This window comes from Glycine soja, chromosome 5 (assembly GCF_004193775.1).
Source record: "Glycine soja cultivar W05 chromosome 5, ASM419377v2, whole genome shotgun sequence".
Classification (NCBI taxonomy): Eukaryota; Viridiplantae; Streptophyta; class Magnoliopsida; order Fabales; family Fabaceae; genus Glycine; species Glycine soja.
The window spans coordinates 41,855,795-41,963,504 of record NC_041006.1 but is presented as its reverse complement, the minus strand read 5'-3'; the positions used below and the strand labels follow the sequence as shown (position 1 = coordinate 41,963,504).

The following is a 107,710-nucleotide window of genomic DNA, read 5'->3' as shown; positions in this document are numbered from 1 at the left end:
ATGCTAATCTAGATATTTAACCAACTACAACAATAAATATTAGATATTTAATTTTTGCATTATGGTGCAAAGACTTGGGTGTTGGATCGTGTGATTCGTGTCACGATTGAGGAACTGCACCATTGCATTAGATTTAACATTCTTGATGGGTATTTATAGAAGTTTACAGAGCATCTATAATCTTAACATTACAAAAAGTTAAAACAAAAACACAGTGATTATACACACATAGCATCTTGAAATTTCTAGAAGGCTTTAGAAACAAAAAATTTGGAACAAAAAGAAAATGACGACAAATGTGTGTGAGAAAAGCTTGAAATGAAATGTCAAGATTTTCAAACCACTAAATTAAGGGAGCAACACCATCAAACCATGGAGTGGATACCACCTACAATAGATCAAATAAAAATTAACTATGATTCGTTGGTGGTAGCAAGAGTTGGGTTGTAATGTAGGATGCAACAAGTACAATGACTGTTACTGTCACAAAATTTTCAAATCAAATCATCTCTTCCCCCTCCTTCCTCTCCAACCAGTAATATTATTTGTGAGTATGCAACTATTCATATTTAATAGAAAAGGCTACTTTATAGAATAAATCATATATGTCCACCATACAATTGGAGCATAGCATAAATTAATTATTGAAAGGACCAAAAAAATAAAATCAAAATCAAAAGAAAAAAAAAGAAACATGTGCATTATACCTGAATTGAGTCAAATGAACCTTCTTCTAACATATCTTCTTAAAACATGTGCATCCTCTCTTTTGAACCATCAAGCACAATTATTCCTGAAGTGAAAAGTGTTTGTTTGAGCACTAAAATGTGAGAACATATCAAGTTAGTACAAAATGGGAGATAAATTTCCTGAATAATTTGTTTGGTTATTGAAGCGATAGGTGTTTCCTTGACAATGAATTGGGTATTTGATTGAAATTTGAGATTGAGAAAGATGTTTTAGTTTTCTCTTTTCTTTTTCATAAGCGAACCCAAGTGAATAAGTGCAACAAAGGATATTGAGATTTATTCTTGAATGCAATGTTCTCCCCTTATCCCTTTTTCTAAGTGTCTAACAATGCAAAGGATCTCAAGAAGTAGCCACCCACATTTCTTCATTTATTTTTCTTTGATTTTCTTTAAATTTTTATCTACATTTTTTACCTTCACACCCTCTCTTTCTCAAATTTACCTGCAACAAACATATGGATAAGGGGGTTACTCAATTTCAAAACTAATGTCAGTTATGTAATCCAAGAAGTCATGTTAGTTATCTAATCAAGAGATAAGTATGGTTACTCAATTCAAGAGATAATGTTAGTTACTTAATCAAGAGATAAAGAATGTTAAATCATCATCCTCTTTTCTAATTCAACTATTTATCTACACACATAAAAAATTATAAGTATGCAGATGCAAATATATAAGTGGAAGTAAAAGAAAAGATGATGAAATTTAAGTGACTAAAATTTAGTGAGAGCAATAGAAAAATAAGAGAAATCTAAAGAATAAAAATGGAGTATTATGGACAGCATCCCATGTGAATCAAATCCTGTAATTACCATTAATGAAAAAAATGTTAAAATGTTGTACTTAATAAATGTAAAATATAAATTGAAAAGAATAATGATAATCTAAAACTTTTGAACAAATTAAAGCAATGCAAAATTAGAAGGAAAAATTGATTAAGAAAAATGATAGTCCAATAGAATGTAGAATCATGAAATTAAATGTCAACTTTAAAACTGACCTTGAGAGCCTACTCATCCCTACCATTGTCCTTCTCGTTTGGATTTTCACCCGATTTGAAATTAGGTGGAATTAGGCCCGTGACACTTCAATTTGAAGCGTTACGAATGTGGGAAGTTAGTTACCATATCTTGAAGAAAGTGAGGAAAATTTAGTAGAGATTGCAAGATCATAAACGGAGAGTGTGCGGTGAGTCAATATGCGTGGTTACATGAAAAAAAAAAGGAAAAGGTTTAAATTGCACAAACAAAATGTTGGTAAGAGAAGAATAACATTTCAGAGTCCAAATAGTAGTGAGGTTTTTTTTGGGATAAATATGTATGTCTAAGATTCAATCCATCATGTTATTAATTTTAGTAAATAATTGTTCTTTATTTCATTATCATATTTATTGTTTTACTAAATTGTTAATTTGACAAGTCCTTAATTAAAATTAGAAGTATGTTATCATGATAAAGAGTATAATAACGATAAATAAATTTTTTATAATTTTAATTTAAATTGTTTTTGATAATAATCAGGATATATATATATATATATATATATATATATATAATGGTCTTTATTGGATAAAGATTAATAGGTATCTTTTACTAAATTGCATATATAGATGATGTATATATGGACGTCATAATTGAACTGACTTAGAATTCCTAATCGTTAATATTACCTTGATATGTCAATAAGAATTTCTAAAAAAAAAATATAATAGTTTCCTTTGACATGAGATTAACTAATTAACAAGTTATGTGTTATATTTTAATTTTGGAAAACTAATGCCTTGGAGCACTAGTTGAATCAATATTGAATATGATTAAATAATTGTAAATTAATGATTAATAAAAAAAGAATTCATGATAGAATTAAGACATTGACCAAAACAATTGAATGAAAGAAGAAAATAGTTTTTTTAAGTCATTAAATGTGTTAGCCTATAGAGTTTGACAATAATATTAAGAAGTGTTGCTAGACGCATACCTTGATTAGAAATTTAATTATGATTAATTTACTATCTGTTTAGTATTGAACTTATAAGATTACACACAAACGAGTGTTCCAATCGCAAAAGAAAATAATTTATTTGACAATTTAATCAGAGAATTTAATTTAACCAGATAAATATTTTAGTGAAATATTATTATATTATTTGCTAACACCAAGAATGTAATTAATATAAGAAGGATGTATTATTTTATAAATATGAGAGTTGTCCTTAAAATAAGAATAATAGTTTATTGTTACATATCAAGATAAGATGATGTGATTAATTATCGGGATGAGTTATGTAATTAACACTGAATTATCTGTCTTATATAAGGAACCTCTTAAAAAATAAAAGATATGAGATAACTTTTATTGGTATAAAGATATAGAGATATTAAATTATTTAAAATAAAATTTTTCTTTTTTTATTTGAAAAAGACTCAAATTCATATCTCCTTAACATAAGTATATAATTGAGACAAATTATACTTAACAAAAACTAAAAAAATTTAAGCCTAAAATGTGAAAAGTAAAAAAATAATTTATTCTTTAGTCTTCACACTATTAAAAAAAAAATGCGCATTCGGGCATACAAATCTACTTTTCTCTATTTATTATTGTTATTATTGTTGTATATTATATATTTTGAATACAAAATAATCCTAAAAACTATTAATTTTAATTGAAGCTTTAGATAAAATTAATGAAGACCATGTCAAAAATGGCAGAGAACCCATTCACCATTGCTATGATCATTGTAAAATTGTAACATTGAGAACCGACTATGTCCCCGCTGGGAGCGGAGAATGGGAATGAGACAAAAAATAACCCCATCAAGAAGCAGGGAAGGAAAACAGGATAAGATTCGGGACGGAAGGGTGGGAGTACTCCCTGCAGGTGCCATGCCTAGAGGGGGATGTTGTTGTCTCTCTCATTCCTCTAGTGCGTACATAGGGTCCTTTCTCTCTCTCTAATTTTAGCTCTTTTTCATCTGAAATGGGATGGAAGTCAAAGCTTTCATTGCATTTCATTCACCGGAAACAAATGGAAACTTTAGACAAAACATGCCACCCCAGGTAGGCGGAGAGGGAGTTTCATGAACAAGGTTGTTCCGCTGACGCTTGTCGTTCTCTCATGACCTACTTTGTAAACATAGAAAAGTGCTTTTCGTTTTTATTTGGAAGAAACAACCGAGTAAAAAAATAAAAGAAGAAGAAAGAAACATGTGGAAAGCTTAGATTAATTCATAAAAATCAAACGGCTATAACATTTTTAATTGCACTTACAGTTGCCTCAGAAACAAGAAATGATTCGTGCCCTTATCTAACTTCTGAACAATTTCTATATAATTATAGATCATAGATAACAAAATTTACATTTTTACTATACGAGTTTCATTAAAAATTTATTTAATAATTAAACGGCTATAACTTTTTTAATTGGACGTACAGTTCCCTCAAATACGGGAAAGGATTCGTGTCTCTCTAACTTCTGGACTGATTATATATAATTATAGATTATAGATTATAAATATCAGATTTACATTTTTACTATATGAATTTCATTAAAAATTAATTTAATAATTCCTACACTCACTTTATATATGATTTCTTGTATCTGAAAAACACGACGTTACTTTATTTTAGCACTATTTTAAAAAAATATGAAATTACTTTGACAAAATTCAAACTCAATCACACTATTTTATTTTGGTAACAAAATCTGCATTTATTATTTTATTTCCTAGAAAAGAAAAGGAAATTAGTTAATTAATTAATGATTAAAAACAGCGGTGGATGAGATGAGGATGTCATTCCCGTAGTTATTTTTGAAGACGAAGGTTGAATGTGAAAAAGCAAAGAAGCGTTAGCGAACTGAACAGTGTAAAATAAATTAAGAGGAACCCTCGATTTGTGCTTTTCAATTTTCTGCCCCTTCTCTTGCGTTGCGTTGATTTGATTAATACTATCAACTAAGCCCTTGTAAGTACACATTTCTTCCTCTAGGGTTTTATTTTTTTCGCGGCCTTTCTGTTAAATTTTTTACTTGAACTTATTTTCGCTGCTCATAAGTAAACGGATACTATGCATTCATTTAGAATACATGTATGCATGTTTTTTTGAAATTTATTTGTAATGATTCGTGTTATGTAGTTCTGTTTGCAATCTGGAGCTATGAGTTCGTCTTCGGCAGATGTTTTTCCAGCAATTCAGGTAATAATAATGCCTTTGTATGTCTTCAGTTGATGTTTCCCTCCCTTTTATTCGCTCATGAAATTTTCTCTATGTTGAGCCTAACACAATCTGGATTTTGTGAGAAAGCCTATGGTAGTGCTGTGCTACAAAGTTTATAACATTATGGATCCTCATTACTTTAAATATAGATTATTATATGTGTGCTACAAAGTTTATAGCATTAAGCCTATGGTTTGCCATTTGATATGAAGTTAATGGTAATTTTTTTTTTTTTTTGAATTCGATGAATGAAGTCAAAGAGATCTGGGATCAAAGTGTTAGGGTTTTTTCATTGTGTTTTCCCCCCTGTTTTTTCATTGGATGAAATATATATTGACAGGAAGTTATGCTGGAGTTCCGTGCTGGCAAAATGTTTCTTGAGGAAAAAAGGGTTGTTCCCGATACACGGAAAGGACTTGTTCGAATTGCTAGGGTATGGTTTACTTGCATATCTAATACTTTATTATTCATTGTGTTTTAAACCCACGACTGCAACTGGATTTTTAAAGTGTTTGCTTCTGTTTCAGGGTGAGGAGGGATTAGTACATTTTCAGTGGCTTGATCGCACACAAAATGTTGTTGAAGATGTATCCTTTGTTTTCCCTCCTCAATTTTGTACACTTGGTCATCATCATTTAAGTGGATGCACAATTAGGTTCCTTCCTTTTTGGTGCAAGTATTTTGTACTCTCTAGATTCTTTTGTTGTTATTCTCTTCAAGTGAATGTTTTCTGGTTTTGATTTGTGAGGCTGATTGAGTATTCTGATGAAATAGATATAAGAAAGTTCAGGGGTTGAATTTCTGACAGAAGAAACCTAAGGCTTTAAGAAACTGTTGGAGAAGATTGCTCTGACCTAGGTATTATAATAATAAGTAGAAAAAGTTTAATAAATTGCAGACACTGCTGCTAGAAGCAAATTCACCAAATGATGGTAGTAAGTGGTCCACAATTGTAACTAAGCCAATTTCATTTTGTGGAAACAGTGATGGATAACTGAAGTCAAGAGATTGAGCTGTGAACTTATAATCCTAGTTTTTTTTTTGGGTGAATATTTATCTGAGTTTGTTCTTAATGAAATAATCCAAAGTCTATTTTTTTGGTCTTAATCCTCCGGTTCATCAGGGGAAAGGGACCCCAACTTATCCGGAGTTTGGCCAAGAAGGTAAGTAATCCAAAGTTCATTTCATCCAGTGTAGGAGGTACGGGAGTTTTCATTTATTCTACATGTTTAATTCAAAGTGCAATTTGATTATTATTCTCAAATTTAATGTCTTCTGAGTTGTTCTTCCTGCTCCTTTCTGAGCATTATTCTGCTGATTATCTTTATTTTTATACCATATCACAATCATAATGATATTTGAAATGTTATGTTGCTTCCCGCTGGATTTATCTAGATTTTTCTTGACCCAAGCTAACACAGGATCAGATAATATTTCCCAATGAGGCTATTTTTGAGAAGGTTTCATTGCTTTTCTCTCAATCATTTTGGTTATACTATTTGTTTGATGATTCTTACAGCTCTAATTCTTGGTTGTGTAGGTTAATCAAACATCTGGAAGGGTTTACATACTGAAGTTTAATAGCGATGACAGGAAGTTCTTCTTCTGGATGCAGGTTGGTCTTATTACTCATTTCCTCTGATCTCCTAAGTGCTTACCTGTATGATTAGTTCTTACATTAATACATGATCCTTCATTGTGTCTAGGAATCAAATGCTGATGGTGATTCACAACTGTGTAGCTCAGTGAATGATTACATTAATAGACCATTAGGTAAGATGCTTCCTCTTGGTAGCTTAAGCCTTATTTCACTGGATAGTCCTGCTATTCTGCTTAAACGTCATTGTTAAATAGGTTTTTGTTCCTAATAAAAATGAAAGGAAAGTAGTCATGATAACATTTGTCTATGTCAAATTTTAAATAGTTCTAGAAAATATTAGAGTTTGCTTTCACTTTGTATTGATTTTTGGATCTGAGAAATTTAATACATTGGAAACCACTTCTTTTCAAGAAGTATACATATTTCTTTGTAATTCAACTCTATTATTGACAAAAGTTTTCAGAATACATGAAAACCATTGAATGTGTTTCAAATGACTCTTAGTTTTTATCACGGTTATAGGTACAGGTGCTTGTACCTGTACAGGTATGGGTATGGGATACAACAAAATTTCTACATACTTGGGGATCATTACCGCAGGGTGTTTTATAAAAAATATAAAAACATGTATAAAAGGATTAAATTATTAATTAAGTCAGCAAAATTATCTAAGGGTATGTACCCAGTATGGCTACAACTAATATTTAGAAGTATCCATGTGTCACAGACACTTCAATAGATTGATGTTTCTGTTTAGTATTCTGTTATTGTTTTATGGGAATATATAACACTAAAGCATTTTACAGTTGTTTATTGTTTGGGTTGTTTGATCCTTTTGATTAAGGTGACTCATATTTTCTCGTTATTGGAGCTATTATTACAAGACCAAGTAGTCTGAGTTGGCTCCATATTATCTTACATGTAGTCATATACATAGTTGGGTGAATCTTAAATTTCATCCGTCCACTGGATAATAGGTGAACCCAAATATTATGGTTATTAATTATATATGTAGAGGGTGCCCTCTAGCTATTGAACACTACTGAAATTTTTTTAAGTTGGCACCCTTTTATTTGGTTTTGATTCCTAGATGTGGTTGAGTTCTACAGTCGTTTCAGAGTGACATGGGCAAATAGCCAAATTTATAACATACTTCAAACTTTTATCTCTTGAAATAAAAGACAACTATATACTGATTAACAGAGTTGCTTGGTGAAGAGGAGCCTGATGGATCCCTTCCACTTCAAATTTCTGAAGATATGACAGAGGATGACATCTCGTCCAGGTACTGATGTATTTTGGATATTCAAATGTTTGCCGATGCTATGACTTGCAAAATTAATGAGTTTTGTTTCTTTGTTTTTTGTAATCTTGTAATTGATGAAAGGTAATTTGCACTTCTTGTAGATGAAATTCTGGTAAAGTTTCAATCAAAGTGGAAAATAATGCATGTTCATGCATTTTCTGTGTTTATTCAATCTTTCAGATCTTCTCACTCTGTACTGTCTATCTTATTTACTTCCCATTTTTTACCCATTTGCTAGATACCTCCATTCTGTTAGAGATTGTGCACTGGCCAAATCTGATATGGGTGGTTTTGCCTGTAGAATTCAGTGCGTATCCTCTTCTTTTTAGAAGGATTTATATCCTTTTTGTGCTAGACCGATTGATTCAAAACAGAGCTACCCAATCATGGCTATGAATTTTGTACCCTTGCCTTTTGCAAGTTCAATGAATTAGTTGAAAAGAGAATCATCATTACTCTGGATCTTAGAACCAACATCAAGTAGATTGGGTGTGCATGTAATATATGCTGTAGCAAATGGTTCTTTAGTGAAGAGAAAGAAAGTATAGGCCTGAAAAGGTCATGTCTTAAACTACTAAACTTTTCATTAGCAAATTGTCTCATCTCAGCCAGCCAATGTTTTAAGTACTAAATGACACATGGCTTCATATTCATCTCACTGCTAAATATCTTCAATTTTTCTTTTCTAAACATGAAATGATGTTATTTAAGGTTGTAGTGAGTTGCGACCGATCTTCCTTTGAGATTTGGTTCCTCTAAAATGAAGGTTGCATTTTATATAGGGTAAAATGTAGAGTTATGACCATTAATTGGAAAATAAATAGTTGGGATTGTGATTAAATACAAACATATGTATAACAAACTATGAAGTTGTTAAAATCTCAATTCTTTATATTTTATTTGGTGTGTTCATGCATCTAGGGAGGTGGGTTTGTTATCAAAGGACCCTTCTTATTGCTTTCTCTTATCTATGGCCAACTGGACACTAAATGTATTGAATTTTGTTGTTAAAAAGAGCTGCAAACTTAGGTATCCCAAACTTGGGTGTGGAAGCAACTAGTGATGTAACATCTTCTGGTCCGGTTAAATTGGAAGATCTCCAAAGAATATTGAGTAACATTGGACCTGCAGGTAATAAGTTCAATTGAAAGAGATAATCTTTTATGTACTTTTTAATTGTTGAGATGTAACCTGTTATTTTTCTGATGATGTTTGCAGATAGTATTGTTGATCCTGATGGAGGTAATCATTTGATACTATATTCCATTCCTGATTATCTATGAACACAATAATAAAGATGTGTGTCAACAGATAATATTGCATGCTATTACATTCAAAGTTCAAACTAGAGACTGTATAGGCCATACTGAAGTACATTTTTCACAATGACGATGACGGGGAAATACATGTCAATTAACCAGGATATGAAATTTTATCTGCTTAGTGATGAGTAATAATGTTTGGTTCACCACTGGAGTGATAGTTTTTTTGGGGTGCAGGGGGAGTCATTGTCTAATATGTGGGTGCATTATTATAATATCCAAGCATGTTTATTGCTAGTTTCATTGCTGGTATCATGCTTTTTGATTTTCATTGTATTCTTTGAAAACTTAAGCCATCCACATACAAAACTGTCTCATGATGAGGTGGAATAAGTTAGATTTTTTTTCATCTTATTTTGGGGCAACATGTTCATAAAATATAAATCTACATTGACAATTTTCTTGTATTTTTTTATTAGGCTTGGGACTCGGAGATATATTGAAGCCTGATCTAATAATGCCATTGATGGACATGTTACCTTTGGAGCAGCGTTTAGCTCCCTACTTACCTGAGGTATATGTCAATGTGGAGATTAAGTTTTAGTATTCTTTCATTTACAGATTCATGCAATATTCTTTGATGTAGGGTAAATGGTCTCCAGAAGAGATATTGGAGTTGTTGCAGAGCCCACCTTTCCGTCAGCAAGTAGATTCGTTTACTTATGTGAGAATGCAGTGCCTCACTACTCTTATTTAACATTTCTTTTCAAAATATACTTAATAAAGGTTTTTATGTATTTATTTATTGCTATAGGTACTTCGAACGGGACAGATAGACTTGTCTCAATTTGGAATTGATCCAAGTAAATGTGAGTAGTACTTTCTTAGTCTTTAGTCTACCCCAAGTATTATTGAGTTCTATACTAGTGTTTTTAATGCCCACAGTAGTTGTTTCTTCTCTCATCTAGCTTGTTGTATGACATCTAGCTTGTTGTATAATGGATGCTGATGTTTTTTTCCCTTTATTCCCTTTTTCTATTTGGTTTGTTAGGGGTTTCAGTACAAAAAAATTTCGCAAGTTTGGAGTGGGTGGTATAGTGGGAAAAGGGAATTATCCTTTTAGGGTTTAAACGTCTGATGCATGGTAGTCTCATATGAAATTGGTATTTTTACTATTTCATGTGTTTCTGGAAAGGACACAAAATGACAAAAAATGTTAGAAACTATTATCAGATTATTGGTTTGATGATTTAATATTGACTTTTTTTTTCTTTCTTGGCAGACAAGTTCACAGTTTTGTCTTTTCTTGAGGCTCTTGAGGATTCTGTTTCCAAGTCGGTTGAGTCTGAAGAGGCTAGGCAAGATGATCAGGATTTGAGATCTCAATCTTGTAACCGTCATGACCCAATGGATGAATCTCAGTAGCGTGGTTCGTTCAGCATTGTTCTTTTTTCTATAGATACAAGAAACATCTCATGTTTTTATTTTTATTTTTATTTTATCCGACACATTTTCTGCTTGAAAAAGGAAATTTAAAATGCAGTGAGAAAAAAGTACAAATATTATTTGAGATCTTTTAAGGTTATACGTTGAATTATTGATCAATAAAGGCCAAGCCATTTGTTTCCCTTTCCTTCAAAATGTTTATAATTTATAATCTCTATAATAACCAATGCTTCTCATTAGGTTATTGCTCAAAGTGCATTGAGTCACATAATGAGTTTCGATTGATGATGCATTTTGGTGCATAAACTTGGAAAAATGTTTTCGTTATATCTGAATTGCGTATAAGCAACTTGGTGCCTGTATTTAACTATTTTGTTTTTGTTTTTGTTTTCGTTGGAATCGAATATAATTCGATTTTGGAAAAGTTAACAGAGAAGTGTTGAAACGCGGTTGTCATTAAAAAAAATGTGGAAATTGAAATGGTCTAATTTTGAGCACTTGGGATTGGTCTCTGCATTTGAAAAATTTGCAGAAAACCAAGATGAATGCAAATCAGTCACTCCATACAACCATTATTTCGCGATCAGTATACTTGAAAGCGTTGAGCAAGGTTGCCGAAGCCCGAGAAGTAGGTTACAGATGATCACATTCATCAATGACTTTTAAATGACCTATAAGTATAACGTTTAATTAAACTTTTAAAACAATTAAGTATAAACTAACTTAAACTAAAATGTTATATGTGAGTTCGTTAACAATTCGTGTAATCTATTAACATCCTCACTATTGATTAGACGCACAAGATGCTTAATTGAATGCATACCGAATGCAGAAAGTAGTTTAAAGAATGTTTTACAATAACTCTGTTGAATACTCCAATAAACAGCAACTCAAAATTGGAATAAAAAACAACAGAGAATGCTTAAGCCACATAATTGCCTTCGCCAATTCTGCTCAAAGCAAACACACATCTGGAAACACCGACCGGATCCACCTGTTAACATTTTGTACAAATTTTAATTGCCATCCACATTGGTGAAACTTCAACTTCTGGAAGAAGACTTATCTCGGGCACAAACATAGGTGAAGGAACTACATAAATTAGAGTCTTTTGAAGGCTGGCTTCAGCTTTTTTCTTTTCTCACCAACCTTTGCTCCTGTAAACCTCGTCGTCATTTGTAGTTTGGTTTTAGCCCTAAGTTGGAGTGCCATTGCTGCCCTTAGGAACCTCATAAAGGGTTATACTGGTATCGCCAGTTTGAAGCATTTGATCTTCCTCATTTTCCCCCTTTGACTGAAAGTTTTCGAGAATTTCAACAACCTGGCTCATTAGTGGTCTACCTTTCGGGTTTTGGCTAAGACACTGGTATGCTAAATGGGCCACCTTCAATGCCGTTTTACTTGAATATTGCCCCTCTAGTTTTGGGTCTAGAATTTTCAAAAGCTTTTTGTTATGATTCAGTAGTGGACGGGCCCACTCAACCAAGTTGTGCTCTCGGCTGGGCCTGCTCTTGTCTAATGCTCTTCTACCAATAAGCATTTCAAGCAGCACCACCCCAAAACCATACACATCACTTCTAGCTGTCAAATGCCCTGATCATAATGACAATCCGGTTAGTTAACAGATGTAATCACTCATACGTAACTGTTAACATAGTGGCTTGATCATCAGTTTAAGATTGAAAGGACTATCAACAAGAATAAATGTAGGTTTCCTACACCATAAATAGTTAATATATACCAAAAGTTAGAAATAAAAAAGGACAGTCAAGTGCACAGGGCTTACACTTGTTAGGTTCACAAGGCAGCAACCTTGTTGCCAAGGGTCACCCCCTCACACTCTGAATGAACGAAATAAAGCACTAAATATGTTTTTAGTTCTTACATACAAATAAGATAAAATTGTTTCTAGTCCCTCAAAAATCAATCTGTCTACTTTTTGGTCCCTTATTTATAAAAATGTCATGTGATTCTTGTCTTTCATAAATAATTGTCTACTTTTGGTTTCTCATGTATGGAAAAATAGGGATAACAAATGACACATTTCCATGAGGGACCAAAAGGAAACAATTTATTTATTAAAGACTAAAAAATATATTTAATCCTAATATTTATTACGTCTCCGAGTACTTGGTGGAATGCTACTTCCACCTTTTCACTTATCATTAAAATGCTTATCTAGATAAAGAAAAATGGAATCCAAAAGCAGAACTTATGATATATTATGACCTCAAAGAAAAAAAGTTCACATATCACACATAAATATCATACCAATTCTAAATTTCTAATTTGTCATTAAACTCCAACCACGGACAGAAATCTAGAATATAGGAATTGACATACTTGTTTCTAATATGTCGAATATGTTAATGCAATACATGCAGGCTTTCATTTCCAACAACATGCAGAAAACGGCTCAGCATGTCTAATAACAGTTGTTTATGTCAATTCACAATTGTGTAAATTACATAAAAAAAAAAGAGAATTGCACTTTTTTTATCATTTATGATAAATCCATATTTCTGAGAAATTAGAAAAATGAAAGGAAAAAAATCAGCATCAATAGCTTTGAGTAACTCACCAGTCATGACATACTCAGGAGCAGCATATCCATATGTGCCCATTACTCGTGTTGAAACATGGGTTTGGTCCCCCATCGGACCATCCTTTGCAAGGCCAAAGTCTGAAAGCTTCGCGTTGAAATCCTGCTGGTTTATATACCTTTATTATATAGCAGAAATCTAGGTTTATATACCTTAATTAAATTCACTTGTTTTATAGAGGCACACAAGTACACATTTTTATAAAATCAAGGCCTGTTTTTCTACTTTACTCTTTTCAAATTTTCTTTTTAGAAAAGGAAAATACTTTGTCGGAAGATTTCCAATGAGATTATGACAGTCTTTATCAAATCAGCAAAATAATAAATTTTGCTAGAAAAGGAAAATAGAGAAATAAGCAGCTGAGGATAAGAATCCTCCAAAAAGAATCAAGAAAATACAAACCACGCATTGAAACAAAGACATATCAACTAAGCAACGGTCATCCATCTCTCTGCATTATGGCTATTGAAACTTGAAACCCCTCTAAAGAAACCATTAACTGAGCACCATAAAGATGTTAAAATAAAATTTTATACCAGGTCTTTTTAAAATTCTTGGTAGTAAGTCAGGTTGAATAGTTAGGAAAGATATTTATGGAAGATCAAAGCAGTTTCTTTTTCCTTTCAAATTTTGCAGAAGCAAAAAATAACTACTAATGTTTAAACAAAAGAAGCTCGCTTTGAGAAAGCTACAAATCTGTCTCTAGTAAAAAGCTGATAACAAAAACTTAGTTTTCCAGAATACGATAGAAGACAACAAACCGCATCTAGCAAGATATTTGAAGTCTTGAAATCACGATATATAATAGGCCTTTCTGCACCATGAAGAAAAGCGAGTCCCCTTGCAGCATGTAAAGCAATCTTCATTCTTTTTGACCAAGTCAATGTTGAGCCCACTCCTAGCATCAATAAACAATGTGATGGTTAGGATGGTAAAGTAGAGACAATTTCCTTACCAGTTTTTTTCTTTTTAGTTTTTAGATACATTGGCCTATGCAATGCACTTAAGGAATTAAATGGTAAGAATAAAGAGTTTATTCAAGGTTTCCATGTCAAAAGGAAGCTTTGACGAAAGATGGGACACTCATTACATGAATTGATGACATGACTGGGAGCTTTATTTGATTAGATTTAATTACTCATTTATCCTTTTTAATTCTTATAGTTAATAAGTAGATTTTTTAGTCCTAAAATTTACATTTTAATTTTCAAGAGCTTCTTGCCATTAAATTTTTTTAACTAACGAACTTAAAAAAATTTAACGACATGAACCTTTTAAAAATTAAAATATATACTTGAAAAACTAAAAAATTCACTTAATAAATTTCAGGATTAAAATATCCATTTATTAACTATAAGAACTAAAAGAAATAAATTTAAAAATTATAAAGGACTAAATGAATAATTAAACCATTTAATTACTAGCAAGTTAAATTTAAAAAAGAACATTTACAAATGGATAAGTTTTTTCAACATTTTGTTTGGTCATATAACTAACCCATCATGCTAAAAGCCATATAGAAGACATATGCAAAAGGCCAAATACTCCAGTATCATGCACAAGGTTAAAGGATAATATACTAAAGGCGTTAACAAATTTGGGACCTTCGGTGCCCCCAAGCAAACTACATTTGAGAAACAGCCACCTACATAAAAGGGAGAGATGGGCAGAGAGGGAGGACAGGAAGGTGGAGTACACTGTACACCATTTTGAAGCTCAAAGAAGGCTTCCTGCCTCCAATCCAGAAGTTGAGCTAGTCTTTCAGATAAATAGATAAATATGTAGGCCTTAGTAAATAACATGATAAGGTACAAACCCAATTACATATAACATTGGTTATGAGAATAATCTGATTCCTGTACATATAACCTTGGTCCAATTTAAAAATTCAAAATTAGATACATTTGCAAATTTCATGCAAAGCTTACTGCGAAAAAGATGTTTCTCCAAGCTCCCACTTGCCATGTATTCATAGACCAATAACCGGTGGTCGTCCTCACAGCAATATCCAATGAGCTTCACCAGATTTGGGTGACTGAATTGACCTAAATAGTTAACTTCCGCCTGCAAAGGAAACAAAACCATGCAGCTAAGTTCGGTCCTGTCTACTTTTCACTTGCATAAACTCCTTTCCACTCTAACTGTCTATTCTCATTGTTCAAACACCAAATCAAATTCAACAAATAGAATGCTCAACAACAAATGATCCATTATTTCCTCTTCTCAACTCCTGACTGTATATCTGTACACCATTTGTTTTCGTACATTAACGGGAAACCAAACAATCATACAATACCTACCTTACATAATATGTTGGGAATATTTAGCTACCATGTTCTCAGAAACAATTTAGATAGAATAATGATAAATCATAAATGTACCGCTGAGATTCTCTACCCAGTTTCTACCCATCACACTAGGTTAACCCATGCTAATATGGTTAAACAGTGGTTAATAAAAAATAGAAGTAATTGTATACAATTATCAATTTGTACTTGCGGCACAAATGGTTAAAATGTCTTAAGATTATAGAAATGTCTAATGGTGATTAACTTTATCTCACAGGAAGTTAAGAGTAAATGAACGTGTCTATATAATTATCACTGTGTACTTGCATCACTAATGGTTAAATATGTCTTACAAGTGTTTAATAGTTTCATGAGATTATTAAGATGTACTTATAACGGTGAATTAACTTTACCTAACAAGTGGTTAATAATAAATGAATGTGCGCACACAATTATCGATATGTACTTATGGCATTAGTAAAGTCAAGGCAAATGCTAACCAGTAAAGGGACTGGTTAAGTAACTTAAAAGTATAAATGATTTTATTGGGTGGCGAAAAATTACACTCTTCATTGTTTGTTTTTTTATTTTTACTTTTGTATGATTTTCACAATAAATAATTTCTTTTTTTTTAATTCTTTAACTAATATTTTATAATTAAATATACATCAGAGGTGATTAATATGTCACGACCTCATTAGTTAAAATGTCCAATGGCAGTTAACTGTGCATTAAAATGAGTTGGATGTTACAAGAGAAGTAGGGAAAAGTGAGTTACGTACGAGCCATTCCCTATCGCCTTGAAATCCTTCGCGATTAAGTTCCTTAATGGCGACTTCAGTGGACTTGTAACCCGACCTCACGCTATGGTCTATGACGCCTTTATATACAACTCCGAAGCCTCCTTCTCCCAAGATGAAATCGGGCCGAAAGTGCTTCGTCGCGAGCCTAAGCTCCTCGTAGGTAAAAATATCCACATTGCTGTATCCAGCACCTTCGCGGAGATCTTTGATGTTCATGGAAGCCAATGGAGCGCCAGATTCATGACCTACTGATCAAATTTTCATACGACGACTAACGTTAATCGATGAATGCAAAGAAAACGGTTCGGATCGAATCGGAAATTGAAGTTACCTGCAGGTTTAGGCTTCGCGTTGGAATCGGAGATGGAAAGGTGGTTTTGGTCTTCAATGCTAAAGCAAATCCCCATGAATCTGGATCTAAATCGAAACCGCGTTCACATTCGCATTCGCATACAGTTACATTATGTGGCGGTGGATTTGAGATGGTTCGTCGGAAAATGGAACCAACTCCCCAGGAATTGGAATTGCAAGTTGAATTTGAAGAAAGAAAGAGAGAGATAAAGGTTTGACTGAAACGAGTGAATAATGATTCAAAGTTCAATGGCGTTGGGTTCACCGATGGGCGTAGAAAGCGCCAAACTAAGGGCTCTAATCTTCTTTCGTTTTGGTCCCTTCTCTGTTGCACAAAATACCCCCAAACTCTACACTATTTTCATCCTTGCCATTTCCGTCACGCATGCTAGCATCAGTTTTTTTTTTTTTTAATGATCAATTTTGTCCCTCCACTCTATAAATATAATTTCATTCTTGTACCGTAAAAATAATTAATTTAGTTCACAATTCCATAATTATACCGAGAATTTAGTTATACTATTAATTTTTCTATATTTTTGTTAATATTTAGTGTGAATGTAGGATGTCCTCGATGACATAATAAATCTACGTGTGTAAGAAATGTTCTTCGTCAACTAACGATAAGGTAAAAAAAACATATACTTCATTTGACAATTTGATCTAGACATACTTGATCTAGTACATGGCTTTAACTTTCATTACGTGAATTTGTCATGTTGTCTTTCACGTGCTATGTCATCGAACACATTAATGGAAACAAAGTAAACTTGATGGTATGGTTAAATTGTTAGTACATTAGCAAAATTGTGAACTACATTAATCATTTTCATAATATAATGACTAAATTGATCGTGAGGGTAAAGTCTTGGGATGAAATTGATCATTTATTCTTTTTTTCAAGCAAATGTTGATCGAATCGATAATAAATAAACTCATGTTGTATAAGGACACGAGTTTAATTCCATTGTCAATGAGTGTGTAACTCATCTAAACTTTTGATGCAACAAAAACAAAATTTATTTTTTGTTTGGTTAAATTAATGCGTAAATTTGACAACTTTAAATTAATTTTTTGAATTATTTTTTTTAATCTTATCTTATTTTTAATTGAATCTTTTCATCTATCCATCATTATGGAAAATTAACTTCAGAGACCTCAAATCATACCCAATATTGCCACATATGTCAATCTACGTTAAGTATTCTCACATTTTCAAATCAATTTTCTCACTTCTCCAAATTAATATTCTCTTATTTATAGGGTCCATATTTTCAATTATCATATCTGGATGTCCATTTAACTCAACTATTATTTTACAAGTCTTTAAAAACTTCACCTTGCAACAACTTTGTTGCAAACTCAAACAACTAATTTAGATGGTTAATTTTTTCTAACAATGCTTAGATGAAAGAATTCAATTAAAAATAAATATGAATCCAATGACCAAATAAAAAACAATTCAAAGACCAAATTAAAAATTATCAAACGATTCAAACACGTATAATTTCAAAAATCATTGCTTAAAATTAATATTTTTCCATTATACAAAAAATATGATTGAATGAAAATATAATAAGTTTTACATGTATTTTAATTTTTCATTGATTAAATTATTTTTTAAAATCTTACATATAATTTTTTTAATTTGATTAATTTTTTGTTAACAAATTTAATTAATATTTTTTTCCATCTACTTATACGTGTAAATACCATACAATGTCTGGGGTACCTATAGATTAACCGTGAACGGAATATGTTTTTTTTCGTAAATACATATTTTCTCTTTTACTTTTTCTCAATTTATACTACTTTGCAATTTAATACCCAATATACACGGGACTTTTTCTCTCTTTTTTATTTTTTTTAATTTAAAATATTATAAAATATAAATATTATATTATACAATTTTTTTAATTGGTTTTAAAATTACTTATTTATTAAATTAAATTTTATAATTTTGTTTTTTAATTTTTTAAAAGAAAATGATATTATTAAATATAATTATTTTTGTTTTATTATTTAATTTACTTAACATATTTTTTAGGTGAATATTTTTATTTAAAATCTGAATTTTCTAATATAATTATTTTTAATATAATTATATTACTAAATATAATTAGTTTGTTTATGTGATTAGATTTAATTAAAAATAAGAAGACTTTTTATTTAACAACTCATTTATAGAAAAATTTAAGATGAAGATATATTAGGACAATTGTTTCTGTAATGATCATGTTATCGGCAAATTTCACATTTTTTTTCTACTTTTTCGTTCATTTATTTTTCGTCCATCTCATTAGGAATGCTAGTTGAAATAGGACGACGCTTTGTCATCCTCTTTCTCTTTGGATCATGACCCCACCCCACTTATTTCGTTCATATTCTTGCCAACATTCGGGTGACAACAAAAAATAATTGCTAATTAAATATCTTTAAAGATATTTTTAATATATTTTTATTATTAAAAATAGCTTATATTCAACCGTTATCGTATCTTTTACATATTTTAATATTTTCTTTTCATATCTGCAAGACATAAGTAATAAAAAAAATCAATTCTTATCAATTAAGCAAAAAATAACGGTTAAATAAATATTTTTAAAGATATTTTTATTTAAAGATATTTTCAATAAATATTTATAAAGATATTTTCAATATAGCAGTTATTATTCTTTGAAATTTTATATTTATGGTATAAGATAGATGTATCAATTATTTTTTATTGTATTTTTTAGTTTATTTTAATACTACTAACTAATTTTCTTATTTTTTAATTAACAAACATAACAAAAAGATATCAACAACACATAAATTTAACTATAAAAGTACATACAAAATAACTAAAAATATATATTCTAATTTTATCCAATTTTTTTATTTTTCTTTATTTGTATACTTTTTCTTTAAAAAAATAAAAAAAATATAAAATTTAATTTAATAAATAAGTAATTTTAAAACCAATTAAAAAAAATTATATAATATAATATTTATATTTTATAATATTTTAAATTAAAAAAATAAAAAGGAAAGAGAAAGTCCCAAGTAATATATATTGGGAATTAAATTGTAAAATAATGTAAATTAGAAAAAAATAAAAAAAGAGAAAGTATATTTAGGGGAAAAAAACCCATTAATTCACCTACATGACCAAATCTATATTAACAGAATTTAACATATTTAGAAGACAAGTTTTGAACTTATTTTAAAATAAAATCTTGAGCAACACATCTTTTCAAAATTATGCATACACGGACAGATATGATTTAAATAATCTATTTATTAAAACTATAATATATATATATATATTTAATGAAGTGAATAAACTCTTACAAAACTTATTTTACTTAAAATAAAGAATAATTATTTTCCAGACTAATAAATTTACTAGATGAGATATGATAAATACAAGTTTTATTAATAAATAGCAATATAAATCACCGAAAATAAATCAAATTAAAAGTGACAACATTTTTATTGTATCAAATAGTAAGATATGATTATTTCTCGTAAAAAGATAAATAAATATATAAATAATATAATTATAAGATATAAATTAAATTTTTTTTTCATAACTGATATTGTTCAATTGTAAATAATATATATATATATATATATATATATATATATATATTTATTTAAAAAATAAATACAAAAAAATTACATCATTGAATCAACGGATCGTCGGGTAAAGGTAGGGTCAAATCAGATCATATGCGCATTCAATCCAAATGCTTGGTGGTTTGGACTGATTGAATGTTCTGGTTCTTGAACCAATGAGTTGATCCAACATCTGAGTTGAATCTGATAATTATTATCTCCTATGTCTACCTAACATTCAAAAGGATAAAACACGATTAAAGTTGTTGCCATTGGCGTTTCCACGGAAGCTCTTAGCGTCGTATTGAGCATTAATAACCAGCTAATATTAATTCAATATACTGAAATTTACTTAATGAATTAATTTTTTAATAAATATTTTAATTTGTATAGATTAGAAGAAAAGAAGATAATTTTATTCAAATAAGATAAAATTAATATATCAGTATGAACAATAAAAATTTTCTTCTAATTATTTACCTACTATATACGTAATATTTAAGAAGTAAAAAAATATTAAAGTGAACAATTTTGAAAGTGAAATCTAGGTTTGCATTCTTCATAATTACTATTGACAATTTCCAAAGTTTGAAAATAATTTTTTTTTCTATTTATTTTACAAAACTTCAATCTTAGTAATTTCTCTTCAAATTTCTTTAGTTCTCTCATTTTTTTTGTCTTATCCTAATTTTTTTTTTTGTGTACAACTTTGACTATAATAACAATTAACTTGAGTTTTCATACATCTTTTTATGTCATGAAGACCGGATATGAAAAAAAGTTTTCATGCATTTACTCCAATCCTCCAACCCTAGTGGGTTCTCTTATATATTCTTATTATGATCATACATTAAGATTTGGATAAATAGTGATTTTTTTTTCTAAATATGTAATTTCCTGAAAAATGCGTATTTGAAAGATAAAAATATAAAATTTAGTCATCGAAAGTGTTAAAAGTGCGTCAAATATATTTGACTGTTAACTTCCATATGTCACCGTTAATAAAATAGCTTACATGGCACAGAGGGACGAATTTGTCACTGAAATGTTTGTTAATGTGATCATGTTGACTGGATTGGACGAAAGTATTAATAAAATATTATTTTTGAACGTAAATGTCAGTAATTTTTTGTTGGATGAAAATGTCAATATTTTTTTATTAGAGAAAAATGTCAGTAATTTTTTTGAACCTAAATGCCAGTACATTCCATTGGACCAAAATGCCAATAAATTATCATTATTGGATGAAAATGTTAGTAATTTTTTATTGGACTAATTTGTTAAACCTGAAATTTCGTTTAATTTAAAGGTAAAATATAATTTTAGAGTAAATTTTTGTCATTTTTTATCGTTACAAGCATAACATTACAATAACCACTTAAAAAATATATATTGACAAACATAATTTAAAATAAACATAATAATAACGATAATATTGATTTTCAGCCATAATTTATCTGTCACAATAGAAATTATACAAAATAAACATTATAATAGTCTACCAAAATAAACATTATAACAGTGTATCAATCATTATAATTTTTTTTTCAAATTATAATAATTACTCACAATCTACTATAAATAAAAGATAAATATATGACATATTTCACTTTTTCGAATCTTGACTATTTTATTAACGATGAATTGATGATGGTTGAAAGTTAATGACCAAGATATATTTGTCACACTTTTTACACTTTTGGAAACTAAATTTTATATTTTTTTTTTCAGAAACACATTTATCAGCGAATTATACATTCAGGAGACAAAAATGACTATTTATCCATTCCTATTTCCAAAGAGTGGGAAGAAAAAAAGTTAAGAAAATATTATATGACACATATGTTCCTATATTGATAATTAGAAATGATCACGTTGATAATCATCTCAATAAAAATTCGTCCATCAATATCATGTTGGCTATTTTATTAACGATGACAGACAAAAGTTAACGATCGAATATATTTGTCACATTTTTTACACTTTTGAGGACTAAATTTTATAATTTCATGTCTCAAGAACGTATTTATCAATAAATTACACATTTAAAAATAAAAAGTTTTTTTTAATACTTTCGCTTAAAGTCTCAGTTTTACGGAGAGCCTTACTTGATAAACTAGTCCTTACTCTTGCAAATTGGGAAAACTTGAATCAAACCTAAACCTACTTAAAACTTTATTTTCTTAATTATCATTTAGACATATATATGTCCATAGAATCAGATTTAATTTCCATACCTATTCCTCCCTTTTAACTTTTAAGGCTAGGTTTACTTTTATAAAAGATAAACTTTTTTTTGTTTTTTTCTGTTAAAGAAACAAACCGACAAGACAAACACTACAGTGAAAGTGGAAACCCCAAGTGTAATTACGAAGTTGATACAATATAGAAAGGTAAAATGCAAATTATCTCATCAACCCAGTAATTGATGCTTTATACAAAACAATGTTCACTTGCGATGCATTGAATAATTAGGACAGGTAACAAAAATCATGTTTTGTAAAGTAATCATTCAATTCGAGAAAGATGCGTGCCAATCACATGCGACCATACAATCTTTCTGCAAGTCACATTTGTAAATTTGGTCTACACAAAAACATTTGGAAAAGAAGTTGTGTGGCTATTTTATTTATAATAAGTCCCTTGAATACAAGAAAGGATCGATCGATACAACATAAACTGTAAATGAATAAATATAAGCGAGAGAAAACATTTGGGCAATATATGTATTGTATGTATGTATATAATAGATTGATAGCACACATGACTTGTATAAGTGTGCTGATTCAAATAAAACATGTTTTCAGGGTTTGTGAGGATGAAGACGAATTGGGAGGTTCTTTGCAGGTACGGGCAAGGGATCAACGATAATCTTCTCATCTGGAATCAATTTTTCCCACTTAAACCTCTTCACTAGGTTGTGCATGAAAACCAATATTTCCAATCGAGCATACTCTTTTCCGGGGCACATCCTTGGTCCTCCACCAAATGGTACAAAAGTAAAAGGAGCTGGCCCTTGTCCTTCGAATCTAGTTGGATCGAATTTCTCTGGCTCTGGAAAGTATTCCGGATTTTTATGTGTTGAATTTGCACTCCAATACAACTACACACATAGCAAAAGAACCAAATTAAGTGACATCAAAATAAATAGCAGAACATATGTTGGATATCATTTTCATCTAATTCTATAATAAGGATTGTTGGATGTCATATAAAACTCATCTTCATCAATTTCCTTACCTTCCATCCCTTTGGAATTGAGAAGCCATTGAAAATAAAGTCATTGATAGCTTCCCTAAAACCTCCTTGAAGTGGAGGAGCGATTCTCATTACTTCACAAGCTACATTCCAAGAATACTTCATCCTGTTGATATCATCCCAATTCAATAACTCTCCGGGCAATTTCGATTTTGCGATTTCCATTTGTTCTAAACACATTACACAAAAACGAAGCACGAATAAGTATATATCATCGAGAATCACGGCATATATATTAAAATATTTATTTTATTTTATAAACAAATACCGTCTTAGACAATTCTTAACACAATAATGTTTAAAACTGTATTTTTATATAGTTTTGGGCTTAACCTAGTTATTCATCAATTCTTATAAAATGTTCATTTCAGGATGAAGTGTCCTAAAAGAAAGGTTTCTTGTGGAATTGTATTTAAAAAGGTAAGTTTTACTATATTTTCAATAAAAAATATATAATTATATTATTAATAAAATAATAATATGCTTGACTAGCTTGTTGCATGAAGTGGGATTCTTTCAAATTTTGACAAAAATAGCACGAAATTAGAGCAACAATCAACCGCATAAATGATGAGGTCAGCCTTGATAATTTATTTAGGAGCTAGACTAGTTCGTAATTCAAACGTCAGCCGAATCATGCATGTGAAAATCGGTGTAGTTTGACGTACGTTAAGAGGAATTGAAATCACGAAGATTTGGACTTGTAGACTTGATAGTTGACTTTAAATACTTTTTTAAAGATAATTCAGAAAAAAGTTTGACTTTAAGTATTGATATTAACTTTTTAACAAGCAAAATCAACACAAAAATTTAACGATAGACTCACCTTGATAGACACTATCATAAATGTGAGGGAGTTCAGCAAGATATTTGACAATGAAAGTGCATGCAGCACTAGCAGTGTCATGGCCTCCAATCAAAAGGCCAAGAATCTTGTCGGCAATATCCAATTCATTCATGAATTGTCCATTCTCATTGCATGTTAACAACATGTGAGATAAAATGTCTTGTGTTGGTGAAGCTTTTCCTTCAGCTAAATCAACCTTCCTCTGTCTAATGATCTTTAACAGTTCCTTCCTGATTGCGTTTGCTGCCTTGATTGCTTTGTTGAACGGCGTTCCAGGAAGATCAATAGGCACTGATATGATTCCAGACGCCAACAGGTGAAAAGGGTTCTCAAATTTTGCTACGTGATTCACATCCTCAACGCTCATAAACAAACGACAAGCCAACAAGAACGTGTACCTGTACTTAAGCATATGCATAAAATCAATTAACTCATGCACTTTAATTAATTGATTACAAGGTACTTGAATTGTGATTAATCTACTAAAATCAGTCTAGTGATGATAGGTTTGAAACTAGCTTGTTGCATACACACACACACACAAAAAAAAACGATTATGATCACCGATGCATTAGTGGAATGTGTGATTGTGTAAACGGCAAAATTTGTAATATTGCATTTCTAGTTGCACAATACAACTGAAAACCATGGTTATTAACATGAACAAAACTTAAAAACAATATTTATGTGTTTTTAGTATTATATATTTAAAGAACAAAATCTAAATTTGTGGACATATATATATATGATTATTAATGAATGAATGTATGACCTCTTAGCCAAGGGATAGACGGTGAGTTCCGTCTTGTTGTCCCAAAGGGAAGCGAAGTGGTTTTGAGCGATGGTGTCCATGATGCCAACGTAGCGTTGGAGAGCCTCGGGCTTGAGGAACTGAGGGAGCAACTTCCTCATCTTTTTGGACTCTTCTTTGGAGTTGCTCTGAAGCGTGGAGGGGAACACCTTGTTGACGCTGTTGGGCCACCACGCTGCAACAAGCTTGTTCTCGTTAGAGAACAAGAACTTGTTGCAGGTGGCCCCACAGAATATGACCGCGGGTTCCCCGAAGATGGAGGTCTTGAACAGTTGGGAGGAGTACCTGATCATCCGGTCGAAGATGAACTTCTCCGGATGACCCTTCCATCCTGTTGACAGGAACTCCAGGCTCTCCCCGATCACCGGGTAACCGGTTGCTCCAGGTGGCAGGTTCGGGGCCACGAATGGAGACCTGTGTTTGTAGAAGAGGAAGAAGAGGGAGAGGGTCACGAAAGAAACGAAGAGGAGAAGGAGGGAGAGGTACAAGTTATTATGGTCCATGCTTTTCGTGTGAGTCCCAGTTTGTTGATTAGCTTTGCTTTGTTAGTGATAAATGAGCCTTCTTATAATGTTTTTAACTCACAGTACTGGTGCAGTGGCATGCCAATTTATAAGCACAATGTTACGGGGTGCGCAATGTGAACAGATACATCAAATGATTAATAGTAGTTTAATCTTTTTTCATATAGAAAATTATTTATTAAAAGATGTGAGCTTTTTGATAGATTTATGTATTTTAAGGAGCTTTTTTTGGTAGGGACTCGCGAGTATTTTTCACTTAATTATGTAATCTTACTTGAGGGGCTAGAATCATTAATTATGTGTGTCGAAGTATTCTCTAAATCTTTGATGTACTTGGTTGTATCACTAAGACTATAATTTAAGATTATTAATTAACTTAAAAACAATTTTGCATTAATTAATCCATGGAATAACTATATTAGATATTAATTAGTCACTTAAAAGAATCTATATATCTCAGGAAATTAATCTTTTGTTGCGAGGAATATTCTGGACAAAACAAATTAAAGAATGGAAAAAAATTCCAAAGCGGCAACACTATTGATTAGTTACTGTGTGTCATATATATAGTCAAATTTATAAAAGGCTGAAAAAATGAAATTCAATTCATTTTCATCAGGTTTCGTCGGATTCAAGAAAACACATCTCACATTAAAAAAATATTTTAAATAAATCATAAATTAATTATTAATTATATTTTAATTCAATATATCTATATATATAATTTAATAAAGAATAAATAACATAAACATACTTAAGAATTAAACTATATTTTTAGTTAAATATATTTTTATAATTAGTATTATAATTATAATATTATTTATTTAACTATCAAAATAATTATTCTATATTTTTAATAATTATGAAAAATAAAATATAAAATAATTCTATAATTAACAATTATATAATATATATTTATATAATTACATTATTAATAAATATAAAAAAAAACATATGTGGTGGGTGGATATGAGAGTGAGGAGAAGAATAACATATCCGTCTTTATTCACACTTTTTCAAATCAGAGAAAATTTATTTCCGATCATAACATATTATTTTTTTCCGAGATGGAACGGACACTCGATCATAAGTTCCTGTTTTTTCGTAATTATTGTTTGTGTATTCATTAGCTGCAAGAAATATGAGACTAGTATCCGCGTTTGGCAAAGTGCAATTGATAATTAAGGTCATTTGCTGCTTGAGGTTATCTTACCAACTTCTCAGTAGAACCTATAGTTCCTACTTGTCTCGAGTCCCAATACCTTTAACCCACCCATTTAATGAAGGCTTTTCATTACTACGCCTTTTGATCTTTTCATACAATTGTAACTACATGCTTTTGATATTATTGCAACAAACTTGTAATTCAAACTGCTGTAGCTCTATTGGTACTGCTGCTACCTATTTACATAACTTTTTTTGTCGATAACAAAAACCTTTAACCCAAGCTAGGCATATTAAATTACACGTACGTGTTTGCTTACAAATGAGTAAAAAGATAAAAGCAGTTAGCCAGCAGCTCCATCGTGAAGATAGGATTACCAGTGTATTATTGGAATCACGCCCTTAATTTATTTTAATATTTCAAATATTTTTTTAAGATAATCTTATTTAAAATAGGATTAGACATTAAATATGGAATATTAATTTAATAGTTATACACTTTTAATATAATTTTTTACAGAAAAATTATTATATATTATATGATTATTTATAATTAAATAATAGTATAAAACTAATTTATAGAGTAATATATAACTTATTTTCTCATATATATATATATATATATTAAAAAAAAGTGATATTTTATATATATATATATATATATATATATATATATATATTAAAAAAAGTGATATTTTTTATAGCAAAGATTCAAATCATAATTATTATGATATGAAGACTAATCAATTCTATTAGATTAGACCCGGTGCCGTTGGCAGTTGGTGGTATCACCCTTTATTTTCAACCTACTGTCAGCTATTATATATTAATTTAGATTAACTAAATTTTTAATCTTTCAACTTTTTAAAAATTTAGTTTTTAGTCTCTAACCTTTACAAATTTTAATATCTAATATGTAAATAAAAATTTAAACCTATTATTTTTATTTAATTAATGAAATTTCATAGAATAAATCGAATTTTTTAAAAGTTTAAAAACTAAAAACTTTAATGAAAAAAATTAAAGAATCTTGACTGGTCAAACTTTTCTTTAAATTAAAAATTGAATTTAAAAAAAAATTAAGAATTAAAAAAGTAATTAATCCTATTAATTTTGACTTTATTTCTGTAAACAGGGAGATAGACTTCAATTTGTGACTACGTAATGATTATATATAAGACAAGAGTTTATATGTGCATGTTTAGCTTAACATTACTGATTTAGCGTCCAAGTTGTATATCATTGTGTCAAGATAATTCGCTTAGTTGCACCGAAATCTTTTTAAGATTAATATACGTATCTTAACCGTTAATTACAATTGCAACTGCTTTTTAATTTTACTTTTAAAGTTAAAGCTAGTTAAATCTGATAAAACACATGACTACATATAACTAATTATTCTTGAAACTCTCCTAATTATGATGCTATTATTAATGTTATGGAGTACCTAATTTCAAAGGGATTAATTAAGATTCTAATTAATGAGTTGAAAAACAATCATAGAAAGTTTTTGTTTTGTTTTATGCAAATGCATGTGCTGCATGGAGAAAGATGCATATATATGGAGAAAACTGTTTTATCAATACATTCAGATAGACATGTAGTCTTCGCTAAGGTTGAAATTACAGCACAAGGAAAAATCTTCTGCAGAATGAGGCAAAAAGCAAACATTGCCGCGTAAGTTACTGATTCAATGGATCTGCACTCGTGCGAAGAATCATAGTTCTGCTGCAGTATCAAAATTGAAGATCACATGCCTTTATCAAAAAAATAAAATAAAGTTCAAGATCATGGTCTGAAAATATGCTTTTACTACTGCACAAGTGCTCTTCGTTCATTTTATTCTATGCTTACTCCCTCTCTTTTTCCATAGTATAGTAGATCTACGATATCGACAACGTTTTTTCTTTTGTTTTGTTTTTATAAGTTATTTTCTCTAACATAACCTTGACCAAAGTAAATATAGCTGAAAAAACAATTAAAATTTATCAAATTGAGATTTTTATTTTAGCTTATTTATACTTTAGTTCCTTAAATTTGAGTTTAATCCGATTTTGCTCCTCAAATTTAAAAAGATAGTTTTAGTCTCTCAAACTAATTTGAAAAAAATACGTTTTAGTTTCTAAACACTCAATTTTAGTGATTAAATTTTTTTTAAAACATTTACTAAACACTCAATTTTTTTAAGATCATAATTTATTCTACGTATTTATTATCCTATTTATTGTTAAAAATTGAAACTTTATTTGGACATTAGAATGTCTTTTATAGATATTTCTTTCAATTCGCACATATCTCATTAGTTCTAGACATAGGAAGACAAATAAGAACAAGAAACCTCTCAGCAAGAAGGATATTTTCTGACTACTATTCGACAATAACAATTAATAAAAGAAGTAAGTCAATACCATCATATTATTAAACTTCGAATCTTCCTTCGCAGACGAAGTCATGGCTAATCCATGCCAACCACGCATTTTAATTTTCTTTACCTCGTTAACACGGATTAATTTAATTCTAATTAATTCAACTCGCGCGCAGCACAATTCCTCTTGTGCGAGCCACTGGTTGTATTATTATTAGAACAAATAATATTGCATACCTTTGCGAACCACTCGTGCAGCACAAGGTACGCCAGGACAAGATGAATAGATTGAATAAGATTATTATTAATAATAAACAAATAAAAAAGAAGAAGGCCTGTATTGCATATCTTTTTTTTCTGAAGCAAAGGGTAGAAAAGAAGAAAACGCGACAAAATTAAACAACCACAATTTTTTTTAATAATGAAAAGCAAGTATATATTTTTTATAAAAAAAATTAGTTCATCGTGTATGTAAAGTTTATGTAACTTGTGTTTTAAGAAAGATCGATTTTCAAACTATATGTTCCCTCGTATGTTTTCCTTTTATATATACTAGTATTTAAAACCATTTACGTGTGTGCAAACCAATATTAATCGTGGCCCAATGTCTATTGCCCTATATGTATAACTATAATGTGAACCTTCCAGTTCCGCGTTATTCTGTGTTTGACACGAATGTCGGAATGAAGCACACAAGAGCGGAATTGAGTTAGTCACAAATTGAATCGCATTACATATATATGCGTGTGGGAGGATTATTAATTAGTACGTAGCCAAAGACATTGACCATTAATATAAGCATTAGCTTACAACATCAATAATTTTTTTTATCAGCCACATAAAAACTTTCATTATTAAAAAGGTACCAGTGATACTACAACAATACACAGCATTTGAAACTAAGTTAATTACCCGAAGAGAAAGCACTTGATAGCAAAGCCACTTTCCCAACATAACTCAGCTCAAGATAAAACATAAAATCTAAACTAAGATACAAAGACCAGCCGCACCTATAGTATCTCAGATAGTCAGATATACTAAGGCTTAAGAATATAACTCTCCCAACCAAAGGCTAATATAACTCTCCCAACCAAGGTGGATCATCTACACACCTGAGACTTCCCAAAAACCATTCAACCAGGTTGTAGCAAGCCATGCTTCCAAAAACAAACATTTTGATCACTTACACAATCCTTCTTCTACGGAATCCCAAAACAACAAAGTTCTGTTACCCCCCTATTAGGCATTCCAAAGGTAAATTTAACCAAACGTGTAGAGGATAAGAGAAGTTTTTCACCTTGCATGATAACCAAGACCATGCAGGATTTCAACACAATCAAATCCCATACCATGTCAAAATTCATGGCTGCCCCACTGAAAATAATATCGTTTCTATGTGTCCATAGGGCCCAAATCGTTGCAAACAACAACAACAATAAGAGAAGGCATCCTTACTAGCGTCACGCACACAGGTTGGGTTAATAACCAAGTTACAAAATATAGAATATTGGAACTAGCTATAATATATTAATTATCAAACTAGCTAGCTAGCTAGCTCATGTCATCTCGATATGATATTGTTGAAAAAAGCATACTACTCTATATATCTCAAAAACCTGTATATATGGCAACCAAACTCAGCACGAAACATTCCAAGTTGGTAAATTAATTTGGGATAGAAAAGTGATATTTGAACACCCCATTACATCAGATACTCCTTTCTCTTTTCCTATCATATTATATTACATTGTCTATCATATAGATATTTTTCTCTTTATCTCTCTCTAGTGTCAATAAGCATTGGGTGTCCATATATTTTAATTTTTTTCCTTTGGGACATCTGAAATTACAGAGGGGTATTGGTTTGCACCTCCAGCACAATAGGATGAGTCCTAATAATATAATCAGGACATTAAGTACACCTCCAGATAAGTCTTCCCACTCCCTTTGCTTTTATGCTTTTCGCCCACCCGATCGTGTCAAAGTAGTGATATCATAGCGAATACAAAACATATAACAGGTGCCCTTGGTAAAAAAAAAAAAAACCGTGCAGAAACCATTAAATCACTATCAAACTAGCTAGTGTTATTCTAACTGTAGATACAAAACATATATAACACATGCCCTTGATGAGAAACCAATATCCGAAACGCCATTACGCCACGTACTGTCAATAAAAACGTCCCGGTAAGGTGTATCGGTATCATAACACGATAGCAGCAACATAAAAGATACGATGGCGGAAGTTGCAAATTCATATCCAGCTCGCATATCCTTTGCAAGTAAGCCAGTCTGTTCCATCAATTGTGGATAAGATTATGAATCTCAATACTTTTATACATCTTACTACCATAAATGTTATCTTCAACAATATTTTTTGACTTAACTCAACTAAAAGCTTTTGACAATATCTCTATTACAAAATATGATCTTTAGTAGCATTGTTTTTAATCTACACTTAATAAAAATATTATTAAATTTTGTTGACGAGATTTGAAAAGTATTGTAAAATTATGAATAAATGATATTAATATGCTTTTATAATATTTATCAAATATTACATATAGTCTGTCAAAGTCTTTTTATGATATTTTTAGACTTTAATAACATGAATTATATACAATATTTGATAAAATATCGCAAAACATATTATAATATTTATTTATAATTTGACAATATTTTTTAATATGATCAAAGACTTTTAGTAATATTTTTATTAAGTGTTAGACAAAATAATGTTACTAAAAGTCACCGACAAACATAAATAAATATGACTAATATGTATTTACAACACTTTATTAAATATTGTATATAATACATCTCACTAAAACCTTTCACACAAATTACAGTTATGAGCCACATTATGGATTAATGCACCAAAACCCTAAAAAGAAAAAAAAGCCTATATATTATAACATATACATTTTTTTGGGTTAATTTCATATTGTTATTATCCTTTTGATATGATATGTTTAAGATACAAGGTGATTTTAAATGTAGAAATTAAAACCTTCATTCTTGGTATTGTTAGAGACTAATTACTTATATAAACTAATTCACTTATCACGAGATTAGTATGTGATTATTTTAACTTAATTATAGATTTTGATTTTGACCTAAATATATAATTATATTAAATATTTAAAGAAAGAACTTAATTTATTGTCTATAATAGTTCTAGTTAACCTAACAAAATTGTCTCCAAAGAATAAAGAATATATGTGGCTAGAAAAAAAAAAAAAAAAACCCTCAACCCTCGTTATATAGTAATGCATGTATTCATTTTCGAAGGGCGGGCTCTTGAATGATTTACAACGACAATGAATGATTTGCGTTATTTTCTACTCGTATTCATTATATGAAGATGAGGAATATCAATATATTTAACTATACAAGAAATAAACTACTCCATTAATTTTTGGTCCAAGAAAAACACTACTCCATTAATTTACAGCTGGATTGCCTTCTATGTCAACGGCACAAGTTTTAGTAATCAATATCTATCTGTAACTGATAGTTACTTATTAGCTAGTTAGCTTTATAAAATTAATTCATTATTGCGTCCACGTCTTCAATTACGTATGTTCATGCGTTTGTAGCCTATCTAATGAAAGTCATCCTGCAAAAATTAATCAAAAGGTTTATTATCATTAAAGCAAAAGTAATTAATAAGGTTCCTTTTGATTAATTTTTCCCATGAACACTTACTGGGAAAAATAAGCAGGTAAATTATTAAATTGATTTTCTCGCATAGTTTTTTAACTTTCGTAATTAGGATTTTGGTTTTCCGATAAAATCCTAATTAATATATAAAGCCTGGGGTCCTTTCAATTAAAAATATTTAAATTAATTAATTAATCTTTAATATATAAACCATACCTAAAGTTTATGCTTTAATTCCACACATGATATGTTTTCTTCCACTGCCGTACAGCACATGCAATTTCAATTTCAATTCCAATTCCACACGGTGCATGCTTCACGTACGGGATTCCAACACAGACAAACTGAATAAAAAAGTGCCAAGGAAAATTTATTTAATTTAAAGAAGATATTGGAAAAATAAGTTTTTAAGAAAATATTTGAAATCATATATTTTTATATTCAGATATAGCAAGTACGTATAGAAAAAGATATTATTACTTTGTGACTTTCTTTTAAAAAAAAATATTTTTTAGTTATGAATATTTTGTTTTATATAATTATTGACCTTGCCATGTGTAACACGTCTCTTATGTATCTTGGAGACCTTTTTTTTGGAAATGTAAGGAAAGAAAAAGAAAAAACTACGGCAGAGAAGAATCAAATTCTAATTGAGCTAGAACCAGTGGGTTGTGAGTACCAGGACTGCATCACCGGAGCCCGGAGGGATAAAGGAATCAAATTCTAAGTATTGTAATTTTTTTATCTATCGATGTAATTTTAAATACTTTGAATTAATTTAGAAAAATAAAAATGCGTTAAAAATAATTTACTCAATAAAACTTTATTGAAATTAATCATTTAAAACTAAGATTATTATCTTTTTATCGTATCATCATTTATTTTAACATGTGTAATTTTACTGTGACTTAAAATATTTTACTTTAAAAGTTAATTTCATTTAGTATCACGTTATTTTTTATATTTTAAAATATAAGCATACAAAATCCCTTGATATCACGGCACAAGGATATTAATTCTCATGTTTGTAAGTATAGGTAGCTAGATTCTTCCTATAATGTTTTAATATTTAGTTTTTTAGAATAGTATTATCTATTTTTAAACAAATATTTATATGCATGACTCATTTTCAAACAAGCATAAAGATGAGCACAATGAAACCTGTGTGAAAGCACAAATTATGTAACTAAAATTCAATTGAACAATTAAAAAATTCATAACAGAGATCCCGTCACTACAATTAGAGAAAAACGAACATAACAATTTAGCATAAGAATGAAAAGGAAAAGAAGCCACACAAAAAACTACATTGAAGTTTCACATTTCATTCTTAGAGTATAATTCCATTAATGATCTCTCATAACTCAGTCCTAACTCTCTTCATATGCATACGTGTGCACGAGAAATTGTTATAAAATTTGGGGCCATCATATGATCTTATTGGGAAATACAAGCACTATTTCCATCATCTTTCGGAGTTTGGACAAAAGCCTTGCACCCAAAGACTCTCAAGTGATCATAGGATGCTTTGTTTCTAGACCGAACTTCTCTGGTATCTCTCCATTTAAAGGTCTTGAAGGAGACAAATTGATTAAATCAACTGCAGTCTTCACTGTTTCATCCCAAAATGTCTTTAGGAGTTTTGAATGTGAAAACATACATCTGACATTCTCTGCAATTGTTATTCATCCTTTCAGCTAATTCATTCAATTGAAGAGTTTTGGGAGGTACCTTCTCATGTTGTATCCCATGAGCCTTGCAGTATGCCTCAAATGAGCCTTTGTACTCTCCACCATTGTCTAATCTAAAGCATTTTAGCTTTCTTCCAGTCTCCCGTTCTACCGAGGCATGAAACTCCTTGAAAGTTTGAAGAACTTGATCTTTCATTTTCAATGGATACACCCATGACTTTCTTGAGTGATCATCAATGAAGGTAACAAAGTATTGGGCACTACTAAGGGACTTTTCAGACGTTGAGCAAGCATCTGAGTGGATAAGATCCAGGATTTGTTTTATCCTTATGATCTCATCCGATCTTTGGAAAGACATTTTGTGTTGTTTACTTGCAAGACGATCTTCGCAGGATTTAAGTGGTTGTTCTCACTTGTGTGACCCAATTTCTTATGCCACAATTCTTTGGTTGTATCTTGAGTAATAGTTGCCTCCCCTTTGCATATCTTTCCTTACATGATGTACAAGAAGTCTTCCTTCTTACCTCGAGCAACAACCATGCTTCCTCTACTAGGCTTCTATCTGTCGGCACCGAATTGGTTTGTCATCCCAGCTTCATCTAGCTTTCCTGTTGAGATAAGGTTTAAACATATCTCAGGCACATGTCTTACTTCGTTCAACACAAGCTTGCTTCCATTTTCAGTCATCAAAGTCACCTCCCCTATGCCAACAATCTTGCTTGTAACATGGTTGCCCATCTTCATCATACCAAAATCCCCTTTTTGACATGACGAGAAAAATCCTTCATGAGGAGTAACACGGAAGGATGCTTCAGAGTCGATTATCCATATACAATCATTAGATGCAATATTTAAATAATTTTCATTACTGATAAGAAAAACATTCTCATCGTCTGATGCCACAGCAGTAGTGGTTCCACCTTCATTCTTTTTCTTTGGGTCAATTTGATTAGCATGGACAGTTCCAGCCTTCTGATCTCTCTTCAAGAATCTGCAGTTAAACTTCTTATGGCCCAACTTTGCAGTAGTAGCAACTCAAGCCTTTGGGACGAGACTTGGATCTTCCTCGTGATTTCCCATGGCCTTCTTTACCATGGTGCTCGCTCCTCCCTTTATTTTCAACAACATTTGCTTCGGAGTGACTACTCAAGCCTCTCTTATTTCGTCTGGACTCTTCATTTAGAAAACTATTTGTGACATTATCCATGTTAACCTTTCCATCTGGTGCAGAGTTGCTGAGAGTGACAACCAATGTGTCTCAACTCTCAAGCAGAGAACTGAAGAGTAAAAGAGTTTATAATTCATCATCTATATTCATATCTACTTTTTTCAATTGATTAAAAATACCTTTGAAGGTGTTTAGATATTCAATCATGTTCTGACCGTCCATATACTCCAGCTTGACCAAGCGTCTGACAAGATGAGCTTTATTCCCCGGTGTCTTCTTTAGAATCAAAGATTCAAGCTTTGTCCATAACTCATACACATTGGTATAAGTTGATACATGCTCGAACAAGCTTTGGTCAATATACTTACGAATCATAGCTACAACCTTCCGATTAAGGAGCTCACATTCGTTGTCCTTCTTCCCCTCTGACTTATTCTCATGAGTGATTGACACGTGTAAATCATTGCAGTACATATGGTCTTCCATCATCGACTTCCAATAAGAATAATTTTCTGCCGTTAGCTTGAACATATCCCCATAATGAGTGACAACTCCCTCCATCTTGAATCACACAGGATAATAGCTCCCCTTGAACCAAACCAGACTCTAATACCATTGTTGGGAAATACAAACACTATTTCCCTATCTGTAGACTCAAAATAGGCACTTAGCGGAAACGGAAAATCAATAATAGAGTAGAAGAATGACACCAAGAATTTTTAACGTGAAAAACCCTTTCAATTTGAAAGGTAAAAACCACGAGAACAAGCTAGTAAATATCTCCACTATTAAAAGTAGGATTACAATGACTCTCTCAATACAAGAGAATATCTCTTAACCTCATCCAACAAGGATGATTTATAATTTTTCTTAACTCCCACCAAGTGTGATGGAAACTAGAACTCTCTTTCTTACTATCAATCTTATTTTGTTTCTCTTTGGATGGGATGAGATGGGATGCTCTAACTCTTCACAAGTCTCCCTATTTATAGAAGAGGGGTGTGACTTCCTTTCAAGAGTGAGTGATAGATGTCAATAAATGAGTTACATTCATAAAATTCCTTGCAACTCAAATATTCAATTTCTTAAGTGGAGCGTGCAAGTTTAAGATTAAAGGAATCAATTTCAAACCCTTGAAAAGTGTTCCACAACTTTCTATGTATGCCTTGAAATGTTCTATTCAATTTCTCATATATTTAAATTTACACGTTTACTTGAATGTGAACCAACTTTACTTATGAAGGAATTTCTAATGAATCTTATTCAATTTTCACTCAACATAGTCGATATTTTAAATTTCAAAAATTAATAATTTTTTGACATCTTACATTAAATATAACCAAAACTATATTTGTTAAAATAAATTTTACACATCTCAATTTTTTTCATCACCTAATGGAAAAAAATGAAAAATGTACACTACTCCTCCTGAAACGAACCACGATAAATGGAATATACATTTCTTATTTTTCCGTTATTTTCTCGATTCACCTGAAGGGTACATTTTTCATTTTTGGCGTTAGTTGAAAGCAAAAAAAATTACCCATGTTTCTGGCTGCAATAAACAAGACCAAGGAAAAAAGAAAGCTAACAAATCTTGACTTGACTACACAATTACAGGGTTTATATCTTGAAACCATTCATTAATACAGAGATGTAAAGATGTTAAAAAAATCACATGCATGTGGGTACTCCATTTCCCGTTGTACCATATGGTTCACATTTTTAATCCAGCGCAAGCAGTTTCATGCAAACAACGACCTAAATAGTAGTGTAGAAAGAGCATTGCTGGTTTGTAAAAGCCATACCTCCAATATATAAATACATATATAACAGCATTGCCCGTGGTTAGATTGGCATCTAAACTAAAACAAATAAGTACATGATACTCTTCCTTTACTTTACCAATGTCAGCATCTACATATACAACGAAATAAGTAAAACCTTAATTGATTTTGGTTCAGTATAAAATAGTATTAAAATACATTATATATCAATTTTACAGTATTTGATATAACAATATTTTATAAAAAAAAAAACTATTTTATAGTAACTATGCAAAAATTATTAACATGTGATAGTATTCACCCGATTGTTTTGTTCCATGATGATAGGCATTAACAAATGATATGGAGACCAAATTGTTTAATGAAAATAAACAAAACTTAATAATTTAAATTTTAAATTAAGTTAAACCAAATACATAATTTATTTAGTCAATATAAAATTCTTATTTAATCCAGTGCGCTTAACTTTAATAAAGAAATTCTTTTAAAAATTAAAACGTTATAATTGTAATCTGGCATTGATACGTATACGTAGCAGTATATTAAAAAAGTATTTATTCAATAAAGTCGTACTGATGTCTGCACTCTGTAGTGATGCATTAATATACTAAACTTAAGTGCGTTAAACTCATGCAAAATTTTCTCCGTAAACGGTGTCAGAAGAAAATTGTGGTCAACTGGTTCTCCAAAACACGAAGTTGAAAAGCTGCAAAGAAAAAGAAAAGTGGGCAACTAATAGTGGTGTGTTCAGCTAACAAAAAAGTTTGCTTTTAAACTGGCCGAGACACGCTAACATTACATTTACAGCCAGTCTCGGACACGGACGGAACTATAATTAAAAAGGAATTAGGGGACCACAATTTGTACAATAATTTATAAGCTAGTAAAATGAACAATGATTATTTTTACTGTTACATAAATATGTAAATGTACACATTAATCACTCAACCTCCCAATGATATATTCTAATTCTTTCTATTGATAACCATTCTTATAAATTTCTGGAAAACAAAACATTCTTATAAATTAAAAATTATAAAATGAAATAAAAGAAAAACTTAATCTTATAAAAGAAAAAATAATGTACGGAATATTTGAAGAAAAAAAAAGACTCACCACATGCATAATTGAAAAAAGGAAACGCATTGCTTAACTTATTTCCCTCCCTGGGTCGGATCCTGTCAGGGCAAGCACTGTGATGTTTTTTTTATTTAATTTATATTTGCTTTATCAAGTTTTTTATGTGCAAAAGAAAGAGATCACCAAACACGTCTATGGATGGACATAGTTAATTAAATTAAACCAAGTATTTGTATCCAGAGCATGATATTAATTAAATACCTCCTCCTGGATACCGAATCCATCACACCATAATGGAGTTTTTATTATTATCATCATCAAGGGAAAAGAAAGACAAAATTACAGCACCATCAAACACATAAAAGAACAGCCTATAGCATCAGCTGAAACCAATTAACAAATCAAACATGGGAGAAAATGATGAAATAAAACGTTAACTGGGCAGTAGCACCGTGACTCATTTTAGTCAAGTAATCCGCACAGTGGTTGACTTGGCAAAGAGTATGGACAAGGAAAGTAGAGCATCAATTAATATCCCTAAGGTACCATTTGATAAAACAGAAAAAAATAAAATTCATATCAAAATTTAAAAATTTTCTCTCCTTCTTTTCACACAAGCAAACGCTTCCTAACCAAAGGAGCCAAATACTGAAATCCAACGAAACTGTCCGGTTTGTATGATTTGGACATCAACCAAAGAGTTCATTTCAAGGATAGCTTGTTGTATGTCAATTAAGGTGAAACATTTAATAACTAATTCTAGCAGAATACCTCCACGAGCAGAAATAATGGCTTTCTGGATACTGAATGCATTATAGTAAATAGATATTAATAATCACACACGTCTTATGAAGTTAACACTACATTTTAATCCTAAACCTTAAGATTTAAGTTTATAAGTCTTCTCTTTAATCATATGGTACTCAACTTTTTTACTTTTGATCCAAGGAATCTTGAATTAAGGATTTATTATCGTCATCTTACTCGTCTAAGTCGATCACCAAATATATTTGTGTCTCAAATAGGAACATTCAAACTGAACTAGCTGGCCATCATTTACAGGATCATGGACAATCATTTATTTCTAATTTTAACATTGCCTCTAGCTACTAAAATTGCAGAATTTTCGTCCCACCTAGAGTGTTTGGTTTGTTGGAGTACTACTTCATGTTTGGCCTCATTCCAACCCCACGTACACCGTTTGGACTTAGACATGGTAACTAACGGTTAGGCATGATAAGGTGGCGGATCAAGACCACTTTTAATTATGATACTAACAGTAACAGGTAGTTAACTATTGAATTATTGCAGAGACGTTTCACTCGTTTATTATTTAAGATATATAATTCTTGAAAGTGAAATTTGATAATACTCATCGAGATCGTGCTTGAATATATATTATGAGAAAGACGTCTGGTGGGTTTTTATGAAATACCCACTATATATAGTGGATAGATTAAAGTACAATTAACACCTCCAAAATGAGCTTCAGAATGATTGTTGAGTGATGCTACTAGGCTTAGGACTTAACCCTAAACCCTAAAATGATCCATTATTTTATAAGAACATATCTATGTTATGTTGTCCATACACATTTTTTTAGTATTTCATTAAAAATACATTCCTTCATTTTAAAATTTGATTTCTCATTTTATTTTATTTTTTAATTTAAATGTGAAGATTATGATTTATTCCATCAAATATCATTCTATTTCATTAATATTCTAGTAATTTAAACTACGAAACCTATTAAATAAATTTGAGATGAGATTAATTGACATCAAATGTCAAAAAATTCTACATACATTAAGTTTATAAAATTTGATGGAAATTATATTTATTTATCTATTGTTATATTAAAGGATATAATTATTGTTAACCTTTTTTTTTTCAAACTAAACAACAATAAATAAATTTTTATTTTATTTTTAATTCAAAAAGTAAAAAAGTCTTACTTATTTTTTATTAATACTTCTTATGTTATGTTCAAATAAAATATGTTGAGTATGTGAATCAATTAACCTAATATTGTTTCAGCTTAATAAAAAAAAATTTAAAATCTAAATATATAATTATATTAAATATTTGAAAAAATAATTTTTTGTCATAATATTTCCACTCAAGATTATCTCTCTATCTAGTTTAGACTACAAAAACTGAATTATATGGAGAAAAAAAAAAACACACAATGAAATGTGACAATGAGGTGGGGCTGTCGAAATTAGTCAATTGGACACCCCTCACATCATGTAGGCAGATGCCATTTTTTTTTCTTGTGAGCTGTGACTAACTGACATGTACCAACGAAACGTTGAATGAATGTCTTATTCTTGTCATTCTTGTTTTACTCAGATGCGAGCGATACTCAGTGGTTTTTTTCGTGAATATACTTTTTTTTCTCGTTTTCCTTTTAATGTATATATGATTTTGTAATTTAATTTCTAATCTATATTATTTTTGACTTGTTTTGATTCACACCACATGAATATGATCAAAGAGATTTGATGATTGTAAATTCAAATGAATGTGAATATACTCTATTTTCTTTTTGTTTTATTTTTAATTTAAAATATTATAAAATATAAATATTATATTATATAATTTTTTTAATTAGTTTTAAAATTATTTATTTATTAAATTAAATTTTATAATTTTGTTTTTTATTTTTTTTTTAAAAAACATAAAAAATTGGATAAAATTATGATATAATTTTTTAGTTACGTTGCATGTAATTTTGTATTAAATTTATGTGTTATTGATATTTTTTTTGTTATGTTCGTTAATTAAAAAATAAAAAAAATTAGTTAATAGTATTAAAACAAATTAAAAAATATAGTGAAAAAATAATTAATATATCTATTTTATTCACTATATAAGATAGAAAAAAAAAAGTTAATAAAGTAACTACTAGAATCAGCCTATTGTGACGAGGGGATTGGGTTGAATGCATAAAGACTTAATTAAGTTTGATTATGATTATTATTATTATACACAATTTTTTTTAATAAAGTCATTTAATTGCAACTACAATAATTATTTGTAACCTTTAAAATAACAAATAAATTGTGAAATGCTAACCTCATTCTTTTTTTAATATTTTGTTTATGATTGACTAAAATTTATATAAAAAAGAAAATATTAATTTAAATGAGTTTCACTTATAAATTTGAAGAAAGTCATTAAATGAAAAAGGTAAAAAAAATAAGAGAAAGAAGAAAAAAAGAAAATAATAAATATAATAAGTCATAAAATAGAAAATCAAGAAAAAATAAAAAAAATGATTACAATTATTCACCCCTTAAGGAGTCGTGTTAGGCTACATGACAAAGACGGGACCAAATTATTGCGGATGGCGGCAACTTGTCAGTTTTGAAATCAGAAGTTGGGCATCCCACCGCGCATGCAGCTATTAAGGAATCTCGACGGCAATGCAACGTAGAGGGTAGGGTTCTTTCTTTTCTCCCAAAACCTTCATTCATTTGGACTGGTCCCTTTCTAATTAACAACACTTTGTCAATGCTGAGTACATCCTAAAGGAAAATGGTTCGTGAACGTCGATCCTATGCTATTTGTTGATATCTAGAGAGAGAAATATAACTGTAATAGATTGTTTGATTTAATAAAAGGAAAGAAATATAAAGAAATTAATGATACAATATATTAATAGAGTAGTTGTAATGTATATATTATCATTACTTCTTCCTAAATGTTTAAGGAGGACTCAGACCCTATTGTTTTTGGCTGTCTGCCAGCAAGCCACTAAAGTTAATATTTTCTTATGAGCAGAACTTCTAAGATAATTTTATTTTTCTTCAATTTTTTTTAAATATCATATGATTAAATTTCAAAAACAAATTATATAAAAAACTTATTTTTGTTGTTCAATTAGTTAGTATTTGTTTGGATGATAAATTATGTAATTTATTTTTAAAAGGCGCGTCATAATATTTTTTAGCTGTCACACTTTTAAATTAATTTCAAAATTTTTAAAAGCTAACGAAATATTAATGTTTTTAACGAAAAATAAAAAATAATCAAAATAAAACTTTTAAAAATATAAAAAATTAAAATAAATTTTTTAGAACTTAATATACCAAGAGAAAAAAACATTAAAATACAAAAGACCAAAAGTCACATTTAATCTTGTATTTTCATAACTGTGTTTAATTATCGACAAAATACTCTGCCATTTTATTAGAAATTACTTGCGATCATATTGTTGTCATCGCTTTGATGTGATTTTTCGTCTTACTCCATATTTTTATGCTCCATGATTATTTTTGTCATCGTTTTGATGTGGTTTCTCGCCTGATTCCATAATGTATGCCCCATGATCTCATATTTCTCCAAAGTTAAGACGCTTGTAATTAATCACATTTTGAACCAATAAAAGTTAGCATGTTCACCGGAAAAGAAAATTGTGAATGAAGCAAGGGATGTTAGGAAGACCTGGACGTCAAGAGATTATCGGGGTTTGTTAGTAAGTATTGAATAGATTTCTAAAGACAATGATAAATGCTGGCTTCAAAAACGTGAAACTTTCACTTGATATATTGAATTCCCTGTATAAGAACAAACACTCGTACACCAGTAGCTGTATGTAAAATAAAAATATAATAGATTGAAAGCCCTATTATGATGAATGACTAGACACTCACAAGCAATTAGCATGGAAAATGATACTTTGATAGCATACAACTAGACGAATTAGGGAAGCAGGATAGAAGGAGAACAACCGGAATGGCATGCTACAAGGGGACATGGAAACTTTGAATGAAAGCAACACTGGATAAAATAAAGCAAAAAGGCCATTTGCATGAATCGGAAGTTACAACAGATTACGTACATGATTCAAGATTGAGTAACATATAATACAGGAACCAGTCCAGCCATCTTGCCATCCCTACCAGGGCGTTTCTTCTTAACCTGCACGGCAAAGTATGCGATCAACAACTGATTCTCCTATGTATGATTAAAAAATATAAGGAATCCATGTAAATTCTAGTTAAATCTCTACTTCAGACAAGATACAAATTGTTATCTCATCAAAGACTTACATAAAACCAGCCATCTACTTCGTACTCAATCTCAACTTCTTCTCCTGCGGTTAAACTCAACTGCCAGGAAAAACAATGAAATTATATACATGCTTGCATCTAAAATATCCAAGCCTACCTCTAAATAATATTATAATACATCTACAAAGTGAACACAACAGGCCGAAAGGCCAAGTCCAAAGAAATATCGAATATGCATCAACATGTGAGACCTTAAAAAGTAAATCCATCAAAGTTAAAATCAACGTTTTCAAAAACCAGACTAGTTATTGAATAGGTAAAGGTTTATAGTTCATCAGTGTGAGTGTGTAACTGTAGTTGAATTGGTGATAATTAAATATATATTTTAATATTATAGGTGATAATTAAATATATATTTTAATATTATATAATATATTGAGCTGAAATAATTTTAAATCGTGTAAATTTTAGACTAACATAAACCGACCATATATAGGCTTGAAAGAAAAAAAATCAACAATAATAAGTTGATTTTGTGTATTTTTGTTTTTCAGGTCAAGATCCGTGGACACACATGCAAGCATTGCATTGTACAGCCGCGGTTCAAATTCACGCCACCATATGAGATCTTCGGTCTCTATTACCCATGCTATAAGTTGATTTCTAATTTATAACATAACTATACCATTTTCTTTAAGCTTTGTGTTGTCTTTGTTTTCAAGTCACGATGGTTTTGTCTCAAAAAGCCTTTTTAATAAATAAAAAATTTAAGAAAAAAAAAATAAGAAGTGAAAATTTAAAAAGGTTCAAAATGGGTTTCCAGGCACTGGTTCAACTAGTTTTGCACTATTTTTTATTCAATTTGTTGGATTGTTTAGACCGCCGACCTAACCTATTCCTAAATTTTCCAATTAAATGGCAGGTATGATGGTTTTTTCATCTACTGTTAAAATTTTAAATCAACTTACTTCATCGTCTCCTCCTGCTGTGAAGTCATAAAGTGCACTTCCATGTTGAGGATTTGCAGATGAAACTTGCTCATCATCTTGAGACCCAAAACTATGTGATCCATTCCCTGCTAGGGGGTTCTCAAATGACTCGTGTCTTTGTATGACAGAGGATGAGTATGACGGAGGCTCTTCTCTTATCTGAAAAGATTTTAAAGAGATTTAATATCAAAACTAGATAAGAATAATAAAATAAAACTAAAGCAGGCAAAGGGATCTTACTGGAGAACCATAACCTTCATACGTAAAGCCTCGGCTTGCTGGTGCCTTATCCTGTCATGGATAATTTAGATTTCCATAAGTAATTTCAAATACAAAAGAAGTTGACAATAACAGAGTTATGACATAAAAAAAAGTGAATCAATGTGATTATATTGCAACATTCAAGGTAAGGTGATTAAATTAAGAACTCATTGATGCAAAAATATTGTTAGAATATTTACAAAATATCTTGGTGGGGGAGAATGATGCACAGTAAATTAAGATAATTCAAAATCCCATAATTTCTTCCATCCATGTCCCTCTATTATGTATTCTGAGTATTCCTTTCACTCCCTTCAGTTTAATCTTTTGGCGTTGATTTTGTGCATTGATCTCGTGCTTGCATCTATTTACTGCTTGTGGACTTGTTTGGTGACCCAAAGTCACTCTCCTTGCCAACAGGCTTGGTTTCAATTTCATTTTTTTGGATCTCCTAAAACATTTTGCTGTTTGAAGCTTCGAAATGTTGTTTAGAGAAGTTTGGGACTTGCTAAGTTTGATTGCTTACCATTAAATTTCCAACAGGCTAATGATCATGATCATTCCAGACATCTCCAGCATCTCTAGTCCGTCTTTGAGTTGTATGCCATGCATGTCTGATGGAGCCCACTATATTTCTTCTTTTTTCAACTTTTATCTAAGGGTTTGTTTGTAATAAGTTTGAAGCTTAGTAAGCTTCAGCCTAAGGTACTAGAATACTACAGAAAGATGAGAATTATACTAGTCCCTAGAGACAGATAAATGAGGTCTAAAGGCCAATTGCCTACACACATTGATCCCATTATCTTGATGGTGGAATCCAATTCTCCATGGTTTACATATTAAAAAAAATACACTTCCCTTTGTACCTGTAATCTGATTTCAGAAAATTTAGGGAACTTTGAAATCTCTAATCCAGGGGAAATGTAATTGTAAGTTATGTTTCTAACTAACACCAATACCAAGACTTGACCATTCAATCCCCACATTAAATTAGAATGCTATGCACTATATCAGTCCTCTCGTGGCTTATAAAAGTATGCATAAAATATCAAATATAAAAGGTTCAGAAATAGCATCAAATTAGAAGTGTGGTACATGTTGCAAAACAAATTGATTCTTAATCATAATATTTGGTACCGTAGTTTGTGGCCGGGAACTAAACAGCGAAGGGTAGCTCATTCCTCCAAAGTGGGATGATATCGAAGTTTCAACTGATCCTGTTGAATCTGGAGATGATGATCCCAATGACTTTGCATCATCTTCCTGTTATTTAAAGGAATGAATTTAAGTGATACAAACCATAAATTTTAATACCCAATGCATCATATGTAAAAGGGATCTGGCTTAATCATTACCTCTAGCTCAGACGATTCTAGAAGTGTTTTTGCCCACATATCATCATAGCTAACTGAAGGCCTAGAGATCATATTCTCTTCATCAACTTCTGGGGCATCTGTTCCAGCACCTGCCAGAAATTCATTTACCTAAATCCAAAAAGAAAAAAAAAAAACATTTCAATTTAAAGTCATCTTAGTTTCAAATCACAAAGAATATTAGCTTTAAATTTTGCACACAAACACACACATATTGCTAACCTCCACACATTCATGTGGAAGTTAGCATCATCCACATTTTGATGTGGACTATAAATCTATCATTTTCTGTTAAAAAAATTGAACAAAATGGGTAAAATGTCTTTCTGAATTCTTAATGCTTTGGCTTTTTAAATTACTCACATAACAATCTCTCATTATTTTTCTCACCCACCCCAGTGTTCCAAAATATGAATTCTGTTACATGAAAAGCACGAATTTTCAACTGCAATTTGTATCTCTTATATCACCAAGTGTAAATGCTGGCTGCCTGGTTGATAGTCACCATTCAACAACTTGCAGTTTGCTAGTCTGGCATGCCTCTTTACAAATAAGAAATTGAAGAGTCTAGTAATAGACGAGTTTCTAATTTTCAAATGTAAATATCAGAAGTAGTAATTTTTCTTAGGCAGCACATGGGAACATCAACGTAAGGAAAGTGTGGTTCAAATAACTGAAAATATTTAAATATTTAAATTTTAAAAAGTAAAAAGACAATAGTGTCCATTATATTACGTTATTTTAACAAGAATAGATGCGAGTTGTTAGTCCAAAACAAAATGCAAAGCATGTTAATCTCCACAGGAAGGTGAGGAGGTTAGCAATGTGTGTTAAAAGACATGATCAATTGACAGCAGGTGTCAAACTTGACAAGATGGCACCTTTAATAACATTTTACAATGTTAAATTTTCTCAAACCAACCATACTACTAAAAGTTTTCAGGAAGTAGATTAAGTATACAAAATTTCATATAATTTAAAAACTTATTGATACTTCAATGCACCACTTTATTTGAATGTATAACGTGTTATTTAAAATATAAATATTTTTTTACTATTATGAATGTTTAAATTATCTAAACTTTGATATGCATAATCATCAAATGATAACATCATCCAATGGTTAGATTGCTAAAATTTAATATTTGTAAAAGTTATTAAAAGCTTTGTTTCCACTCTTCTAAAATAAAGGCTTCACAAACTCAGATATAACTAATAATTTCGTTTTATAAGACTTATGATTAAGTTGTTTTATCTATTTCTAGTTTAAAATGATTACATTGAACTCTATATATTATCTATATGATATATTTGAAGTAATTTTTCATTGTCATTGAATCTTACTAATTGATACAAATTAAGATTCAAAATTCAAAAATTAGCTTGGCAATTCACAATTTTATAACCTATTTTATATACACACACACACTCTACCACATAAGCATTAGTAAAATATTTTCTAATCAAATTAAAGAGAAGGAAAGCAAAATAGATAAAAGGCAATACATTAACTAACTTATACCCTATTCATTGCTGGTGCGTTGTTCCCCCATAAGCCATCATCACCAAGGTTTGCTGCCCAAGCATTTACTAGGTCATCATCAAGTGTATCAGGCTCAGCAGCTGGTGGTTGGGATTCATAGACAAGGTCAGATATACCAGTGGCAACAGCTGGATCACTCAAACCAGTAGATGCACTAATATTGTGGCGTGTACGATAGATGTCAATGAGTTTGGCACTATAAAAAATTCAGAGGAAAATCATATTTAGAGAATAACACCAATAAGACTTGTTAGTGGTAAAAATACTATGTTATTCTTCTATTCTCAGGAAACTTATATGAGAATATTTATGATCAACCAAACAAGTTTAGTCATTCTTAGGAATCATAATTCCCAGGATTTATGAGTCTCAGTAATGATAATTTCATGGCATGAAAAAACTTTTCTTGTACCAACGCCTAGGTCTTAATTTTTACAAATGCCTAATGAACTTAAGGACAAAATTCTAAAAAAAAAAAAATCAGAATCACAAAAAATGTGAACACTCAAAATTCAAAACAAAGTTCCTCAGCCCATTTTGAAAAGTTATCCTTCTGATGCACTCTCCTGTATGCAGAAGAGCATACTAGTCTCTTTAGATACAACATGAGTAACATGCAAAATTAGTTCGAATACAGAATGCAATTAAATATCAATACCTTATTGGGCCCAAAGGTAGATACTTTGTTCTTGGAACATAACAAAACAATGAAACAAGGTCTAGCAGCCTTTCATGGGTTTCATATAGTTTCTTCAGTTCATCGTCAGTCCATTCTTTCTTAGCATTGTCATGATTGCGTATTTCCCTATTCATAAGCAGTTCATGAGCATTAGTAATCAAGATCATCAAATTTGAAAAAAAGCACAAAATTAGGATTTGGCTCTCACTTGATCAAATCATCTTGTGCTCTATACATCTCATCCAGAACCTTTATCATAGCACTTAATAAAACTCCAAGGCCTGTACCACTTGCTCCTTGATCTTCTCCATTACTAAGATGCATATCAGAGAACTGTGACTGAAGACCACCTTGCCCCAAAGTGTGCAGAAACTCATAAATCTGTAACCTGAAAGGTTCACCAGATCTAATTGCCATTGTTGTAAGAGCTTGAGCAGCAATAATTCGAATCTGCATGTTCATTTAACAGAGAATATTTAAGTTGAACAGCAAGAACAAATAACCATGTGGTAAAACTATGCACTAATACCCAGAGGCTGAATCAGACCAAAACTTTGTGAAGGCCAACTAACACTATTTTATACTAATAAAGCATATCATTGTTCTCATAGTCTATCTAATACCATTTAAAAAAATCATTTCAAATTTTGAGATAGGTAATAAACAAGGGAAACCACTCAAGTGGGTAATATATACCTCCCAGCTGCCATTGAATGCACACCTCTGGAGCCTTGTCAAGGCACCTGCTAGAGTAGGATTACGAGAACTAGCAGCAGCAACCATTTTGTCAGCATCTAACATCATCAATGCAGTACCAGGCGGGGTAGCAGATTCCCAAGCATATTCAGAAGCAGCATAATTTGCATTTTCCCCAAGAAACCATACCTTAAAGCACAAGTTGTCAGAAAAAAGAGAAACTTAATTCAACATTTTTATTGGGTTGCAGAAGCCAAAGAATGAGTAAGGTATCTGAATAAATAGTAATGCTTACAGCAGCTTGAACTAGTCTTTGTAATGCAAGAGCAGACTTTGGGTCAGATGCAGACACCCTGTCCACTGAAGTAAGACCAAGCATTGACCCAGGCTGCGGAGGTGGTAGATCAAGTACAATTGTGACTGCTTCTAAAGCTTTATGTTTTCCATCAGGACCAGCTCCAACAAGACAAGTCTGAAAGCAGACTATTCATTTAGTCACTCATTCTTTTAAATCAAAATCATCAAGGAAACTCAAAATTGATCAAATGAACTGGGTATCTGTGTGCATGCATCTAGTATGTAATGTGGATATGTTGCTTCGGAAGTTGTGGTTTGTATTTGTCTCTACTTATCATTATTAGACCACTCTGTTATAAACAGTTGCGTACCAAACACATCAATTTTAAAAAATAAAAAAAATAAAACTGACCTTCCAGAGCAGTTGCAACACATCAGCATCAACCTTTCCGGGAACTTTGGTAGCAAATATTCTTGCAATTTGAAGAAGAGTAACAGCCATATCTGGAGAAGCCTTCAAAGCAAAATTGAAATAACTATTAAGCAAACTTAGGTTTTCTATTATGCATGAATACAAAAGCACATTTACCCATTGCATGCACTAAGATATACAAAGTTTATAAGGAAGACTGGTACTAAGATATTGTTATTTATGTCTCTTCAGCAAAAGACATTTTTAAAAATTTCCCTGCATTCAAGCTCATACCCCCTCATTTATAGTACCCATGGCTTTTATCCTTACTCAGAGCATGGGCAAAAAATGCACACAGGCACAATAATATTTGAACATAATCCAACAAATGATAACTACAATATGGTATCCTAATAAGGTGTTAAAAGAAAAGGAGTATTGGATATAAAAAACCATTCATGATCCTTTCACCTAACAACTTAAGCTTTTAGGAGAGTTGGTCTTTCACATGATATTAAAGCCTCCATGGCCAAGTGATCAAGAGTTCAAACATTGCTTCCTTATTCTTTTAAAATGAAGTTGGAAAACTGCAAAAAGTAATGCATTGTCCATCCTTCGAGTTCAAAAGGATCTCACATGAAAGGGGTCATGCAAGGTATAAAACCCCATCCATAAGCCTTCACTTGAAAGATTAAAATTTAAATAGAGTTGGTCATTTAAAGGCAGCAAATCAATCTATATTATTACCAAAAATATTGCTAAAATTCAACCATATTGGTTGCTCATTGCCTCATCCTTCAGGTAATGCTTTATTGAACAAATCCAAGTATGTTTCACACAGATATTCCATTCACAAGAGAAAGTCCATTTACCTTAAAACGAGCATGCAAAGTGAGTAGTACATCATTCAATAGTGCTGCTGGCCAAGCTGGATCAGAAAGTTCCGATGCAATAATAGATTCTAGTTCATCAAATGAGTCAAATGGACCTTGCATCCAGATTAATGCCTTGATCACCATGGCTCTTACATAAACACATTCACAGGCAACTGTTGTCCGTACCACTTCCATTAATGAAGCCAACATACCCGAGACAGTATCTCTGCCAGCGGTTAAATTAGATACTGAAGAAGTTCTTCGAATGCCTACATTAAGTATCAATTAAGTATATAATAAGATAATAGTTCAACATGTTGAGCTATCACTGAGACTCAATCTGAACGTGTGTATTAGATTGGTTTTAGGATAACTAGGCCTATGCAACTATGGTGTGGTAATCAAATTACAGTTATATTGTATCTAACTTTACATGAAACACACACACATAGAAGTGAACTTTCTTTGTCAAAAACTTCACAGGGATTCATTTTGACTATGAGTGGGTGCAGAACTAACAGACATCTTTATAAAAGTCTTTAAGATTAACCTCTATGATCCAGCATGAAAAGGAGTGTTACAAAAGAATCATGTATATGTTAAAAGTATTAAACATAGGTTGTAACTATGCTTGTACTAAACCTAGCTTATTAGTACAAATCAGACAAGCAGCCTAATCAAGCAAATCCACAGTACAAGCATATACCAATCTCTTTGTCTTTTTTTCTACAAAAATAATCAGAAACAACGACTATAAGCATCATTGGAAATCTCCAAATACAATATAAGAATATAGGAAAAATCCAAGTCTCACATCAGCTAGAGATAATGCCAAGATAGAGTATACAAGTGGGAGACAAACCTCACCCTATGAGCCAACTTTTGGGGTTGAGTTAGACTCAAATACACATTCTAAGATGGTATCAAAGACTATCCTAGATCCATCAAACAGGCCACCAACTGTATTATCCACACACCAAGCCCAAAAGTGTTGGGCGTGAGAGAATGTATTGAAAAAAATCAAAGTCTCACATCGGCTAGAATAGTACCAAGATAGAGTATATAAGTGGGGGGACAACCCACACCCTATGAGCTAGATTTTGGAGTTGAGTTAGACCCAAACCCACATTCTAAGAGAAAAGAATAGCTTAACCAAAGGAACAACTGAACAAACAAAAGAAACCGGAAGGGAAGATCATGAAGATAAGAACCTAGGAAAAATATTATGATTCTCAAGGATCAATTCTCCTAAAAGCTTAAGTGGTTTTGTGAAGGTACAAGATTGTTTATATATCTCTTGACAATGATATTTAATATTCAAGAAACTTTTTGTAACTCTCCGCATCTATATCTAACTATTTACAATAACAAAAAAAAGAAGACCAAAAGCCTTGTTTACAATGCCACGCAAGCATGCACCATTAAACAAATAAGTAAGCATTACTTTCAGGATGTGTGCTTTCATCTGAATCATTATAATCTGTAGCCTCAGCAAATGTATTGACATGTGCTCCTTCTTCAACATCTTGTATGCCCAAAGCAAAGGCAGCAGCCCGACTTTTCCCCATCTCCTGTACAACTCTAGCTGCTGCATGAAGCACAGGTCTAGAAAAGCTACGGAAAGAACTCTCTAACCTGAAGAGCAGTAAATAATAGACAATGTGCATTATGATTAGAAAGTTTATACTTCACACGAGTCAATGACTTGATAATTCAACAAGACAAAATAGACATGCAAGCAGAAATACACAAATGAGTTTTTGAACCTTCTCATTACAAGTTTAATAAGCAGTTGAGGTCGTTTCGTCTTCTGTTTATCTTTAGAACTTTCCTTTGATGACGCATCTGGTAACTTGAGAATTTCCCTGGTCAAACGATACCACCCAGCTGCACGCTCCTCAGTCCTAGAATGTGTAAACATAATAAGATTACATCTAACCCAATCACAAGGCAGAATGTTAACATAGTAACTTTCAAGAAACTTATAAAACCTAGACAATCAAAGTTAAAAATATGATTAGCAGGGTATAGAGATTATTATTATAAAACATAAACCACACCTCTCAGCATTATCATATTTTCCTAGTACGCACAAAATTGCCTCAAAGCAGACTCTTTCACTAGGATCCAATAGAAGCTGATAGAGCACTGAATTGAACTGAGATCTAATATCTGATCTCTCTGTACATGCACACAAAACAGAAATTTAATCATAGCAAATTTCCCAAGGATCAATTTTCATTAAACACAAGCTTTTTAATATACCAACCATCTAAAGCTCTAGCCCTTGATATTGTACAACATAACCTCGCTAGAGAAACTCTAGCGAGAACATCATGCAAGTGGAGAACATCTTGTAAAGCCCCTGCACATAGACCAAATAACCATCACCAAACTATATAATTATGGTGGAAGCGTGGAACAACATAAAGATAGTAAATTATTAAAATCTACAAAGCCTTATATCTTAGCAGAAAAACGCAAATTAATTATGCAAAAATGTTCCACTTATATTTTGATTCTATGGTTTATTAAATACCAGAAGTGGAGTTCCTCTCCAAGTACAGTACACACGCAAATTATGAGACAGATGTTATGCAATTTAAGTGTTTTCACATATTTACTGACTAAAAACTGGTTCTTGGTCACTAAATACTTTTTTTTACTGAATAAAAATATATCACTTTCAATGTCATATTCAAACAAACACACAGAAAGGAAGGCAGGAAGCAAAGACAGTGAAGATCCAATAAGCATACCTCCAGGCTGCACATGCTTTCCTGCATAAGAATATCCAAGAAGCATTAGATTTAGGGGATTTTGGAGAAATTTGTTTCCAACACTATTACAAAAGAATATGCAATGAAACACTTGAACACCATTTGAATGGAAAATTTATTAAGATGTACACTGTTACCTAAGGCCATTGCAACAGCATAAGGATCCATAGTAGCTATCTCAGAAACAATTTCCAGTGCATGCCTCACAGCAACTGGATCAGCAAATGAAATCCTGCAGTCAACTCTAGTTTTGAGATTTGAGAACTATAGACCAGAAACAATGGAAGAATGCAAAAGCTAATAATAAATTATGCAAACTTAATGCCAGCTCCAAAATAAACGAAAAGCAAGAAGAAAAAAGTTGCACAAAGAGACGCCATGAACTATTTGTTCCTCTAAGTTTTGGTTCTAGGAGTAACTTACCCTTGTACAGCATAATGCAGAAATGCTGGATTCCCAGGATCCAGAGGGAGTCTTCTCAGAGCACTCAAGGCAGCATATTGTAGATTGCTTCGGATGATAGACTATATGATCAAGCATATAACATGTCAGAGATGTAATATAATATCATTCAAGTGTCTTCACCTACTAACTTAAGCACTAGGGCTTGTGGCACAGTGAACTATCCATGGTTATAGCCCAACAGGCCTTGCGTGAGTGGGTATGTTAGAGATGTGTATTATAAAACCATTCATGTGTTTTCACCTAAAAGCTAGGAAGCACAGACACTTAAAACAGCTGTGTTGTTGTGTCGTATCTAAGTCGAACATGTGTTTATGTCAACACTTCTAATTGTGTTTACAATTTTTTTCTTTCAATTTTTTTATTTTTATTTATATACCAATACAGATAGGAAAACTGTAATAATTATATAAATGATACTACCTCCGTCCCTAAATATAAGACCTAAATATAAGACTCTTTTTTCAAATTTGTTTGTCCCTTTTTATAAGACTCTTTTCAAGTTGTCTTTTGCATTAATTATTTATTAACCAAAACACCCTTAATTACTTTACAATGAATGCTATGAATTAAAGAGATAAATGCATTCTCTCTTATAAGGATTGGAGAAGAAGACTAGCACACATTAATTAATTAGGTATAAAGTAATTAAGTGGAAAGAGAGAGATGATGAGTCCCGATATTTTTAAGGGTAATTTTGAAAAAATAATACAGATTGCAAACAAACTTAATGTTACTAACTAAATTAACCAACTTTCTTAAAGGGTGGCAATTAGTTAAAAGAGTTTTATATTTAGGGACGGAGGTATAGCATTTTATTATGTCTAAAATGACTCACTACCATTTAAAATATTGATTCTCTCTTTCGATTTAAGATTTGTTTTATATTAACTTTATACTAAAATTATGTGTTGTATTATAGTTGTGACATGGCTGTAATTTTTTAACATTTGGCATATCCCCATATTAACTTGGTGCTTCAGATGCAGTATTGTCAGTACCAGCAATCATGAATTCTGGGGCAACTGTATTTCCTCCTTTTTGCAAGGTTCTTTTCAGGTATAGATTTCAGACTCAAGGAAATTACAATAAAGCGAAACACCTATTCTGCAAAATATTTAACTGTAAGAATCTTTTGTCAAAAGTTCTGACATTATGGTCTGATTAACAGAGAAGGTATTCAAAGTCAAAGATCTATGCTAGACAAGAGAGTCCCAGGAGATAATCACCCCAGTGTTATACCTCTATTTTTATCCTTTTCTCATACTGCAGGACCATTGATAGCTCTTGAACTTAATCTTGTGAGGAGTTGTCATTCAAATTTTGGGAAGTCTCTTTTCTTAGATCTTTTTCCACCTTGATTGGCTTTCTACTATACATCATCTACTTTTTGAGGATTTACATATATTTAGAAACCTTTATGTAGGTAAAGACTGATACAATATCAAGATCAGTTGTTTTCTCCTAGTAAAAGAATATTATATTATCAGGAAGAATGAGAGGTGTCAAACAGTTGTTCTAATAGCTTGCTCTCACCATATTTTTATAAACCTAGAATTGTGCATTGCTTTGAATGGTAAGAGGAAACAGTTCCATCATAGGATATAAAAAAAGATTCACTTAAGTTAAAAATTTAAAAAAAAAATGCATGATAAAAAAAAATAGTACAAAGCAATGATCTTACGTCTTTATCACCACCTTTAACCCCAAATATGCCTTTCTTTCGCTTTTGCTCAGCATCACCAACCTAAAAATCATTAATGGCAGAAAAGGTGAAGAAAGCTCAAGTGCCATGATTTGAAAACTCTTTTTGATACAGAAAGAACTTTTTTTACAGAGAAAGCAAGAAAAGGAGAATAACTCCAAATAAAGTTTAAAAAAAAAAACTAAAGAAAACAAAAACTAGATTGAAAAGGAGTAAATACAAAATGAAAACAAAATAATGGAGCTCTTCAATCCCTTTGTATGTCAGACAATGGAACTCTTTCGAAGAAACCATGCATTAAACACCATTAAAGAGTCTATGAAATTGTTTTTTTCCCAAACGGTTATAGGGACAAATATTTTGAAGGAGTTGATACATAGAATTCAGTTCAGCCAAAGACACCAAACAACAGCATATACAGTGCGATTCATACTATAACCACGATGATTCAAAAAACCTTAAATTGAAGTCCAAAAATTCCGAGAAGAACTGCTGGATCATCACTTATTCAATGAATAGATATAATTAAAAAAACTCAAGGAAACGTTTGTCAAGAAGAAATAATTTCAATTTTCTCTACTATTTAGTACGACGACGAAGAATCAAATTATCACTATATTCCTTCCTTTCAACAAGATATTAAGAAAATTTTGGCCTATTCCACAATGTCTCAATTGAGTTATATGATGTTAGCACTTCCATATAACGTTGCCCGCTTTTTCTAACCAAAGACCGAAATCTTAACTAAAAGAACAAATCCAAACTCAGGGCATACCCAAGATTGACAATGCACATCAACAGATTCAAACAACTTATTCTGAATAAAGGTGGCTACAGGAATAATTAAAAATAAATGGGTAAAAGTCAACATCTTATATACATAATGAAGACAGGAAAGCTCAAACCTTCTCTAGTATACCAAATACAATTTCATACAATCTGGACAAAACATCAGAGTTGGATGAAGGAGCATATGTAAGTGCCTTCAAGGATTGCAATCTTCGAGCATGAACTTCAAAACATAAGTTGAATAGGAATCAAGACATAATCTCAATAAAAAATGAAGGCATACTTCAACAACTAAAACCCATGCATTGTTTTAAAGAGATGACCAATTTAATTTTCAAACATGACAAACTCGCGTTTACCAATATAAAAAAATCCATTCCATGTGCATAATTCTGATGTCAAAAAATTTCAAGAGATGATATTAACTCTGGATTTCATGTATCTCTGTACTCTACTACTACAATTTAATGACAACATAGCCACAATGAGGGCGAGCCCTGGTGCAGCGGTAAAGTTGTGCCTTGGTGACTTGTTGGTCATGGGTTCGAATCCGGAAACAGCCTCTTTGCATATGCAAGGGTAAGGCTGCGTACAACATCCCCCCCCCATACCTTCGCATAGCGAAGAGCCTCCGGGCAATGGGGTACGAAGTTTTTATAGCCACAATGACGTCTAGATTGAGTCTCAAAATCCAAATTACTGATTGCAGATGCTCCAATTACAAGAAAAATTCTTTTTGTCAAATCAAAGAAATGCAAGAAGTATCCTGCTCAAGATAAACTATAATTTCGGATTATTTTCATGCAGGCAAAATTATTTGTTCATCTATCCAAATAAATAATAAAAGTTAATGCAAATTATATATCGCCATCACAGCATCACTATAAAATTTAGATAACAGAAAACCTAAATTTAGACTCTATTTTCTGTTGTGAACGGAATATTTCATTTCTCTGAATTTTCCTTCCTATAATGTACCAATCTCATTATGCGTAGAATCTCAATAAACAATTTATATTAAACTAAACACATCTTTGAATGCAGTGATTTCCTGTCTCTCCAAACTTTGTCTGCCTTCACAAGTGCATTTTATGTACTAGACAAGCCAGGACACATGTATTTGCTTTGTCAACAAAGAGCTTAAAATCTAATATATATGCCAAAGCTTATTGGTCCAAAATTCTTAACATCTTCAGGTAAATCTATTTACAAAATTACTGCAATGAACAAGGAGTGGATGGGAACTCAACTCATTCACTCCACATGAGTTCGAAGGATTTTGCATAAAATAAAATTTAAATTAACAGCCCAAAAGAACTATAACTCTTTATCAACTTAAGGTAAAACATATAAGCCCGTACATGCAAGTATGCAACCTTATGCTTAAAATGATTAAAACCATCAAAAATAAAAGTGAGTAACCACTCACATTCAGTTTCAGCATTTGTGGCTGCTGCAGTAAGCTGCTCTACGATTCTTGGCACAACATCAGCTCGAGTAACACCTCCAACTGCATCAATATCAGCCAGAGCATCCCAGTTAGGAGTTGGTATCCCACCACCTGTGCTCAAACCTTGGGGACCAGTGTCAGATAAAATTCTGGCAAGGTAGTAATAGACGTATCGGAGAACACTTCTATCTTCACATTGCTGATTAAGCTACAGAACAGAGACAGAGATACAAGATTTTGACAACAGATTAAGCAAGGGTAAACACATTCCATAACGAAATATCAGTATGACAAATTATTGTACTATTACATGAATTCAGAAGCATGGTCGTCCGTTAGAAAAAAAATGCCACTAGTTTGCCATAGGCATACAAAGACACACCTAAAGTTTTAATCTAACAAGTCAAAAGAACAATTCAAGCTACATTGAAGATGAAAACAGCTTATAAGAAAGCATTCAATTTCAAGGGAATTGGGACATACTAGATAAGGGAAGATCAGAAACAACTTATAAGAAAGCATTCAAGTTCAAAGGAGTTGGAGCATACCATGAGAAGAGAGGGAGCCAACGAAGGGTCCACAGAATTATACACTGCAAGCTTTGGAAACACATGATGCACTAATTGCCGTTGAGAACTTTTCTGAAACCACATTACCATCAAAAACAAAAACATAAGAGTAGACCAGCCACGAAAGCACATTAGTGGATCTTATGTGGATAAACTTCTCCACAAGCACTTAGAAGAAAATAAAAAGGTAAAATGAAATAATCTTATCCCATAAGTTAAAATCAACTTATGCAGTCCTCTCATCTAACTTCTCTAAAAGTTTAAATGGGCAAGTTGATTTAGCCTATTGGAGAAGCTCAATTCCTTTTCTCTTTATTATTTACTTCTCCTACATAAGTGTTTATAGAGAAGTTAAGTTTATCCAAACAGGGATCTGCAAAGAAAGTGGCCACACTTACCTGATCAGAAGTGGCAGCTAGCTCGTGAATACTTCTAGCGAGTTGTGAATAGGAAACTGGCTGCAGAAGCAAACAAGCACGAAGATCAAACGCACAGAATTATGCACTATGACACTACCAATACTAAAAGAAGAATCTTGTATGAGAGGTATCGTCGTATCAACTAAACTCTGGCTGACAATAACACGGAACTTTCAAAAATACATATGCTAAAGCGATATAGTTACACTCAAAACTAATTGATCCACGACGCGCAACAAATTAATCATGAAGCGCGCAAGTTCTTGTAATAAGAGATGAAATTACGGTACTTTTTTCTTTTGCCTTTGCGGCATGATATTGGTCCTAACTGGATGCAAAGCAGCTTTGGCAGCAGAAATGGTATCGTTCTGGATCTGCATCAGCGCGGCTCTCTTCGATTTCTTCTCCGCCGGAGGCTTACCTAACGCCGAGGGCAGAGATGCCGGTGCCGTCGGCGCCGAAGATGCAGCCGCAGTCGACGAAGACGACGGCGCCGGAGTAGGGTCCGCCGTTATCAGATCCATGAGCGTCGTTCCCGACGAGTCCTAACCAAAATCAGAATTAAGAAGGTTGGAGTTCGAATTCCGAAGGAAATGTAATGAGTGCGAAGAAGAAGAAGAACTAAGTGCGTTGTAAGGAATTACAGCCATTTTGTTGTGGTGTGATCGAAGGATCCCTTTTCGCTATCTTCTCTATTGTATGCGCTACGCTAATTCGTCACCGGGGGTGTGGCCAACCGTAAGAATAGACGAGTTCCGCCATCTTTTTTATTCGCCTTTTTTTTTAAATTCTAGTTGCCCTTTGGACGTTTTTTTTCGGTTATTAATTTTAATTAATAATTAATATGTCTTTTGTTGGAAAAAAAAATAAGAAAGGAAAAGTTACTATCTTGATTTTGATAAATGAAGTGAATAATAGTCAATTTTATGATATTGATAACATAATTAGTAATTATCGTGTGTTGTTGTAGATTTGACATGTTGAGTCCCAAATTCATGGAAAATTATAAATTATATTATTATAAATTTAACATGTTGAATTACAAATCATGAAAAATAATCAATTTGATTAGAATATTGATAGAAATAGTTTATGATACAGTAAACTAACACCTCTTAGTTACAAAAATACAAGTTTATTTTTTTTTCTTTTAAAAGGATGGTTATTGATATGTAAAAAATAATATATAAGTGTCTTCATGTCTTAACTCAAAGTATTAATATAAGTTTGTTTTTTTTTTCACTTTTAAAATAAATGCAAAGAATAAATTATAATTATCACTTTAAATGATGTGCATGTTTGGGTTTTTGTTTAGAGACCCAAAACATAGATTTGCAAAATGAACTTTTTTTATACTTTTAGACTCAACTTAAGTTTGAGAGGTTGTTATTGGTTTTACAAACATGTATTATATGTATTTGTTATGGATTGGATTGAGGTTCAATTTTCATCATGACTTTCACAATCTTGTATATCATAAAATCCCAAAGATATAATCGATTATCAAAGTCACATTAATAGCAATACAAATAACTTATCTCTACATTAAAACATATAATTAGGCATAAGAGGTGTTAAGCCCTACACTAACAAGGTAAACCCATTCACCATGATATCTCAGTCGTGCTCAAACTTTTATTGGGTTCTAAGAAGTTTGGATGAGTCAACAATCAACTTTAGACTTATATAACATTCTACTTTGAATTCTCTATCACACTCATTTTAAACATAATTTTAGCATTGTTTGTAGGAATTGATCAATTTGATTCCCACCTAACAATGTTAATAATAGAAGCCAACAAATCTAACTTGATATCACACTTGATGATTATGTGCATGGTATCACTTTGCCCGACCAAAACAATATAACAATCAAAATAGGCTTGAAAAACACATAATCCTTTCACTTATACAATAACAAATCTATGATAATACATGGACAATAAGATTATAGATCTAATACATGAAGCATTATGCTGCCTTTAGAAATAAAATAAGGAGTTGTGTAAAGTTCAAAAGGCAAAGTTGTTGGAAAATAATTCAAATTTGAAATTTCAAATCCTTGTGATATTGTTTTGATTTAGAAGATATTATTTATCTTTAGGTTTTGTTTGTATATAAAATATACTATTTATAAATTAGAGTTTTGTTTCCTCATTTAAGATTGGGATGTTAGATCTATAGATAGGAATTTTTGAGATGAGAATAACCACCCAACCTTGAAATAGGTCACTACCCCAAGTGATAGAGAGGAATTATGTGGAAGGAAGATTTATAAGTTTGTTCAACTTGTCTCAAAAACTTATTGTGAGATTGTGGGTGCAGGGTGAAAATCTGAACCACGTTAAACAAATTCGAGTTCATGAATGTAGGGATAAAAACTTGAATCATGTTAACAAAATAAACTATGTGGACGTATAGATGAGGATTTGAACCATATTAAATAAATTTGTATGATCTTTTCATTTTTTTATGGTGTAGTCCTTTTTATTTGCTCGTGTGATTTTTCATGAATAAAAAGATGTGTGTTTTTCTCCAACAAAAGTAAATATCTCATAATGATTTAGAACAATGAGTTTGAAATGAATAATATGATATGCATTCCTTAAGACTTGAGGACAAGAGATAATGTCCTTAGTTGGTTTTGGTCTTTACTCTTAAAGTCAATCCATAATTAGGACGGCATTTCATTTGCCTTTGCGAGACAATTTATTACAAAGCATGAAATCCACAAGGACTCAAACATGCTTGTTAAGGTGATTTTATCGTTAGAGTGTATTTTGAAAAGTTTTCTACGAAGGTTTTGTAAAGAGATTGGTTAAGTTCATAATTTATCTAAAAATATTAAATTTCACATGGTAATATGTCAATTAGAAAATGATCTTTGTTTGCCTCATTCATAACCAAGGCAAAACTAAGGAATATAGATGAATTTGGGATTTGTATAGTCAAGCATGTCAAACATAAGAAATACCTTGAACAAGTTGAAATCAATGTCAACACCTTGGTCTCATGAGGAGGAAATGGAAAGAAGCAAGAGAAAAACAAAAGTTAAATGAAGAGTTGAAGTTGAGAAAAGTATCACAATTCCAAGAAAAATTATGGACCATGTGATAAAATAAGAAAAAAAATGTTTAGAGAAAAATGCAACAAAGTTTACCCAAATTTCACGATCTCCTTATTAATTAAACAAGTTTGGTTTATGTATATTTTTCTTGAGTTCTAAAAAATAATAATTTTTGTTTGACAAAAAGTCATTTAAACAATTAGGAGGAAATAATTATCTTTTTAAAACAAACTAAATTAAATATTTCGTTAAGCACATGTTTTTTTTAAATATCTTTTTAAAATGTTTAATGGTAATAACATTTATATTTTACTATGAATCATTTAATATATTGAAAATAGCAATGATATACTAGTAATATATAGTTGCAATTATAAATATAAATAAGTAACAAATATTAGACATAAAATAAAAAAATATGCACATTATTTTAATTAAATAAAAAGAAACTCATTTGTATTTTTTTTTGTCTCTTGATACCATAATTATGAGATTTGGGTCTTCCAAATATCACAATGTAACTTTAGTCTATTAGGTTTCAATTATACTGATTGAGTCCCTGGATATTTCAATACTCCCTTCGCTAGTAAAATATGTTGATGTGGCATTGGTTAAAAACATGACACTTGCATGATGTCATGCTAATGCAATATTTATTTTGATAAGATAATGTACAATAATGGTACGATTTTAATCTCCTAATATTCATAATTGATTGCTTTTAAGACTTTTCCTTGTTGAATAATAATGATGTTGTTTCATTCATAAAATGATGAGAAATACAATAAGAAACTTGTTGAAAATCAGTGAGACCAACATGACACCTATAAGCCCTTGTCAATCATAGGTAACTAAGTTGGCTCCTATATGGAACAAAAACACTTATGTTTGTACTAGAGCTAATTATCTTACAACACTTATTGAGAATACAACCAAACACTAAGTTTTCTTCCTTTCTCCTCCTTAAACTAGTACTAATCCATTGGTAGTTCACTTCAATGATGATATTTGATAAACCAAGTTCCTACAACCATCTAAGGGCTTTTAGGAGAGCCATCACCTATCCTTCATGGGCTTTTGGCAAAAAATACTAACGAACAGATTGTGCCCCTCTAAAAACACCAACTTTGTCGCTCAAACGCATACCCATTTCAAACTTCTACTCGTGATAAAAAAATCACAACATCCACGTTGCACTTGAGGTAACCAACAGGTGGGGGCTCCAAAATCATATTTTGATGATCCCTTTCTAACTCAACTTGAGCCTGCCATTTAGCCTATGCAAATATCCCCTAATTAAGGACCTTATTGGCTCAAAGCACTACCTCATCCACTAAAATGTCCTTCTCCTCCCAAACTTTTTCGTTTTTGGCTTTCCACACACTCCACATAATCATAATGTTAGTTGTTATTCATAAGTTAGTTTGGTATTGAAAATTTGCAAAGAAATAGCAATGTGCCTTCAATTTATGATTCTTTTTGTAGAAATTGTACATAATTTCATTATTGTGTGATTTATTAGAGTAGAAACTCTAATTTTGTGACCTAATGTTGAATCCAACTCAGTTTCAGGCCAAAGAAGAGAATGTTAAAGTTGTTGATGACTCGCTTAACGAGACAAATTGGCCAAGCAAGATGCATCTGCTTAGCGAGGCATTTATCTCGCTTAGTGGATGGGAAGCCCTAGAAGAAGATAAGTCAGAGATCTGCATGCCCAACGTGCAGTCAGCCCACCCAGTGAGGACATTGTCTCTTTTCGCGCTCAGCGCACCTATTCTCATTTAGCGGAATTTCACTTACTCTTACTTAGCGAGACATGCTCGCTAAGCAAGCTTTTGGAAGTTGAAGAGTCCAAGAGCCTTTAAAACACTGAAGTTGGTGGAATTTCAAAAAAGAGTCGATTGAGAGCAGCAAAGGAGCTTAGCTTCATGAAAAATATATAGATTTAGGGTTGAGAGGCTGAAGAAGACATTCTCCACCATTTTCTTCCATTTTACTTTCACCAAAAATAGTTTTCTTCTTGCTTTGTGAAGCTTTGCTTGTAATGGAAGGCTAAGCCTTTTTGTTAGGGAGTTACTATTGAACCTCTTGTTGTAATACTCTTATTATCTATTTAATGTTATTTCTTTGTGTTCGTTGCTTCTATCTATGCTTATTTTACATGCTTGTGGCTTGATCACCCATTTGTATGCATAGTTAGGCTTTTTAGTATTGGAAAATGCTTTAAAACCTTAGAACTTGATAGAGCAAGCTAGAAATCTATATGTTTAGGAATTAAGTGCAGTGATCTAGTCCATTTTACACTGTAGGCTTAGTGCAACTCTTTTAGAACAAGTTTGTTGAGGAATCAAGAACAAAGGCTAAAGAGAGTTAAGCTCATTCATGTGAGGAATCATGATTTGAGTAATTTCTCAGTGTAAGAACCCTATGATAACATTAAATAGAGAAAAACACATTTTATACAGCAAGAGAAATTCAGTAGGACACTCCCCAATGCTTTTAACTGGATAGTTGTCACTTTTTACAATTTTAAATATTTTGTTTATGTTCAAATAGATTTTATAGTACGAAACTCAATATTTGCTTTATTTCAACCCTTATAAGTGTTTTCATATTGAATATATATGGTCTAGGTGAAACAAATTCCATGTGGATACGATACTCGTTCTTACCATTTTATATACTACTCGTGCGAATCAGTACACTTGCCGACAAGTGAACACATAACACTTTTATATCTTTGCACCTCGGGGTCTCTACCAATAGAGTTTCAATAAACTGTAGGAAACTCTCTACTATACCTACCAACACCTCTATCTAATCCCACAATTCTGCTGGAGACCAACAATTACTAAGCACTAGACATTCCAAGAAAAGATGCATAGAGTTCTCAAGATTAAACCCATATAGATCACAAATAGAGGAACACTCTACATGGCGTTGATTTAAGGCCGCTCGAGTGGGTAGATAGTCTCTCAATACCCTTCATAAAAAATGTTTCACTTTATGAGGTATCTGGAGTTTCCAGAGAATGACCCATTGGCCTTCAACTTTTAAATGATCTAGGTTGAGCACCCTCTCCATAAGACCATGATATATTGACTTCACCATATATGCTCCATCTTCACTCCAACCATAGGCCTTTTTATCATCCTCGTATTCGAGCATGATAGGTACTATAAGGATTGCTTATGTAACGATTTGTCTCGTTGCTACAATATTACTAACTCTAAAACACGTAAATTTTTATTTTTAAATGAAATTTCCATAAATTTGATTATGAAAACAAGAGTAAATTTTTCGCGATATACATTCACCAAATAACACACAAACACTTAAATAAACACACATATATGTATATCTTAAACCATTATACACCATTCACATGACGTAAAATAATTTAATTTTTACATGTATCTAAATTCGAGTTTTACATGCTTAAATAAAAAAAGTCATGGAACCACTACGGAGGAGTTGATAACAAAATAGAACTCTCTCCCAAAATAATTTCAACATCATTAGGTCGGCTCCGTGACTTCCACAAAAAGAATCTCCATCCATGTCATCTACTGTTGTTCATCTACTCCCACAAACGAAGGTTCACGATCATCACAAGTACCAATCATACGGTACAAAATTGCAAGGGTGAGTTTATTATAAAAGAAACCAACAATTATCAAATGACCATAATTAACAAGAGAAACAATAACAAGTGTCATGATCATACACAATTATATATCAATTCAACATACACTTAACAACTATTTATCAACTTTTCCATAATTCCAATCAATCATGTTTAGTATGATGCATGCACCTAACCTTAACTCTCAAATGTAATATGATACCATTCGTCAGGAAATAGCCCGAGCGTGTTCACGCGACACTCATATTCAGGAAAACTAGTAAGTAAGTGTTGAGGTCACCCTGTCATACATAAACAACTCCCCCCGATGGTGATCAGTCTGAGTCATAAGGCAATTCCAAACCGAATGACATGTCCCCAAGTACAAGTATTTTCCCTCATGAAAAACTACAAGTACTTACTGACAAAGTTTATACTATTTCCATGCAGTATGAAATATGACACATGAGCACCATCAATGCATTGACCGTGGATAATTAAAGATTCTAAGCCACCCATTTAATTCAAAGATGCTTAAAACTCTTTAACCACTCTATTTCCCTCACCAGGGATGTTCAACTTGGTCATTACATCCCTTATGTACATACACAACATACATAATTGCAATGACATTGTAAACATCAATGACATTTCATCTCAATATCATTATCAATATCATCTCATCTTAGTGTCATTATCAACATCAACATCATCCCTGAGGTAACTTTTACAACGTCTCATTTTTAAGGTGATAACTGCAAAATTTAAGTTAATTTGATAGTCAATTTTGACTAAGAATGATTGTGATTTCTTTACTTTACCGTTGTTTTTAATGAAATAATAAAAAAATTAATATTTTTGTAATTTTTGATTAGCAGAAGTTAAAAGAAGAAGATTTCAAGTGTTTTAGAGGAAAATTGATGTAAAAACTTGAAGAAAAAGTTGAAGATTAAGACAGTTCGCTTAACGCGCAAGAGAGACCTAGTGCATTTCTTCGCTTAGTGAACAGTTCACGCTTAGCGCTAAGAAGACCCACGAAGAAGCCCAAAGGCGTGTTTAGCGTGGGCTTTCAAGCTAAGCACGAGGTTGCGTGGAAATTAAGCTACCTTAGGCCTATAAAAGGAGTAGGAAGCAAAGGAGAAATACACACTGGGATACCAATCCCTAAACCCCGAGACACCAAGACTCAAAGCTCTCTAATGAATATATCCTAAGCCTGAGTATCTCAAATAGGGGAAATCATCTATCTATGTCCATTATCTCATTTTCCTCCTCTATCCATCTTTCTTTTTCTATCCACATCAGCCCCTAAATTGTAAAGTCTTTCATGACAATGAGAGACTAAATCCCCAACGTTGGGAGCCTAGCAGCCAAATGCCATTGTAATGTAATTTTTCCTTATTATTTATTTAATGCAATGCCAAATTTTATTGTTTCTTTCCTGTGCTTTATTGTTATTGTGTGGAATGATCATCCATGCATTAGTTTTAGGGGTTATGCATTGGAAAATGATAATTTCTAAAAAACTGGGAAAGAGCATCTAAACAATTCATTGCTAAGGATAAAGTGATTTTATTTTGTCTCTGCATACATCTCCATGTTTCATGTGATTTACTATTCTATCCTTGTAAAAGGATTTGAGACAGAGAATAGATAAATTAGACTCTTCATCGTGAGGGATCGTGATTAAGTGTCTTAATAGATATGACTGGAAATTGAGAAAACATTAAATAGAGAAAAACATTAATATTGTATCAAAGGTAGTTAGGCATGCTAGGCTGTAACACATTTGCATTTTGAATTTATCTTTTTTTTCATCATCATTTTATTTTCTTTTTCTTTTCTTTTACATTAAAATTTCTTATCTATTTTATCTTCTACTTTTTTTTTACCTTTATCATCTTTTAATTTAAATCTTTATCTTTCTTTATCTTCTATTTTAAATTCATTATCTGTTGCTTGTAAATTGGGTTTACATCAATTTAAGTACAAACAAAGTCCCTGTAGATTTGACACTCGAACTTCCGAGTACTTTACTATTTTAGACAAATTGGTGCACTTATCAACGAGTTAACACAAGGATTTTTCAAATGAAGTATAAAAATATCTTATTCGATACCCAAAACATAAGAGATACTAAGAAAAATTCAAACTAACTAGGAGAAAGATATAGAAGTTAAGGTTACCTCAGAGAAATTACAAAAGAAAGGATTGTGAGCTTATTTCTCTACTGAATCCTTGAGGTGGATTCTAAAGATTCTGCTCCAATTAAAATGTTCCTCTCCATGCAGCGGTCTGGCGGCAAACAAAAGTGGACTTGTGGTGGCCACCGATGGTTGTGGGTGGTGGAGAAGAAAGTGTTAGGGTTTGGGTGGGTGTTTGGAGAGAAGAAGAGTGAAAAATTGTGTTTTTCATGCTGAATAACGTATTTATAATCTACTGATCTCACTAAGTGAAATCAACTTTTGGCGCTGAGCATGAAATTTCATATTGAGCATAATTTCTCTACTGGCTAGAATTACGCTTAGCACGCTAATCTCGTTGACCGAATTTTTTCCTCGGGTTGAAATTGCACTTAACACACAAGTCTCGCTAAGCGAGATGTTTGAAAGTGTTACTTTGCAAATCCCAATGGTCAAAATGTAAAGATATGGGTTACGAACCAAAAATCCAAATTTGAAAGCGATCCAATAGTTAACAAGTCTAAAATTGTGGTTTTACTTGAACATGTTTTGGTAAAACTTAAAATCTCACAATTTCAATATAGGTCAAACAAATTTCACATAATATAACATCCACATCAAGTAATTACACATAACTAATTCACATAACACCCTAACTCATCTAAATCAAATAAATAATAAAATAACACATGAAATACATCAAACATCATTTTCAGTTAACAAAATTTTAAGACATTATAACTTTTACAAATTGATTTTAAGACTCAGAACCATATAAGCATGTCAAATTAGATGTTGTGTTGGCATGACATCATACTGATGCCATGCTCATATTTTGTTTAACCTTTACTATCTTTCTTATATTTTGTTGTTGTTAAAAAAAAAATAGAGAATCACAATGTTAATGTGTCTTTATTTTTTTCTTCTAGTAATTAATATTAAAAGATATTTTTGGTTTATATTACTATATTAAAATATATTTTAATTTTCTATTCAAAATATTTTTTCTCAATAATCTATTTTAAATAATAAAATGCATAAATTATTTTATAAAAATTCACGATTTATAATCTATTTCAAACAATAAAATAGTAATCTTTAATATATACGTATATAGGTTGAGATATTAATTTTTATAGTAATATACTATCAATAAACAATTATTATATTTATTAAATCTAATAAATATGTTATATTTAATAAATATAATGATTGATACCATACAAGAAAAAATACATTTATTTATATCTTTGTATAAATTAGAAACGTTAGCAATAATACATTTTTTAAAAACATATTTTTTATTATGAATTAAAATTTATTAAAAATAAAAAATTCACTTTTAATTTTTTAAGACTACTGATTCTAATAATTTCTTTATTATATTTTAATAAATTTTGATTAATAGTAAAAATTAAGTTAAAAGTATAATTAATAATATCTCATTAACACTTACAGGTGACACAATGAGCCAACCTAGTCTGAACCTATGCACTACAATGTAAGACTTAAACTTGAATTAAGCACGAACATTTTTAGCTCGAGATCATGGTCTAATGAATCCAAATTCAATCTAGATTATTCTTATCCGACCTATGAAAATCCACAGCTTGCATTGAATTGAGTAACCAATTTTATCACCTCTAATAACACTTATATTATATAAATATACACATAAAATTAATTAAATGTTGCATTAATAACTCTTCTCATACATACATATATATATATATATATATATATATATATATATATATATATATATCATATTAATTCAATTAATGCACAAATGTATATATATTAATAGTAATAAATGTTTTAATAACTCTTCTCAATTATATATATATATATATATATATATATATATATATATCATATTAATTACAATTAATGCACACATATTTTTTTATTATTTTAACATAAAATTAATTGCGTATTGTAAGACAAATGGACTTTATTTTAAGGAGGAGTACCATTAATTAAGATCCAAAGTAAAAAAGAAAAACTTAAAATAACTAGTAATTCTCCCGTCATATAACAGTTGTGTAAGAAAAAATATATTTAAAAATAATTATTATTTTAACCTTTCAATGTAATATTAATTATTTTTTTACTTATATCTCTTATGATATTTATGATAAATAATAAAAATTTAAAATAAATTAATGAGGTTAAGATTAATTATATAAAATTATTATTTTCTTTTACCTATTTATTAATTTGTATAAAATAAACTATGACAATAATTATAATGGTCTCCCTGAACCATTTGATTCGTCAATCCCAAAAAAAAATAAAAAAAAAATAAATATCCATGGTTAAGTGATAAATGAAAAATTAAATTTCTTGCTTAAAAATTTACATTTTATATTCAATAACAATAAATGCATACATATATCTTTTTACGTATTCAACATTTATAATTAGCTATGCGCATTTATTTTGACTTTGACGGTAAAAGAAAGTGCCAAAGTGGGGGTTAGCGATGACGATAACGGGGTAGGTTTTGGACCAAAAAGTCAAGAAACGTAAAAACGCATCGCGTATTAAGCGGGGACGCAAAAAAAGTGAGTGCGCCGCGGGTACTTGATACTACCCCAAGTGTGTCGTGAAGAGTGCTTAACATATTTTTATCACATTATTTTTTAAGCACATACTTTATCAATATTAGATAATTAGATAAAATTTATACTTTTTTGATTAATATGTGTTAAAAAATATGCTAAAAAGTGCATTATTATTAATTAATAAGAGTTGGATCACCAGTAAAGATTAATTTTTCCACCATATAACAATTTAACAAACTAAATTTTCAAACTTTGTTAAAAGATATTCACGTTTAATACTTAATCTTATGGGATAAAATTATTTCTAAAAAGAGATATTAGTTTAAAAAAATGTTTTATTCATATCATCATATTAAAATTTTAAAATATCTATTAAATTTATTAACAATTAATACTTAATAAAAAATATTGTTAATGAGATCTGATCTTGCAACCATCTATCCAATTTAGTTCTAGTAAGACAAAGGAAAATATTGATAAAAGAGTTACTAACCTTGAAAGGAAATAAATAAGAAATAACTAGTGAATAAATAGAAAGAAGATTAGAAGGAGTGAAGAAAAAGGAGCAATGACGACTTTAGAATGTTAGAAGACAAAAGGGAAAAAGACTATGCATAAATAAAATAAATAAATAAACTTCACAAACAAATAAATAGTATAGAAAAACCATAAAGAAAGTCATCCGTTTCATTTTCTTCTGCGCTTCTTCTCTGGTCTCTGGCTTCCTTGGTACGGGAAGAACTCAATCTTGTCCCTTTCCCTTTGGTTTTTCTTTCTTCGATCTCTTCACCTTCCTTTCGACTACTCTCTTATCACAGCTCGCTTTCTTAACTAGAGCCCTCTCCGTTGAGGTACGCGTATCCGCGTCTTCTTAACTTTTTTAGTTTCTCAACTTTTTCAGATTTTAGGGTTTGTTCAGGTTTTCACTGTTTTCGCTCTTTTTTCCTAAGATCAGTGAGGAGTTCGTGAATATTCGCTTGAGATTTGACTGCGAAGCTGGTTTTAGAGGTTTCGGAGTTTCTATTTATTGCTTTTGTTATTATTTTTTTCCAATTCTAGCGTTCGTTTGTTGTGTCTTGTGGTTGTTTCGGTCTCACTGTGTGTTCTTTTGACGAATTCTCTTTCAATTTTGCTTGCTTTTGTGTTTGATGTGGGAGGCATGTGTAGCTAGTAGAGTTTGTGGCTTCTAATCGATGATTTTTGGTTAATTGTTGCTAATTTTTTAATTGTTCTCTTGGAAAGTAGTTGTGTTTCAGAGAAGTTTTGGTATGCGTTGATTTGCACAAGGGATTGCTCGTGAATCTGGTCTTTGAGGGTTTACTGTTGGAATTTGTTTATATAGAGCGTTTTATGCGTGTTTAATTGTTTTTTTCCCCTTTTTTCAACAGCTTGTGTCATATGCATTTGATTCTAAGTTTTGAAAGAACTAACGGTGTTGGATACCGGAGGTGTTTTTTATTTGGTGACGTTAACTAGAGCAGCTTTTGCATGTTATTCTTTTGTCATAAATCCGGATTGTAATTGGAGTATCTTTAGTGTTTTTTATTTTCCACTGGTTTCAGCAATTGGTAATGAGACAAATGCATACCATGAATGTTACTTTTGTTGCTGTAATTGAAATTTTTATTATGTTGAAATGCTAAATTATTTTGCGGTTTATTTTGGTTCTAGGGTTTCTCCAGGTGTGGTTTGATTTACAGTTTCTGATGCTGAAGAAATAAAAAAGCTTGAAGGCTTTTGCTCTTCTGTGTGAAAAATGTTGGAAAGTGGTGCGAAATTCCCAGGAATAATAGATCTCAACAAAAATAATAACAACTACTATGATTTCTCTCAAGGCTTTTACCATAAGCTTGGGGAGGGTACCAATATGTCAATTGACAGTGTTGGGAGCTTGCAGACAAGTAACGGCGGAGGATCTGTTGCGATGTCTATCGATAATAGCAGTGTCGGGTCCAATGATTCCCATACTCGCATGTTAGACCACCAAGGGTTGCGGAGGCGTGCCAATGATAACTACTCTGTTGCACATAGTGCCAATCGTCGGGGAAGAGTCACCCATGCTTTGAGTGATGATGCTTTAGCTCAAGCTCTAATGGACAATAGTTCTCCGACTGAAGGGCTTGACAATTTTGATGAGTGGACAATTGATTTGAGGAAACTGAATATGGGTGAGCCTTTTGCTCAAGGAGCTTTTGGGAAACTTTACCGAGGTACTTACAATGGTGAAGATGTTGCAATCAAAATCTTGGAGAGGCCTGAAAATGATCCAGCAAAGGCTCAATTGATGGAACAACAGTTCCAGCAGGAGGTCACAATGTTGGCCACACTAAAGCATTCTAACATAGTTCGTTTCATTGGTGCATGCCGCAAGCCAATGGTATGGTGCATTGTAACTGAGTATGCCAAAGGTGGTTCAGTTCGACAATTTTTAATGAAGCGTCAAAACCGCTCAGTTCCCCTCAAATTGGCTGTCAAACAAGCTTTGGATGTTGCAAGGGGGATGGCTTATGTTCATGGCCTTGGATTTATCCACAGGGACTTGAAATCTGATAATCTTTTGATTTTTGGTGACAAGTCAATTAAAATTGCTGACTTTGGAGTTGCCCGTATTGAGGTGCAAACTGAAGGAATGACACCTGAGACTGGAACATACCGTTGGATGGCTCCGTAAGATCTTTTGCTGTTCTCTCTTTTTATATTTATATAGTTTTATATGCATTCTAGCTTCATTTTTGGAATGATTTTTGGAGAGCTTCTCTATTATGGTTAATTTTTTTAAGATGTTTATTGAAGGCAATATTGCTTAAATTTTAAATGCTTCTGACAAACAACTGCTTGTTTTTGTTTTTATATCATGTTTTCCTTGTTGAGGGCGAGCCCTGGTGCAGCGGTAAAGTTGTGCCTTGGTGACTTGTTGGTCATGGGTTCGAATCCGGAAACAGCCTCTTTGCATATGCAAGGGTAAGGCTGCGTACAACATCCCTCCCCCATACCTTCGCATAGCGAAGAGCCTCTGGGCAATGGGGTACGAAGTTTTTTTATCATGTTTTCCTTGTTCCTAATCAGCTGTTTGTGAATTGTGTTCCTGAACAGAAATGGCATATACAGCTGAAATAGTAATTATGCAATTTCCTTGAGACATATATGTTTGTTGTACAACTTTTTTGTTTGCTTCTGGTTTTAATATTGCCCGGTGCTGGTAAATCTTGTTCTATTGTTTTTACAATTTTTATTTTTAGCTAAATATTTGTCACTATAATATAATTATAATTATGATATACATTTCTTTTAATCACATTCTCGCAGTGTCTTCTTATCATTATCTTTCATGCATCAAGTAGTGGCTGTCATTTTGTTGACTCAAATGCTAAGGGCATGTCTACACTGCATCAGACTAACCCTACAGAAAAAATAATTGCAATTACTTGCTTCATCATTTATTTTAGAAGCAAGTTCTGATGATAATGCTAATTTCTGAAAGTTGCCATCATTGGAAGCTGCACTTGACATGACAGTTTAAAAATATAGCTCTTGTTTTTGAAACCTACTTCTTTATATTCTTTTAAACTTTGTTTTTCTTTTGACTTGTGCACATTCATGGTTTATGGCTGATAATCTCTACAATGGTGCCATCAATTTTTTTCTCATCTATTTTCTGCTTTATGTGTCCCCCAGCCTGCCCAACTCCTTGCTTGGATAATGACAGATGTATTTTGCATCCATACTGAATAAACAATCAAACTTTTGATTTGAGCTTAGAAAATTTTGGCTGCATGTTTTTGTGAATCTCATGATTTTTTTTCCTCCTTTATTTGTGTTCTCACATCTCAGTGGCTTGATATATTTGGGTAGATGCATTGCACTCTGCTGTCTACCAGCTAATTCCTATCATGCAACATTTTGGTGGTAGAGTTGACAATTCTGCTTAGGGGATCATTGACCAAGCTTTGGGTATACTAGAGGAATGCTTAAAATCTATGGTTCATTCATCAGACAAATCCAATATACATGTGTTTGTCCCAATAAAGACATGCTTTCTAATTACTAGCCCATGTCAAGCAGAAGTTTAATTAATCAAAATTGCCATAGCTTGGTTTTGAGTTAGTAATCTTGTTGTGGTTTAGGGTAAGCTGCTAAGCTAGGGTAATGAAGCTAAGTTGTTTATAACACTTGTTGGTATTTTTGTTGGGCAATTTGGGCAAGTGAATTTTGTTTCTTGTATTTGGCTTTAGGTAGTGAAAGCAGCTGTATGTTCTGGTCTTTTATGCATTTATTATCTGAATATTGGCATGATTTGGCGACCTACATTGCATGGCTATTTATTGGATATGTATTCACGTGCCATATCAAGGGTATTTGGAGAATATTGGGTATGTATTCACATGCTTCCTTAAATACTGGCATGATTTGGCAAGCTACAATGCATGGTTAGTCATAAACAGTTGCCACAATCCTACGTTACTGTCTGCGATATCATAGTAGCGTTGTGAAATGTGAAAACTTCGCATGATTATGAGCATATCCTGTTGCATTCATGTATTTTCTAATGCATATTGTGTTGCAGTTTATCTTGTCTTGATGCTTAATGGCCGTTGCATGATGAGGGAGTTATGTTTCTATTGGATGTTTAATTTGTTGTGTTTTTGGCCACTTTGTGTTCGCTGCATTGAAATAGGTCCCAGTAATTGTTTTTTGTTTGGACATTTGTGTTTTAATGGAGGTTTGATTGCATGCCCATTACATTCATGTGCTTGTATCGGTAATATTTAATGACATGCCTTGAGTATTTTCATTTGAACTGTTGCACTGTTTGATTATTTATTTTAACTGTATTGGGCAATATGATTAATTCTTCTTACAGAAATGGCAACATGGAATCTATATGTAGGATTATGAATGTGTAAGATTAGGTTTATTGTGGCTGACTCAAAAAACTGGATTGAGGCTTGTGTTTAGTGCTGTTATTCTTTAGGGTGTTCTGACAGGCATGTATTCTACTCAAAACAAGCCAAGGAAGCATGACACCCCCTTGCTAATGTTTTGATTTTTCTTGTCAAATACTTTTAAATAAATTTGAAACATTTGTTATGCATTTCTAACATTCTTTTTTTGTGTTACTTTGAAAATATTATAAAATATGGCTTGGAAATCATGTGAAAAGAACTGGAATTTTTCATTTTTTTTTACTTTGCTTTCTGATAACTTTGTTGTGGATCTTGGGCGTGCCCTCAGGGTTTATAGGAATATAGGGAAAAGTGCTCTGATGATATTTTTTATATGTTATATGGTTTTGTTTTTGTTTTGAGGAAAATGCTTGTATTTTTCTGGCAAGCATTTTACAGTTAGATTTGCTTTGAGATTGGATTGTTTTGGTTGATTTTCTTTGGTTCTATTCAAAGGGAAACATCCATGAAACTTCCTTGTTAGATATTCAGAGGAATTGGAATGCCATTTAGTTGTTATTCTTTTTTATGACTTTCTTATAATGATATATTTACCATTTGTTTCTTTGTCTTATTTCTTTCTAAGACTATTCTTCTGCTGAATGAGGGATGTTGATAGCTTTCTAGAACTAGCTGGTAATCAATACTGACTATATAGGGGAGATTTATGCAATTATGTTCAGCGAATATATATATATATATGGACAGCTCCATTCATCATGCATGATATTACTCTAATCATGTCTGCTTCAGAGTCAGCATGTTTTCACATGCTTCTGCTAATGATCAAAATCCAGTTATCCATCTTGTTTGAAATGCAGAAATTCATGATTAATTTTAACTGTTTTATATTTTTGTTTACAAAATTAATTTGTTTTGGTATTTAGATTTTGTTGTTTGCTGATCTACTGCAGGGAGATGATCCAGCATAGGCCTTACACACAAAAAGTGGATGTATATAGCTTTGGGATTGTTCTATGGGAACTCATCACTGGTATGCTTCCATTTCAGAACATGACAGCAGTACAGGCCGCATTTGCAGTTGTCAACAGAAATGTTCGCCCAATCATACCTAACGATTGCCTAGCGGTTCTCCGTGACATCATGACAAGATGCTGGGATCCCAACCCTGATGTCAGGCCACCATTTGCTGAAATTGTAGGAATGCTTGAGAATGCAGAGAATGAGATCATGACAACAGTTCGGAAGGCTCGGTTCAGGTGTTGCATGACCCATCCAATGACTGCTGACTGATCTGATCCTCTGTGAAAGCAAATGCAAAAAAGTCATAAAAACATAGACTGGAAAATTTGGGGGCAAGATGAAACTCTGGTAGTGAAGGGTGACTATATTATAGCTTTGTGTATCTGTGTGTTTTATTTATTTATCTGGAGACCTTTTGCTTATTCGGTATCTGTTTACTGAATGTCTGTTCTGAATTAGTAAAGAGAAGACGGTGTATGTAATACATGCATGTTTACAGTTATGTATAGCTTGAGTTCTGAAGGCAACATAAAATGAGATCATGGGCGAAAACTTTTGCTTTGTATGTACGCTTGCTTGCACCAAAACTCACAACTACCCCGGGGATTGACATACTGCCAGGTTTGGTTCAACGTGGGGCTTAAATTTAGCTATTAAAAGAAAATAACTCAGACTTATCCAATTTTGACATTTTTTTTCTCCCTTCGATAAACAAGTAATTTGCTTCTTAAAAAATTTATCCTACTAATCATCTCTACTTCTAAAGTCTTAACACACCGTTGGTCGTTGAACTTCCTTTATTGCTTTGAGTCCTTTCACGTGCTTCCTTCAATAATATTACTTCTAGTTTTCTTTCGAGTTCTGATTTTTTGACATTCATATATCTCATAAACTTACTTGATATCTTTATTTTCTCTTTATTTCTTTCTTCTCATCAAATTATATCATTTATCATATTTATACTTCTCTTTTTCTCTCTCAAGGTATCAAGTAGTATTGAATGACAAAATATCTTTTTTGCTTTTTGTATTCCTAATCATCGTTCTTTTCACACGTTTCCTTCAATAATATTACTAGTTGTATATCCTAATAGAATATTGCACTACCCTCTTTTTTCTATATGGAAACAGTGCATTTTTTTAACTTGTTTTTGTGATGCAGAACATTTGTGTGTACTGCAATTAAAACTTAACTTGCGTAGAATTTGTCATAAACTATCAACGTTATTATTTGTTATGAATGATTTTCATCGATGTTAATAAATTAACTGAAGCGACGTCAATCTTGTGAGGGAGAAAAGTTAAGTAGCTCTGGTAGAAAAGAGAGGTAGTGGAAGAAAAAGAGAATAAATTTACAAAAGCTCTGATATTAGATCTACGATTTTGATTTTGTAATGTTGCATTCTAACCTCCAAGCATCTTTAACTTTACCATTCACACAATAATTAAGTCAATTAATAGACGAAGAATAAATAAACCCAGTTTATAATTAAAAATAATAATATTTTCTTTTGAGTGGTAAAAATTAAAATTGGCTTATTGTTAATACATTAATGAAAGGAGAAAACCTTAAACATAAATAGGTAATAAGATAAGATAATAATTTGGGAGGTTCATTGATTCATTTAAATAAGAGAATAAAATAGAATTTATCTCTTGTTACAAAAAAAAAGGGAATAAAATAGACAGAATATGACAAGAAAAAAATGTAAGGTAAGGAAAACAAACATCTAATTACAATTTAATTTCTAAGAGGGAAAACAAAAAGGTATATGACAGATGTTGTAAAAAAAGGGGAAAAAGAACGAAGTTGTAACCCTATCTGTTAGTTTTGTTTCTCTTTAGCTTCGCCAGTCCAGTAAGCTTTTTCAGCAACAAGAATCTTTTCAGGGTTGAAGGGCCCGCTTTCATGATCTATTATATTGCTTTTCCATTTCATTCCATCAGTAATGCTTTTAATCTTCACCAGAAGCTCCACTGTCTCTCTGAATATAACAGTACCTTCTGGCCTCAAAATTCTATCCATCTCCAGTAGTATCTGAGTAATGTTGCACCTTCCACACACAACAATTAATCCATTTCAAAACCATATAATAATTAAGACACAATTCATAACATGGTAAGAAATAAATAACATAACCTAGAGAGTTAGATATACAATGTCCATAAGTTTACCTACCTATCCTGATATATGCCAAATACATTACTAGCATGGATGAGATCATATGTTCTTGGATAAGTTGAGAAAGCTTCACACCAATCATGGTAAGTTCCAATAAAACCTCGTTCATAAATTGCACCAAGAGTGTCATGGTCTGAATTAGGGGGAACAACATTCATAACCCATACTGGAAATTTTATTAAGGCTGCTGCAAATCCACCAAGATAAGCATTCATGTCCATGACGTTTCTATATCTCCCTTGGGAAAGAGGAACGAGATGCTTGTAATGTGCTATCCTTTCCCTCCATACTTCATTGTCCTTTTGAAATTTCTCCGTATCAATGCTTGGTATTGAACCACTACTAATTCGAGGAGGGACCGCAAATGCTCGTTTAGGCCATTTTTCTAGTGCCCCTCCTGCCATTTTGTCTGCGCTGTTAACTTCTGGCAATGGAGTTATGCACTTTTCCATATTTTGGTACCTTTTCAATGCAATTAAACAAAGAAAATGCTATGAACAACCAAGATTTCAATCATAAGTGATCCTACCCATAGTACAAATTAAGGACAAAACTTAGATACGATAGTATGACTTGTCAAAATAGACATTTGTCTTAACAATAGTTTGAGTTTCCATAAAAAATCATGGTTGATATGACTTCTGTATTAGTAATGATAGGATAAAAATCTTTTACACGATTAGTGCATAGGCCATTTACTCATTTGTTATTGAAATGAAAACAATGATTACTAAGATTAGATGGTTGATTTTGATACAACACTAAAAGTAGTTATGAGATTATGTAAGTTTTGCTGTAATAATAGAAATGGTCTAAAGAATTACCAAGCCATGTCAGGATTGTCGGATTGACACATGTGTGGTGTTTTGTAAATCTGTTTAGTTTGTGCACATCCAACGTGGTTTTTAGGCTTTTGCCAAATGGAGAGGTCATCCTTCTCAACTACTTTTGTCCAACATATGCGTTTGGCCACTTCCTCAATAGCATCTTGCTCTTGCTTCAAATCCTCTTCGGTCCTTTCCCACCCCCTCCAGTATTTCTTCCATCTAATAGGTGGGCCAGAGAGAATCCAATAGCCACCTGGCCTCAGAACTCTATCCACTTCAATCAAATACAAACCATCTGTGGGATGAAAATTAGAGAATTAATGACTAATGAAAATGCAAATACAACTATTTTTCTTTTAGGAATGAAAATGAAGACGTACAACTTATGAATTCCTAGCAAAAATGGTTCCATTTTCATGCGCAATGTTGAAAGAATAATTAATGCCTTAATTGTATATATGTACTTAAGTTTTGTTCTGCATGCTCTTCTGCCGTATTCGAACCCAATATCCTATGGAATTGTCCTGACAACAATTGCCATAGGGACCAAGACGGCCTGTAAATATGTACTTAAATAACTATTTGTTCGATTAATTATTTCTTATTAAATTAGATAGCCCATGAAAATAGTGGGTCATCATAATCTAAAAAGTGTGAATACCAAATTTGTGCCAAGGTATCAAGCAGCGAGAACAATGAGCCATATCAAACGCCCTTGCTGGGTATGGAATCCTCTGTGAAGCCATGATGCCAATCATTGCTGGAACTCCTCTTTCCAATGCAAACTGGACCTGTGCTTCATGTGTATCTCTTGGTGCAAAGGACATAGCTATGATGTCTCTTTTCAAAAGGTAAGCACCCCAACTTGCAACCTTTACAGTGCAAGAAGGAATTAAGTATAAGCAACACACCCTACACACAAAAAAAGCATATATAGTCCTAACGTTTGATTTGATTTTCGATAAATCACGATCACCTATTAAACTCAACTGTGCAAAGTTCCAAACACTACTAGGTTACAACAAATAAAACTCAGTTAACAAAACGTAAATAATGTATGCAGGATGAAGATTTTTACACTTTAATTCAATCAGAAATTCACACATATAAGTTTATTGACTATCAATAATCACCTTAAAAGTTTATCTAATCTAACATGATTTCTAATAGGTTGATAGTGTAAAACTCAAAAAATAAATAGAGGCATAGAGATAAATGAGGATAGAATATAGATTAACTTACACCACAGCCAGTATCAATTGCAGTTCTGATAGTACCACTTGTGAGGGGAATAAGCTCATTAATGTCGTCAATGTATGCATCAGCTCCACGTGGAAACATTGTACCTCCTCCAGGGAACCTGAATCTGTCACCTTCAACTTGAATCCAGTTTTGAATAGCTTTCTCAATGCTAAGCTCTTTGTGTGGAATATTGTCGTACCAAGCATAATCTCTGCTTTGAGGCCATTTAAAAGGTGTCTTGTATTTTGGTGGAGCAGGTATGAGGCAGTTTAGTAGTTCCTCCTTGGCGGGGCAATGTCTCTCCCTATACTTCAACATGTTTCGGTCAAATTTGCGACCTCTAACGGGATCTTGGCACGGAGTGTATTCACTAAACGACATGTCACATGGTGGGAACTCTTGTGCCCCTCCAGAATCATTGACGTCAATTTGATGATGACTTTCAAAATTTAAATTAGTTGCTGAAGATGACATGCCTGATGTAGTTGACCCAACATTACAATCCACTTTTGAGAGGATCTCAGATTGGCTATTGGGTGACGGAGTGTTCTTCCATGCACCCATTATGTAAGATAGAATGCATAGCCCACTAACTCCTAAAATCCATGTCAGACGATTTCTCTTTGAATCAAACTGACCATAATGTTTTGGTGATCCATCCTTGCCCATTTTCCTTCTGCTTTCACCTCTGAGGAAATTTTCAAATAAACAAATATTAGTTTATGTTCATAAGTTTGAGATACATGAAGCTGCAACAAGTCAACAACAATTGAATGGTTTAATAGTGACATTCTTCTACCAAGCTACCTTCACTTCTTTTTCGTGTATATTAGAAATGTAGAATCTAATTTTGATATAAGTGACAACTAATAAAATATTTTTTTTGGTTGAACTTAGATATCTCTCAACTAAGGATTAAGACTAATCTCTCAAATATTGAAATTCATTTAAGAAGTTGATCTACTTAAAAAGATAACTTATTTTAGGTCGAATGAACCATACTTTGCTTCCTACTTTAGAAACTATAAAAGTTTCGTGTAAGTGAAAATGCCTTAGTATATTGATTTGACCATAATTTCTTATTTGTCAATAACATGCAGAATGTTTTTCACTAATAGTAAATCAAAATTTAAAATGTTTTTAATTGCAACATTAGTAATCAAGTTTAGGATTAATGTATCTAAAGAATCAGACTGAGAGCTGAAATAAATGTGGTGATTTTGAATCAAGAAAACAACTAGACATTAAGCAAACGATCAGAAAGTGGAAAATGAATAGTGCTTGTGCTCCACTTTAAACTATGGAGCTGCCTTTAAGATATTTAGTTAATTAGTTGAAGATGAACCTGTTTTTGTGTATTAGAATTGAATTTTGATATATCTACTAACTATTAAATCTTTACACTATTAGCGAACCGTATTGTTCTACTTAAGAAACTAAGCACTCAAAGTTTAATGCAACCGAAAAACTTTTAGTTAGTATAATGATGCAATGCTTTCTTATTTGTACTAATAATGTACAATGTTTTTCACTAATGCTAAATCAAATCTAAAAACAGATTTTTCCCTATTGCAACAATATTAGTCAAGGCTGAAGATGAATGTTCTTGTATAGTAACAAAAAAATCAAATATATTTAAAATTTTTTGAAAAGAGAGAGTTAAAATGAATAAAGTGATCAAACAATGAATATTAGCAACCCACTATCTACAATTAATTAGATGGAATTCATAGCTAAATTATAAACGAGATTATTGGACAGAGAGTTAAATTTACATGATTTTGTGAACACATGAATTTCATCATATTACGGTAAGGTGTAAAGAGTATGTTGTTATCATATCTTTAAGATATATATTAATGATCAACTAGGAAAAGGTGAAAAACATTGTTGTTATGAAGAGGGACGAGACCAGAAAGATAAACAATCGTATTTGGTTAGGAAAATTCACGGGAACTTCAACTTTTTTAGTTCTATATTTAAAAAACAAACAAATAAGGAAAGATAGAACAGTGGTATTATAAGAAATGTGTATCTTATGCCAAACAATTGCAAAAAATAAATTTAGTAACTTCAAAATTGCAAAGAATGAAAATAAGTGGTGCTATATTTTTTATAAAAGAAACAAAAACACATAACTGAAAGCTAGAGGAGGAAAGAACATGTGAGGTTAAAAAAGTAATACAGAAGGAGTCTTAAATTGAAGATATTTTAGTAATTCTTCTTTCAATTAGACTATTAATAGCTTTTAATTTATAGATGCTTGTTTGCTCTTGTTTTTACCTCAGTTATTAGATTCCTTTTTCTTCTTAAAAAAATCTGGGAAGGGTGGAGGTTAAGTCTTCTAAACTAAATTACACATAAACTACTGATGATCTACTCATTTGATATAGTAGCTAAGTGTAGAAGTAATTTATACGAAAAAAATTAAAAGAGAAAACCTGAGAAAGGGAACAAAAGAACACACGCACCTCAAAGTTTTAAGTAAAATATACTATCGATATTCTACTCTTTCAATGCCATCTTCCACAAATAATTGGGTATCTATCATTCTATCATATTTGAATTATCCACACATGACAAGTTTTAAAGCCAGAGTAGCAACTAATGCAAAGAACAAAAGATGTGAAGACAAAAGCAACAAAAGAAAAAGAAAACAAAAGAAAAGGAAGGTGAATCTTGCTGACATACCAGAGGTGATGATATTGAGAAGACTCGAAGAATGTGTAATTTTTTTTTATATATGACGATATTAAGAACAAAAAAAGGAATAAAAAGAAAAGGTAGACAGAAAAGGAAGGTGGGGTTTGTTTGTAGCTACATTTTGCATCTTCCATTGTCCCCTAACTTCTTGTTCATCCAGAGAAATGATGGAAGAAAATAGATAAATTGGATTTAGTCAACAAACCTATTTGTTGAGATGGCAAATAATGAGACATGGTAGCCTCTATTTACTCTTTTTTCACAAACAATAAGGATCTTTTGTTCCTAAGAAATGTGAGAGAAAAAATAGAAGGAAACTAAAGGAGGTTTGTTGTGAATGCTCCCCTCCCACACACAAAAAAAAAAAAATGTAGTAGTAGATGCAAGATACAAGTGTGTTGTGTGTAGGTTTAGGAGTGGAAAATAACAATTAAAGTATATCATATATATATATTATTAAAATTCGTTAGCAAGTAGATATACACTCACATTTTAAAAAAATTATTGGTGAGACTACTTAAAAAGAAAGAAGAAGAAAAATTAAGTTGTAGTATAACAATGAATATTTTATATTACGTACACTAGTTAAAATCTAGTAACTAAAAGATTGAAAATAATAATGAATGACTCTAAATATCGATTTAGAGACTAAATCTAAATGTTTGGAACCAATATAAAGTTAGCATGCATCTAAAATATACGCCGATAGTTGTTAAGGATTCTATTCATTTATTTAGAGACTGTCAAGTGTGACTGTGTGAGCCACCGCGTGCCATTGCCGGGAAGGGATTTTGATTCTTCTCAAGCGTTAGTCTCGTCGGTTTCACAACAGTTGCCTTGTCTTCCATTATCATTTGTTTGAGATGAAATTTAAAATCATAAGATTATTTTAAGAATCAATTATATGTATAATTAATCATTGTTATTATCTATTATAATCAGAATCAATTCTTTATTTCACTTTGTTAAACAGTGATTTGTAATAATTAATTTTGTTCGGATGCAACAAAAAATCAACTTTTATATGGTAAAAGAGTATAAAAACAGCTGAAAAAAAATTATTTTTTTGATAATTTTCTTTCTTTCTAAATTTAATCTAAAATTTCCAAACATCTTTTTTTTATAAAAAACTTAAAAATGAAACAAAAACAACTAAAATTGGAAAGAATTTTTTTTCCCAAGCATGCTCTAACGATGTTTTAGATTATGTTTCTCAAATTTGCTTTAGTGTATTCTAACGATGCTTATAAAAAAGGATGTTTGGAAATTTTAGATTAAATTTAGAGGAAAAAAAATTAACGATGTAGTTGATCATTGTTGCAAGTCTCAGATCGAGTGGTTAACCCAACATGGTGAGTACTTAAATAGTTAGGTAAGTTATTCTCTTATAAATTAAATTTTAAGGAGGGATGTTTTGGATGTCTGGCCGCACTTTAAGAATTATGTTTCTCAAATTTGTTTTAATATTCTAATTTTTGGCACTCTAAATTCAAGGGTAGTTTTTTTTGGATGAATTTCTCTTTATCCTAGTCACCTTTTCATTTTCATTCTTTGCCTTTATGTGCAGACTTTTATTTCACAGTATTTGATTATTAAGATAGTGTTCGGTAAAATGAGAAGAAAAAGAATAAAAGAAAATGAAAGTGTGAAAAAAAAAGATAGTAGAAAAATAATGAAAAATATATTTGTTTGATTTAGATGAAAAAGAGGGTAAGAAAGATGAAATATTTTAATTAAAATTTTTAAATAGGTAAAAAAAAAACATTAGTCCAATTCTCATTTAACTCCCAACTAAAACAATTATGCTGTTCTTTTATTTTTACAAAAACTTTTAAAAAAAAATAAATAAGCATATTGAAAGAATACTAGCAAATAAAATAAACCTGATGTGATATAGTTAACTTATGCTCTATTGTTTTATTTCAACTTTCTTCAATAGTCATGAAATTAATGATCGAATATACAAATTATGTCTTTTACAAAACAAAAGAGACAATGAATCCAAATGCAACCTAATAAGTTTTTTTTTTCATGTGTATTGCGTTATTCAAATCCATTTAGCCAAAATGCAGTCAATATGCCCGTCCCCTATGTTGATCAAATCGATTATGAAATGAGGACAATCAATTATACAGTTGACATGGGTAAAAAAACATAAAATATGTCACGTCTCAAGTTGTCACACGCGGATCATAAAAAAGAAGAGAGGATAAATATAAACATTTTTTTAACATTATACTCATATTAACTATTGTTTATCTTAATTGAGTTTCATCTCATTTTGGGGTCTCATTTTGGGGTGAAAGAACTCTAGGTATAATCTGATCTCATTGTTCTTATTTTCATTCCTACAAAATACATCTCATTTTCACTTTCATCCATTCTCACTTTCACTCATACCAAACACACATTAAGTCTTATATCTTGCCGGGTATTTATGTAAGCATTGACAAAGGAAAAATAAATCATTTCATCTATAAGTATTGAAGAAAATTAAACCCAACATTTTGATTCAGATGCTCTCTTGTACCAGGTTTACTTTTCAATATTGGAGCAATTTATTTTGCTTTTTTGAGCAAGTTGTGTGCATTTTGAGATTGAGAATACATGTTATTAATTAATGATAAGATATCTCTGTACCAAAAAAAAATCATATTAGATCCCAATTAATCTAAATCAAGTGAATTTATTCAAAAGGGTAAAATTCTTCGAATCTTTTATAGGTTTTGATACCAAAATCATACTTTGAAAGAAAAAAAAATCATATCCTGCAGAAACATAATAACAACATTTGACACAATAATTGAAGAGTTTATTTTCGTTTCCTTATAATTTATTGAAAATAAACAAACATGAAATACTATATTCTCAACCATCGTTCACACTTTATTTAAGAGAGTTGGACATGAAGGAAACTTAAATCTAAATATAAATTTCATGCTACTAAGGATCAAGTATTTCTTTTTTTCTTTGTATGAATTTGTTCAGTTATTCCAACCATTGGTTCTTGTGCAAGGAGCAACAAATACTTTGTAATTCTTCACCTTACGCTGGAGCTCTAAATATGAATCTTGTAATTCTTCATACTGAAAAAGTTCTGTTATTTCATGTTGTTTCAGTTTCTTAGCAAGCTCCGCACCCTTCATTTTTTCCTCGCATATTTGAGCTTTGACGTCAGACAATTGTTTATTTAGCCCATCAATGTCACCAATTTCATTATTTGGTTTAGGCTCTTGTTCAAGAAACTTGGCCGCAACAACATCAACACTTGGGTGCCCAAAAGGAAAATGTGACTTGTTTTGCGCTGGAATCCTTCACCTCTGCCATTTCAATCTTACGACGACCCATAATTCCTTCACCTAATAATACAATTGAACATGACATTACAAAGAAAAGATTATTGTGAAGGTTTAGGGTTTTTTTTTTTATCAGCAATCAAAAGAAATATATAAAGAGAATGTATATGATCGCAGGTTTCATCCCTTTTGGTGAAAAAAAACTAATAAATTAATCATTAACATTTATACAGAAAAAAATAACTGAATGTAAAAGAAGCAACATATATAAAAGTTTGTCGTGAAAGTATAATAACCATGACGTAAATAGCAAGATAACTGCCACTTTGAAACTAACCATGATATCAGTAACAATAAGAACAGTATAACACTAAACCAGAAAACTATCTACTTTAATTGTCTTATATCCCTGCTAAAAAACTGAACCGAGGAGAAGGATTCGGTAACATCATAGAACCTGGTTCGTATTTCAGTTCATGAGCCACTTACCAGATTTTGTAAAAAGTTTCACTCCCTTAGAAGTAAATCTGGTATATGATATGATATACATTATTCTTTATTTATATGCACACTCTTTGAAAAATATTCAATATTGAATTTAAAGTTTCTGATTTTTTTTACTATGTATGGAAAGTATTTTAGTATATTCCCAATTTTATGAAATTGGTCCTATGAACATTTGACTTGCATTTTATTTCCATTTTTTCATAATTAAATGATAATAATACTAAAAACTTAGGCATCTTTGATTTGTTGAAAAACAAATAATATAAGTTCTTTATTTGCTAGATATCATTGTAACATTACAAAAAATGTTTTTTTTTGTACCACAACTAACATTAACTATTCTTTTATTTATTAATCTCGCCTAAAATATTTGTTTGAGTTTATATGTGTGGGATTAGAACAAGAACATACATAGCTGCTAGAATATGTACTTTGTACAAAATGATTTGTCTTTTCTTTTTCTTCAGAAAATAACAAATTAATTAGGTAAGAGCAACGCTTGAATCTTAGGATGATCTTCTCAACCATTACTAGATGAGGTCAATTATATACGACTATGTTGACTAGATGTTATTTTTGTTAATTTTAGTTTTTATAGTATTTTTGTTAAAATTGACAAACCTAATTTAATTCCATCACTCAAAAATTATAATTTTAATCTAAAACATAATTTATTTGAACATTAACTAGTTTTTAGAAGAAGAAAAAATGATATAGAACAACAACATTTTAGCAGGTAACTTTTAAAAGAATGTCATTCTAATATAATTAATTTAATATAACATAACCGTTTTATTTTGAGTCAACTCAATTTAAATAGGACTAATTTTTTAAGTAAATTTTCATTCACTAAATACCTATTTTAGTTTTCTACATATATATTACTGTTTTTATATCAAGACAAAATTAGTTGCAAATAATCACTCTCTGATAAAAATAATTACTTTTAAACATATTAAAATAGTTAGGTGAAATCATTTAATGTTATTAATTTCAAGTAAAAAATAAGATTATTCTTAAAATGTTATTCATTGAAAATTGATATCATGAATAAAATAGTCATTAAAAATAGAATATTAATTAAATGAAAAATATTTTAGGAATGATATCATTAATTAAGGTTAAATTAATTAAATTTACTTGTATTTGAGTTCAAAAAATAAGATTTTTTTTTTGCTTATACATATAAGTTTGGAGGGAGTACCATTTAATGAAAAGTTGATCATTAAATTAAGGTGTATGGATAAAATAAAGATTTTTTTTCTATTTTCATCTATCATAAATTATTATTATGATAAAATTTTTGACATTTTTAGTGATTTATGATTATTTTAAATGTAATATTTAAGGTAGTTTCTAATGTAGGCCAAATAAAATCTATAAAAATATTGAATATTTTTTACAATAAAATAAATTCTCTAAAAGAAATATTATTTTAGCCAATGAAACATGTCTGAGGCAAATTGAAAAAAAAGTAAATAATATTAAGTCTTATATAAATTATCAATTATATTTAATCTTCTAACATTTTGAACTTTCTAAGTATTGAAATCATATTAATCTTCTAATTTTTTATATTATAAATTGTCATATTTAATTATACCATGTTCTTATCATTAAATCTCTAATTTTTTTAATGAATATTTTCCATTTCTCTGGAGATATATATATATATATATATATATATATATATATATATATATATATATATATATATATATAACACTATCCTAATCAATAAATAAATTGGTATAATTTTTTCTTACCAAAAGAAATCGGTATAATTAAAAATCATTATCCACATTTTAATATGTCGACCGCCTTAGAAAAGATGGTCAAAACTTTGACCAATAACTTATTTTGATTTGGATTTTCAATTACTTGAGATGTAGGAAACTAGGAATGTTAACTTGTTAATATTTATATATGGGGATAGCTTTTCCTTTTTTATTTACAAAAAAGTCACTATTTAATATTTGTTAAATTAGAATATCATTTAAGAGTAATATAATTTTTTGTTTATTTTTTTCTATAAAAAAATAATGCATGTTATTCTTAAACTTACATTTAAATTTAAATTATTTTTATAATAATTATACATTTTTATAATTTTAATTTTTCTCTTTGATGTATATTTCAAACTTTATATAAATAAACATTTTTCATTAAATAATTTCATACTTCATCTAAAATTCTAAATTCTAAAATTTTCAAAAATTATAAAACAACTTCAATTATCTTGTTCGAGTAAAGATTTTATTATATAAATCCAGAATTTGACTTAATCCCAAGCGACTTTTCTCAATTTAGGAAAATATTTTCTTTGTTGGTAAAATACTAGGAAAATCTTGTTGACCAGTCCAATGTCCAATGTCCAATGTCCAATATCGAATATCTCTTCGCTTTGAATAAAGGGTACATGGAAGAATAGTGGTGGCATAATCTTGTTAATCAATGTCAAATTTGATATTGATTAAGAAATTAAAAAATATATTTATTATAAAATCATAAAAAAAATAAAAAGAATCATAAATAATATCTTGTTTGGCATTTATGGTTAAAATAAGATGGTAAAAAAGTTAGGAAACATTGGGAGCCATGAAGGTGAAGGGAAAGTGGAAAGAAAGGAATCTGATTCGTGGGTAATGAATGTAATGTTAGCGTGAACACGGAAAGACTCAAATTAAGAGTGGACTCAGTCAGTCGTAAATGTTCAAAAAAATCCAAACTCATCATCACACACAACACGCTCACAACGAGGCAATCTTTTCTTTTCTTTCTTTTTGTCGAATAATATTATTTGTTAGTTTAACTAAATAGTACTAATAATTATAATGGTTCAATCGATAGGTGAATAATTAATCATTGGATTATGACTAGATTATTTCAAATTAATTACGTGATCAATTTAATAATAAATTGTGATCCGATTAAGTCATCGGATTTGGATTAACAGTATTCCGAATCAAATTTCACAACTATTCTAATAAGTCTCTTTTCTTTTTTTTTTCTTCTTATTTTTCAGTTTAACCTTCTCTGCCGTACCATAAAGTGGTGGGTAGGTCTTCCTGTGGATGCACAGTGCAGACTGAACAAACAACACAGCGAAGATCCCTATGAAAATTGTTTCGATTTCTGCATCAAGCTCCAATTTTGAAACCCCAGGTCAGCTAACATCGCATGTTTTTCTTTCTCTCTTCTCGTTTTTCCACTCTTTATCCTCCAAATCCATGTTTTTTTCTTCTCTTGTTTAGCTCCCCTTTCCTTTGGGTCCTGGATTCACCATAACGGTTCCTGATTTGTGTGGTTTCAGATACCCTTTTCCCTGAATTGAAGTAAAACCCATCCATCCAGCTCAGAATTGTTTATTTGTTTAAGAAAGGAATCTGCTTGAGATTAGAGGTGGGAATTGGGGAAAGGTGGGATATGGAAGAGGAAGAGGATCAATTCTATGAGACTCGTGAGGAATTGTGTTCTGTCTCTGATGTGGGTTCGGATTGTTCTGAATCAGATGAATCTAGTTCTGGTAATAACGGACATGTTACTAGGTACCAGGTTTGGGCAAAAAAACTTGAAAGTGTTCACCAGCGACGCCTCAATTTCCTGAGATGGATGGATTTGGAGTCTGATTTGAATTATTCAATGAAGGGAGAAGAGTTGGGAGATCAACCTTGTGGGATTGACCGAATCACTGCAACAAGTGGGGCAGTGCTGAGAACTTCTTTTGCTGTTGAGGAGGGTCTTCCCTCAACCTCAAACCAGATTGTGTTGGATTCCTTGTCTGATGAGGCCTCCGGCTCACAAGAAAATTGCGAAAATTTGGCATGTATGATAAGGAATTTGGATGATGGAACACAATATATTGTGGATAAGCTGGGTCAGGATGGAGCTCCTAGCACACTGCGGGTTTTGGGTTCGAACCAATTGATTAGTTTAGAGGAGTTTCAGAGAAATATTGGGCCATCATCGTTTGTTCGCAGACATTTGCAGAGAGACACTGAAAACACAAGGTTGTTGCGAGTTGGGAAAAGGAAAATGAAGAGGGGTTGGCTAAGGAAACTGGATTCTATTGCTTGTTTTGTTCATAATCATGGGCTTGATGAAACTAAATACAAAGACTGTGATTCAGTGGATAGAAGTGGGGTACAAAGAGTTCGAGTTCATTCATATAGGAAGCGGGTTAAGGAGCTTTCCTCCCTTTACACTGAACAGGAGTTTAAAGCACATAAGGGTGTTATTTTGACAATGAAGTTCAGTCTTGATGGAAAATATCTGGCTAGTGGTGGTGAGGATGGTATGGTACGTGTGTGGAAAGTGGTTGAGGATGAGAGATCAAGTGAATTGGACATTCTGGACGATGATGCGTCAAATATATATTTCAAAATAAATAATTTTTCATGCGTTGCTCCCCTTGATGTAGATAAAGAGAAGTTAGTTAAAACAGAGAAGTTGAGGAGATCCTCTGAAGCAACCTGTGTGATTGTCCCACCAAAGACCTTCCGCATATCATCAAAACCTTTGCATGAGTTCCAAGGGCACAGTGGTGACATTTTAGACCTTGCTTGGTCCAAAAGAGGGGTTAGTTTCCGATAGAAGCAAGCTACTCTTATTTTTCTTGTTATATTTTGCACTATCTTCAAAATTTGTTATCATTTTATTTTCTATAAAATGGAACTTTCTGTTGTTTACATTCTTCTTTGTTGCAGTTTCTACTGTCATCCTCTGTTGATAAGACCGTGCGCCTATGGCATGTAGGAATCGACAGATGTCTTAGAGTTTTCTCCCACAATAATTATGGTGAGCTTCTATTGCCTTGGTTGATAAGTGATTTCGATAATGTTGGTTTTTCTGTGATTGTGTTCCTCTGTATTTTTCTCTTTTGCTAAATATCGACTTGTTACTTTTTCCTTTATTGCAGTTACATGTGTCAATTTCAATCCCGTCAATGATAATTTTTTCATCAGTGGTTCAATTGATGGAAAAGTACGCATATGGGAAGTTGTTCACTGTAGGGTTAGTGATTACATTGATATCAGAGAGATAGTCACAGCAGTGTGCTTCCGTCCTGATGGAAAGGTCTGTTTCATTATATATTTAACGATAAAACATTGTGGCAGGAAAATATCTTTTGTTTTGTTCCTAAAGTTTGTTTTCTCATTCTTCCAGGGCACAATTGTGGGTACCATGGCAAGCAATTGCCGTTTCTATGATATCGTAGGTATGTACATATTTGGATCAATAGATGTTTGGAATATTGCTACATCTTGATGTCTTTGAGCACCATATGATACACACTGTGCTGTTATTAGAAATAACGTATATAGGTTCTGTTAATAAAAAATTAGCCATTTAATTTGTGCATATATTTCCTTCCCCGTTATTTGAGTGCATTTTAGGTGTTGATCTTCAAATTCATTGAATGTTTTTTGTGGATATAGAGGGACTTCTTAAACTATCAAATGCTCTTCCTGTATTGTGATCAATATGCTACTTAAAAAAGAGAAACTTAAATGCCTGCATGGAAATGGAAGTATGCTTGGATTATTGGTTTGTTGGTTCACGTCTACATTTAGTGTGTAGTGACTAATAATTGTAAATCGCTGTAGGTTCTGTATCTATGCTACTTTGAGTAGCTCCATTATTTTGAGTATTGGGTAGATTTATTATGTTGAAGTCCATTTTTCCTAAATGTATAATTATTCTTTTATCTTTTTTAAGGATTACTTATCTTCCTTTCCCCTGTAATATTATTCTCTTGGCCTTAATATATCACAAAAATAAAATAAAAGTATGGAGTTACACTGGCTGGAACAACTACAAGGTCAATGTGCATATGGTCAAACTATGGATTACTTTTTTGATTATTTTCATGCTATATTCTGCTTGTAGTATAGAATAGTGTCTGAATTTAAACATTTGATCTAAAAAATGATGAGTAGTAGCTTCTAACAATCTTTTTTATATTTTTGCATTCACTTGTCTAGATAATCATCTGCAATTGGATGTTCAGTTGTGTTTACGAGGCAAAAAGAAGACATCAGGGAAAAAGATCACTGGCTTTCAGGTAGGTTGTTTCTGCCACTCTCTTTTTCTGTTCTGTAGTATTCTTTTCTATGCCAACCTATACAAAATTATTGAATACTGATCATTAATCTTATATGATTAATTTTGCAGTTTTCACCTAGTGATCCAAGCAAACTATTGGTTGCTTCTGCTGATTCACATGTCTGTATACTTTCGGGAGTTGATGTAATCTACAAATTCAAGGGTAGGTTTATACATGCTTTCCTTATCTGAAAAATCTTCTGAAGTTCATCCCATCTATGCCTGATTCTTCTCTTGCAGCATCTTACAGAAACAAGCATTCATATAATTTTATTTATGCATGTCTCTGGAATTCCTGCAATGAGGACTTAATATGGACATGCATGAGGTTTTCCCAGTCAAATTTGTGCTCTGATAATTGATTTCGCCCAGAATTTTCATTTTTGCAAGTGCATTAGTTGTTACTTGTACCGATTCCTCTTCTTTGCCTGCAGGTCTAAGAAGTGCAGGTCAAATGCATGCTTCATTCACCACTGACGGGAAACATATCATCTCAGTTAGCGAGGATTCACATGTATGTATCTGGAATTACACCGGCCAAGATAGGAGTACCTCCAAAGCAAAGAAAATTTGGTCTTCAGAGAGTTTTCTCTCCCACAATGCAGCCATTGCTGTACCTTGGTGTGGCATTGAGTCAATGCCAGGAACACTCTTATCCCCATCGCTAGGAGAGGATGTGAATCAGAAGTGTTCTCTGCCTTCTCCTGATTGTTTCTTCTTGAGTCGTGGATTTCTGTCAGAGTTGATCCCAAAGGTTTCTGCGACATGGCCGGAGGAGACGCTTGTGGACTCATCATGCCAAACTCAAACTGTTGTTTCTCCTACAATGTGTAAATCAGAGTACAAGTTTTTGAGAAGTGCTTGCAAGGGAATGTCTAATTCCCACTTGTGGGGCCAAGTAATTGTGACAGCAGGATGGGATGGATACATAAGAGTGTACCAGAATTATGGATTACCCGTTCGTGGCTGAAAACAAGGCTTAAGCTCATTTGTTGGGGCATTATAAGGTTAGATGCTATGCTCACATAGCATTAGAGGGTTCTTGGATACAATGGAATTTGCTACAATGCAAAGCTCCACTGTTTTCGAGCATTATAGTATAGCAGCCCGGGCATTCTTCAATGGCTGATTGGGGATTGCCCTCACACAATAATATTCTTTATACTAAGTCAATATCAATTACATGATTCTTTTAATTTTTAAGGACTGTTGGTTGAAAGAATGTAAGTTTCAGTTTTGCTGATGGTCCTGGGCGAAATGTAATTTATGATCATGTGTATATTCTATTTTAATTTATACAAGAATTTTTTGTTTACACAATCTGAATGCCGGAAAGTGCATGTTTGAATAATCAGAACAAAAAATACAAAGAGTTCAAAAGTACATTGAGAAGGGTTATCCAAACATGTACTTTATTGCTTGAAAGGGAGCAAATTGTAGTAATTACTCTATTATATTTATTATTTTAAAATTGATAAACTTTTTTTTTAAAAATTTGACAAACTTTTTTAAAAAATAGCCATATAAGGCAAAATATCATTATTACAACTGGAGGAGTATTGGAAGACAAAAAAACTCTTCAAAGAAGATTCTGATTGGATGAATGGTAATATAGTTATAATATGGATAGTCTTTTGTCACTAACACTAATTTCTGTCACACAAAAACTTAAGGAACGATCTTATCACCCTTTTTCCCTTTAGACCTCAAGCATTTGTAGTCAACATTTCTGTGTGCATTTGTGCTTAAAATTCCTTTGTTATAGTCGTTTCCACTCGATATTTGATAATGAGGAGACAAATGTCAGTTGCATTGCATAAATAAAGTAGATAAATGCCAGTTGCCTGTAATGTAATGGATGGCACTGTTTTAAGCCACTCGTTTTACTTTCCATGAGGTATAAGTAGAAAAGATGCTTGTGAACACGACATTGCTCTAACTCTAATCTAAAAGTTTATGGTTTATCCTATTTTTTATGCCCACTTGGAAACTCTAGTGGTAGGCTTTGTTAGTGAATAGTGACAGTGATGATTCGAATTAGCGCAAACAATGATGCGCTACAGTGATGGATAATTAGCTTTAATTTTGTTTAGAAGGAACATTTTTTTTAAGCTGATTTGATCTTGACAGGACCTAGGAAGAAATATTTTTTTTAAGGTTATACAGTCAGGATTCGAACCCAATCCTTTAAGGATTGTCTTACAATAATTACTATACGGACCAAAAATACCAGTACCTAGGAAATATTTGTTTCGTTGCGAGGGGATCTTTGCTTGCAGCTGATGATGGTGAATAAAGAACTGAACAAACCACATGTGCTAAGTAGGACTCAGTGGATCCAATTCATTAATTAATTTGATAAACTTGATTCTTGAGTTAAATGAATTTAACATGAATTGAAAATTAAGTTCCTTGATTAAAGGAGTTGAACGAGCCAAGTATAATTTAATTTGTTCAATGCATGAAATATATAAATGAATGACTATGATGATTTGTATGTAAATTATCTTACTGCAGGTTTAGTTGGACTTAAGGAGCAGGTGAGACACGTTCCTTCCAAAACAACTACTCAACCTTACCTTGCTTCTGTTTTTTTTTATTATTATTGTTTATTTTGACGTGAATTTCATGATTTTATTCTGACCATTGATGCATTTAATATTTTAATTCGAATTGAACAGCTTGTGAATTTAAATTGAAACAAAATTGAACTGAGAAAAATTAGTATATATAAAACTCAAATTGAGATAAATCTAAATAAGATTTATGCTTATTTACTTGAGTTATTTTTCAATTCTAATGCTAGATAATTTCAGTGGGACTCATACGAAGGAAGGGCGGCATGTACCCCAGTGTGTTAGGAACCACATTTAACGGAACTAAAACATTACTATATTATATATTGAATAAAAATGTTCTTATTTAATATATTGGTCTTCAATGTTTGCACCATTACTAGTGAGTATCAAATAGGGATATATTTTCTTTAAAAGAAAGATATAATTGAGACAAAAACATTCACTAGACTTCAAAACTAAAACGCCAACTGTTTTGAAAAAAAATAAAAGGTTAAAACGTCAAAAGAAATGGGGAAAGAGAGTATAAATTATAATTTTGGATTTAACAGTAATTATAATCGAGAAGTTAAAAAATATAAATATGATGGTTATTTAAAAATGATAATAAGACTCTAATTATGATTATTATTAAAAAATTATAATTTGAATAACTCTTTATTTTTTATAATTTTTTTTACTGAATTGTAGTTTAAGAATTACAAACCAGAAAACAAATTTAATATGAATCACTTAGTTAATTTTTTATTAACAAATTACATATTTGAATTTAAATTCCTAGATTTCTATAATTAATAAACCATATATAATTCCATCGAAAAATATTGCTTATTTTAATTATTTATTATTGTATTAAATAACATTGTCGTATACTGGTGGAAAAAAAAAGATTGTCGTATATTGAAAGGTCAACCGTCAAATACATTTTTTATTTGTCATTATTACTCCGTTAAAATATCCCACTAACTTGAGCATGAAAATTGAAAATACTTTTAAATGTTCATTTCAATATTTTATTTTATTTTTTGGTAAATGCCCTTCTCGATAGTATTATAAGTTTTATAATAATCGTTATATAAGAAGAAAAAATAATAATTGTTATTTTAATTTTTTTAATATAATATTAATTATTTTTTCATTTATATTCTTTAAAATATTAATGATATGGGTTAAAAAATAAAAATATAAATTAATGATGATAAAATTAATTTTATAAAATTTTTATTTTTTTATCTATTTATTGATTTTTCTTTATCTCTCTAAAATAACTCAACTTTAATTATCATGCCAAGGAGGAAGTAGTGTGCAAAACCACTAAAAGGAACAATGCTAGTACTATGGTAAAGGAATGAATTTTAATCCACAACTGAAATCCAAGCTACATAAAAAGGAGCGGCATGACATGAATTAGCAAAAGAAGAACAATAATCAAGTGGATGAAACCATGTATAGCTTTCATGCACCGTCATTAATTTGGCTCCTACAGCAATTATATCTTTCATTACTAAAGAAATATATATTTTAAAAAAAATCCTCCAAAAATTTAAGAATATATTACAAGTTTTCAACTAATTTATCAACTAATTTTATTAAATATAATCATAGTTTTCGTTTAGGGTATATTCTTTTAAATAATAAAAGATATATTGTTTCATTATTATTTTTTCCTCTTCATACTAATTTTCATCATCCTACTTTTTCCGACGTGATGATATTATTTTGTCCCTACAACCTAAGTTTTTATGTCCATCATTGAACTCAACAAAAGATAGTATTAATATCTAAAAAAAAGACGATGCTTATGAGATATTGAGATTCTTCAATATATTTGTTAAAAATTTTAAAATAATAAATATAATAAAATTAAATAATTTTTTTAAGTTTTTAACGCATTTTTCATAAAATATTTTAATTTAAATTTCCTAACAAGTATCGTCAAGTCATTTGTTTGAAGGTAAATATTTTTTCTTTTGACTGATAGGTAAATGTTAAGTAATATTCCTAGGACACTCCTTAATAGGACTATTTTTTACAACAATATAGGACTTTTATTAGTTAGAATATTAAATTAAAATAATTATCGTATGCTTGGTTAGTCACAGTTTTAGTTAATCAGTAGTTAATTAATTGTCCATATTAATGATTTAAATAATCTGCATACACAAAACATTGCATGAATAAATATCTAACATTGGGCCATGGTTGGACCAGAAAATAACATTGGGCCAGATAGAGCTTGATACAACCGAACGTATTGGTGCTATCACGTGGATAACGCGATCTTAATTCGTGCTGTCGTTGGATATAGTGCCAATTTGAACATAACCATCCACGTGGATTCAAGCGTTCCACAAGTATTCATAATATATATATATATATATAATTTACTAAACTAAACTTTTTTATTTTTTTTAATATAAGTGTATTAACAACTTAGATATATTTAATTATAACTTATTAATGCATTCATAAAAAAAAATATGTAGGTTAACAAATCATAAATATTTATTAAAGTATTCTTCCTTATTTATTTTTTAGTATGAGTGCTTAACAAACTACACCATTATGTGTTTTAAAATATTTTATAATTATAATTTATCAATTTACTCATGCTAAAAAATAATGATATGTATATTAGCAAAACATATATATAAAGAGCATGAATCAACCTATATTGATATAACTTTAACAATTATTAAATTATTTTTATAATTTAATATAAAATATGATTTTTATTGATTCAAGTGTTAAATTATATCCACGTATTATTAAGATTGTCAACATTAAATTTTTTTAAAATTAAATAACAACAAATAATTAAATAATTCATATTTTAATATATTTTAAAATATTTATATTACGTTGATTTTAATATATAAGAATAAGATAATAAATGATTTAGAATTAATATAAAATTTTGCATATGTGATTTATGCAAAAGGATTTAATCTAATGATAAATTTTAAGAAAGTATTATCTAATTAAAAGTTATAAAATAATATAATAATTATTAAAGTTATACTTTAGTTTTTTTTCTTCAGGTTAATCTTGTTTGAGTCATTTAATTCACACCTTAAGCCAGGAGAAAAACATCTTTTGAAAGAAAATATAGAAGTGATTACACAGAAATCCTAATCATCTTTTACGAAAAATATTTCGTACTATAAATAATAAAGATGAGATATTACAAAGAAAAGTACAGTTTTAGGTGATTATAGTTTTACAATTTTTAATTGATTTTGAATCCTTATATATTTTTATTGCATGAATCTTATAATTTTCTTTAAAGATCAAATATTTTGTAAAAAAATTAAAATAAATATTTTAATCATTAAAAAAATAATGTAATATTAAATGATAAAATTTATTTGAATAACTAGTGTAATATAAAAAAAACAATAAATATTATTATTATTATTATTATTATAAAATATAAAAAACGAACCTTAAAAGTTGATAACTTTGCAAGGATTCTAGTCATCATCTTAAGTCTTAATCTATCTCCTTGTCATAATATCAACCGTTTATTTTTTTGAGAAATAAGCCGGTTTTATGTTTATTACATTATTTAACAATTTATTTTAATCTATTATGATTGCCGAGTCTCTTTATAATATCATCAAATAATTTCTTGGAACTTACATGATTAGATGATAATACAAATAAAATTATTTTAATAATGTATATATAAATGCTTAAAAAGGTGAATAAATATATGATTAGGAGATATATATAGTAAACAAAGTATTTAAATCAACATTAAAAAATTACATCTAAAGATTTTATTTTAAAAAAAATGAGAAATTTGTACTTATACAATTTTAATATTCAAAAGTTTGTACAATAAAAAGTAATTAAAAAGGAAAGGAAATGAAAGGGTTTGGGATGAGAAGATATGACATTAAGAGAAAAGAGAGAGAAAAAAAATAGTATTATAAAAGTAAGTTTATTTTTCATGTATTATTAATATAAAGTCAAAAAATTAAAAATCATTTTAAGTTTTAGTTATAAAATTTATCTCATACGACAATATTTGATTAAATAATATAATTTTTAAAAATAATCAATACATTATATTTTTTATATATAAGAAAAGACAATACTAAATAGTTTATAATAATTTACATATTATACTTAACCAAATGAGTTAAATCTAACTCTTGACATGGTCAATACATTCTAATTAAATTTATACTAATATAAAATTTTATTATTAATAATATGTGTCTTTAAATAATTAGTATTAGTATTTTAATCAAGAATTTTTAAACATTATGATATTATTGGATGAAATGATCCAGATCCTAAATTGATTTGTTCAAATACATGAGTGACCAATCACTCGTCCATGAATTTGATTACTTTAACCATCCAAAAATCTGTTGCAAAATTATTTTTCTTCAAAAGCACGCTCTCTCTTCCACGGGGCTCATGTTAGTAGGTCCCACGCAAAAACCATGAGAGAAAGATATTCTTCGAACAACAACCACCACATGGGGGATGCCCGGCCCCATGTTCTTTAGTTATTTTCTTTGATTTACAAAGGCTATTGTCCGCTTATAATAACTCCAATGGAACTTTCTGGTATAATTTTGTATTATCCCCAGATATAGAAGTACAGCTACATCCCAGAAACAGAACAATAAATTAAAGAATATGTACAATTAGAGTTTTCCTGCCACTTTCATTTAATTCCAATCTAGCTAAGATCCAAGAGTTAACATAACCCAAGCTCTATAATCATTGTATCATCATATGTCAATGCAATCTAACTAGCATCTAAAGCAATCATATTTTAGACTTGCAACAATTAATAAAATAAAACCAACAAGTTTCCTATATATGATTTAGTCTAAGTAATGATATATATATCAAAATAATTGTACATTGACATGGTTATATTATACCCTAGATATATAAAACTGTGCAAATTAAGTTAACCCTTCCTATCGATCATTATCTTGACTCTATTAAGATCAAAGAGAGAGCAAAACAATATTAGGGTTGCTCTCTCTAGACCCATGTATCTTTTCCATAAAATCATATCATATATAGTACTGTATATATTGCAGTGTCCCAAGAAATTAACTTCAAAATTCAAGGTGCCTAAGTAGGTCAAAGGCAGCTTTTGGACCCCTAGAAATCATGAATTCGGATGCGGCCCATAGCCTTGCAGCTTCAGTTGAGTTGGATCCCAATTTTGAGGTTGAAGTTTCGTTACAGTCAGCAAAGTACTTGCCGGAGACATTGAAAAGCCTTGGATGAGTGGCCACATAACATGTCGTAGCAGCTGCCTATATTTTTACATGCAGTAAACCAGAGAACAAATTATGACAATGAAATACAAAGTAAAAAAAAAAAATTAAACTGCTCATATGATAATTATTTATATTGTATCTAGATTATGTAGGACAGACACAATCGAAAATAACATGATGCATGCATACACTATAATATCTTTATTTCATATTGTATTTAATTACCTGAGGAATGGTCTTCAAGAGCTTGGAAGCCAAAAAGAACACCAAATCTGCAATTTTATTTTAGAACATAAAAAGGAAAACCCCAAAATCAGTGACCACTATTAGACCAAAAAAAGAGAAAAAGAAAAAAGATTGGCTTGTTTGGGTGTTGGTTCCAACCTGTGAGCAAGCCCTCACGCTCTCTAGTGAGTCTGGTTCTGACGATCCCAGGATGAACACAATTCACAGTGACGTTGGCCCCCATTTGCTGTAGAAATGAATTAATTTGTTAATATTATCTTTTGTGGAACAAATGAAATATGATAAACTAATAAAAGCAAATAGCAAGAACGGGGTTAAATTCCTGAGGAAGCACTGATTACTGAGTAGGGAAACAAACAAATGTGACTTTTTGAGATGGATAGGATCATATATAGACAGATATTGCATTGCATGTCAATTATTAATCAATTAAATATGAATAGTAGTAAGTGTATTACCTGGAGTCTACGGGAAAGTTCCTTGGTGTGGAAAACGTTGGCGAGCTTGGAAAGAGCATAAGCACGTGTGGCGTCGTAATGCCTGCAATGGGGGACACCAGACAACAAATTTTATTTCCGTTCAAACAGTGGTGCAAACACATCACATCATTAATTAATTTCTAAACACAACACCTTTTGTTGCGGCTTATAAGAGCCAGATATGAAATTGCATCGCCGGAAAACCACCCGTGGATGCTCGACGACACGTTCACTATCCTACCCTGCACTCCTGTCTCCTTCGCCGTTTCCACCATCTTTTTCACCAACAAATTCGTCAACACAAAATGACCTGATACAGACAGTATATAAATCCATTCCTACTCTAAAATTAGATATATTAATATTATTAGTACTATATATAATTGTTTTTATCCGTAATTAGATTTACAACAACTCATACTTTGTTCAATCAAGCTCGATCCCTTCACTTGACTATTAGTATATGATTTGAGATTACATACTAATTTCATGTAACATATTAAGTCTTTTTCATAAATTAAAAAATGTGAGATCTCAGAACATACATATAACATGCAATAATTTCTCACCTAGGTAATTAGTGGCAAAAGTCATTTCAACTCCATCCTCAGAGATAGCATGCTCGTGTGCGAACTTTCCAGCGTTGTTTCTAACAATCATGATGAGAAGGATTAATTCCTATTTTTATTTTTGAGAAGAAAATAAACTAGTACTGATACGTAAAGTGAAGGATTATATATGTATATACATGAGGAGATGGAGAGGCAAACCGAGAGAGTGGAAGTGAGCAACGAAGGTTGTAACCGAATTCAGAGAACTGAGATCAAGAGACATAACGATGATTTCCGAATCAGGACACTCTGACACTATGCGCGCTTTGGCGTCTTCCGCGGCTTTCATGCTACGCGCCGGCAGAACCAGCCTCGCACCACGCTTCGCTAACACACGCGCCGTTTCAGCTCCGATTCCAGACGTAGCACCGGTGATGATGGCGGTGATGGAGTGGAGATCGGCGCGGTTTTCCGTGACTTGTTCGGCGGTGGATTTGGACCCGAAGCCGCTTGGACCGGCGGAGCCGAGAAGGTATTTAACGGTCTCGAGCATCTTAAGGATGTGTTTGGTTGTTGGATTGGAATTGTAAAAAAGGTATTAATCTTTTTCACTGTCAGGTTTTGCAGATGCTAGGTAGCTAGCTCTGCATTAGACAAAGAAGAAAGCAAAAGTGATGAGTGCTGAGAAAAGAAAAAGAGATACTGATACAGATTGGTTAGAGCTCAGGGCTACACAAATCAAAAGGAATGCAGCTACCTCACTGCATTTTTATAACCATAATAAATACTTGACTGCAGAAAAGAAGGAATCAACTAGTAGAGAGAGAAAATAAATATGGAAAAAAGCAAAACAACCTACTATAGCCTACATATTTGTCACCCATGTATTAGATAGAATGAAAAAACAATATACTATAGATATTACTCATCTCTTTTAGAATAACTATGTACTAGTTATTTTATACAAAATAAAAATATAATAATACCTTAAACAGAATAATAATTTTAAAAAATTAATAATCTTGAAAGAGACAAATGTCAGTGTCACTCATTAAAAATATTAGTGGAAAAATAGTTAATATTTCATTAAAAAAAATTAACACGGTATTTATTCTTAGATAACTTTTTTCCCCTTATAAATATAACATTTATTTTAAGATGAGAAAAGGATTATATTTTTTAATTATTCATGTTACCACTATAAAATATCTAATGATTTATCAATAACAAATGGATGAAAGTAAATTTTAGTAAAAAAAATTATTTTCAAACAAATCTTGATAGGAGGCCTTACTTAAAGAATATATTTTTAAATACAATTTTTTTAATGGTTAAAGTCCATGTAAACTATAAAATTTATAAGTCATACTGTTAAAACTCCTTAAGTTAAGTTTATTGTTTTTTAGAATAATTTTTCTTAAAAAAATTATACTTATCATAAATTTTTATTGGCTAATAGCATAAAAAAAATTATATTAACACTCTATAAATAAACTTCAAAGTTATTTGCACGATTGAGACTGTGTTTCTTTACTCTCTTTTTTATTAATTGTAAATTGTTTGATGAAGGCTTCGTCTTTGATCAAGTACGGTTTCGGATGAGCTTTTCCTTTTCCCTTCGCTTTCCTCTGGAATCTGTGTGCCAGGGAAAGACACCGATGAGATATACTACTTTTTATTTCTTGGCACCACTCTAACCTTTCGTGACTATAGGTAATCTGGTTATAATAGTACACCATTATTTTAAGAAGGACAGTGATACCCCGTACAGAATTTTTATTACAATAAATTATATATACTTTAAGAGAAAGGAAAAAAATTAAATAAAACGATTGATGTAATGAAAAGATAAAGAGAAAAAATAAGTTGTAAATGAGTTTAATAACTTTGTATCGCTATCATTTAGCTCATCTGTTAATTAACAAAGTTTCACATTTATATCCTTTTGTATTTGATTCTACTTGTGTTTATGCTTTTGTTACGAATGAAATGACAAGCAATATTCTAAGAACGGTTTACCCATAACTAGGGTAAGGATTCCAAGAATCCCGAGTGTGTATTGTGGGTTGTTACCTCCAAGTTATGTAACGTCTCTTTTGGTTCTCACCTAAGGCTCTATTGGCGTACACCCAAAGGATATTAAAGTGTTCATATCAATTGCATCCATAATTAATGTCCGACCAACAGGATTGAAGGGGTACACACTCCCCTAGTATCAAGTGTGTAACCATGAGACCTGAGTGCGTGATCACAAAGAAATTAAGATCAAAGCATTCGTCGTCTAACATCCAACCATGAGGGCCAAAAGGATACAATTGTAAAAGTCAAAAACCTGATTATACATTGTGATTTATAGCTAAATAACAATATAAAACTTCTATATTGTACACTACACAATCTAATTTCTCAAACAAAAATGAGTTTAATAAATATACAGAGTGTCAGTGTAAAGAAAATTATACTATTGATTTATCAGACATTACCGATAATTTTTTTAATAATTATTAAAAAATGAATAAATTTACTATATGCAATAATATCTTATTAGTGATGTTATAAGTATAAAGCCTATTTTGTAAAAACATTATTATAAAAATTAATGATAAGTATAAAACTTCGTTACTATTATAAAAATTATTATAAGCATATGATTAATTATTCAAAAATATCTATCAGTGGCTTTATTATCCAAACTATCGATAAACATGTGTCGAGAGATAAGACACTTTGTTTATCATATTGACTTTTTCATTATTAACATCAACAATGTATGTTAAATCAATCTCATCTATCTTTTATATCATATTGATGGCTACTCCTTCAAACAATTGTTAGAATTTCTGATATTAAGTACTTTTATTTTTCAAAAATAATTTTAAAAAGTGTTTTTGTTTTAATAAAAATATTTATTTTTTATTCTCATCAGAGAATACAATAGAGAGAGGACAAAGAACTTTAGTTCAAAATGACCATCAATATCTCTCATTAGCTTTAATCTAACCATGAACATGAAATGAACTCTACAACTCATCTCTATCTATACATGATATCCTCGACAATGCTGTCAACGTGATAGAATCTTATTAATTCCTTTTTATCATGTCACTATGTGGTTTTAGTCATGTCCCTTACCTACATGGTGTGGGATACATGGTTGTGTGTCTGGATGTCAAGTCACGACATTTCATCTTCATGGTACTATTTCATATTATGTCTCATTAGTTCACTTTGTCAATCGTAATAGAAATCGGGTGTCAATTCCACTACCTGGTATCTTACTGATGAGTCAATCATCTGAGAGACTTAATAATCTTGGATGATTCATTTTGGATGATATATAATCTTCCAAGCGAAACATTGAGTCTTATAAATGCTTAAAAATATTATTTTTCTTCGTCAAAATTGATATTTCCAAAATATTCATCCCAAGATATTATCGTCAAATTCGGCATTTGAAGGGTAATAGAAAATAAAACAATATGCCTTTTATTTTATATTTTTTTAAAAAAAAACTGATTTCATTTTCAAAATATTGTGTAGATGATTGGATGACATGAGGAGAAGAAAAAAAAAGAATGCAATATATATTAGTCGAAGCGAGTAATGGGCACTGTGGGTTGATTAATGAAATCCTAATAAATGTGAGGGATTGGGAAGAGGGATAAGCACGAGGGTCGATGTACGTGAAATAAAGCATCAATCGTCAAAGGAAGAATCAGCCCGCACGTGAGGATTGAGAATTCAGTAAGGCAACCTCAGAGGCACATGAACATAATTTCTCCATCTATAGTGCTTACTTTAACATTAACAAAGATTGGTCAATCCTCGAATCAAGCATATTCTCGGGATACATGGTCAATCATTCTTGTTTAAACACTAATTATGTTTAAATTACTACTCATTCTCTTTTCAATAAAGAAATTTTTAAGTACAAGTAATATTTTAAAACAAAATGTTGAAATTATTCAATTAAATATTATTATGCTATAAAATAAAATAAAATAAAAATTAATGACGTTTTTTTATATATAAAACCCTGAATGAAATAGTTGATTTACCCGTTGTTGGGTGAGAGGTAAGATGAAAAATAATTTATGAAGAATAGTTTTCTGAAGCTCCAGGATTTGGACTCACAACATTCTTTCTCCTCAAATAGATGATGAATGCAGATACGTGATTTGTGAAGAGGATGGTGACAGAAATGGTAACACCGTAATAGTGACCATTCAAGCAACAAAGGGAAGGCGCGGGCAAAAGATCAGTGCGAAGGAAGTAGGAACAGTAGTTCACAGAATTTAGGAATAATATTATTGAATAAATTTATTTATATTTTAGTTCATTGTACTTCTTGCATGCAGGGATATATGATCATATGTTATTATACATAATTGCGTAAAAAAGTCATGATTTTGTGATATAAGAGCATGCACAATAGAGTTGTTTAATGGGTTGTTTAAAAAAAAATATTATTTTAGTGTTTCATATGTAATTTTGAATTGTTTAAAATTTAAAAGAATTATTTATATAAATAATTATTTTTCATGAGTTATTTAACTTTATATCAAATACAGAAGAAAGAAATAAAATATTTTTGAGTTAAACAATTTATTAATAGAAATACCCGATGGGAAAAAAAAACTAATTAAATCGGTTAAAATTAAGATAACATAAATTGAGTTGCTTATATCAATACCATTAAAAATACTCTAATAATGGAAGACTAAATAAGAAACTAATGATAATTGAAGAGATTAAATAAACAAGGCTACTGTAATTTTTAAAGAGATTAAATATGTAAATAAGAGAAATGCTAGCATGTTAAAAGAAATGTGCTAAAGTGTGTATTATTAACGTTATCATTTAAATAAAATAGAACATATTGTCAGGGAGAAAAACAGAACAGACTACATAAGAAGAAAGAAAAAATAACTATAAGTTAAACTTATTTAATAAATGAATTAAGTTCATAAGTAACATTAATCATAGTCGTCTCACTTAAAATATAAGGCATTCAAAAGAATAAAATCGAAGCTACAACGCTTTTGCAGACTCATTTGACTACGGATATAAATTTCAGCAACACCAAAGGATGCATTCACGTTTGCCTATCATGATGATTGTGTGCAATGAAAACATAAGGCATTCGGCTAATACAATATTTACAAATTTAAGACTCGGGATCATAAATAATTTGTGAGCTAAAAAGGGTCATCATATACATGATAGGATTAACTAGGCTATGCATGCAATAATGTAATATCAAGAATTAATCATCTTAAAATCCTTAAATTCTGAGGGATAATTAATTTGGTAATGACTAAGTTATCTTCAAGAATTCTATAGCCAATAGGCAAAGAATTGTTTAGACACAAGTAGATGATTGGTCATTACACCATGGAGTTTATGATGGTTAAAAAATGATTAATGAGATTAAGGAGGGATGATACTACCTCAGTTAAAACTTGTTTAG

The 107,710-nt window shown here is 31.0% G+C and overlaps 8 protein-coding genes across 14 annotated transcripts; 3 read left to right on the top strand and 5 right to left on the bottom strand.

Moving 5' to 3' along the window:
- Positions 1–4,534: 4,534 nt before the first annotated feature.
- LOC114413492 (26S proteasome regulatory subunit RPN13-like) lies at positions 4,535–10,775 on the top strand. Its single transcript, XM_028377944.1, has 14 exons — positions 4,535–4,714; positions 4,886–4,945; positions 5,307–5,399; positions 5,494–5,553; positions 6,388–6,426; positions 6,507–6,581; positions 6,673–6,739; positions 7,770–7,851; positions 8,888–9,003; positions 9,091–9,114; positions 9,614–9,708; positions 9,781–9,858; positions 9,949–10,003; positions 10,417–10,775. Exons 2-14 carry the CDS (start codon positions 4,907–4,909, stop codon positions 10,557–10,559), a joined length of 966 nt encoding a protein of 321 aa, XP_028233745.1. The 5' UTR covers positions 4,535–4,714; positions 4,886–4,906; the 3' UTR covers positions 10,560–10,775.
- Positions 10,776–11,331: 556 nt separating this feature from the next.
- On the bottom strand, positions 11,332–16,998 carry LOC114413491 (probable serine/threonine-protein kinase PBL17). Of its 3 annotated transcripts, none has more exons than XM_028377943.1 (6): positions 16,606–16,998; positions 16,254–16,519; positions 15,112–15,247; positions 13,945–14,081; positions 13,162–13,288; positions 11,332–12,173 (listed from the first exon to the last, which is right to left on the bottom strand). In XM_028377943.1, the coding sequence occupies exons 1-6, from the start codon at positions 16,679–16,681 to the stop codon at positions 11,776–11,778; spliced, it is 1,140 nt and encodes a 379-aa protein (XP_028233744.1). In that variant the 5' UTR covers positions 16,682–16,998; the 3' UTR covers positions 11,332–11,775. The 3 variants fall into 3 exon arrangements, with proteins under 3 accessions (XP_028233744.1, XP_028233742.1, XP_028233743.1); XM_028377941.1 differs by having other exon boundaries at positions 16,254–16,522; positions 16,606–16,997; XM_028377942.1 differs by having other exon boundaries at positions 11,710–12,173; positions 13,162–13,285; positions 16,254–16,522; positions 16,606–16,995.
- Positions 16,999–22,824: 5,826 nt separating this feature from the next.
- Positions 22,825–25,724, bottom strand: LOC114413490 (beta-amyrin 28-monooxygenase-like). The gene is made up of 4 exons (XM_028377940.1): positions 25,103–25,724; positions 24,310–24,728; positions 23,466–23,653; positions 22,825–23,328 (listed from the first exon to the last, which is right to left on the bottom strand). The coding sequence occupies exons 1-4, from the start codon at positions 25,642–25,644 to the stop codon at positions 23,029–23,031; spliced, it is 1,449 nt and encodes a 482-aa protein (XP_028233741.1). The 5' UTR covers positions 25,645–25,724; the 3' UTR covers positions 22,825–23,028.
- Positions 25,725–43,099: 17,375 nt separating this feature from the next.
- On the bottom strand, positions 43,100–59,677 carry LOC114413489. The gene is made up of 27 exons (XM_028377939.1): positions 59,545–59,677; positions 59,191–59,445; positions 58,880–58,939; positions 58,461–58,553; positions 57,892–58,120; positions 56,579–56,685; positions 55,653–55,715; positions 53,930–54,030; positions 53,644–53,738; positions 53,486–53,506; positions 52,996–53,091; positions 52,787–52,907; positions 52,493–52,630; positions 52,171–52,361; positions 50,724–50,995; positions 49,852–49,953; positions 49,438–49,614; positions 49,143–49,331; positions 48,655–48,896; positions 48,426–48,572; positions 47,747–47,963; positions 46,207–46,335; positions 45,989–46,114; positions 44,831–44,881; positions 44,570–44,749; positions 43,641–43,700; positions 43,100–43,509 (listed from the first exon to the last, which is right to left on the bottom strand). Exons 1-27 carry the CDS (start codon positions 59,548–59,550, stop codon positions 43,435–43,437), a joined length of 3,543 nt encoding a protein of 1,180 aa, XP_028233740.1. The 5' UTR covers positions 59,551–59,677; the 3' UTR covers positions 43,100–43,434.
- An 11,327-nt stretch (positions 59,678–71,004) lies between these two features.
- Positions 71,005–76,834, top strand: LOC114413488 (serine/threonine-protein kinase STY13-like). Of its 3 annotated transcripts, none has more exons than XM_028377937.1 (4): positions 71,011–71,193; positions 71,298–71,350; positions 72,014–73,009; positions 76,200–76,834. In XM_028377937.1, exons 3-4 carry the CDS (start codon positions 72,099–72,101, stop codon positions 76,537–76,539), a joined length of 1,251 nt encoding a protein of 416 aa, XP_028233738.1. In that variant the 5' UTR covers positions 71,011–71,193; positions 71,298–71,350; positions 72,014–72,098; the 3' UTR covers positions 76,540–76,834. The 3 variants fall into 3 exon arrangements, with proteins under 3 accessions (XP_028233736.1, XP_028233738.1, XP_028233739.1); XM_028377938.1 differs by having other exon boundaries at positions 71,293–71,350; XM_028377935.1 differs by lacking the exon at positions 71,298–71,350 and having other exon boundaries at positions 71,005–71,193.
- A 1,101-nt stretch (positions 76,835–77,935) lies between these two features.
- On the bottom strand, positions 77,936–81,260 carry LOC114411574 (probable methyltransferase PMT18). Its single transcript, XM_028375215.1, has 5 exons — positions 80,520–81,260; positions 79,939–80,149; positions 79,275–79,572; positions 78,448–78,912; positions 77,936–78,322 (listed from the first exon to the last, which is right to left on the bottom strand). Exons 1-5 carry the CDS (start codon positions 81,186–81,188, stop codon positions 78,094–78,096), a joined length of 1,872 nt encoding a protein of 623 aa, XP_028231016.1. The 5' UTR covers positions 81,189–81,260; the 3' UTR covers positions 77,936–78,093.
- An 8,725-nt stretch (positions 81,261–89,985) lies between these two features.
- Positions 89,986–94,450, top strand: LOC114413487 (WD repeat-containing protein 44-like). The gene is made up of 8 exons (XM_028377934.1): positions 89,986–90,190; positions 90,339–91,603; positions 91,732–91,822; positions 91,944–92,101; positions 92,192–92,243; positions 93,010–93,089; positions 93,200–93,293; positions 93,565–94,450. Exons 2-8 carry the CDS (start codon positions 90,452–90,454, stop codon positions 94,098–94,100), a joined length of 2,163 nt encoding a protein of 720 aa, XP_028233735.1. The 5' UTR covers positions 89,986–90,190; positions 90,339–90,451; the 3' UTR covers positions 94,101–94,450.
- Positions 94,451–100,423: 5,973 nt separating this feature from the next.
- LOC114413485 (short-chain dehydrogenase TIC 32, chloroplastic) lies at positions 100,424–103,112 on the bottom strand. Of its 3 annotated transcripts, none has more exons than XM_028377933.1 (8): positions 103,096–103,112; positions 102,438–102,884; positions 102,259–102,338; positions 101,843–101,999; positions 101,669–101,750; positions 101,349–101,436; positions 101,190–101,236; positions 100,424–101,000 (listed from the first exon to the last, which is right to left on the bottom strand). In XM_028377933.1, exons 2-8 carry the CDS (start codon positions 102,791–102,793, stop codon positions 100,797–100,799), a joined length of 1,014 nt encoding a protein of 337 aa, XP_028233734.1. In that variant the 5' UTR covers positions 102,794–102,884; positions 103,096–103,112; the 3' UTR covers positions 100,424–100,796. The 3 variants fall into 3 exon arrangements, with proteins under 3 accessions (XP_028233734.1, XP_028233733.1, XP_028233732.1); XM_028377932.1 differs by lacking the exon at positions 103,096–103,112 and adding an exon at positions 102,998–103,051; XM_028377931.1 differs by lacking the exon at positions 103,096–103,112 and having other exon boundaries at positions 102,438–102,991.
- Positions 103,113–107,710: the final 4,598 nt, after the last annotated feature.

Bases quoted from the DNA above. Each gene is read 5' to 3' on its own strand.
- LOC114413488 (XM_028377935.1), top strand. From the start codon at position 72,099: ATGTTGGAAAGTGGTGCGAAATTCCCAGGAATAATAGATCTCAACAAA. The intron at 73,010-76,199 runs GTAAGATCTTTT...GATCTACTGCAG, and splicing joins ACATACCGTTGGATGGCTCC to GGAGATGATCCAGCATAGGC.
- LOC114413489 (XM_028377939.1), bottom strand. The intron at 47,964-48,425 runs GTATTGATATTT...AATTTTTTATAG, and splicing joins CTACCTTTGGGCCCAATAAG to TGCCAAACTCATTGACATCT. The intron at 46,336-47,746 runs GTATAAGTTAGT...TTTTGGATTTAG, and splicing joins ACGCACCAGCAATGAATAGG to GTAAATGAATTTCTGGCAGG.
- LOC114413491 (XM_028377941.1), bottom strand. From the start codon at position 16,681: ATGGGGATTTGCTTTAGCATTGAAGACCAAAACCACCTTTCCATCTCC. The intron at 15,248-16,253 runs GTACGTAACTCA...TTTCCTTTGCAG, and splicing joins AAGGCGATAGGGAATGGCTC to GCGGAAGTTAACTATTTAGG. The intron at 12,174-13,161 runs GTGAGTTACTCA...CATTATGATCAG, and splicing joins TCCTGAGTATGTCATGACTG to GGCATTTGACAGCTAGAAGT.
- LOC114413490 (XM_028377940.1), bottom strand. From the start codon at position 25,644: ATGGACCATAATAACTTGTACCTCTCCCTCCTTCTCCTCTTCGTTTCT. The intron at 23,654-24,309 runs GTGAGTCTATCG...TAATGTGTTTAG, and splicing joins TTATGATAGTGTCTATCAAG to AACAAATGGAAATCGCAAAA. The intron at 23,329-23,465 runs GTAAGGAAATTG...CTATGTGTGTAG, and splicing joins CAATTCCAAAGGGATGGAAG to TTGTATTGGAGTGCAAATTC.
- LOC114413487 (XM_028377934.1), top strand. From the start codon at position 90,452: ATGGAAGAGGAAGAGGATCAATTCTATGAGACTCGTGAGGAATTGTGT. The intron at 91,823-91,943 runs GTGAGCTTCTAT...CCTTTATTGCAG, and splicing joins TTTCTCCCACAATAATTATG to TTACATGTGTCAATTTCAAT. The intron at 93,294-93,564 runs GTAGGTTTATAC...CTTTGCCTGCAG, and splicing joins TGTAATCTACAAATTCAAGG to GTCTAAGAAGTGCAGGTCAA.
- LOC114411574 (XM_028375215.1), bottom strand. From the start codon at position 81,188: ATGGGCAAGGATGGATCACCAAAACATTATGGTCAGTTTGATTCAAAG. The intron at 79,573-79,938 runs GTATTCACACTT...TTCATCCCACAG, and splicing joins GATACCTTGGCACAAATTTG to ATGGTTTGTATTTGATTGAA. The intron at 78,323-78,447 runs GTAGGTAAACTT...TGTGTGTGGAAG, and splicing joins TTTGGCATATATCAGGATAG to GTGCAACATTACTCAGATAC.
- LOC114413485 (XM_028377933.1), bottom strand. From the start codon at position 102,793: ATGCTCGAGACCGTTAAATACCTTCTCGGCTCCGCCGGTCCAAGCGGC. The intron at 101,751-101,842 runs GTGTTGTGTTTA...CCCCCATTGCAG, and splicing joins CTTATAAGCCGCAACAAAAG to GCATTACGACGCCACACGTG. The intron at 101,237-101,348 runs GTTGGAACCAAC...ATAAAATTGCAG, and splicing joins GCGTGAGGGCTTGCTCACAG to ATTTGGTGTTCTTTTTGGCT.
- LOC114413492 (XM_028377944.1), top strand. From the start codon at position 4,907: ATGAGTTCGTCTTCGGCAGATGTTTTTCCAGCAATTCAG. The intron at 5,554-6,387 runs GTATCCTTTGTT...AAGCTAACACAG, and splicing joins CACAAAATGTTGTTGAAGAT to GATCAGATAATATTTCCCAA. The intron at 6,582-6,672 runs GTTGGTCTTATT...CATTGTGTCTAG, and splicing joins AGTTCTTCTTCTGGATGCAG to GAATCAAATGCTGATGGTGA.